The sequence below is a fragment of the Cibotium barometz genome, chromosome 17, assembly GCF_041138505.1.
Source record: "Cibotium barometz isolate CiBa-2024 chromosome 17, ASM4113850v1, whole genome shotgun sequence".
Taxonomy (NCBI): Eukaryota; Viridiplantae; Streptophyta; class Polypodiopsida; order Cyatheales; family Cibotiaceae; genus Cibotium; species Cibotium barometz.
In genome coordinates, this window is record NC_141062.1 from 59125765 (window position 1) to 59252853 (window position 127089).

General features: G+C 44.4%; 1 protein-coding gene across 4 annotated transcripts; it reads left to right on the forward strand.

Moving 5' to 3' along the window:
* The first annotated feature begins 38307 nt into the window (after positions 1 to 38307).
* LOC147630234 (uncharacterized) lies at positions 38308 to 119006 on the forward strand. 4 transcript variants are annotated; one of them, XM_086811901.1, is made up of 5 exons: positions 38464 to 38750; positions 39092 to 39507; positions 39694 to 39828; positions 39922 to 40814; positions 116075 to 119006. In XM_086811901.1, exons 1-5 carry the CDS (start codon positions 38623 to 38625, stop codon positions 118772 to 118774), a joined length of 4272 nt encoding a protein of 1423 aa, XP_086668027.1. In that variant the 5' UTR covers positions 38464 to 38622; the 3' UTR covers positions 118775 to 119006. The 4 variants fall into 4 exon arrangements, with proteins under 4 accessions (XP_086668023.1, XP_086668027.1, XP_086668024.1 ...); XM_086811898.1 differs by having other exon boundaries at positions 39092 to 39828; XM_086811900.1 differs by having other exon boundaries at positions 39694 to 40814.
* The last annotated feature ends 8083 nt before the right edge of the window (positions 119007 to 127089 follow it).

Below are 127089 nucleotides of genomic sequence, written 5' to 3' on the forward strand. Positions count from 1 at the left end.
TGAAGAACCCTGTGCAGAGATTTACATATGATGGTTATGTGGCACATCACTATGCATATATGGCAAAGGTTGTGCAGGTTGTTGAGCCCACATGCATTGATGAGGCTGTTGGAAATGTGTGTTGGGAGAAAGCTATGGATGAGGAGATGGATGCACTATATGGAAATGAGACTTGGGATTTAGTGCAATTGCCTGAAGGCAAGAAAGCCATTGGATGCAAGTGGGTGTACAAAGTTAAACATAACAGTGATGGAAGCATAAACAGGTACAAGGCTAGATTGGTAGCCAAAGGATATGCGCAGACATATGGGATTGATTATGAGGAAACTTTCAGCCCAGTTGCCAAGATGGCAACGGTGAGAGTTGTGATAGCAGTGGCTGCGTCAAAGCAATGGTCTTTACATCAGATGGATGTAAAGAATGCATTCTTGCATGGGGATTTGCAAGAAGAGGTGTATATGTTGCAGCCACCTGGTTATGAGGATGAGGGTCACCCCGAGCATGTTTGCAGGTTAAAGAAAGCCTTGTATGGCTTAAAGCAAGCACCAAGAGCATGGTCTGACAAGATTTCTGAATATCTTGTCACTATTGGCTTTCATGTAGCCAATGCAGATTTCTCATTGTATGTGAGACATGGTGATAGAGGAGTTGTGCTTGTTGTCATCTATGTAGATGACTTGATCATTACGGGGGACCATGATGCAGAGATCTTTGATGTAAAGATCTTGCTTAGGCAGAAGTTTGAGATGAAGGATCTGGGGGAGCTCAGATATTTCTTGGGCATTGAGGTGATTAGGTCACCACATGGTATTGGATTACTGCAGAGACAGTATGGCTTGGACATGTTGTCCAAGTATGGTATGATAGGCTGTAAGCCTATTTCTGTGCCATTGGATCAGAATGGCAAGTTGAGTGCAGATTCAGGAGAGATCTTGGAGGATCCTACTATGTACATGAGCATAGTAGGAAGTTTGATCTACATGACGATCACCAGACCAGATTTGAGCTATGCTGTTGGGTTGGTGAGTCAGTTTATGCAGGTTCCACGGAAACCGCATTTGGATGCTGTGAGATGCATACTGAGGTATGTGAGGTCTACTTTGCATTGTGGACTATTCTATGAGACTGGGACAGAGATATGTGTACATGGGTACACAGATGCTGATTGGGCTGGTAGTATCTCAGACAGAAGATCTACCAGTGGATTCATGTTTTCTTTGGGGAGTGCTGCTGTGACTTGGAGCAGCAAGAAGCAGCCTAAGGTTGCTCTATCGAGTACAGAGGCCGAGTATAGAGGAGCTGCTATGGCAGCATGTGAGGTAGCTTGGTTGAGAAAGCTACTTGCAGATTTGGGTCTATCAGTGGATAGACAAGTTGTCATTTTCTGTGACAACATTAGCAGTATACAGTTGGCCAGGAACCCAGTCTTTCATGCTCGTACGAAGCACATAGAGGTCCACTACCACTTCGTCAGAGAGAAGGTCTTGGCAGGAGACCTTGACCTTGTTTATGTCAGCACAGAGGATCAGGTAGCTGACATCTTCACCAAAGCATTGGGTACAGAGAAGCTCCGCAGATTCAGGGCTTCGCTTGGTGTACATGAGATGGAGTTGAGCTCGAGGGGGAGTGTTGAGATATCGAGCTCTAGTGAGGCGGTGGACACTGATGACCCGCCTGGGGGATAGGCCCCACACTTACACCACTGGCATGGTTGGTGAGATCTTGGGTGATATGCGGCCAGTGGGATGACAGGCTGTGTGACAGCCACTCTAGAGACTGGCATAGTTATAGCGCCAGCTCATTTAGTCGGGTTCACACTATAGAGAACCCGTGTATGTATTTGGTTGAGTACCTTTCATATTGTGTGTACTCTTATTCTTGTATATGGTGTGTTGAGTGTTGAGTAGAGAAGAAGAAGTTTTTCAGCCTCTCACCTTGTGTGTTCTCTATTAGGGTTTTGTGAGTGTGTGTGTGTGCTTGCAAGAGCTCAAGCTCTCTTCCCCCCTGCATCTTTTCACCCTCCACTGCCTACCCCATCATGTTCGAACTTATGGGCGAGCAACTGGCCTAGTGTCGGCCCTTTCTTCTCAAGCCTTTTATCTGGGAGAAGTATTGCAAGGCACCACGATAACTCCAAATTGATCCTGCCTATTTGCCCATCTGCCATGCTGCCTATTTGCCCATCCGCCAAATTGATCCTGCCTATTTGCCCATCCGCCATGCTGGGCATGGGACCTCTTCCATAAAGAGCAAGTAGAGAACCCTAAACTTTGCTACAACTTCCTTTGGTTTGCTCCACCAACGTCCCAAAACCCCTGCACCAAGGCCACCATGCTCAAGGGGATCCATGCCTTCATCACCCTCTTGGAAGCTTCCCAAACTGGAACCACTACCACGAGGACAACCAAGGCCTCACCTTTGACCTCATCAAAGGCCCCACTCTGAAAGCATCTCTTTGTTGGCCACTACGAGTGCATCCAATGGATGCCCGTCTGGTGCCTATAGACATTCAAAGACATGAAGGAGACCACTTTTTCAAAGTCTGCCATCAAACCTACCCCAAATCCCAAGTCACGGTTTGACTTCATCCGCATCTACTCCATCTACTACCCTAAGTACCCTTGCCAGCTCCGAGGACGGATTTGAGTTAGGGAGGGGGTATATTAACCACATTGGTTAACATCATTTTTCAAGCATGGTTACGCTTCTTGTAATCCATTGTTATGTAACCATGCTAAGCAGTTAATGAGAAGATATATGGGATGACAAAGCTTATGACTTGTGTGATGCCAGCCTCATAGGAATGAGTCTAGATGTACATAGAGCTATAAAGCCAATTTTGGGCTCCAATTGTAAATGGGCGGTCGGCCATTGGAAAAAAGTGAGCTCATGTATATAAGTGATTTATGAAATATGAAAAGACACAATCCCATTATCACAATTGAGTCTTGCCTTCTCTCTCTCTCTCTCTCTCTCTCTCTCTCTCTCTCTCTCTCTCTCTCTCACACACACACACACACTCTATTGGTGAATGCTTGCTTACTTGATTGTGGTGTGTGCATGGAGTGGATGATTCTTGTCTTGTCTTATCTTCTCCCTCTTCTTGTCTCCTTCTCAAAATCCCTCTTGCATACACATTAGCATTGAGTGGAGTTAGAGCTCTTCATAGCTCCCTTCATCCTTGCTCACTACTTAGCTCGTGAATCTCCATTTGAGTGACACAAGTGGAGGTGGAGTGAGCCCCTAGTAGCCTCACATATCGGGGAGTTAACTCTCATTAGGGTTGGCTAAGTGCTAGTCTCTGAACTTACCCTTGCATGGCATCTTTCTCTTCTTCTCTCCCTCTCTTGTTCAAGGTAGTTTGCGGCTTGGTTAACAAACCCTCAAATAGACCTTGTAAGAATTCCTGAAGTTTGAGGTGTGGAACACGGATGCCAGTATGGCCAACGTCCTTCCACGACTTTGGACTGGACAAGGTGCCCACCATTGCCAGTGACCTAGGGGCCTTCCTGATCCCTCGAGTATGTCAGGTAGCTTTAGTCTTTGACTCCGCCCAGCTCATCATCATCATTATCGGGAGGAGCAGGCTAGAGTGGGTTGTTCAGGTTGGGGGCGAGGTTGGGGAGTCGCTGAGGGTTTAGGGCATGCTGTTGCAAAAAGTTGTCCATCCTCCTTTAGGTTCGGGGTTCGGGTAGGTTGGCTGCGACTATGTCAACGGTAGGCAAGGATCTGCATCATGTAGTGATAGGCTTGGTGGATGATTTGGGTCATGTTACCTTGTAGTTGGATCATCTTGCACTGGAGGTCCGTGATTTGTGTGCGAGCAGAGGCGAGATCGGCACGGAGGGTCACATTATTTGCCTCTTTGATGATGCTGATGGCTAGCTGGATATTTGCATGTGTGTCTTGGTTCTTTTGCTGCCTAGTCATTAGCTTCTTCTAGGTGATCTTACCCTTGAGTTTCTTGATGTGAGCGAGCATCTCGTCCTTGTCTTTCTTGTGTCACTATTGCTGCTCTTTGTAGGACATCTTCATGGCAACCATCTGATCATGCAGCTCATCATAGTTCTTCTAGAGAGCCGCAGCATGATTCTTCAGCAAAGCCATGGCCAATTCTTCCTTAGAGGAGGAACCCCCCAAAGTAAGGCACCACGGCTAGTCGTGCAAGTTCCCCATGTCGACGATCGGTGCCTCCGAGCAAAGCTCAGTTAGATTCTAGATAGGTCTCTTTCCCAAGAGGAGCGAGTGCGTCCCATCTTGGTATTGAGGCTTACTGTGTATTTTGAGCTAGCCACCTCGATGGCGATAGGCGCCGGTTGCTCATCTAGCTAGACTTGCTCTTCTAGCTAAACTATCATCAAAAAGATGTATAGAATGCAGTCTTTTCATTGATTTCTTGAGATATGTGTACGATTGGTGCAAGGGAAATCAATAAGGGACTCCACAAGCAAGAAGTCGTGTATAAGTAGGGAATTGCACATGCATTGAAAGGAATTTTGCTACATTCAAAAGGTAGTAAACGACAAATGCAAGGCAGTAAACAATATCATTTAAGAATGTTACCGTGGTCATGTTCTTGCATTTTGATGCAAGAAAGGACAACATTACTATTTAGATTGCAGAATTTTAGTGTTGGTCTATGTGTGCAAGGGGCAATCCAAGGGATTATTGGTACAAGAAGGTAACATCACAACTCCTACTATCATACTTAGTCCATATTATAGTTCACCTTAATCTGTATTTTCTATGCTTCATTCACATCATTCTAACACCTTACTATGTCTATAATTCACCAAAATCTTATGTGCATCGCTTATGTTGCTTAATCTAACTCTTGAGTGCATCATTTTTCATTCTCACCGGGATCCTCCAAGAGATAGTTGGCGGCCAAAAGCTCAATCCTATCACAAACAAGGAAGGCTTTAGGCTTTTATGACACGTACATCTATCCAACCTAGTAGAGCTTCAAAACCATAGAATTTAGCAAGCCTTAAAATCACTTGGTCTTGTTAATCGGGTGCCCCTCTTTGGCTTGGGCTTTGAAGCGATCTTGGTTCTGCAAAGGACGTCATAGCCACAATATAAGCGTCAGTTCAAGCGTATGCCTTTTCTACAGGCCAACGAGGAAAGCAAGAACAATCTAGCTCGAGGCTCTGGGGCACTGAGACAAACGTCTCGTGTAGACCGAGTATTTCTCTCTCACCTTTCGCAATTCAGAGCATCGTTCTCTCGTCTCATCATCAATAACACAATGAAATGAGATTGAACAACTGCAGCACAATCACCACCTCGTTCATCTCCAATGATCTCTCAGTTCTTGGGCGAGAACGGAGCCTGAGACAGCTCATGATCGCATAGCAAGAAGCAACGAGTGGGAAGATCTACTACTGAATAGCTGATGCTACTTTACAGAGTACGGAGGCTAAAGGAGAAGCATAAGCTATGGCTGCCGACCGAGCACACGGGCTAAAGGAGAAGCGCAAGCTATGGCTGTTGTGTACGCGGGCTGAAGGAGAAGCACAAGCTACGATCGACTGATGTGACCTACAGCGTCTCATCAGAAAATAGCGTAGCATGATATAAACGTGTTTCAGATCACAGGCATACCTCTCTCTCTTTCGCTCTCTCTCGTGATTCAAATCACAGGCGTAACTCTTTCAGATCACTGGCATATCTCGTATCCTATGAGCAGACAGACTACCGGATGTACACAGAATACAGTACAGTACGGATTTCCCGGTGCCTTCGTGCTTCTCAGCCCATGCTCAACGTCAATTCAAACATCTCAGCAAACGTTGCTCCTTATCAGAATTTCCTATCTACACCAACTAGCAGCCCAACTCAACTCAGCGCAAGGGGTTTCCGACACCATGACTGCGTGCATACTATCGTTGCCATAGAGAGCAAAACAAAAGGCACAGTAGAGCCTCAACAACTTCATCGGCGGGGGCTGGCATGGCAAAACGAAAAGCGCAGCAGAGACTGAGGAACTTCATCGGCTAGTTGGCAAAACGAAAAGCGCAGCATAGGATTTGTTTTTTTTAACAAACAAACAACAAGCCATCATTGAGCGTGGGGATCTCTGGAGTGTTGCTTGGTTTTTTTTTTAAGAAACAGCAAGCTATCATCGAGCTCACACAGCTCTCTAGCTGCCGCCAGCGTGAGGAAAAAAAAGAGAAGGGAGAAGAAGCTTTTTAACCTTTAGTTCTAGGGTTACACACTTTCCCTTACACATTCTGACATTTTATTTCTTTTTTGTCCATTTGTCCATCATCCGCACCTTGACTAGGCCATTACATTTTTACCCATACACATGGAGACTTCTCTTCCATAGCCCATTATTTTTTTTGGGCTTGTTCACACAGTGTGAGTCTTGTGCATTTCTAGATTACACACCTAGTGTATTGTGGGCAAATTTGGGGATTTGGTGAGATTGTCACATGGCTTCATATTCTGAGCATTTTGGGTATTTTGTGACTTTGTTTACACACCTTAGACCTTAAGGGTGGTTGTTCACATGCACCTCACACTTGAGTATTTTGATGTTCATATGGCGTCGAGGTGCAACTTTGTGTATGTATGCTATGTAGGTGATGGGTGTCTCTGTGACACTCGTATGCGCAATATCACTAACCTCAAGTGTGTGATGGATACACTAATCCCAAGTGTGCTAATGGATGCATCAATAATCAAATGCACACTATCTGCTAGAATGCCACCACGATCAAGTAGAGTGTCCACATGATCCGTAGGAAAGGTGATAGGCATAGAAGTGTCGATACTCACTATGCTCGCTTCTTGAGATTATGCCCACATGATCTAACTCACACACATCACTATCACATACATCATCATCATATGCATATGTGTTAGTGGCATCATATGAACGTATATCACTATGATCATGTGCATGTGTGAGATACATCAATATATCACTATGATCATGTGCATGTGTGAGATACATCAATATATCATCATGTGTGTGTCAGTGGCATCATATGCACGTATATCACTATGATCATGTGCATGTGTGTGATACATCAATATATCATCTCATGTGTGTGTGTGTGTGTGTGTGTGTGTGTGTGTGTGTGTGTGTGTGTAATACAACATCATCATCCTCATCATCCCCATCATAATACACTGAATGAATCAGTCTAGGTAAATGAGAATAAATGAGATGATGGCTAGTCGATATCGTGGGTGATCGTAGAAGCTATCGAGACCCATCCGAACATTACTGTGATAAGCGGTGAAAGTGTAAGCAAAATAGAAACATGGTATGTTAAGCCTCTATGAATGCTTCCCATTAATGATCATCATGATCATCGCCACAAATATAATCATCCATAGTCACATCACGAACATCATCGAGGCCCATCCGAACACTACTGTGAGAAGCGGTGAAAGTGTAAGCAAAATAGAAACATGGTATGTTAAGCCTCTATGAATGCTTCCCATGAATGATCATCATGATCATCGCCACAAATATAATCATCCATAGTCACATCACGAACATCATCTCTCAGCAGAATGATATGGATCAACACCATACTTGCACGTGCATCACTCCTCCTAGAAGTGCTTGTATGTGCAAGTAGGCACCATATCTCCTCGTCTAATCCCAAATAAAAGGATGTAACGATGAATACGTGTACATAGCCTTATGCTCATCAAAATAGCGTGATAATGCTACCTACTCATCCGAACTAGACATATGATAATCGTGATATACATGTAGCTAAGCATAGACATGAGTTCCTAGTGTTAGATGCATCAAGATATTCTTCTAGGATTTCTAGTTATGGAGATATCAATGATATGACCACTACTCCTAGTATTCATGATAGCATTCCTGGCAACGCTCGTATGGATAGAGTTCGTGTATTTGAGTAGTGCATAAGAGTAGTGATGATTTCATTGAGGTGAGACATCATAGGAGAAGCAGGATTGTGCATAATATGGATCTAGAGAGCTTTGTATTTGATTTAGATATTTTCTTAGATCCAGTGATTAGAGAAGTTGACCTATCTTGGGATATAGGTTCTATATGGATATCGTTGATGATGGACACAGACCTTGATCATGAAGATGACTTGTGAGGATGACATGGTCAATGATTTGGTGGATGATGCCACTTTTATCTCATGTGTGGATACACTATTAGTATTCAATGATGATGATGCTTATCGTGATCATATTGATCATGATTTTACTTTTTCAAGGGAACCACATATAAACAGAGGGATTCACACGTGTGGCATATTGCATATTTTGGATCGTGTCTATATACACATTGATACGGTGGATCATGCCTTAGATGATTTGAGCTATGCTATAGTGGATGATAGCATTGGTTCACATGAGTTCCTACACACGATACCAATTTTGAGATGTGTTTCTTCGGGCTTGGGCGGGTACGGAGAGCCCATAAAGAGGAGCGGGAGGGTGGACATCGTGAAGTATCTCATGGCTTCCATGATTGTCTACATGACCATAGTTTCTTTGGAGTCGGTACATTCATCTTCGGGTGCATCATATGCCACTTGGGATGTATAGTAGATGATTACATGACATACTATTCAGATGCATTTAAGATGTCTTTTGGTCTTGATCTACATGGACCATTCGACATTCGAGCTCTAGGAGTTTTGCTTCCATTTGGATACCGTGGATGTCAGTTCTATGTTTTAGTCACAAGGATGGGCTTATAAGCTATCCCTCGGACTTGAGTTTCCCTTTTAACCTGGGAGCTATTGCTACATTGGATTCGAGGGTCCATGGTACATACTACATTTATCCATTCAATCCAGGGGGACTCATACCTAACTTCATCATTGGATTTCTACACTTTCCATTCAATCCAGGCGGTTCAAGAGCCATTGCTTTGGAGTTGACTTGGCTTGGATTTACATTTCATCCATGTGGTTGCGATTGCATAGATTACATTTCATCCATGTGCATACTACATTTATCCATTAAATCCAGGACTCGTACCTACCTTCGTCTCATTGACATTGGCTGTCTACATTTTCCATTCAATCCAGGTGGTTTGAGAGCCATTTCTTCGGATTCTACAAGGCTTGGATTTACATTTCATCCATGTAGTTGCGGTTGTATAGATTAACTCATCTTCAAGGGTGACATTCATATCTTTTCCATTTGATCCTAGAGGATACCTGATTAGCCTCATCATTCTCGAGAGTCCTATATCTTTTCCATTTGACCCCAGGGGGTCATGAGATTCATGTATTGGTATTGATTCTTTGCAATGTTGCACTTGGTAATGTATTTAGTTTTTTTTTGCATATAACCTTTGTATTTGTTTTGTGAACCACCACCCTTCTATTTCAAGGATAAAATCATTGTAGGAAGGGATGGTTTAATGAAGGGATTTTAGTGAGTACATACATATGGGGGATGGGCCTAAGCACATGGGGCTTAAGGACATTTGCACATATGTTGTGTGGGTATATGGGGGACCTTGGGACTATAAAAGGCACCCACCCTAGGCAACATTTCATGGGCTGATTCATGGCAATCCTTCCATGTTTAGGTGCTACTCCCTATGATGAGTGGAACATGTGTGTAATCCATGCTAATAAGTACAACCCCTAAGTCCCCTTCATTACAAAAGCAAGTGGTTAAACATATCTTCAGATACTTGTAAGGCACTCAAGATCTTAGATTATTTTAGGCCAAGGGAATTGATTTATAGCTACAAGCCTTCAGTGATGCTGCTGATTGAGCAATTATGATACATGATAGTCCATGTCTGAGAATTGTTTCTTTCTTAGAAATTCATGCATATCTTGGCTAAGAAAGAAACATCCAACTTTGGCAACGTCGTCCTATGAAGCTGATTATACAAAGCACTATTCACTATTAATTAAATGTATATGGTTGAGAAGATTGATGATCTTTGTGTCCCTTTAGACACCTCTACTCCTATTCTCACTATGACTGTCAGAGTGCAATGGCAATGGCAATTGCAAAGAATCCTATCTTTCATGCTAGGAGCAAGCACATTAAAGTGTATTACCACTATGTTAGAGAGAGACTCCATGAAGGCAAGATCAATCTGATCTATTGCAGTACACATGATAATGTGAAAGATCTTTTCACTAAAGCCTAGAAATGTTGAAGCCTTCCGCAAAGCTTTGGGCATCTTCCCTTTCAGAGACTAATCTATAATATCTATAAATCTCATATTTATACTAAGGAAGGTTTGTTGGATATTTGGTAGTACTACACTAAGAGGTCATGTACTTATGCTATGGGCACTTTTGTCCCGTTGGTTCCCCATGGCCATCCAAGTGTGAATGGATATCTTAGAATTAGCTAGTTATAAGCAACTTCATCCTCGCTTTAGGATTGCTGTTCTTTTTTGTATTTCATTGTACCTCGAGCTATTTCTCCAAGTGAACTAGCATTCCACAATCTCTCTCCCTTGTGTTCTCTTTAAGTTGTGAGCGAGTAAGTGTTTGCAGCTTTACTTCCATCAAAGCTAACAAGGATACCCGATGACAAGCATAGCCATCCTACAAAGGCATGGCCATGATCCCCACCTAGTAGAAAACCACTTTACCTCTTCTTTAATTTAAAAAACTTTGATTAAGAAATTCAAAAAAGGATTTTGGTTGCCTATTGTGGTTGCCAAAAATTTGATACAAGGACGTTTGGAGTCGTGAGAGTGACCAAACATGAAAAGTCTCTCCAAGCTCATGCACATTTGGGAAAGAAGAAACCTAGCATGTCATGGGTTAGTTGTATTAGTTAAAGTAGACAACTTTTGCACTCAACCTTCTTGGAGCTTGACCTATTTTAAAGACAATTTATTAATTGTTACAACTTTTCTTTCGTGGAATAACTATCTAGTGGAATGGTTTCCTCAATATAAGAAAGCCTCACCATGGATTTAGAAGATTAATAACATTGCAAATACATGTTGTGATTTAGTTTCTTGATAATTCTTGTGCATCAATGCTAGATAACTTCATACAAATTGTCCTATATATTTGCATTGGGAAGATACATTTTATTCATCATCTTGGGGAGACTGTAATGTGCTAAAACAAAATGGAAGTTTTCAGCCATTTAAGGCCATATTATATACAACCATGCTTGTAAAGTATAATGATGTTTTTCCCATTGGATTAGACATGCTATTAAATCATTTACTTTAAGATGAGGTATCAAGAGACTTATAGTTTTGCAGATTCTAACTATGTGGATTACCTTGTTGATGAAAAAGACCAATATTGGGTGGGGACGGTAAACCTCATCATCTATAATGATGAGACAACGGCCATGCACTTAGGAATCCAAGATAGGAGGCCCAATTGACAAGGAAACAAACATTTTGCTAGTCATATCAAGCTCTTAAACTTTCTTGCCTACGGTATTCACTCCTGCTGGAGGTGTAAACTCCTCATGGGTCTCTACCGGTACACTCCGATTAATGAGTTAGTTTTTTAAAAAACTCTTATAATACCTTATATAGTTTAGCTTCTGCCTCTTAAAGCTCCTCATGAGTCTCTAGCGGTACACTCCGATTAATGAGTTAAGCAAAATGTAAACTCTTCATCAAGAACCTCTACCCTTACACTCCGATGAATGAGTTAATGCTTTTCTTATATGGAATACCTTCGTTACACTCCGATGAATGAGTTAATATTTCTCAGCATGTAACAAAGATTTTACTACGTCAATAACTAGCAAATCCACTTCTCACCCGAGATATCTCACTCATTCTCAAAGCCCGTTAATTGATTGATCGGCAATGGCATGATCCATTCACTAAGTGGAATAACCAGTACGCTATGGTAGCGTAACAGCATTTTCGAGATGCAGGAAGCTTCTACACCCAAGAAGATGATAGTTTTCCGATTATAACATTGATCATCGACAACAAACTCCAAACCAAACTTAGGTACCATTACGCAAGGATCAGCAGATGCGAAGGCATAGCGTTTGATGGGCAGGTTTCGCTCATCTATACGTCAAGCTTGCATGGGCTAATTACCAGCAATGAAAACGGGCAATCGTTGTGGTGTAAGCCGTCATCCTAACGATTATAGAAAGAAAATATATATTAATTACCACATTGACTCCTTGAGAAGAAGATATAGAGACAGATCTCAGCAGTTGAAATGGAAGCACATAACTTGCTCAAGGGCTGGCCAGCTCTATACGTTCTGCGAAGATTTGACTAAGCTGAATGGACTGTGCACAAATCCTACAAGGTGTAGCTGAAAATTTAAACGACAAGAATAAAGACAATATTATAACACGTTTTTCTCAATTTTCGGTCGTAAAAATTACACTCAAAGACCCGTTTTTTACCGCAAGGAATCTAAATAAGCCTTCTCATTATCTGAGTCCAGCTACTAGTCAGTCTTAAAGAGTGTGGTGACAAAAGTGAGGAGTCCCAGCCTCCGGGCCTCAAAATGGGAGCCCTTCTCAAACTAATTTATCCTTCACATAAGGTTCCCATTAATTCACCTTGCAAAAGAAACTAACTTTGGAATAAGACCTTCTCCATGGAAGGGTATAATTATTTATACTTTTCAATAGACTAGTGGCATGACCGGTGCCCCTAACGTGCAATAGTATTCTTACATGTATAAAAACACAAACTCGTTCCTCAAGGGAGAGTAGAGAGAACCCCTATATTTGTAACCCATTTTTGGGCCTCATGGACCTCAACTTGGCAACCTCAATTAAACACACCAAACTTGGCATAAATATACATGTAGCATTCCAACCCAATATAGTGGTGACAATCTTAACACACCTGAGCAAGCATCAAAACAATCTTCGGGCGACTAGATTATCTCTCCTTGGAAGCCTGTACTCCTCGCCTCCATCTGTCCAAAAAAATATATTTAAGATATTGTAAGATTTAATTTATGCTATGAGGAGACATTTGAACATATTTTGGGCCTTTTGCTAATGAAAGTAATTAGCAAACAAACCAATAGGAATAGAGGACTGTGCACATTTAGTCTCTTTTGAATATAACGAGGGAGACTAGGCTATAGGGAGGGAGACTAGGCTTTGAGTACTAATAATTACACTTGTCCCTCTAAAAAAAAGTAGGGCGTTTAGGGTAGGTATGGTCCTACCATTTTTCATGGCTCAAAAAATCCTCAAAATTTTAAAATTTTCGAGATTCCCCCAAAACTCACTTTTTCCCCCAAAAACCCATCTCAAATTTCATTGTAGTCAAAAATTTCATTTTCAAGTCCACTTTCCCTCTTGAACGTCCAAATTAAACTCTTCCTCCCTTCCTCTTCCATCTCTATCTCATTTGTCCAAATTAAACTCTTCCTCCCTTCCTCTTCCATCTCTATCTCATTTGCCTAACCCTAATGAAACCAACAAGCCCGAAACCCTAATTTGCATAGCATCTTTGCGTTTTCTTTCTCTATCTCATTTGCCCAACCCTAATCTTACTACTATAGCTTCACAATTGATATGGCTGCACCACGAAGAAGACCAAAAGATGAGATTGAGGAGATCTCACTGTACAATAAGAGGGACGATGATGGTGCTTGGGTGAGAGAGGCATTTCGCAAGGGTGCTTGGGTTTTTCTACAGCCTATTGCTATTGGTCCCGCACCGAGTTCGACGACGAGATGTGATGGAGCTTTATTGGAAGGGTTATTTAGAGGGATTTAAAAAATCGAGCAATGGAGACCTGGTGGCCATTGTACAACATATGTACACGACACGAGGCATATATCTTCGTAAACAAACTCGATTCCCATGCAATTGTAAGTATCATAGGGAAGGAAGGAGACTTGTGATATTATGATAGCTACATCTTTCATGTTTAATGATCTTATTTTTGGGTTGTGGATATTTTTCCTTCCAACTTGATAGAGGAGCAACCATTACGAAGCCTTACCGGAACATTTCAAGCACTCCATGCAGACATTGGTGAGGCATTGTTTTCTTGTAAAACCAGTGCAGACCTTCTTAAGGAGAATATCTTCTTTTATCAGCACTCCTATGTGGTGCCAATGCAGGTGGGTTTGGTAAGCTAGAGATCATCACATCTCCTCTCCTCCCTTCTATTGAATGGCCAACTCCTTATGCTTGGACAGTTATGGTTATGAAATCAAAGATGCTTTGTGACATACAAGGATCTTTAAAGTTTACAAAGCCAGCTCGATCTGTGGGTCTCAGTTGGGTATGTCCAATTTATCTTTTTGTTAAGATATTCAATCAATTTACTTTCTCACAAACACTTACCATGTTTGTGTGCAAGAAAGTACTAGGTGATGACATGGTTACCTTGAGAGCAGTGGGACATTGTAGAGAGGCAGTATAAGGATGATACATTCAAGTGCAAAATAGTAGAGTCCAGTGTTACATTTCGGTATCTTAAAGCTCGTGCTACCTTATACATTCGCTTTTATTACGAATGGTGGATGAAGAAAAATAGTAGTTGGGTCCCATTGCAAATAGATGAACAAGTTGTTTTGCCTCTTAACATATGTGTTAGGTTGCCCAATGGTGTGGTGAAAATTGTAAGTGAAAAACAGGCATTGGAGCCTACTAAATATTAGGGAGCACCTCAATATCATGGGAAGTGAAGATATAAGTGGGGCACAATTCAAGGTGAAGAATAGAAAGATTCAAATACGAATGGAGTCGAAGACCTTGGTAGATGTTGATTGGGAATATGATTGTATAAGCATGACTTAATAAGAAAGCTTTGGAGTTGAAGTCTATTTACTCTTTGGATTTTGTAAATTTACGTATGTAATTCATCAATGAAAAGTTTTGTCTTGTAATTGTTGTGTCTTTGTAATTTTTTAGGTTGTTCTTTTAGAATTACAATATTCATACCTCTTTTTATGAATCCCTTTAAGAGTATAATATTTTCCTTTTAGAGATGTACTCGAGTCACGAGATGACAATTATGGCACAATATCTCAAAACCATTACAGATTCAAGTACAAATGTGTTTTGAGTAAAAAACATCACAACATGAGAAGAGAATTTACATGCAAGATTATAAAATTAGAAGAAAATTTACAACTATTTACAATGATAAATAGGGAGGAGAATGAAGCTTTCTATTTTGTCTCCATCTCCTTTGGTTTTGTCTCCATGTCCCCCTTTGTCTTCTCTAGTTTTGTGGCCTCCTTTATCTCCATGTCCCCCTTTGTAAGGTCCCTCCCAAGCCATGTATGTATCTCTTTTAATATAGATTTCAATAAGGAAAGAGAGTGTACTTAGAGAAGAGTGAGACAATAAGGCTAGAAACATTAGAAAAGTGTTAGAATAAAAATATTAGCTCCAAAAATCCTAAAAGAAATAAGAAGACAAGAATAGTTCTATAAGAGATAAGTATCTCCAAAAATAGAAATTCGAATTTAGGTAATAAGAGGTCATATTTAGAGTACTTTTACATATTTAGAGTCCATGCATTATTACTAAAAATGTAGAAAAGCAATGCGTTTCTAAAGATGGCACGTTTGCAGCTATATGCAGACGTTTTTGCCTATTCTACCCGCGATGACTTGTAGACTAGATAGCTTTTGGTTCTTTTGACTAGTTATACGACCATATTCTAAGTTTTTATCGGAGAGTTATGGCCGAAACAATTTGCTGATTCTGTCAGGGTCTCTACACAGGGAAAACTGTAAGAAGGAAGCAAGTAGCATCAAGGTAATCCTAGAGCTTGAGATGTATATATCCCTTCATTCTTATCTAATCTCTTAGAAGAGAAGGTTAGATTGCTATGGTCTCTTGGAGGAAGAGACCAAAAACTCCATAGCTTTTCTTTTAAAGAAAGAATAATATGCCGTAACCCTGCACAAGAGAAGGCTATTTTGCCATAGACCTTCGAAAGAGAGAAAAGTCAGAGTATGAGTAAGAGGAGATAAATCTCGGGGATGATCGGATGATTTTAATTTGTAAGAGAAGGTATTAGAAGACTCTCTATTCTCATATATCAAGTTCTAAAACTCTTATTAACAACGAGCAAAGACAACGATAAATGACAAACTATAAGGTATATGTATTTTTTGTTTTTCAATTATATATCATTCTTAGGGGTTGAGGTAAGGCCCCAGCTTCTCTATTAATTGTTAATAGTGATCTATTTGATTGATTTACTAGTTAAAGTTTGTATTCTTTTAAACACAACAGCATATGCCTTAATAAAGAATATCTTATCACAATCTCAAGTTGAAATGCTAAAATCTTTGTGAAAAGGATTGTTTTCTTAAGAAGGTAATATAGATTCTAGTCCTATAGTTTTGTTGAGTAAATGGATTGTTATCTTGGTTAAATTAAGGTACAGGTACAACTCTCCCTGCCTTGATGCTGCCCCATTCTTGTGCTTGTATAGCCGGATGTCGGAGACGTTAGTAAGGCCCGGGAGTTGGCCCATGGTATCCCTCATACCATTGGGAGAATGAGGTTCGCCGATTGAGGCGAGTGATTGTGATGCTGCCTAGTTCTAAGGGCCCAAGCTAGTGCGGTGAATTAGCCCACCCTAGTGCGTAGACATCCCTCTGAGGGACAGGAGGATCAAGCGACGGAGCCTGGGAGGGTGACAGGACAGCTTGAGTCCTCGTCCCAGCGAAAAACGATGAGGTGTATGGTCCCATAGGGTTTTGCCCAGCATGTAGAGGCTGGAAGGCCGAATTTTAGATCATCGGCAGTATAAAGGAAAAGAATAAGAGAGCCGGTTTGGCTTCTTGTATGGAATTGATTCATGTATAAAGTTTTTTTATAAATCTTGTCTTTGCATTATTGTACTGTGAAAAAAGACTATTTTAATAACAAACCTTGTGAAAAGAGCCTTAATTAAGGAGCATGTTTATTTATGTCAAACACTGTGGTAGGATTAATTAGAAAACAAATTGACACATGAGTAGGGTGGAAAGTGGGAGGAGGGAATGCCCTGACGGCACCATCCTACGGACGGGTGGACCCGATTAGTCTGGTAGCTTTCCAACATATTAAGTGAAAGCCCTATGCTAGATAAATAGGTTCTCGGGCAATTCTATTCTAGAAGACTAGGCCAGCGGCTGTGCCTTGCATGGATGAGGAAAAAAGCGTTGTCTCTAGGAATCAAGACTAGTAGTTGCCCAAATTATGATCAATTACCCTATGGGTGATTTGATTTTTAGACCACGCTGCCCCTGCGGGATAGAACTAGGTCTTACCTATGAATCGTATCCTTGAATCTTTGCATGGTCAAGGTGTCGATGAGTAGGAAATTTTCTCCAAGATAAGACTTAGTGCACTATCTTAAGTGTTTTCCCTATTTTGGAAGGGGGGAACCTTACACCCTTTGTCTTCTCTGGTTTTGTGGCCTCCTTTTGTAAACTTGAACTTGAGTTTCTTCGCTTTCTTGCCAACACCCTTCTTAGCACCTACTTGAGGACCACTTTTCTTTGAGGTATTTCCTGTTTTAGTACCTTTGGTTTCTTTATGTGTGCCTTGTTGAGGAGCACCCTTGGTTTCTTTTTGTACAGTTCCTTGCTTAAACATAAAATGCTTTAAAGGTTAATATAAAGGCATTTTCTTTTTCTTCTTAGATGGAGAGGCTTACCTTGGGGGTGGTGGAGAATCTGGATCATTTGGAGTAATTGAATTATTCAAAATTATATTGATAGCTCTTGCACAAACAGTCCACATCCAAAACTTGTGAGATCCAAGAGTCTATCAAATTAATTTAAGGTTGTTGCAAGATCAGAGTGTCCAGCTTTGTCCATGATGCTGGACTAGGACAATGGTTGGAGAGCAAATTTAGGGGACCAAGGTACTTCAAATGAGATCCAGAAACCAATAGAAAATACACATACACTCAAATTAACCGAATATAACTTAAATTAATATAAATTAGCCTAATTAATCAAAATTAATAAAAAAATATAATGAAATCATAAAAAATGATATTTCCATACTTAGCGTGATCCAATTTTTTTTCCATAGATGCACCATTACAAGTACACTAGTCTTTATAGATTTTAGATGATTTACATCAAAATGTAATTTTAATAATTAGATTATTAATCTTTGTAGGCCTTCTGATAGCCTGGAAGAATTTTGGAAAAGAGATCATTAAAAATCCAAACATTGGATTTGTAATTTTGACTAACCACCACATTCTATTAATGTCTCACTATCTACCACTCTTTTGATCTACAAGATTGAGCATTTTAAGTGGTAGTTATTGTGGGTACAAAAAGTGGCATATATTATAACACTTTAAAGACCTTGAAATATTTAAAGAAAATAGACAAATAGCTTAAACTTTTCTCAAAAAATCAAGTTAAGCTCTATATTATGTGAAGATCTAAGGTCCAAAGTGGGAATCTCGTATGAGTTTATATGAAAAAGATATTAGCATTTTATGGAATCAGTCCAAATTTGGAACAGGCTATATACATTGACTTTGTACCTAAGGAAATAAGGACTTTCGATTATCCAATGTTTAATCAAATTATGCAATTATATTCCCAGCTTTACATCTGATGTTCCAACAACAGAACTTGAAAGGAAATTCCTTCATTAGCTAGGAGAGATTAGCCAATAAAGGTAAACAAATGCCTATTCTTTTACTGTTTCCCAGCTTTACATCTGATGTTCCAACAACAGAACTTGAAAGGAAATTCCTTCGTTAGCTAGGAGAGATTAGCCAATAAAGGTAAACAAATGCCTATTCTTTTACTGTTTACAAGGTTCCTGAGTGGACAAAATTGGGTACCCTGATCTTGCAACCACATTTTTAAAAACTTCTCAGATTTAAGAACTAAGAACTATAGAAAATAAATTTAAAAATTTATCGTAAAAATAGTGGGTTTTTAATTTAACCTACATTGCTTATCAATCTCGGTATATTTAGATAAAAGATATTTCCACACATTGGCAATAACATGCCATCCACATGAGGTAGAATCTTTTTATAAAGCCACTGGTTGATTCAAAAACTTATACTCTGCCTCCTTTTTATAATTTGGATATTCATTCTCAATAGCTGCAATAGCTCTCTTACATGCCCTATTAAAAACCAAATTTGGATATGCATCCTCAATAGCTGCAATAGCTCTCTTACATGCCCTATTAAAAACCAAATTTGAATATAAGGAAAAATAAAGAATAAAGCTCAATATTCAAGTTATCAAGGAGAACTACTTACAATTTAAATATAAGAAAAAATAGAGAATAAAGCTCAATATTCAAGTTATTAAGGAGAACTTACAATTTAATCTGCCCATGCATGCAGTTAGACTGTTCATGAAAATAAGAGTCCTTCTCAAAAGATTAATGACACAAGCACTCCAATGCCCACCACTGGAAAAAAGAAAAAGATATAAGAAAGCAAATATCGTATGTCAAATATTTGCAAACAAAGGAATCATTAATTAGAGACGAACCTCTCTACATATGGCAAAACAACAAAACAAATGTTCTTATTTCTCATTGGCCTGAAATAGGATGCCAGCTCGGAAGTCTTCTTCTTCATATCAATCAATGCAAGGGACACTAAGGGATCACAAATAAATATTTCGTTGACTTGATTTGGAAGCAATTCCTTTAGAAGTGCCCTACAAGAGTTTATAAAGGAATGAATAAAATATAAGAAAATATTAACATACAAGAAAATAAACATATAAGAAAGTATACATATGTGAAATGTAATACCTTATACACATAAAAACAACACTGTCATTGATCTCCCTATCCTTCTCTACAAGCATGTAGAGGTCCCCAGGTGCAATATAGAGATAGTCTTCCTCCACTGTCCCAACATTGCAGATTAGCTGCCCTAGTACTTGGGCACGCCTGTGAGTATTTGCCTTCTCCAACTGCACAAGGGTCTCTAAGCTATCACACACATGTGAGACCTTTTCAATCACCTCCTCCTCCTTTTCCTTCACCTCCTCTTCCTCCTCCTCCTCCTCAGAACTCTTATCATCTGGCTTAGATTTCTTAACCAACTTTCTTTTCTTTTTCTTCTTGGGAGGGGAAGTAACTTGTTCAACTTTAATATCTTTTTCTTCTTGGGAAGGGAAGTAACTTCTTCAACTTTAATATCATTTGCCTTTGATTTCCTTTTCAATGCTAGGGGAATTGCAAGGATCTCAAAGGCTCTCCTATCCCTCATTTGGTAAGGGATGAAGAAATTTATCAAACATGTACCTCACCCTGCTAACAAGTGTCATGTCTCTATCCATCAAAGTGACTCTTCTTGCATGGGCAGCACATATGAAGCTATCATTCATGAAGTCTATAAGAAAGTCTTCACAAGCTTCTTGAAGACATGCCAGTGCACTGCTCTGCCATCTATAATGTCTTTGCCCTTTGATATTGTCACTAATTGTTCTTACAATTCTAAGGAATGGTGCCCTAGGGATGAGTAGATGTGTAGCCTCCTGTGCTTGCCTAATCTCAACAAACAATTTCTTTTGTCTCTGGAGGAAAGTTCTTGCCTTGGATAAATTGGTTCTGCCCTTTACTTGTTTCTTCTCTAATGGTTGCTTTAAAGTGGTTGCCTCTAGCTCCTGCTCTGGCTCTTGCTCTAGCACTGAATCTTTAGGAAGAAAGGGATTTGGGTAAACCATCCTCACAGTCTGCTTTGTACAAGCCATACTGCGAGGAAGCCGTGGTGCGATAGGAGAGATCAAATCGTGCCGGATGTGTCTACTCGCACTATGGGAGGAGGGGAAGAAGGCATTGAGGACGAGAGGCTAGCTATCCTCGATGCGATAGAAGGTTCTGGAGCTTGTCGGATGTGTTTGCTCGCGTCGTGGGAGGAGGGCGAGAAGGAGTTCAGAGCGAGACTAGTTGCTTTTGAGGGAGGACACTGTCCACGGTGTGAAAAGCATGATTGGAACCTACCGGATGAAGCTATTCGTGTCATCAAGGGAGGAAGTTGTCCACGATGCGAAAAGCGTGCTGAGTGCCTGATGGATGGTAGTATTCGCGCTGTGGATGGAGATTACAGAATGGTACCCCAACAAAACTTTTACGCTTGACAAAAAAAAAATGAATATTTTACCCATTTTATAGAATGCAATGTCATCATTACAAGTGTGACGTAATCACTACAACGTGTCACTCTGGTGATGATGTCAGCCCTATAGGTGTCACTCTGGTGATGATGTGAGCCTTACACATGGCACTCCTATGATGATGTCAACCCTACACATGGCACTCCTATGATGATGTCAACCCTACACGTGGCACAACGACACAATTTATTGACATCAACCCTTCACTTCCGTCGTACATGTATGACGTCAGCCCTAATAAGATCTATATATATTCGTGCCTTGTTTAAATTTAAAATTTTTTAATTCCTGTCCTTTGCCCCTTCCACACGCGCTTTATAGTTCTATTCACCGTGCGATAAGAGGGTTTGTTTTATAGTTGTTTCTTTGTCCTCGCATGGTGGATTGGCTTCCCTCGCGTCTGCAGTTCCTTGGCGTGCGATAAGTTCTGTCCTTTGCCCCTTCCACACGCGCTTTATAGTTCTCTTCACCATGTGATAAGAGGGTTTGTTTTATAGTTGTTTCTTTGTCCTCGCATGGTGGATTGGCTTCCCTCGCATCTGCAATTCACCGTGCAATAGACAATTTTTCTTCTTACTAGTTATTTGTCATCGCGTCGTGGCCAGCATGGAGCAGGTGGTTCAAGTGGTTCACTCCTATGATCCTTTGGAAAATGTAGAGGCACTTGAAGAGGTAAAAGATGATCCTAGTGCCAATGAGAACCTGTTTGATTTATTAAGGAGAGCTGGGCACGATGAGCGTCTTCCAGATGTTGAGCCTATATTTAATGTGCCCTTTAATTTAGAACAAATTGTTAAGGACATGGCAAGCTCCATGTTAGAGAAAGAGTGGGAGGCATATAGTAAATTTGTTAGTACAAAAATTATAAATGAGTGATCATCACAATATGTTCACATGTCTAGCTTTACCCTATCCTCATCTGAAAAGAAGAGCATGCCAGGAAGGTGGGATGCCTATTCAAAAGATAAGAGGATAAAGTTGAGTTTGAATGGAATTACAGGATTCCAATGCCAACCCAATTGCCAGCATTATCATCCACTGTGTCATTCTCATCATCTTGATTCTCTAGCTTCCTCTTCCTTCCTACCTTCTGTTTCTTTTCTCTCACCATTCTCATGCACCATGGACAAGGATTTGGGGTGTTAGCACCTTGTGGACACCCAAGAAGGCACTTTATTGTCTTCAAGTCACCTCCTAAATGCTAGTCTATTGTATAATTGCCCTTACCCTCCACTTCTAAATTTTTCCCTTAAATCTGTGCTTTAATGACATTGGTAATCCATAGTATCCTATCAAACATCCCAGCCAATACTTCATGTGTCTTCTTCAGTAATTCAAACACCCCAAGCCACCATATCTCTCTCTTAGATTGGACACTAAAAGAGGGAAAATTGAACTTGCAAACCCTCTCCCTATTTGTCACTTGCTCTGGACTTTTTTTCATCCTTCTTTATTTCTACCTGGCCTCAATGTAAATCCATCCCAAATAATACTTCTTCCACCCTTTTACATATTTGTTGGGCATCAGAAATTGGCTGCATTTTATAAGCAAAACACACATATTCATAAACCGATTTGTCTACTATGATCCTCACTAGTCCATGCAAAGTGCAAAAGTGTACTCTTGTCAAGGGCAAGTCAAGAATAGGATCTACTCGTACCATTTGGCCCTCGTGGAAAACAAATTGATCACGTGTAGGACACCCTTCTCTGCCTGTTTCTTCCCATTGTTTCTTCACATTCTTACCTTTCTTTCTAGACCGCATACAATATATGCAAGGAAGCTCTGCATTTGCTGCATTTGACACACCAAACATGCATTTCAAAGTTTTGAGATCTCCAGCAAGGTGCCATTCCACTTGATACTCACCACCATAACCTTCCACATGCAAACTTTCACCACCATGATTTTGACATTGCACTGTATTAGGTATCTCTGTCAAGTTAAAGAAAATCTTCAAAATCTCATGATCTTCCTTTGGTACTTCAAATGCAACAAGCCGCCAAATTTCATTCTCAGAGTGTACACACTAAAAAGTAATCAAGATGACCAGGCAAGATGTTAGGATCCAGTGTCCTATTAATGAGAGTTAGACTAACACGTTCTAACTTCTGACCTTTGATAACCTCACTTTCATCAAGCTTCAAAATAAAATTTAGCTTGCCTTCACATTCTGTAACAATAGATATACTGTAAAATTTTACCCTTAGAAATTGTAACTTGCATACATCTAATACAAAATTGTTATTTGTGTGCAAGACAAACAGCACTTCCTTTGACCCATACTTGCATACATGTCTATGACATAAGTGCATTGGCTCACCAATTAATTGTTCCACCTTATTGTTTAATGATTTTTGTGCTTGCACCACATGAAATGGTTTAGGAAGAGGCAATACCCCTGCAACACTTTTTTAAACCTTGTATCTAACTATTTGTATATCATGCCATAAGACTGAGAACTTATTCCTACCTTATCACATATTTCCTGCATATCATTTGATGTGAAGGAATCACTTACCTCTTGTAAGCATTGTATGATAACTTCATCACCAACTAACTTAAACTTTGGGCATCGAAGCGCAGACTTCACCATATCTATAGTGAGTACCTTTTCAATTCCTTGATTCACTTCATTTTCTAGATTGCTAAATATCTTTTGCATGTTATCACGTTGTGCATAGATCCTTCGCCTGTATTGTCCACCTGTCTTTGCCAACATGTGCATAGGTTTATATGACCTTTGGCATTCACATACCTCCCATGTCACTGTGGGCCCCATAAGTGACAGTCTTCTCTAGCATTGTCTTCATCTTCTGATTGCTAGCCTATAAATCATTAACTTGGTTAATCAAACAACTGGCATTTTACATTACCATGTCATACATAGCATCTTGCAAAACATTATTCTCTTCTTGTTTTGCCAACAATGATCTATTAAGTTTCATGATCTGTTGTGCAGAAATATATGCTTGGGTTGCAAGTCTCCAAGTATAACCCTGTAACCCTGCATTACCCTCACAAACATACTTAACAAATGATGTTAGTCCTAAGAATTGGGGAGATTCTTGTGTAATAGGATCAGGTGGATATATAGACCCATCAACCCAAAGATATATATGTTTTTTTACTGCAATTCTATGTAATTGCATCACCGATGGATTCATCATTAAAACCTCAATTCTCTTGTACAATGGCGCATACTCTTCATCTGGCTAGAAGTGTATACTTCTCTTCTAAGATATTCTTGCTTCCTAAAACATCAAAAAACTAGAAACACTTAGATGCATCACTATCTCATGATTATTAACACATATGTGTAACTTAACACTAACTTTAACACATATTATTATTATTAACCAACAGTAATGCATATATTATTATTATTATTAACCAACAGTAAAACATATCTTACTATTAACTTTATTATTTACGAATAGTAACGCACATAACCAACAAGAAAACATAACTTATAGAGCTCAATTGAACATAACCAACATCAAAACATTGCTAACCTCCAATTTTGTTCTTTCTTGCTTCTCTGTGTTGGCTCTGTGTTGTCTTTTTGTTGCTTCTTTCTTTGTTGATAGCAAGATTAATGAAGAGGGAAATGGTTTGTTGGCTCGAAGAAACTTACACCAAAAAATCAAATCACTCTTCATTCTCTAGCTTTGTAGTGAACAAGTGCAATAGAACAGGAGGGAAATACAAACTGTTTGGAGATGCAAATTTAAAAGTAGAAGAAGAAATGAGCTATGGAAAGAAGAAATGACCTAAAGAGAAGAAGAAGCTCTATCACAAAAAAAGAAAAATTTGTAATGCACTATTCTCTAAAATAATAAATCTAAACACATTCTTAAAATCTTAAAAAATGTCTATTCTCTTCAAATCTCTATAAAAAAACATAAAAACGCACTAGAATGCATGGATCTACATACTTGTTGTAAAAAAAAAAAATTTGAAATACAAAGTACAAATCAAGTATTCCATTTTTAGGATAAAATCATTCTAGAATCACGAAATGATTGTTTCTTCAGTCATAAATGAATCTGGGCATTTAAGAATGTCATATCTTTTGAAATATTTGAAACCAGCTCAAATAAAAAAAGAGTTTTTGAGATATTCGAGTTCTGAGGAGTTCTGGTATAGTTTTTGGACAGTCAATAAAATAATAAGTGAATCTATTATAAAACTAATATTTTGAGATGTACAAGATTCAAAAAGAGAAGAGAGAGGAGCAATATTATAACATTATTTTTGCACTTTTCCTTGTTCATGGAAGAGAGAGAAAGCCCTTAGAGGATCAGTTTGTGAGTCTAAATTTTTCCTATTGATAGGCTCACAAAAAACCAGTATAACGACAAATAGTTGATGCAGTTAGAATCTTGTTTTCTGAAATGCAGCTTCTTGAAGATGCATACACCTCCTCATCACTCCCTCCAGCATTCCTCTGGCTTCACATATAGCCTTAAAGCAGGGATACAATTGTCCATTCACAGTTCGTACATTCTCAAAAGATTTACAACCTTTACACACTATGAGTAACATGCATAGGTAGTATTGCACCTGCACTCCGGCTAAAATTATACATATGTCCGATCATATTTTCCCTTTTTCTTTTAGCCCATAATCAAAGAGCTGAATTCCAAACCCACTTACAAGAAAAATCAACATATAGCAAGCTATTTCTATCTACATGCAACTTCATTGGCTCTGAACCATTCGGTGAGAGTAGTTCTTTAGTTTCTGTCACAACTAATTACATTACGCAAATCATCATGGTCATTAAATATCACTTTATTTTGCATCGGAAGATGAACATGCAATCTTTGTATATCAATCTTTTTATCATGGAAATCATATTGGTATAAGCACCAAACACGTATCGTGCATCATTAGGAAAAAAGGGAGCTCATTTTGGGGCCTTTTACGGTTTGGAAAAAATAAGCTCTCAACCAATGAACAGAGGGCCAATGTAACGTTGGAAATTCACAAAAATAAGAGAAAATAGATAAAAGAAACAATATTTTATGTAGGTACAAGCGTGCTACATTAATGTGGAGATTGGTTTTTTATTCTCACAAGATCTTTGGACATGAAGATAGAATCTAGTCTGACATTTTCTCTGACAAGGGCCTTCCCGCTTCCACCTTCCTTTGAACTTTGAAATGTTGTGCTACCTTTCCTTCAAAAGGTCTACCATTCTACACCATTGCCTCATTGTGCACCAGCCTCTTCTTTTCCAAAACAGCTCCCTTGATCCTGTTTGGCTTAGAGTAAGATGTTTCTTATCAACTGTCTGTCTGCCCACTTTCTCTTTCTTGAAACTTCACTTTGTTATCTTGTTTACATTACTTTGCTATGGTTACAGATTCACAAGGTCTCCATGGTGAATAAAAACTATGGCCGTTCTTGTGGAAGACACTCTGTGGATGATAATGCTATGAAGGCAGAATTATACCACACATCCTTACCCCGTTGACCTGCTTCTTCTATTTCTTCGGTAGAGAATTCAAGTACAGTCAAAACGGAAGGAACTTGGGAAAGGTTTAGTGTTTCGAAAGGAGCATGGGTGCTCATGCAACCTAGCAAAAGAAAGAGACCCCAGATAAAAAACATTTTCTTGGCATCATGGAAGAGAAGAGTATGAGATTTTAAAATCACCAGAGGGAAGATATCGGTGAAAGAAGTTTTGATTCAGCATGTGTACATGCATAAAGAACTTGTCTTGCGAGACTATCCAAATGATCTTCCGCAACACAGGCCTAATTGTATATTTTTCTATTGTGGTTTTGTTCTTTATGAGGTGTATGGATTTTTAAGATAAAGCTTTCTTTCTTTGCTTATTGACATTCTTGTGTTATTTTATTTCAGATTTATACCCTTCATCGTATGAGACATGGCAAAACATCGATTGTATTCTGGGATTTATAGATGTTTTGCATGGATCGATAGGAGAACAACAATACCAAGGTCGATGTGCAACAGAGCTAGCTCAATCCGGTATATTTTTTACTGATCATTTTTATCAGTTTTGCTGGACAATGCAAACACACATGGTGTGTTAAGAAAACAAGACCTTCCGGCATGGAATTCAGTGGATTGGCCTCTCCCACATTTTAGTGTTACAGAGGCATATAGGGCCAAGCTTTTCAAAGAAGTACAGAAAGCTCTGAGGCCCAATATTGCCACAAGGATAATAAAAATTTCTTTATGCATGCCTCTCACAGTTTTTGTAGACTTGTTTAATACCTTTCCAGTGAAGGTTTCAAAAACAATGTTCACAGTTAAAGCAACAAGTCTGGCATGCATGCCATAATTTTTGGATAAAGGTTGGGATAAGAAGACATGTAGTTCAGTGTTTTGTGAGGTTGTCCAACCTTCTATGCAATTGAAGTACATGGTTGCATCACAAAATTTTATTTTTTCTTTTTATTATAAGCGCAGTCGAATGCTAGGTACAAAACTAGTCCCAATGGATCAAGATGAAGATTCTTTTGGTGTAGAAAATAAACTTCTTGACATTGATGTTGTTGAGAATGGTGATGTGCTAGTCAATATCTCATTAAGACAATGTTGCTCCCTAGCTCAATTGCGCAATGACATTCTATTTGAGACAGAAGGTTCTATTTCAAAGGACTTTTTATTTATCTACAACAATAAGAAGGTATACCATGTGACTTATCCTAGTCTCATTAAGCACTGCTATTAGTTTACTTTACCCTATTGTTTCATATTGCTTTTTGCAGGTGCTCAAAAGAAGAGAGAGTTCAATAAAATGCAAAGACATGGAAAATTTGAAAATTGAGATAACACAGACTCCATAAACAAAGGTATTATATTCAATAAAGTAAAATTCTGTACAGAAGTGTTTAATTATATATGTAGAACATATTCTTGACAACAATTTTCTATTTATCTACAGGCTGATCTAGAGGCTGCTCTACATGGTCCAAGCTCACCGTATCATCTTTATTTGGAGAATCTATTTTCTGCTGCTCCATCCTGTCGTGTACAGTCTCTTGGTGCTGCTCCATTGTCTCCTCTATTGTCCCTGGAGCATTTGTTTGCTGTTGCTCCATCATCTCCTCAATAACATCTAAGTTCCATCCCCAGTTAATCTACATCAATGGAGACCAATCACATTGATGGAGGTTATGTATAAGATATTTCCAAAGGTCTTGGCCAACAGGTTGCAACGATTTCTTCCTACTTTGCTTCATCCAAGGCAATATGGATGAATCTTCAAAGGTCTTCAAGCATCTTCGATATCATAATAAGATCCTACAAATGTACAGCTTTTTTATTTTTTCTAATAACATAATGCCTACTAATAGTGACTTGTAGGATAAATTGGTCATTCCATGGCATTAAGAGCACTGAGAAGTTAATTAATCCTTTTTTTTACTTTTCAAGATTCTAGGGAATTACATGAATTCCCTTTTATCTATTTTAACTTTGAAATGTTTTTACATCCTAAGTGGAACCACATCGTGACCATGAACTTGGATTTTGTTTAAAATAAAGAACTCCATCATCTTTATCTATCGAGAGGACTTAACTAGGTCTACCACCCCTCCCTACCTTGGGATGAACATGAAGCTATAAAAGTTGTTCTAACTCTCCTTCATGGCCTTATTAATGATGGGTTATTTCTTTGTGAGAGATAACCATCTTAATATTGCTAGTGATTTTACAATTTTCCTATACAAAGAATTTAGTAAAAAGCTTTTTCCAAGAGCTCAATATAAATCTCATCGTTTTGGAGAATACTTCTAATTCCTTCAAAGGAATTTTCTTATCACTCATGTTGACAAGGCATCAAATAACATTGCCTTTACATGTAAGAAGTTAATAACTCCTTCAAAGGAATTATTAACTTCTTATACTAGTGTTGATAAGGTATCAAATAATGCTACCTTTATATGTAAGACGTTAATAAAAAGACTTAAGCAATAAGTTAATAAAAAGACTTTCTCAAGAAAGAGACTTTGACTATGGTGTGGGTTTTTTTGACTCTCTAGTTAGATGTGTTTGGACTTTCTGGGTATGCCTTAGACATTCCTATAAGAAAACCCAACTATGTTACTTGCTCCTATCCACCCTGTGGTGGGGAGCTGCTCTACCCACCACTCAGTGGACCAAATAATCATTAAAAGCAGGGTTGATAAAACACCTCATAAACTTATGTGGGAAAGAGGGTGTGCCTGCCTAAAGGGGATTCAGTGCAGGAGGTTGGCTTTATCGCTTGTTGGTTTGGTAATTGGTTGTTCTTGCAATTGTTGATGTCGTCTTCACTCTTTGTTGCTAGTGCTCTCATCTCATCAGGTACTCTTGCTTCCTATTATCCTTCTTGCTTGAATTCTTACTTTTTCATTGCCCATTTTTAATTTGTTTTCTTGACTTTTCATTGCTCATTTCCACCTTGCTTTCTTGCTTTTCCTTGCTTGCTTTTGCCACCCTTACTCCCCTTCCTCATGTATTGATTACTTGATAAAATGACTTGCTTGCTTGCTTTTGCCACCCTTACTCCCCTTCCTCATGTACTTGATAAAATGACTTGCTTCCTCAATGTGCATCTTGGCCTCATACCCTTCCATATCTTATGGGCATTTTTAAAGAACACAAAGAGGATTTTAGATTGATAACTAATGCTCTTGAATGCATATATCTCAATCCTTGTCTCACGAGTATTAAGGGGCTGGATCCATAAAGTGATAATTACCCACATTTTGTATAATTGCAACACTCCTCATTGTGCTATGAAGGCTATCAAAGATTTGTTTAACCAAGATTCCCTTTGAGACAAAAAACTTCATAGGTGCCTTGGTTAATCCCCACCTTCTTCTTCACGAGTTTTCTAGTGTGCATTAGGACCCTTTCTTAAGGGATTGTTTTCCTAGGAAAAAGATTAGTGCTAATGGTTATAACTCTTTCATCTTGGTGGTGGAATAATACAAAATCAAGACAAATGAATAGGCTCTTAAAAATATGAAATCACCTAAGGGTTTACCTTGAATTGTATAAATGACCTTCTTAACGTCGAATAATACAAATACAATACATAATGAATATATTATCTTACACCTTGTATGATATTAATGACCCTCACCGCTTTCTCATATTAAATTAGATAAAGAATGATAAATCCTTAAACATATACTACCAATGCTTGGCTATTTTTAACCATTCTCCTACTGGCAATGGACACATAAGGTGTAGGACCTGCATGAATGTGTTGTGAATGTTGAGTTACTTTAGCAACCTTATACAATTGTAAGATACTACTATTAGTAGAACTTGGAGTTTAATATCAACTCTACAAGTCCTATTTACATGTGTGCATTGAATTCTCGGTTATTCTAGAAGCAACCTTATCAACCATAACATAATGCTATATTAGTAGGCCTTATTAGATCTACAGCAGTCGCCACCTAATTCAATTTATACGCATTTATAAGGCGACCATTGTAAGGCTTTCTCTAATAACAACTTCATAGAAAGCCGGTTGACTACTGCTTTCAATTTTTCATCCTATATTAATAATTGGATTCTTGACTCAAACCTCACATCAAACTGGTTTATTGTCATAGAGTGTTCTTATGTCTATTCCCCTTACTTTTTGAGTCTTGTATAAGCAAGCGCAAGGATGATGGTTGTCATTGCTTTAACTAACTCTCTAGTCAAGGTCCATTCATCCTGTTTGTTTATTATTCTTTGGCAAAAAGGATAACAACTATCTCATACTATTGACAACTGCTATTCTTTGGCAAAAAGGATAACAACTATCTCATACTATTGACAACTACAGCCCCAGTTGTATTTATGCTTGCTAACTTAACTCTTAGGATTGACGCACGTAAGGAGGTGTGGGATTTTTTATTTTTTGTTAATCGTTTCGAGCTGTACCATATTTCATTCTTATCAATTAATAGGTGTATGTGTTGCTATTTTCGAGTCTGAACACACACACACACACACACACACACACACACATGTATGCATGTTTGTGTGCTCCATATGTGAGCGTTTGTGTGTTTATGTGCTAACCTCGATGGCGACTACAGAGCACAATTCATCTTGCAATGTACACAAATCTGGAGAGCAAGAGGAAAGCGTGTGTGTGTGTGTGTGTGTGTGTGTGTGTGCGCCTGTGCATGGCATGTGTGTGCGTCATTGTAGCATTATATGTTAGTGATGTATGTGAACACACCTAGGACCGTCAGGGCACGTTTTCCCTCACTACGCGGTTTTTTTTCCCATACGTATGTACACCCTCTTATCTACTCATTTTGGGGTGTGTACTTATCTTTTGTACCTGGCACACATTTGTTCATTCTAATATAGTGAGTTTGTGTGCTCTCAAGCTTCTCAATCTTGTATGTGTGCATTGTTGTAACCCTAACCCTAATTTCAACAATTGGTATCAGAGCTAGCTTCCTTTGACACTTGATCTAGTAATCTGTCTCCCTCCCTGTTTTTATGTCTCTGATTAAGATACCCTCTTAGGAGAAGAAGGTATATACTGTAGTGTGTTGTATATGAAGTATACAGAGTTTTCGGGGTCCACGGCGCGTTTTTGGGCATCGCAAGGTTTCTGCGGACGTTCTGGAGAGGCGTCATTTTGGATTGGTTCTGCTCGATTTTTGGGTGTTTGGGTTGTGCAGCCGACAAAGGTTTGGTGTGCAGCAGCATCTATAGTATCTTCAACAACATCGACCATCATACTTTCGCTAGTAACACTCTATTCTCTACTCTGTGTTATTTTTCATACACTTTGTAGGTGATTCAGTCAGTTGATAGCCATCTAGGGTTGCATTCAATGAATACTGAGTACTTGCAGTGTGTTGAAAGATTTTGCATTTGGTAGACAATCATTTCTGGCAATAGTGATGTATTCAACATGTTGTCTGCTGAGGACAAACTTGATGGGACTAACTTGATGAGGCATGTACTAGTTGCTAAAGGCCTTTGGAATGTGGTCAGTGGTAGTGAAACTCGTCCTGTTTCACAACTCCTAGTGCAACAAAATGTTGCAGGTACATCTGAAGTCGAATCTGATACAGATGTGGCTCCTCCACATGCACCACCAATACCTCCCACTGCTACTCAAACGAGATGAGATGGAAGAGATGTATAGGCACATGCATTGCTTGCACTTTCACTGAAGCGAAGCATTATTCCTCATATTCGGTCATATAAGACTTCAAAATAGGCATTACGCAAATAGTTAGAATCTGAGCACATGAATGAGGGAGACTCAATGGACAACTTCTTGACCAAGATCAAAGATTTTAAGGAGCAGCTCGCTAGTGTGGATGAGATATATCCTGATAGTACATTGGTGCCCACAATTCTCAATGTATTGCCGGATTCTTATCAGAGTTTTTCCTCTACCCTTAGACTCATGTGATGAAGGGAAATCCAAATGCCCTTACATTTGATGATGAGCTAGTTTCACTACTTTTGCAAGAAGAGCAGTCTAGGCAAAACAAATATGTTATGCGAGTTGGTGACCAAGCTTTTGTTGCCAGTTAGAAAGGCAAAGGTAAAGCTTCTTCGTATGGTGGTTATAAGCCAAAATCAAAGTCCTCATGTAAGGATGCAGAGAAAGAAGGTGATAAGCCTAAAAAGAAGGGCAAGTGTCACTATTGCAGGAAACCAAGGCACTACCTAAATGAGTGCAAGAAAAGGCTAGAGAAGGAGAAAAAGAAAGAAAGAATCAGGCATGGTTGTTGACCGGCGATGCATTTGCACGAAGTGCAGAGAAGAAGGAATCTACAAGTTTTGCTCAAGATGATTGGGCATGGATTGTACATTGCAGTTATGATCCTTCTGTTTATGATGTATGCATATCAGTGGGGCAGAATTGGTACTTTAACAATGGTGCTAGTAAGCACATTACTTCACAAAAAAATTTATTCTCATCTTTGAAGTCTATCCCAAGTGCAAGAACCATCACATGTGCAAATGGTTCCTCATATCCTGTCAAAGGAGTTGGTAGAGTTGTGCTCACTGCTGCAAATGGGGACACATTTACTCTTTCTAAAGTTTTATATGTGCCAGGCATTAAGAAGAACTTGTTGTTAGTTTCAGCCTTAGCTTTGTCAGGCTTGATGGTGAAATTTGTGAATGACAGATGTACACTTCAGGATAGAAATGATGGTTATTCTATCATTACCTCAGGTACCTTATTTCATGGCCTATACAAGATGGATGTAATTGAGAAGTTGCAGCATGATGCTTTCTCAATCTCTACGACTCGTGCTATAAGTGATGCAGAATTATGGCATGCATGATTTGGCCATTTGAATTATGGCAGTTTGTTATGCCTTCAAAGGCATGATATGGTGTCTGAGTTGCCAACTCTTGAGACCCCTACTATACATATATGTGAGGGGTGTATTCTTGGTAAAATGCATTGGGCATCATTTCCAAAGGATGGATCTGTGAGAGCTGTTAAGAAATTATAGCTTATACATAGTGATGTATGTGATCCTATGAGGACACCATCTATTGGGGGATATCTCTACTTCGTCACTTTTATTAATGATTACTCCAGATATAGCTGGGTGTATCCATTAAAGAAGAAGTCATAGGTTTTTATGTGCTTTAGACACTTTGTATCCATGGCTGAAAATGCATGTGAATGTAAAGTTGGCACCCTTCATTCAGATCGAGGGGGGGAGTATATGTCCAAGGAATTTCATGCATATATGGCTAAAAAAGGCATAAGGCATCAATGTACAGTGCCATACACACCTCAGCAAAATGGTGTGGTTGAGAGGAAGAATAGGTTTCTCATGGAGATGGCACGATGTATGGTGAAAGCCCAAGTTTACCTCATGGTTTTTGGTTAGAGGCAAAAACTATGTTTTAAATAAATGCCCTACCAAGGCCTTGCAATCTAAAACTCCTTATGAAGCTTGGCATGGCAGGAAGCCTTCTGTGGCTCATTTGCGTGTTTTTGGTTGTCATGCTTATGCTCTTGTTCCTGAGCAACAACGCAGTAAGCTTGATGATAAGTTAATTAAATGCATATTTGTGGGATACATTTCAAAAAGCAAGGGATATAGACTATACCATCCGGCCTCAAATTGGATTTTGGTAAGTAGAGATGTTGTTTTTGTCGACAGTTCAGCCCATGCTTTCATGCAAAAAACAGTAAAATGTATACTCACATGACATGTTTGATAATGAATGCAGCTCACTATATGGTAGGGGATTAAATGAGGCTAACAATAATGAATGCAGCTCTCTCTCTCTATGTGTGTGTGTGTGTCTCTCTCTCTCTCTCTCTCTCTCTCTCTCTCTCTCATGCACACACACATACACATATGGTGCATACGTACACAGATATGGCATGCACACACATGTATGTACACACACATATGGCAAGCACACAAACATGTACACACACACACATGCTGTGCACATGCGCACATACACATATGACTATTGAAATTAGGGTTAGGGTGCAATAATGCACACACACACACAAGATTGAGAAGCTTGAGAGCACACAAACTCACTAGATTAGAATGAACAAATGTGTGCCAAATACAAAAGATAAGTACACACCCCAAAATGAGTAGATAAGAGGGTGTACATACGCAAGGGGGAAAAAACCTCCTAGTGAGGGAAAAAGTGTCCCGGCGGTCCTAAGTGTGTTCACACACACCACTACTATATAATGCTACAAGTCCCCCCCTAGAGTAATAATGTGAACATGTACAGGGTATGGCCGATCAATCTTGAAAAGGCAGTAAGCCCAAAGCTTTACGAAAAGCTTTGAACTTTTCATGAGGAAGAGCCTTCATGAATAAATCTGCCATGTTGTCATGTGTAGGCACATAGACCAAGATGATCTCTATTGTAGAGAGTCTTTCCCTGACATAGTGGTAATGCACCTCAATGTGCTTAGTTCTTAGTGCGAGCATGAAACACTAGGTTCCTCTGCAACTGCTAATGCGCTCAGGCTATCATCGAAAATTGTAGTGCTAGACGACTATGACTATGTAATACCCAAATTAGCCATAAGACGTCTGATCCACACACACACTCAACTGTAGCTGTAAAATCTACCCTATACTCAGCTTCACAGCTAGAAGTGGCCACTGTAGGCTGCTTCTTGCTGAGCTAGGATATACATGAATCACCAAGGCGAAAGTAAAACCCACTAGTGGACACTCATGTGTCATAACATCTAGCCCAATCTGAATTACTGAAAGCATGCAGCTGTGACTCACCCCCCTTTGGATAAAATAATCCAAAATACTGAGTGCCCTGTAAATAGCAAAAAACCCGCCTAACAGCTTGCCAATGCTTCGTACCTGGGCTATGCATAAATCTACTCAACTGTGAGACCACATATTGTATATTTGGCCTCGTGTTGCACACATAAAGGAGGGATCCAACAGCCTGCTAATACAAACTAGCATCAAAAGAGTCTCATGCATCTTAAAGACTAAGTCGAGTATCTATCTCCATAGGTGTAGCCACCCATAGGTTTACAGTCTTCAAGATTAAACCTCTTCAATAGCTTCTGTATATATATGACAATACCATCATTGTGCTGCATAAACTGAATCCCCAAATAGTAATGCAAGGACCCCAAATCTGACATCTCAAACAATGAGTAGCATGTCATCAACATATAGAACGATGACCGAAAATGTGTCCTTACTAGCCTGCTTAAGGCCATAAAGAGCCTTTTTCAACTTGCATACTTTAGACTCTTCTCCTTTCACACAGCAAAACCAAGATGTTGCGATACATACAACTCCTCATGTAAATCACCATTCAAGAATGTAGTCTTAATGTCCAACTGATGTACATTCCACCCATGATGTGCTACCAAAGCAATGAGACACCTAAGGGTAGTCATATGAGATGTGGGTGCAAAGGTCTCATCATAATCAATGCCCTTTTGCAACAAGTCTGGCCTTGTAGGGATCAATGCTACCATCTGCTTTGCATTTTAACTTGTAAACCCAGTACCAATGGCCTTCTTGCCATGAGGTAGATGTGTCAAATACTAGGTGTCATTTTTGAGTATAGAGTTATACTCATCCTACATAGCATGCATCCAATGATCATCATCCTGTGCTTCCTCAAAGGAAATAGGTTCCTCCTCATTACATAAAGTAGAAATAAGAACATGATCCACATGAGAATAATCTCCATGATGAGATTCTGCACGAGTTTTGCTAGGTAAAGGAGCTGCCAACTTACTATCCCTCAATGTCCGCACAAGCCATTTTGGCATATGCCTAGATACTTCTATGGTTGCTCTCTCCTCATCCACTACATCCTCAATAATTGCCTCATCAAAAGGCTGATTTTACACATGCAAAGGCTGAATTTCAGCACTTGGTTGAGCATTCAATTGCTCTACATATGGCTGCCCTCCATTAAACAAAGGTAGGAGTGTTACCAAAAAAATATTTTTGTATTAACAGTAGGAATTTTTACAATGATAAAAATGACAATTTATACAACGATCACCCCATGAAAATACATATTCGAAAGATGGTCATACATATCCCTTGAAATTTCTTACATAAAGATAGTATCTTCCGCTTGCTTCCTTGGGAGCAGCAATACAAAATCATGAGCATTTTGTATTGCTTCCCTTATATTTAGTGGGTCGTAAATAGAGCGATATACATGCTTGTTGCAAACATCTTCATCACTATCCACCGAGATGGGATTGCTTCTTGATCCCGGATTACCATCGTCAGTCTTTGGCTTCTTAATCTCAGATTACCATCGTGATTCTTTGGTTGTTCATCTTCAACTCTAGTAGATCTACGTCTGCAAAGTACCTGAAACTTGGACATTCCATGAAAAAAATTTCATCAACATTAGTAGGCTAAGTGATATAAGGGATTTTCATCACTTTCCAAACATCAGGCAATCCTTTTTCTATCCATTCCATTCCCCACTTTTGGAATGATCCAGTGTGCAGATTTTCCACAGTGCAGAGAATTCACAGCAAAGTACACTCCATGATGGCCCCTAGCTTATTTGGGATGTAATTATGCATGTAGACATATGCACGGTCAAGGGCATTGATGGGAGTTAAAACACACTTTGATCCCCTTGCCCATATAGCACATATTGCTCACGACCCCTAGTTATTTCTTCAGCAATGACATTGTGACTAAAAAGTCTAAAGTGTGGCTCTAGTGCAAGTCTTTCATACTATAAGACAGACCTGTTTAGAAGCTCTACAGATGACAATGCCTCCTTTGTAGGTTTAGAGACATAACACAGATGACTAAAAAGTCTAAAGTGTGGCTCTAGTGCAAGTCTTTCATACTATAAGACGGACCTGTTTAGAAGCTCTACAGATGACAATGCCTCCTTTGTAGGTTTAGAGACATAACACACAGACACGAAGCATCATAGAAAATCAAAGACATTTATTTTTATAGCACATACCTAGTGCAAGACAACACACCAAGAGATAAGGCTAAAACCCTATTTAACCACAATAGAATAGAAAAGAAAAGAAGGGGAAAAAATTATTTCTTTGATGCATGCAAGCCGTTTTTTAAAAACCTAACCAGAGCATAAGCATGAAAGTTGATTTTTTCCCCACATTAAACCCTAATTAAACCACAACAGAGGTGCCCCATTAAACCAGAGCATAGGCACCAAAGCCGACCACTGAATGCCAACATATCAACTGGAATTGAAAGAGGAGGAGCATGAGGTCGAGCAAACGATTCAACCATAATCACAACATAAAACAAAAAGAACTGAGCCTAAGGATAGGGATGAGAGAAATCCCAACGTATCACCTAGAATCGGAAACTGGGGAGCATGAGGTTGAGCACGAGCCGTAGTAGCAAATGAGAAGAGGATGAGCACCATGTCATACACGCGCCTTGCCATCATATCGACACCAGGGAGGCCATCATATCAACGTTAGGGAGGAAGCATCATAGCCTCATGTCCCAATGTTGTTCCCCATAAAGAAAGATCTTTTAATTAACACATTTCAACTTATAATGTTAACATCTTTTAACATCTACTTTTTGGGTAGCTTTAATTAATTAATACCAAAGTAGATGTTGGTGGTGGCTTTATAGTATGGAGATCAACTCTTTATCCTGTTAACGTGATGTAAAGGGTATGAGTGATTTGATGGGCATTTAGACTATTTAGGTTTTGATCTTTCACTATGCCCAAATAAAAGGTCTTTAAAGCAACAGCCACAACTTATTCCTCTTAGAATCCTCCCAATTTCTCAAATCAGTACTTGTGAGCGCACATGAGCGTTTACACCACTGCGCTTGGGCGGGGTTGCTCCTGCCTCGTGCTGTGACGCATTCAAAGTTCAAACCTCGAGACTGTTCCTGAATACAACACCCCCCCCCCTTCTTCTCTCTCCTCTCTCTCTCTTTTTCTCTTTTTGACGGCCACCACTTAGAAGCGCAACCTCGAGCTCCGCTCTCCCTTGCCATAGCTGGGTTTGTTACTCCCTCCCTGTCTCTCTACACCCTTTCTTCTCTCTTTCGTTTTTGCTACCCCCTTGGGCCCTTACCTCCTGTGCAGCTCCAGCCGATGGCGACGGTAGTGATCACTGTGTGGTTGACGACGACGATGATGGTGGCGGCAAACGAAGGCTGCCCTTCTTCCAGCGGACAAGCAGCGCGGCTTTCCAAACGCAAGCATACACGGGCATGCCCATGGTATCTACTCTCTCTTTTCTTGCTTTATTTCGAGGTTTTCTTCCCCTGAAGTACCGAAAGCAAAAATTCCACCTTTTTCTTAGCTGAGCTCCTGAGCTCAAACGAATCTTGCGAGGACTGCATTTTCTTGAAACGCCACGGTCTTCTTATATATACATGGGACGGAAATTGCTCCAGCTGGTCAGCTACCAGCCTTGTGTAACCGTGATCCTTTTAACCTTCACTGATACTACGGCAGGGATACTTTTGTTTGCTTTGTGTTTTGCATAGAGAACAAGAGGTTTAAAGTAGCAGCGATAGGTTTGATTTCAGTTAACACACATGTTGTGATGTGTATGTAGGACATCGTGGTGCTGCAAGCAGGCTCCTACAGGATGGCAGCTGTTCCAGTTGGTTTTTCCCTGGCTTATATTGCTAGGCCTATGTATGCCTTGCATTGGCGCCGCAGGGCATAACATGTTCAGAACAGATGTGGAATGTCTCCGGTCTAGCCTTGATTCCTCAAAGGTTGGGATTATGGATACTGACAAGGCATCGAGGACAGTGGCTGATGGCCTTGGAAGAACAACCCAGCAAAAAGATCCACCACCAGGTGGAACTGGATCTTTTATCAAGGCAACATCAAGTGTGACTGCTCCGGATCTTGGCAATGTTAATTTAATGGGTAGCTTTAGAGCAGCAAAGTTGTTGGACCCAGGAGCTTCTCTGGCAGAGGAGGAGCTTGAATCTAGATCATCAGCTTCCTGCATGCCAACAGGTTGGACTTATGTGCAACAAGTCTTACTTAGCACATTTCCCCCAGTTGAATCAGAAGCCCAATTTGTTGTTCAAGCTTCTCCATCACAAGAGTGGAGTGTGTCTGCCATTTTAAACTGGGGTTCTCGTGCTCTTAATTCTGCCTCTTTGAAATTTCTGACTATAGTTAATGCACACAAAAATACAGGACTATTTGTTTTTAAGCCCTTCAGTACCAACACACAGTTTTGTACGGTTGGCTTTCAAGAAGCATTTGTTCCTCCAGGTGGTATACTCTCGATACCTGTTGTATACATACCTACGTCTATCGGTAAGGCAAAAGGTATGGTACTTGTGCAGACGAGTGCAGGTGGATACTTGGTGGAAACTCTAGGAGAGGGGATTCCGTCTCCTTACAAGTTGCATCCTCTTTCAGGTTTGATGGTTGTTTCAAAGGCAGAAGTGCAGCAGACAATCTACCTCTACAATCCATTTGGTGAACCGCTTTTTGTCAAGGAAGCCTATGCGTGGGTAGAAGCCAGCAATAGATTTTCTACTTGTTTTCAGCCAGAGGATGAAGGGGTACTCTGCAAGAGGTATGTCTCCATGCCCAGAAGCTCTAGTCTTAGCAGGCTCAACGTAAGACCAATAGGAGAGTGGGTTGTTGCTCCGCATTCTCTAAGTCCAATTGTGGTCTTGGGCGTTCCAGTTGATGATGGGGAGCATTTAGTAGGGACCTTGTGCTTAAAAATATATCGCCATTCTATGCGGCTTTATGAGATTCTGGTTGTGCCTTTAAAAACAGAGTGGGTTTCTCCTGGCAATGATAGTGCCGAAATCCTTGCAAGAACAAACTTGTTAGACTTTGGGGTGTTGATCAAAACAGAACTGGAAAGTGAATGGGCTGTGTATTTGGTGAATTCTGGGTTGGTTCCAGTCCAGGTTAGCAAGGCTTTTGCTCCAGTTCAAGACAACATATCAAGTAACAGGTTTACAGGAGAGTTGATACTGGATCCTGGAATTAAAAAGCAGGTTGCAACCATCACGTTCAGTGGTTTTGAGTGCATAACCATTTTGGCCTGCAAAGCATGTCAGTTGCCAGGACTTTGTGTTCAAAATCAGCTGATCATACACACCAATAGTACAATTGACCCATTTGTTGAGGTTTTGTACGGTGCTTTGATACTTCATGGGGCGAATAAATGTGCTGCTGCGGATATATCAACAGGCTTATTGGAACCAAGGATGTGCTTGGCAACTTCTACTGAACATACATATGATTCTTCTCATTGTCAGAATCATTTCAACATTCCATCCGCACCATCCAAAGTGAGTACTCATTATTCTCTGTAGTGAAACTTCAAGACTCAGATTTTGCTGGTTTTTCAAATCCCTCTTCTCTTTCCTTATCTGCTCATTTTTTCTAATGAAGTGGTGTGGGGTGATATTGACCAGTTTGATTGAAATAGCATTTATTTATGTGACTACATGTGGGGGGAGGGGTACATCCTGTAATGTCGAATGATGTTGTGGCAGCCTCTAGCTAGGAGGAAGTGGGGGCTCTAGATGTGCAGAAAAGCTGCCCATCTCCCTCACATAGCCTTGGAACGGCCCCTAGTGGCCACAAAGAGTGTCAATCAGGTTGGTCCATATAGACTTGTAGTAGCGGTAGCTGTATCCCAATGTGGAAAACTCGGAACCAAAATACTATTACTGTGATTAAGACAAATGTAAAATGACCACAATGAAAGAGTGCACAGAGCGGAAGCAGAGTGGCACTAGAATGTGCTGAACAGAGAGTGCAAGAGAGAGAGATATGGAGCAAACTATGCTGAATGTACTGAACCAAAACAGTCCCAAGCAAGAGACAGTGTTAGTCTCATAAGTGAGGGAGCAAATATGTACAAGACTGAATGAGAAATGAGAGTCCAGCACCCACTATTTATAGTGGGGAAGTGCTGGCCGACTGGAGCTCATAAACAGGCCGACTGGAGCTGTTGGACATGGCCGACTGGAAAAATGCCAGAATGGCTGGGAAAAATCCCAGAAAAATAGTAAAAAAGGGGTGGCCAGCCCACAAGCAAGGGCCATACAAAAGGGGACCAAATGGCCACCAGAAATGGGTAGAAACTGGGGATGAATGTGTTAACACACAACACCTTTCACAACACCATGAAAAATTGTAAGGAAAATGTTGTACAGCACTAGGGCCAGAATGGTCGACAAATATTGTATCAACGAGTTCTTGATTACAAGCAATTCTTCTAGATTTTCAAGTACACCAATGAGATGAAACAAAATCAAACAATTACTTTTGTTGATGTAGAGGATTTCCACTCTTCCCAATCTAGGGGAGAAAAATTCTGGTAGCCTCTTGTGCTTGATCCCTTGTGAGCCATAGGTCGCCGACTTTACTCCGGTGGCCTCTTGTGGTCCCCTCACGAATCCCTGGAGAGCCACTAGAGTTTACTCTGGTGGCCTCGTGTGGTCCCTTCACAAATCCCTTGAGAGCCATAGGTCCCAAGCCTAGCTTTGTATGGTCCCCTCATGAATCCCTTGCGAGCCATAGGCTTCCCAATACTACCTTGTGAAATTTCCCTCAAGCGCTGGTCCGGAAAAACTTACCAAGAACATGGACCACGTTCTATTAGTTCTTTGTAGATGGATACTCCAACTTTGAAGCAATGGTGTCGTTTCTAGAACTCTCTCTCCAGTTTCTTCTTTGAGAACTCCGGAAAAACTTACCAAGAACATGGACCACGTTCTATTAGTTCTTTGTAGATGGATACTCCAACTTTGAAGCAATGGTGTCGTTTCTAGAACTCTCTCTCCAGTTTCTTCTTTGAGAACTCCCTTTCCTTGATTGCTTTTTTACCCTGGTACTTGTGAAGATAGACTCCCTTGTCTTGCCTACGGTCTTATGAGGGAAAAGAGTCATCTATCTCTCTCTTTTGCAGGAACTCAACACCGGGCAGTCACCTTTTTGTTCATACTAGCCTCCATAGAATTAGGATAGGTGGCAGCCAAGACAGTTGGCGCAGTTTGTAGGGAAACAAATTAACAATTATGAGCATCATAGTGATAATATGGGAGAAAATCCAATTACGAATGCTCGTGGACCTTAGCACAATGCATAACGGGTAGGAACAATGATGATCATAGTATTCAGCTGAGAGCTATGTTGAGCATCAGAATTGTACGGCGAGGACCTATGTGTAGGAACCAAGTCAATAAGCTATAGTAGGTAGTAATACTGTAAAGTCCAGAATGTATTGTGGGTAGCAGAATATGAGAATAGAGAGCCGGCGTATAAGAGAGGCAGAGAGAGATCACGAGCAACTTCGTGTAGCCATAGGAGCAAGCCAGCTGTATGAGCGCACGCAGGAGAGAGGTAGCGAACCCACGAAGGCTCATCATCATGAAGATGAAAGTTGGCGAAGGTGGGACTATGGAGATCCACGTGGGAGTTGCCCATAACCATAGCAAATTAGGGAGCCCATCTCTTGGATGATAATGTTAAAAAAAAGGGCGCCTAAGTGAGGGTGCCCAAGCTGGGTTAAAACTTGTGATAAAAATAGATGCCCAATTTTACCAAGTGTCCATCCACCCACAAGCTTAGGTCAAAATACAATTTCATCCGCATGGTTTTATGGGACATGGTTCCGGACTTCCCTAGCCCCTTAAAACTAACACACAAATCAAGCACTTAAAACTAACACAAACAAACCAAGCAGACAAACAAAATAGGGCCTTCAAAAACCACGGTCCATACAATCATGAATGCCAGATTCATGGTCCATACAATCATGAATGCCAGATTCATGGTGCACTAGACAATCCCCCATTGTCAAGAGCTTCAGCATTATGCACTGGCTCTAGCTACGGACACAGTCTCTAGACCAATCATATGGGGCCAAGAATCACAGAGAGGTTTGCCGTGTCACCAAGTGGTGATGTCCCCTCCGGCTTCTAAACAATCGACCACAATTGAAATGCTTCCAAATAAGTTTTGGAGGAGCTGCAGATAATCTTTGAAGTAAGCTTTGTTCATCCACTTAGCTTCAATGGTTGGATAGTGACAAACTTCACTAAGTAGCACCTATGAATCTTGCCATTTGCAAGCTTGTTGGCAAGCCAATTAAAATGCAAAGTATTGAATAAACCGTCGCTAGTAAGAATTGTCTTGTTATATCCCTTAGGCTAACTTGAGGGTTAGATTGGCTAATCTGTGGTTTAGGGGGCCTAAAAGATCAATAAAGTAGGATAATTATAGTGGAGCTAACCTAAAGGTTCGACTATGACATTGAGGTGGGAGTCTAGTTGCATCAAGATAGGGATTGAGGTGGAAATGATTGAGGGTTTGACCATGACACTGAGGTGGAAGTCTAGTTGTATCAAGGCAGGGATCGAGGGGAAAATGATCACTCCAACTTAGCCTTAATATTTTTATCTTGGGGTGTCCTATTCCATGGGGCTAGTTAACCTAAGGTAAGCGGACTTGGTTTTCAATGAACAATTATCTGAGTGATTTTGCTAAATCGTTAAGCACATTGATCGGTTGGGCATCAGGTCTAGATGCTCGCATGTACATATATGAACTAGACTTAGAGAATGATAACACTGATATTGAGATCAATTGTTTGATTGGATAGATTTTATCTTCTAAGATGATGGGTGTTGTTTTGGAAAGGGTGACCATTACTTTCCTATAGTAGGGAGTCAAGACATCTAGGGGTCCACATATTTGTACTTGATGTTTTACTGACCTTTGTTTTTGTTGAGGCACATGTAATGGCCTTCGATGAAGTTTTAGCATGACTTTACTCTTTGGCAAATGATTGATAGGAACTTGAAGTACTCGACACTTCAAGTAGTTAGCGGTTGTAGGTCTCTTAGGAGCTGTGGAACATCAATGCGATGATCCTCAGGCCAAGCAAGTGGCCCAGTAAAGCCTCTACAAAACAATCCTTAAGAGAGTAGAAAATTCAGCCTATCTTGTATGAGAGAATCCAAACATCCATCATAATGTTCTACATTCTATCTTACAAAAACCAAGTACGAAGAAACAAACTTTTCACTGCTTTATTAATGTATATGTGAGATACAATTGGGATAGTATCTCCCGTTAAACTGGGCTCTAGCTTCTATTACTTGCTTACAACCTCTATGCATAAAAGTGATGATCTTGGTTTTGTAGGCTTTACGATGATCAAGGTGTGAGTGCCATGGCATGCCAAGCAATACATCGCATCCTTCCAGTGGAGCTACCATCTAGGTATCCTTGAATATGATTGTGGAGCTTTCCAAGGATGGGAATATCTTTCACATTCTTTTCTTTAAAAGCTGACTTTGTCTCATTTCCGAGTGCTTTATTCCCAAAGCGATGGCCATCTCTACAGAAATGAAGTTGTGAGTAGAGCAATCATCAATTAAAAAGAGAGTGGGCTGATCTCAATCTGTCCCCATGCTTTGCAAATCAGGATATCTTGTCTCGATGCCGTGTGTCTCCTTGGACCTCTAGAACTACATTCACCTTATCCTTCGCTTCTTTTGGCTTTGCATTTACTGTGCATTCAACAACTATCTGGTCTTTGATCCTTCCCTTAAAATAAAGCTCCCTTTACTGTTGTGAAAGTTGGTCTTTGATCCTTTACCCCTTGGGCTTATTCTCATAGTCATTTTCAGCTCTTTTGAACCCTTTGAACTTAGTTCTTGGTGTCTTGTCACCTTTTTGTAGGTTCGGGACAGCCTTGTTGTTGTTATTCTTGCCTCTTCCCATTTATGCATCCTTCTTGAACTTTACATGCAAATTCTCTACGGCTAGGGCTGAATTTGTGACTTGTTGCAATATTTAGTTCACATAAACCCTTGTTGTATGATGGGTTGAAGACTGGAATCGTCTTTCCTTTTCTTATCGTCCTCTGAAATTGTCGTGAAAGGAATGACCTTAAGTAATACCTTCCAAAATTTGGAGTTGTATGAAGTGATTGTCTCACCCTCCTCTTGGGACAACCAATCCCATTCCTTGGGAATGTGCTTTTCAAAGCTGGAGGGAAGAACTTGGTCTTGAATTCAGTCCATGAGGAGATAACCTTGCCGGAAAGCTTCTTGGCTAACCACTAGTTGCTAACAATATCCTTTAAGTGCATCCCAACTTGGCGAAGCTTTGACTTTTCTGAAAAATTCTCATTAGAGAAATCAATTTCAAATTGTGATATGAAAGATAAAGTTTATTAATATATATATATATATATATCACCATGGTTGTTCTCAAATTTGATAGACTTGTCTCGACTTGAACTCCTTGGCGCACTTGTGATGGTGGAAGTCCTTCTCTTTCTCCTTTGTCCTCTTCATTTAGAATTCCTTGAACCTATTTATGACGAGAAGACTGGGACATGGTAAGATTTTTCCATTTGAGCATATACAATGTGAGAGGAAAAGAATAAGAGGGAAAGAAGAGTTCATGATGAGGCTTCTCCTTCCCCCTTTGATCAGAGTAAGCATGGTTCTGTTTGATTTGCTCTTGATATGTTGGATTCCCTAAAACGAGATGGCTACATTTTTTGGGTAGGATTTGGAGAGGCAATCGATACTTGACGAAGGGTCTGAGACTTGGGCTTCATTGAATTCCTCCCTTGAGAGGCATAAAGATGGGGGTTTTGAACTTCAAGTTTCCACCACCGTTGTTCTTCGCTTCATTGAATTCCTCCCTTTAAGAGAGATGAAGATGGGGGTTTTGAACTTCAAGTTTCCACCACCGTCAATGAACACGTCTCTATTAGAGATCACACATTCTTTTAGTCTTATCTTTCTTATCCACAAAAGTGTTGCCACTTACCAAGGTGATAACAACATGCCCCATCTAGAGGTACTTTTGAAGTTGTCTAGTAACTTCATTTCTTTGATTGACCCGAGAAAACAATACATTTCACATGTGCTAACCATATATGCAATATGCTGTGCATAAACACTGGACTTGGATATTCTCTGATGTTAGTTTTACATGGTAATCATGTGCTGTGTAGAAGGTGATTAATGCAGATAAGAGAGAACAATGGGAATAGTGGAGAGAGAAGGTATTGCACGATTCAATGATGATTAGATTGATGTAAAGCTTCACCAAGTACAATGCTTTTGTAGCTTTAGAGACTCATCTGAGTGACTAACTGCTTATGTCAGATACATGTAATATGTAGATATCGTGCTTGATAGAATGCACAACGGAAGAAGGGAAAGTGGAAACATAGGAGAGAGAGTGAGAGAGAGAGATGGAGAGGAAACACAGGTATAGACCTGCTCTCAATATCACCAACCAAGAATACACGTCTCGAGCAAGAGGGGAGAAGACCTCGTATGTGAGGGACTGCAGCAAACAATGCTAAGCAATGAAAAAGTATGAGGGAGGGACCGGCTATATATATGCCCAGATGTAGGCAGCCGACCAGTTCACGACTAGGGAAAAAAGTGCCCAAGACTCCATAAAATGTGCAATAAATATGGGTAAATGGTGTGAGGGGTGACCAGCCCCTCTAGCTAACATGGTTAGCCCTAGAGGCTAAAATGGGACACCAAATAGGAAGCCAACAAAAGGAGATGATGTTTAACAGTCCTAACCACTTTAAGAAAGAAAGAAAGAAAGAAAGAAAGATATATTAAGCGTCTACTAAAGACCCAATGGGCCTATGAGATCAAAGTGATACAATAATGTCCATGGCATATCTCATCATGGAATGGAAAATAAAACAGAATGAAAACATAAATATAGCTATCTCACTGGGGTGATACAAAACTATCCATGGAATACTGAGAACATAAAAACATGGAGCAACCTCAGCTCCGAGTAGATGGTATACCACTCTCCAAGAGTGGGTTCACACATACTTACTCACCAACACACACGAGTGAGTGTTTACACACTTGCAACTCCGAATATCCTACATACCCCCCTTTGGAGTGAAGGTGGAGATGCCTAAGATAACCTTCATTAACCATGGCGATTTGGGCTCTAAATTGCAACACGCGATACAAAATATCACAGTGTGCAAACACCTGAAACTCTCCTGTAAGGCCTGCTATAAGAGCTTGACTAGTCACGACTCTGCCTACATTAGTTCCTCAAAGCAATCCCCTTGAGTAGGGATATGTCGAAAACAAGGAGCCTTTTATAGAAAATAAGGCTTACAAAAATAAAAAACACACAAGATTATTTATTAGATTTTGGGGGATATCCCATGCAGAGAACCCTTGACTCACGAACATAGAGAAGCTCAGAAAGCCTAATCACAATCTTTCTCATTGAGAGAAAGAATATCCATTGTTGTGAATGCTGCGTCTTCTGGTGGTGTGGATGCTTTTGCTGCGTCTTCATCTTCTTCTTTTTGGATAAGGTTGGTTGTGGCATGTGTCTTTTGCCCATCCTTTTGAAGCATTAGTCCTTTGTGTGTTTGAGCTTCTTGTAGAAGTTGTGCACCTTGATGTTTTCCCTTTCCCTTTCCCTTTTGTGAAGATGGCATTCTCTCGACAAGGATGGCTATCATTTCATCATATGACATTTCTCGAGCTACCCTCACTACAGTTAGGGTTTCGGAGTATTTTGAAGCCCCTTCTATGCTAGATAGAAGCACTGCTTTGATATCATCTTCATCAAGGTTTGCCTTTAGATTGGCAAGTTGTTGAAGGATTGAGCCTAAATTGCTCAAGTGTTCTCCCAAGGTAGTACTTTCATTCATTTTCAAATTAAAACACTTTTGCCTTAGAAATAGTTATTTATTTTGTTACCAAATAAATTCTCAGGTTTGTCTGATACCTTCTTGGTTGATTTGTCAAAATCCACGTGGTGGATGAGACTATCTGTGTAACACACGGAAGCTCTGGGAGTCTTCTTTCAGACCTAAACACCACTTAGAACATGCTGATGCAAAAATGCAGACAGAAGGGAGAGTAGAGAGAGAGATAGCTGGAAATTCAGTATATTCATATGGTACAAAAAGGTACCCTAAGTCTACAGCCATAGGCTGTCTTCTTGAAAAGGTGGAATACACCAAAACAGTCCTACACTAAGGACCCACTCCATAAGGGAGTGAATGAGTCTATCCTTGAGCACACATGCCTATTTATAGGCCCTTTGGACCCTTGGAGTGCTGGCCGACTGGTCATAAATCCACAAATAATGAAGCGCCTGCAGCAGCCGCCTTCCTCTGGTACAGCCGACTCTCCTCTGGTTCAGCCGACAGACCCTTCATGCAGCCGACAACATCCTCTTCATGTCCTTCTCCTAGTCCCATACTGCCACATCTGCACTTTGTGCTCAAAATCCTAGTTCTAGTCATCTTTTCCTGGCTGCCCTTTTAGGACTAGCTTCTGGACATGTCCATGGGCAAACTTGCACAGGACATCCCCCTCTGCTAAACTTGATGACGGGATTCCAACCTGTTCTTGGATGACTGTCATCATCCCTTTCTATTCCCGAAGTCCCTCTGTCATCCATCCATCTCTGGCAACCCTTTTCACTGAAAACCCAGCCCGGTCTCCAAAACCACTCTGACTTTGAATAAAATCTATGCATCTGCTCCATCCAGTCCCCAATCTGTTCCTACCCTGACTGTGAACACTGTCTTGGTCTTCATTCCTGAGAAATGAGTCTTGGCACTCACTCCACCCCTTGGAGGATAATCCTCCCTTGGGACCGTTGCCCGAAAACCTATCTGGCTCACATGACTGCCATCCCTTCTGGCTTTGTGGAACACCACCAACAAAGCTCCTCGGAGCTCTTCCCGATCTTGTGTTCCTTGCTTTGGGCGTCGTATCCGTTGAACATGCTGATACAAAAATGCAGACAGAAGGGAGAGTAGAGAGAGAGAGAGAGAGAGCTGGATATTCAGTATATTCATATGGTACAAAAAGGTGTTGGGTTAAAGCCCTAAATGACCCCTCAATGTGTATATTGTACATGTATTTTAAAGGCTTAGAACATTTAAAGCCTTGGCCATGTTCACATTGGACATGGCCACATTATTTTTAAAGTCACTTGAATAAAAGGAAAGGCCAACAATACAAATCGTATGGCCATTTCCCCCAACCTACGAATTGCTCTCCTCTCTCAATTTTCGATAGCTCACGTCCCTCCTTTTCTCTGTACGCTGAAAAATGACATTCCAGAGGAGGTTTGGTCTGGCAAACCTGCCTCTTATGATCATTTGAGAGTGTTCGGCTGCGCAGCTTTTGTTCATGTACGTAATGACTTGAGAACAAAGCTTGATATGAAGTCCATTAAGGGACTCTTCCTCGGTTATGGGGAAGAAGGTGAAATGGGCTATAGAGTGTGGTTACCACAGTTTAGAAAGGTAATTCGCAGCGGTGATGTAGTATTCAACGAGGCAAAGTTGCTCAAAAATGCTACATCTGCTGAATTTGACAAGAAAAGAGTCAAATTTCAGCCTCTTGTGCCACCCATTGGTGTTGAAACAGAGCCTCATGATGCATTACCACAGGCTGAAATTGATAATCAGCCGGTTAACCTTGAGCCAGAAGAGGTAGGACATGATATTGATGCTCCTAATGAGGATGGACAGCCACCTGCATTGGCTGAAAATGATTTTCAGCAACATGAACAAGCTGAAAATGAGTTGCCTCTCGATGTGGAACCATTGCCTGAGAATGTAGATCATTGGGTACGCAGGTCCACTTGTTTGAGAAGGCAACCGCAACGTTTTGATCCCTCTTTGCATCATATAATGTTGTCAGATGAGGGTGAGCCTCTTACTTACAAGGAGGCAAAGTCATGTGAGTTGAGTAGCAAGTGGGAACTTGCAATGCAAGAAGAAATGAAATCTTTGCATGCAAATGATACTCGGGATCTTGTACCATTGCCCAAAGGGAGAAAGGCTCTTCCTAACAAATGGGTGTACAAAGTCAAGTGTGTTGATGGAAAACCCAAGTACAAGGCAAGATTGGTTGCCAAAGGATATGCACAGAAGGAAGGGATTGATTTTCAAGAAATCTTTTCCCCTGTTGTGAAGCTTACCACATTGCGTGTCCTTTTTGCTCTCGCTGCAATACTTGATTTGGAATTGAATCAAATGGATGTGAAGACAGCTTTTCTTCATGGTGACATTGAAGAGGACATCTACATGAAGCAACCTGAGGGTTTTGTTGTTCCTGGAAGAGAGGAATTGGTATGCAAGCTGAAAAGAGCACTGTATGGTTTGAGACAGTCATCACGGCAGTGGTATAAGAAGTTTGACACTTTTATGCTGTCTCAAGGCTTTAAACGCAGCCATGCATATCATTGTTTGTATACGAAAAAGGATGAGGATGGGAGTCCTATTATCCTTGTTCTTTATGTGGATGATATGTTGATTGCTGGGAAACATAAGACCAGTCTTGATGCTCTCAAACGCAAGCTGAATTCAGCTTTTGCTATGAAGGATTTAGGTGATGCAGGGCATATTTTGGGCATGCGTGTTAAAAGAGATAGAAAGCTGAAATTGCTGTTTTTATCTCAAGAGAAGTACATTGCTAAAGTACTTGACAGGTTTAATATGGCTGATGCTAAGCCTCTTGGAGTACCTTTACCTCCATACACTAAGCTTAGCAAAGCAGATTGCCCGAAGGATGATATGGCAGTGAAAGCTATGAAGGGAATCCCTTATGCATCAGCTTGTGGTTCCCTCGTGTATGCTATGGTTGCTACTCGTCCTGACATTGCTCATGCAGTGGGAGTTGTCAGTAGATACATGTCGAATCCTGGCAAAGCACATTGGGAAGCTGTCAAATGCATTTTGAGATACTTGTTAGGTACACAATCAAAGTGTATCTCTTATGGCAAAAGTGACCTAAAGTTGCAGGGATATTGTGATGCAGACATGGCAGGTGACTTGGACACCAGGAAATCTACCAGTGGCTATGTCTTTACTATTGCTGGTGGTGCAGTCTCTTGGTGTTCTAGGTTGCAGAAAATTGTGGCATTGAGTACTACTGAAGCTGAATATATTTCAGCTACTGAAGCTTCAAAAGAAGCCATATGGCTGGGCAGACTTGCAAAGGAGCTTGGCATGCCTGTGAGTACTCCAGTCTTGGGATGTGATAGCCAGAGTGCTGTCTATTTGGCCAAGAATGCCATGTTTCATGCTCGTACCAAGCACATTGATGTGCGGTACCACTTCATACGACAGGTATTGGAGGATGGTCTAGTCACCTTGACTAAGATCAACACACAGGATAACCCTGCAGATGTTCTCACCAAGAGTCTTGCTAAGGCTCAACATGAGCATTGCATACAGATGGTGGGAGTTGGATAGCTTAAAGACGTCATTTATGCCTTTAAGTGGGAGGTTGTTGGGTTAAAGCCCTAAATGACCCCTCAATGTGTATATTGTACATGTATTTTAAAGGCTTAGAACATTTAAAGCCTTGGTCATGTTCACATTGGACATGGCCACATTATTTTTAAAGTCACTTGAATAAAAGGAAAGGCCAACAATACAAATCGTATGGCCATTTCCCCCAACCTACGAATTGCTCTCCTCTCTCAATTTTCGATAGCTCACGCCCCTCCTTTTCTCTGCTCACGCTTGTGTTCTATTGCCCCAACCTTGCACGCCTAGTCTTGGTCTACCACTTGGTGCCTTCTTCTCTCCACAACAAAAGGTACCCTAAGTCCACAGCCATAGTCTCCCTTCTTGAAAAGGTGGAATACACCAAAACAGTCCTACACTAATGACCCACTCCATGAGGGAGTGAATGAGTCTATCCTTGAGCACACATGCCTATTTATAGGCCCTTTGGACCCTTGGAGTGCTGGCCGATTGCTGGTCGGCCAGCCGATTGGTCATAAATCCACGAATAATGAAGTGCCTCGAGCCGCCTTCCTCTGGTACAGCTGACTCTCCTCTGGTTCAGCCGACAGACCCTTCATGCAGCCGACAGCATCCTCTTCATGTCCTTCTCCTAGTCCCATACTGCCACATCTGCACTTTGTGCTCAAAATCCTAGTTCTAGTCATCTTTTCTTGGCTACCCCATCTGGACTAGCTTCTGGACATGTCCATGGGCAAACTTGCACATGACATCCCCCTCTGCTAAACTTGATGACGGGATTCTAACCTGTTCTTGGATGACTGTCAGCATCCCTTTCTATTCCCAAAGTCCCTCTGTCATCCATCCATCTCTGGCAACCCTTTTCACTGAAAACCCAGCCCGGTCTCCAAAACTACTTTGACTCTGAATAAAATCTATGCATCTGTTCCATCCAGTCCCCAATCTGTTCCTGCCCTGACTCTGAACAGTGTCTTGGTCTTCATTCCTGAGAAATGAGTCTGGCACTCTCACTCCACCCCTTGGAGGATAATCCTCCCTTGGGACCGTTGCCCGAAAACCTATCTGGCTCACAGGACTGCCATCCCCTCTGGCTTTGTGGAACACCACCAACAAACCTCCTGGGAGCTCTTCTCGATCTTGTGTTCCTTGCTTTGGGCGTCGTATCCGTGGAACATGCTGATGCAAAAATGCAGACAGAAGGGAGAGTAGAGAGAAAGAAAGAAAGAAAGATTTTATTAACGTCTTCCAAAAGACCGAACTCGGTCTATGAGACAAATCATTGTACCTGTGTGGGGTATCCTCTGTCATCCCAACAAAATGAAAAAGTAATGAACTAAAAAAGCTGAATCTGGGTGTGCAATAAGTACAATGAGTGGGGGAGGTGATGGAGCTCTACTACTAGGAGAATGCAAAGCTATATGCATGGAGTATACAATCATGATATGCAACCTAGCTAGCTCCATCTTGTACCATACTGGGGGTATAGAATGGTATACATCAATGAGGGGGGTGTCCACAGCTCCCTGAAGAACATGCCTGGGTCTACTCTGAAGTGAGCCAGTCGCTCCGCACCCTCTCTGTGAAACTGAGCCCTGATCTCTGTCATCTCTCTTTGGTATAGGCGTGGGGTCCGAAAGCCAGGTGTCCTCTGTCTCGTACAGGCTCTGAGTGTCTCTGCTCTCTGGAGAGTAATTCCCTACTGTGTAGGGGCCGGGCAGTGGGGTGGATCTCTGAAAAAATGTAGTAATCTGTGTCTGTCGTCCCCCCTCTGGAGCTGTTTGAGCCTGTAATGATGTCTCTCTGTGACGTTGTATGTCTAGAATGAATCTCCCCAGTATGCGCTGGTCTGCTGCCTCAAAGATCTGGCGTAGGGAATGTGGCTCTCTGAATAAAATGGGATATCTCTCTCTGATGGTTGTATATGCTCTGCATCTGCATACATAATGCTTCTCACTCTCCACCTCCTCTCTGCACAATCTGCATACCCTCTCCTCTCGGGGGCTCCGTGCTGCTCTGCCAGTCTCGATCTCCAATCGATGTGATGAGACTCTAAGCTGACCAATAGCTACTCGGGAGCCGTGTGGTAAAAAGCCCTCCATGTATCTAGGCCTCTCTTTAAATTCATCATCAGTGATACTCATGAAGTGATCCGTGTAGTATAGCATCTTCGGTGGAAGAGGCTGTGTAGGTGATATCCATGTCTCTCGTGTATAGAGCTGCCATAGGTCTTGTCTCAATACTCTGTTCCTCTCACTATGAGAGAGATGGATATGTGGTGCATCCCTGTCATACTAGAATGGTGGTAGATGATCCATGTCTAGGCCATGCTGTGAGAACCAATGTGTGATCTGAGCATACCATGATCCTCTGTCTCCTGCCTCAGCCAGCTGTCTAGATGCCTCAAAAGCTTTGTATGACAATCTGTCATGTGGCATCTCTCTGAATCTGTCTAGCAGGCATATAGTCTGGAATATGGCCTCTACCATCATAGGAGGTGCAGCAAACTCTACTCGGATGATGTCATGAGGTACTGACGGTTTGCTGCGTATCATGCGGGCCATCATGAGGGCCATCATGAGGGCCTGTGGTCTCTCTATCTGTGTCCACCAATGGGTAGCAAGTCCTGGTGCCCATACCGCTGCTCCATACATCAGTGCTGGTGTGACTTCGTCCGGGGCTCCTGAAAATGCGCCTGGTGGCACTGTCTCTCTAGCATAGCCAATGCTGCATATCCCCGTGTCAATCTGGCTCTAGCTGCTGAACCCATGCTGAAGCGCGTGGCTGCTGCTGCAGAGAAGGTAACCCCTAGGTACACGTATGATGTCACCACCTCCATCTGGCGTCCTGCGAGAGTGAATGTCAGCTGACACCTGCCCTGTCTCGATGTATGAAAGACCATAACCTTGGTTTTCCCAAGGTTCACAGTAAGACCCCTCTGTGTGCAGAAATCATCGAGTGCATGTAGATGCTGCTGTAGACCTCCTGGAGACTCAGACACTAATACAATATCATCAGCATAAAGCATAATATGTACTGAGGTACCTGCTAGATCAACTCCATCTCCGCCTCCCCGTGTAATGAAGTCAGCCACCTCATCAATGTATAACCCAAATAGCGTGGGGGAAAGTGGGCATCCTTGCTTCACACCAATGGTGCTAGCAATAGTCTCGGACATACCTCCTGGGCATCTGACTTGCCCAAAAACCTGCTCATATAATGCATAGATGCCCCATGTCATATCTGCTGGTATGCCAAGAGACTGCATGCGCTGAAAGAGCCTCTCTCGTGGTACTGTGTCAAATGCCTTGCGGAAATCCACAAAGCAGCAATAGAGCTTTCTCTTCCTTACTCTAGCCTGATCGATCATACATCTCAAAGTGAATACATGGTCAGTGGTAGAGAAAGCTCTCCTGAAGCCTGCCTGCCCTGATGAGTGTAAACCTGCTCGCTCAGCATATAAGCTAAGCTCTTGCACCAACACTGCACCATAGAGTTTGGCCAACACGTGGCCAACTATAACCGTCCTGTAGTTGCTCGGATCGAGCATATCCCTTGTTTTGTGGATCGGCACAATGGTGTGCATCGTCCACTCCGCAGGCAAACCCCTGCTAGTGCCCTGTTAAACAGGTGTGCAAGAAAAGGAGCCAAAGAATCTACTACATATATGAGATGCTCACCCTATAGGCCCATATGGTCGGCGGCCCGTCCATGCTGTAGGCGGCGGATAGCTTCCTTTACCATCGAGTGGGTAAAGAAGCTAGCTGTGGTAGGTTGAGGCTCCTGTGGCTGAGGTATAGGTGGCTGCTGTGGGGCGTGGTATAGGCCCTCTGCATGTGTGCCATGTTTGTGGGTCTGCAATGGGTGTCAGTGCCCGGGGCTCTCTGAAATGCCGCCATGAGATAGGGGTATCTCTACTCATGAAGAAATGAAAGATCTCTAGCTCCTGTATCTGTGCGAAGGCTCGCCTTTTGCGGCGAGTAAGTCTCCTCATCTCTCTCCTCGACTCTTGCTCTGTGATGGCTCCCAAGGCTCTCTGTATGCGGAGCCGTGAGTATAGGGCTCTGCACTCGTCATCATACCATCTGTTTTGGGGCATAGTCCCAGATCTCGCAGGCTCTCCTGAGTGGACACGATGTGGGAAGCTCTGTAATGCAGCCGTGTGTAGGAGTGATGCCAGCTGGGCTGTAATGGTATCCATAGGTGCCAGGGGATCCACGAGTAGGAGCCCATCCTCTACTATGCCAGTGTATATGTCTGCCATGTCATGTGTGAAGTAGATGGTAGTGTGTGGTGTCGGTATGTGGGGGGCTGGTGATACTGGTGATCCGGCTAGTGAAAATGCCAAGTATGTATGATCTGCCCCAATAGGATGAGGTGGGATGGAGAATGAGGTGACAAGCTGTGATGCCTCCAAAAAGATCCCATAATGTAGTCCACCACCGTGCCTCGGGTCCGTGTATGACCCCCATGTGGGAAGCATGTCAGCCCTCCTGATCCCGGCCACTGTAGCATCCCGTTATAAATAACGAGACGATGCCTGGCTCCCAACTCTAGTAAGTGGTCCCCATAATGTCCTCTGTGTGGTCCAGTGTCCTCTGATGCCCGACTAGCCCCTATCTCCTCTGGATCCACAGGGTGGAGGATCTCCATGTCATCATAGTCATACACCTCACACTGTCTGCTCTGTGTGTGGGCATTGAAGTCACCCATAAGAAATACTTCCCCTAGTGTAGAATAATGCATAATCTCCTCTGACAGACAAGTGTATGGCGAGGCTCCTGTCTCCTCCTCTTGTGGCATGTCCTCTGTAATGACATAGGAGGATCCTGATGGAGGAAAGTAACATAGGGCTATGTATATAACCCTGTCCTGTGAGAGCTGTAAGCTGATCCACATGTATCTGGCCTCTGGATCATGTGCTACCACTCTCAGTCTCCCCTGTAGCTCTCGTCTGAATAGAACTGCTACTCCCCCCGACCCTCTCGAGGTACCCTGGCGTGTGGTCCTCTTGTATGCTGACTCCCACTGGAATCCCTCTACTCGAGGTAGCCCTCTCTCTGGGCTCTGATGTGTCTCTGTCAGAAGTATGATGTCTCTCCCCACCATAACTGTCATGTGCATCATAGATGCCATGGACATTCTCAGGGCTAGATCCAGAAAAGGCAACCAGATAAAGAGTATAAACCAGGTAGAAAAACCAGGACGATGGAGCACAGAGCACCTTTTGCAGTGTAGATTGAAGCAAGGATTGGAGAAGAACCAAAAGGATGCTGTCGGCTGCTCACAGAACCAGGCGGCTGAAACGCATCAGAAGATGGTAAAGCATCAGTCGGCTGTAGGCGCTAGGGTGTGCGTGGACTGGAGTCCAGTCGGGCAGCAGCATGCGCAGGAGTAGATCCAGTCGGCTGTGCTTAAAAGGGCATTAATGAATTAATGAACTGGCCGACCAGCAGTCGGCCAGTTCCCCATGGATTTCAAGGGGCTATAAATAGCCCAAGTGCCCATCATTGTATTCATTCTCTCCCACTAGGGGATTGGATCATTAGAGGTCCCATAGGGGACAGATTTAGGTGTCATCACCTTTTATGTAAGGCAGCCCATGGCTGCAGATTCAGATACCTTTTTGTATCATAGATAAATATACTGAATTTCCAGCACTTCTCTCTCTCTCTCTACCCTCTCTCTATATCTGCGTTTTTGCATCAGATGGTTTCAGGTGGTGTTTAGGGCTGAAAGAAGACTCCCAGAGCTTCCACGTGTTACAATAACATGCTCCAGTTGTCCAGGCTGCACCCATAGTGAACCATTACAGTTCCATATTGCCATATGTATCTCTGTCAGTGGCCTGGTCTGTGTCCCATAGGCCCCAAACCGCTAATCCATGGGCCGGCCACCATCAGTGATGACCCGACCATCTCGATAGAAGGCCTTCTTGCCTTCTCTCCTCGCGTGTAAGACTCGTGGCATGCAAGCTCTCCTATGCTCTAGCTGCATCCTCGTGAGATCATCATCCAAGAAAATAGGAGCTCCCTCTAAGCCTCGTAGTATGACTCTCTTCCTCATGAAGGTGACCCTCTCCATCTCTCCTGCAAACTGTAGGATGAGGGCTCGCTTGCGTGTTGAGTCTTTCCCGGCTCTCCATGCTTTGGTGAAGGGGAGAGGGTCCTCTTCCCTGTAGCCTAGCTTCATGCATAGAAGCTGTCCATCTTTCTCGGGAGTGGAGTTGGGTGTCTCGGCTATACTTGTGACTCGAATGTTGAGGCGGCGGGCATGCCTCATCTTCTCCTCCTCAATGGTGGTGTGAATGATTTGATGTTCTTCCCTTTGAGTCTCCTCCCTCACTTCTTTGCGGGTGTTCTTCTTCACCACCTCAACCCATCCTGATTGCTTGGCTTCGAGTTTTCCCTCCATGTCCTTTGTGATCTCCTTGGAGATCTCTTCTTTGATGGCCGTGAGAGTGTTCTCATTGATCTCCCCTTCTTCCTTCTCGATGTTCTTGACGGCTACCAGTTCCACTTTCAATGCACTCACCTCCTCATTGAAGTTGGAATTGGATGTCTTCTTATTCTCCTTGATTAGTGCCTTCATTGCCGTCTCGAGGGCCTCGAGTTTCTCTTGGAGACTCAGGGCCATTCCTCGAGATTGAGGAGAGAGAGAGAGTTATGTTGCTGCCTTGGGGGCCTGAGCAAGGGTGGCAGAGAAAAGGGAGCGCACACCCTAGCGGAGAGGGGGGCGGACTAGCATATTGCCGGCAGTACTGGCCGCCAGTGGCGAACAGAGAGGGCGGCTACGCACAGAGGCGCGAAGTGAAGCAAGCGGCGAACAGTGCAGCAATTTAATATGCGGAAGCTTCGGAGAAGGATCGGTACTTCAAAACTCAGAAAACAGCACTCTTTTCGCGACGGAATTAACGCACAAACTGAAAGACGATGTGCAGAAAAATAGAGAGAGAAGGGGGAGATGGAGAGGACACAGTATTGGGTCCCAATTACCCTCTGTAGGGCCCCCACCACGGATGGTGTATTTGCTTTATTAGAATGATGTAAATCTGAAAACAAATACAAAGTACTTGACCTTTTCTTGGCTGGAAAACCTGCCCTTGACCTTCAGTCCTTCACCCCTTTGCTTTAGCAAACTCTTGGCTGTCCTGGCCCTTGAATGCTTGATGCTCTTGGTGAATTATTAGATGACTACAATAAATTCTTGGCTGGGCTTTTATACTTCTCATATCATCCAGTCGGCTGGCTTCAGGGAGCTCCACGACTGAGTTTTATTAAATAAGTGTTTTCACACTATGAATACCTTCTGTCCAGCCTGCGCATGTGTTCACACTGCTGTCCAGCCTGCGCAGCCTTCTGGGGCAGCATCCTGGTTGCTGGGCACCATGCACATGAACCAAGAAGAGTCCCCTGACTGCTGGACAGCCCTGCGCAAGGGTACTGTACTGCTGGGCAGTCTGTGGGCTGTCCCACACTTGGCTGACAGCCATTCTAGACCTTGTTGCCCAGCCGGCTGGCTGTCCCAAGGTCCTAAGGCTGGCCGACAACCCTTCCAGCCCAAGCCATGGCTGGTGGGCACAATGTGGGCCCTCCTGGCCCCTTGGGGGTGGTTCTACACCTCCCCCATGCCCACACTACAAGTGCAAGTGCAAGATCTTCTAACTTGGGGTAGCCCTATGGGCTGGCCCCATCTCTACATGCAAACCTACATGCCTACAGAGGCCTGGCATCCAGTTGCAAACCAGATACACAGAACATCTGACATCATTCCAGAGCGAGACTCACAGCGCGGACTGGCACTGCTTCATGTGCAGGACAGTGCACACCTGACCTTGGACTCATGTGCAGGACAATGCACACCTGACCTCGGACGACTGAGATGGATCCCTGGCTGACTCGTCCCGGACTGGGCTCACATGGGACCAGTTCACCATCCCAGGTCCTGCACCTTCTGTACAGAAACGTCTACGTGGCATCCAAGTGCGGGATGCACGTGACATCCCCTTCTGCTTAACTTGACGGAAGCTGCATAGCCTCCAAATAATCCGTCAATAATGCCGGATAGTCTTCGAAAAATTCTTTGTCGAGCCATACCGCTTCATGAGTTCCTCGGTCCTGAAACTTCGTGAGAAACTGTCGTAGTCTTCGGCCTGAGCCATGCTTGCAACGGTGCAGCAGGATCTGTTCTGGAACCATTACTTCTGCTTCATCAATGATGTCTGGTTCCGCTTCGTCTTTGACCTCTGAAGGGGGTGGACCTGCATATGGCTTTAACCAACTGACATGAAATACATCGTGCATAGTCCAACTCGGAGGTAGCTTTAACTGCATAGACACCTCATTAATCTTTTTCCGGATGGGGAATGGTCCGAAGCTCCTGAAAGACAACTTTGGGCATCGCTTGCCCACCTGCTTCAATCTTTGCTTCATAATCCGAAGATATACCCAATCTCCTTCTGAAAACTTCATGTCCCTTCGGTCTTTATTGGCCTGTCGAGTGTAGGCCTCTTGCGCTTTAGCCAATCTGTCTTTCACGGACTCTAGGATCTCCTGGTAAGACTCCGTCACTCTGTTCGCCTCCGGTACGGAAGACGAAGTCATGGTTAACAACGACTGGAAAGGCCTTCCAAACGCTGCCTCATATGGAGTCCTGCCAATAGCTGAAGAAAAAGAGTCATTCAAAACAGCTTGAACTAAAGGCAAAAACGATTCCCACTTACCTTGCTGATCGTGGACATAACACTTCAGCACATCAAAGGCCAACTGGTTGTATATCTCTGTCTGGCCATCTGTCTGTGGGTGGAATGCACTGGAAAAATTCAACTTAGTACCAAAATTATCAAACAATGCCCTCCAAAAATGACTGGTAAACTTGGCATCTCGGTCTGACACTATGGTCCTAGGAATCCCACCAATCGGGTACCAATGCCGAATGAATAGCTGGGCGACATCCTCGGTGGTCACATTGGCCCTGCAAGGAATAAGCATCACAAATTTGCTGAACCTGTCAACAATAGTCAAACACTGTGTATTACGCTTACTCGGACTGGGAAGCAGATTTGTGACAAAGTCCATCGAAATGTCTTGGAAAGGACCCTCAGGAATTAGCAAAGGCTGTAACAACCCTATCTTCTTTCCACGAGGAGCTTTCACCTTTTGACAAATGTCACAGCGTTGTACATATGTAAACACATCACGCCTCATCTTTGGCCAATAGTATTGCCTTTCTAATTTCTCCAGAGTCGAATTCATGCCCCTATGACCACCTGTAATGGCGTCATGGGCATCATGGAGAAGAGCTGCCCGGAATGATTTCATGACACACAGTCGGCCTTTGTAGTAAAGCCAACCATCGCGTATCAGAAAATGGCATGGTCCTGTGGCATCCAATGCCTATTCCCACTGTGTACCGAATTCCTCGGAATCCGCGTACGTGTGCTTCATGTCTTCTAGTCCTGTACCAACAAGGTCAAGTCTAGTGGTCTGAATCGCAGATACTTGTCCCTTCCTGCTCAAAGCATCGGCCACTGGGTTGGCCTTTCCTGGAAGGTACTCAATCATGCCACCAAACTGCTGGAATATCTGACTCCAACGGTGTTGTCGATCACTCCACTGTGCACTTGGCATCGTCTGAATCCAGCGCAATGCCTGATGGTCAGTGCGGACCTCGAAGTCACGGCCATACAGGAAATGTTTCCAATGTTTCAAGGCCTGTATAACTGCTAGGAGTTCATGATCATAGACTGAGTAGTTCTTTTCGGCGGGCAGTAACTTACGAGACATGTAAGCTACCGGATGACCATTCTGTTGCAATACACCTCCAATTGCGATGTTACTCGCATCGGTGATCACCTGAAATGGTTCGTCCCACGAGGCAAGGGCTAAACAAGGCGCTTCTGACAAAGCCACCTTGAGGTTCTGGAATGCCTCCAACGCTCGTGGAGTCATTCGAATCTTTTGCCTCCTTGTTTTCACTCCCTTTAGCAGATCGGTGAGGTCTGCCGAGAGATCAGAAAACTTGTCAATGTGGGTGGAATATGCCTAGCATATACCCACAAATGATCTAATGTCATAAGCAGTCTGAGGTACTTCCCAGTTAACAATCTCGGCCACTTTAGCCGGATCAAGTCGAATGCCTTCGGCACTGATTATATATCCCAAGTAATGTACCTGGAACAGATAAAATTCTGACTTTTTTTCATTGACATAGAGCTCGTTGCTTTCCAGCAACTTAAGGACTTTCTCCACATCAATGTCATGCTACTCAACTGTAGCTGAAAATATGAGTATGTCGTCCAGAAATATGAACACACACACTCCAATCAACTCCCGGAAAATACGCATCATCATGCGGTTAAATGTAGCTGGGGCGTTCGTCAAACCAAATGGCATGACCACAAATTCATAGTGGACCCGTTCTGTACGGAAAGCTGTCTTGGGGATGTCCCCCTCAACAATCCGAACCTGGTGGTACCCACTCTTTAAATCCAATTTAGAGAACACCTTAGCTCCATTCAGCCTCTCGAGAATATAGTCAATTCGAGGCATCGGGAATCTGCTCTTGATAGTCAGCTTGTTGAGTGCACGATAATCGACACACAACCGAGAAGACCCATCTTTCTTCTTGACAAATAAGATTGGTGCTGCAAATGGCGACACGTTGGGGCGGATGAAGCCAGCTTGCAACAATTCTTGGAGTTGGCGGTCCAACTCCGATTCCATTGCCTTAGAAAGGCGATACGGAAACTTGCTCGGGGGTTCCGAGCTTGGGAGGAGGTCAATCTTGTGATCCTCCGGTCTGGACGGGGGAAGCTGGGGAGGGAGACTGTCCCGAAGAAAAATCTTCTGGAACTTTTCATGGAGAACCGAGTACTTCTCGGAAGCACTGGCCACCGTCTGGGCTGTCTAGATGTAAATCATCGCACACTGTGCGCCCTTCTTGACTGCTCGCTTAGCCTGCAAGTGGCTTATGAGCGGAAAGTTTGGAATACCTGGCTCACACTTAATGGTCACCGGGGTGTTTGACACATTCCGATCAATCTGGAACGTGTGCTTGTCCCACTTGACATCAGGAAGAAACTTGTGAAACCACTGGATACCCAAAATTATGTCAGCTCCTACAAGAGGGGCAACCATAAAGTCACGCACAAACTCTATGCCCTGAATGACTAACTTAGCACCTAGAGCTTCATACTTGACGCTCGTTGTCATACCTGTGCTAAAACCCTCAACCTGTTTGTCCACCGGAGTCAGCTCGAAACGGGCACGCCTAGCGGCCTCTTCCGTGATCACATCCTCCGTGCTGCCGCTGTCAAACAAGACAACGACTCTTTGGCCACCTATGTAGCCAAAGGACTTGAGCAATTCGTTGCGCTCATACTCTTGGTCATGGGCGCCCTTCTGCTTATCTTCGAGCTCCCGGCTAATAATTGCTCCAACTGAAGCACCGGGGGTTGAAGAATTAGGGGTTGCCGCTGGGGTCTGTGTGGGAGCTGTGCTCACCACGGAAGCTACCCTCTTTCCTGTAACTGAGCAAGCTCCTCAGCACTCAACTTGCCACCTGTCTTGCCTGCCTCCGCTTTCTGGTCTGGAGTAAGCTTAGACGCATTGTTCTAGTTCTTGGAGCCAGAGGCTCCCGGGCTCTGTCCTGGGGAAGACCCCGTCTGGTTCTGGCTTTTGCCCCCCGAGGCGTTAGCCTTGGGAGAAGCCGGCTGGGAAGTCTTGGGCTTGCCACCATTGTGTTTCATTTCTGCACTCTGCGCAAGCGAGAGTGCGTCCTCAAAGGTGGCTGGCCTAAACATACGCACCTCCCATTGGATTTGCGTGTCCAGGCCATACAAAAACTGCCCTTTCTTGTCCGCATCAGATAAGCCTAATTGTAGACACAAGGTCGAAATTTTATTGGCAAACTGAAGGACTGGTTGCGCATTCTGACGCGCACCCCTGAACTCGTCTTCGAGTCGCTCAAGGTAGTGGGGCGGTAAAAACCGCTGCTTAAGGTCACGGACGAACTCGTCCCACCCATAAGCTGCCATACCTGATCTGGTGTGGGCATGAGCCCACTGAGTCCACCAAGGAATGGCCTCACCTTCCAAGTACCAACTGGCTAAGATCACTTTGTCAATATCTGATTTCCTAACTGCGGCAAAGTAAGCTTCAAATTGATGTAACCATGAATACAGAGTAGTGGGATCGAGTTTACCATTATACTTACTGAAATTCATTTTCTCGGGAAAATGATTCGAGGGCGCCGCCGGTGTCAATTTGGCATCCAAAGCTCTGAGGTAACGCTCGTGTTCCACTCGTCGCATGGCGTCGTCTTCGCGTTGTCGAATCTCCAATGCGCGCATCTGCATCTCAAGCAAGGAGCTTGGCTGCGCGGCTGTGACCCTGCGAGAGGGTCCCTGTGACGAGGATCTGGTATCTGGGATACGGAAGGAGAGGGAGGAGGAGATAGAAAACGCGACGCTGGAGAGCGAGAACGCTCCTCCAGAGCCAAAATCCGCGCCTTCTGCTCATCCAACTTGGTTGTCTGGTCTACGATTGCTCGCATCATCTGCTGGAACATGTCTTGTACACTCAAGCCGGGTGCCCTAGCAGGGCTGCCTGGTGCACTCTGGTCCCATGGTTCTGGTTCTCTCTCGTCGCCGAAGTTCGCCATAGCGGGAAAATGCAGTTCCTTTCCGGAACGCAATCTGACCATCCACTATCTGTGTGGGAGACTTCCGGAGGCTTCCGGAGGCTAAAAACCAACCGTCCTTCGAGGGACAGGAGTCACTCCGAAAGGGGTAGTCCACCGGCGTCTAAAAACCAACCACACGAACGAAAAAAATTTTCTGGTTTTCTTTGCTGAATCTTTGTCCTTGAAGTGAGCTCTGATACCACTTTAATATGCGGAAGCTTCGGAGAAGGATTGGTACTTCAAAACTCAGAAAACAGCACTCTTTTCGCGACGGAATTAACGCACAAACTGAAAGACGATGTGCAGAAAAATATAGAGAGAAGGGGGAGATGGAGAGGACACAGTATTGGGTCCCAATTACCCTCTGTAGGGCCCCCACCACGGATGGTGTATTTGCTTTATTAGAATGATGTAAATCTGAAAACAAATACAAAGTACTTGACCTTTTCTTGGCTGGAAAACCTGCCCTTGACCTTCAGTCCTTCACCCCTTTGCTTTAGCAAACTCTTGGCTGTCCTGGCCCTTGAATGCTTGATGCTCTTGGTGAATTATGAGATGACTACAATGAATTCTTGGCTGGGCTTTTATACTTCTCATATCATCCAGTCGGCTGGCTTCAGGGAGCTCCAGGACTGAGTTTTATTAAATAAGTGTTTTCACACTATGAATACCTTCTGTCCAGCCTGCGCATGTGTTCACACTGCTGTCCAGCCTGCACAGCCTTCTGGGGCAGCATCCTGGCTGCTGGGCACCATGCACATGAACCAAGAAGAGTCCCCTGACTGCTGGACAGCCCTGCGCAAGGGTACTGTACTGCTGGGCAGTCTGTGTGGGCTGTCCCACACTTGGCTGACAGCCATTCTAGACCTTGTTGCCCAGCCGGCTGGCTGTCCCAAGGTCCTAAGGCTGGCCGACAACCCTTCCAGCCCAAGCCATGGCTGGTGGGCACAATGTGGGCCCTCCTGGCCCCTTGGGGGTGGTTCTACACCTCCCCCATGCCCACACTACAAGTGCAAGTGCAAGATCTTCTAACTTGGGGTAGCCCTATGGGCTGGCCCCATCTCTACATGCAAACCTACATGCCTACAGAGGCCTGGCATCCAGTTGCAAACCAGATACACAGAACATCTGACATCATTCCAGAGGGAGACTCACAGCGCGGACTGGCACTGCTTCATGTGCAGGACAGTGCACATCTGACCTTGGACTCATGTGCAGGACAATGCACACCTGACCTCGGACGACTGAGATGGATCCCTGGCTGACTCGTCCCGGACTGGGCTCACATGGGACTAGTTCACCATCCTAGGTCCTGCACCTTCTGTACAGAAATGTCTACGTGGCATCCAAGTGCGGGATGCACGTGACAAGCAAAAAGCGGGCAGCGAACAGTTGCGGGCGGCGACAGTAGAGAGATTAACAGCGAACTGGGGCGGCGAGGGCAGAGGCGAGGGCGAGGAGGGTAGGCAAGGGATGTCAAGAGAGAGGAGCAGCGAACAGTAGCGAACAGAGAGCGGCGGGGAGAAGGTGGCGGTGAGCAGGGGCGGCCCAGGGAGAAGTGCCAACTCCCTTGGCTTCTTGCCCACTTCACGAGCCATGGACTCAAAGGTCATATCCACCATAGCATCAGCTTTACTTGCTTCAATGACACTTTGTACATGGGGATCTTCATGCAGAAATTTCAGCTCTTGCTCCTTTGCCTGCAAAAGCTTCTTCATGTGCTCCAATTCATCCCTCAATGCATTGGACTCATCCTTTTCCATAGGATGGTTGTCCCATGAATGCACTATCATAACCTCTCTCAAGAGGTTTGTGCCTTCCAAGCAATGCATTGGAACCACGAGAAGCACTTGATTGACCTCTTGAATTTGGCACCTCCAAAGGATTGCCTTGGCTATCCATTGAGTCAAGTGTCTGTGTATGCTTCCAATCTCAAAACACCATGTCTCTTCTTGAGAAAGAGAGATGACTGCGCTCTGATACCAATGTAACCGCTCCCTACAAAGGCCTACAAATCGGAAGACAAAATACACATTTTTAGATCACTTAACTAATATCAACAATGGACATTATAAGCAACATTAAAACTGAAAAATGACCAAAAACACTTGACACCAACACTGGGGCCGGAAAGGGCCGCTCCCCGCCCTCTCCTCAATACAGTTTGTATTTCTTGGAGTATTTATATGTACAAGTGTTCACGAGCCTCATGGTCAGATTTCTCCATAACATGGAGTGAGAACAATTGAAACACAAAAAGATTTGTCGATGAAGAATCAGCTGTCGTAGTAGACCAAATCACAAGCAGTCCCCCACCTTCATTAGGTATACACCTGTCCTCACTGGTCTTCCAGGACTGTGCACCAACAAGCACGCCCGTACTAACGCCTGGCAAGATGAAGCACCGCGGCGGGAGAAATACGAGGTGCTCCCAAGTCATCTTTGCTCCTCGTTTTTTTTTCCTCACACCCACATGACCTTCACTGGCTCCTCTAAAGGTGAGGGCACAATCAAGGCAATCATGGGAAAAAAATCACTATCCCAATGGCCTTCTAAGGTGTAGGCAGCTGAAGGTGACGCTTGCCTTCACAAAGCTTGTAAAAACAACATTTAACTTCAATTTTTATTTGAATTTGAAATAAAATATAGAAACAAATACCTGGCAAAGGTTTTAATTCAAATCTCAGCAGAGAAGATCATTCCCTTTTTGTTGTACTCCTAATGGGTGCAAACAACAGGTACCAACAAGGCAGCCAATCGGTACAAAGAGAACAATCAATAGGTACAGTCGTGGTAATTGCAGATTAGTGATAATTATGTGTTGTAGGGCTGTACACAGGTACTCAGCAAGCGGGTACAGATGTGGCAGCCAGGTACAATTGCTGCAACCGGGGAAAGTGTTGACAAGCGGGTACAACTGTTGCAACCACGTACAGGTGTGGCAGCCAAGTACAGTGCTGGCAGGCGGGTACAATTGCTGCAGCCAGGTACAGGTGTAGACAGCCGGGTACAGTTACTGCAGGCGGGTACGACTACTGCAACCAGGTGCAGGTGTAGACAACCAAGTACAGTTGCTGTTGTCGGGTATAATTGCAACAGCCAGGTACAAAACTGCAGGTGAGTAGAAGGACAACAGGCGGGTGCAAAAACAGCGGCCCAAAAATCAAAATTTTTCCCAATTCTGTAATCGGCGCCCTTTCATCAACCACCTCCCTCAATACCTTCCACGTGTGGGGAAAGAAAAGTTGCCCATGCAATAGATCGTTTAAATATTATTAAATCTTATTCAAAGATTAGCTCATGGGCACCCACACTAGAAAGTGTCCGAACAATATTTTAAACGTGTGAAGATCCAACCCTCTAAACATTAAAGTTTTCATTACTTCATGGATTTTACGTTTAAAAAGGCCCAAAAGGGCAATACTTACCACCTGTTCACACGCCACAACTACTCGTCAATAAACAGCACACCCACGGTACACCGGGGACATCCCCATCTAGTGTATTGGCACGTCATAGCAGGCAAACACGCGAAAACAAGTCATGCAAAAACAAGTTTATGCATACAAACACAAATGCATGTGCACATGTAATGGACGAAATCTCCCTTTCATGAAACTTGTACAAGGATTTCTTGTCAGGCACAAAACTCGCGCAACAGAAATGTGAAGTCGTGGTTTTCCTATGGAGTGACAGTCCCATAGACAAAACACACATCCTGGCACGAGCCTTCCAATGGAGTGACAATCCCATAGACAAGGTCGGCACAAATATCAATCCTACCATGGAGTGACAGTCCCATGGATAAGACGCAATCCTGGTCAAACAGGAGTGGCAGCAAACAGGCTCCCGTCCATATGGCACAATACTAGTCACACACGAGTGACACACCCGTCCATGTGACACAAGATAACGGACCCTTTCACATGGGGCACTGGCTTGGCCACATGTGAACATGGTACAAATCTGGCCGCTCTGACAATCCCATAGAAGTGGCTCCAGAAATGGAGATGGACCAAATGGTGACATTGGCTGTGGGAGGTGTTCTTTTCTGTTGTGAACTGTAGTAGTCCTGGCTGGCCAGGTGTGCCCCATTTTTGTGCTGGCCGACTGGACCTTTTTCCAATGGTGGGCAGTCTTGTTGATGTCAGCTTGTTTTAGGTTGGCTGACCAGCAACCCAGGGTGGCATAAATACCACCCTTGCCCCCCACACCAATTTGTATCGGATTCTCTCTCTCCTACACTTCAGCGTTTTCTCTTTCACAACGGTTTGTCTCATTTCCGCTGTGCATTCCGACATGGTATCAGAGCCCCAAGTGGCTTGAAGCTTGGAGACAGTGAGAGCTTGAGGTTTGCTGTTTTTTTGTGCTGATTGGAGAATTTCTAGGCTGTTCGGGACATGGAGAAGCAAGTAGAAGGCGGCCATCATTGTTGGACAACCACCTTGCATAGACGTTGCAGCCTCCTCTTCATTTTTTTTCCCACCCACCCTCCCTTCACAAGACCTTGTGAACCCCCGAGATGACTGAGAAACATGTGAAGATCCTAAGCACCATCACATGGGAGGAGCTTGTGCCGATGGTTTTGGACCAGGAAGAGCGGTTTATGAACCCTCCACAGGGCGGAGGTTCTGAGGCCTTGACTAGCCAGCGGTCGAAAGGCCGCAACAACAACAACAACAAGGGCAAAGGGAAGTCTTCACCAATGAAGTCTTCCGAGAAGAAGCCCGACTCAAAGTGTGATGCTTTGAAGGCTGAGCGGACCCGTAACCATTGTGGCTAGAAGGGTCACTAGTGGAGTAAGTGTCCTCAGCGGAGTACCGAGAAAAGTGTTGATTCCTCAGCTGCAGCTGCAAAGACTCCAGCTTTTGTGCACTTGGAGATTATGGACACATGTGCTTCATCTTCTTCGAGCAGAGAGGCAGTTGGTCTCACGGTGCTTCCAGGCACATGACTTCTTTTCGAGAGTTATTACTACATGATCTTCGACGGTAGACAGGTCACATCTTCATTGGTGACGAATTCACTATCTCGATTCATAGTGAGGGTAGGTTGGAGATTATTCCCAATGGCAAAGGAGGGAAGCATTCCTCCCAAGTTCTTTATGTCCCATCTCTTGGTTTTCATCTTTTGTCAGTGCATGAGGTTTGCAAGTGTGGCATACGGGTGGAGTTTGATGAGCATTTTGTTGCTCTCCGAGACAAAGCAACATGCTAGGTTGTTTGGGAAGGCGGAGTGGAGAATGGGATTTATAGACTCTCAACACTCTCTTACAAGTCCTCAGCTAGGTGATTTGTGGCAGTTTCTTCATGGCCACTTGAATGTGGATACGTTGCGGCGGGCTTTCCAGGACCAGATGGTGGATGGCTTGCTAGATGTTGGCAGCAAGCAAGGACATTCCAGTTCTTGCGTTCGTCGGTCAAAGGAGGCTTTACAGGTAAAATATGCATTGATGTCTCGTATCATTCGGGACAAAGAGCCTACTTCCGTTAAGCTCGCTCTTTCCCAGGAGACTTGGAGGAAAGCCATGCAAGTGAAACTTGAAGCCATAGAGAAGAATAACACTTGAGAGTTGGTTCCGAGGCCGTCACAATGGTCAGTCATTGGTGTCAAGTGGGTCTACAAGACCAAGTATACGTCTGATGGGTCAGTGGACAAGCACAAGGCAAGACTTGTGGCTAAGGGCAATGCTCAGTGGCCTCGCATCAAATATCAAGACACTTTTGCACTGACAGTGAGGATGACCACGATTCGGACAGTTCTTGTCCTTGCCTCTTCTCAACGGTGGCCGGTATATCAAACGGATGTAAAATCCACATTCCTGAATGGTAACTTGCAAGAGGAGGTGTATGTTGAGCAACCTCCAGGCTTTGAGGTTTCGGGATCAAAGGGAATGATTTACAGGTTACAGAAGGCCTTGTATGGTCTTAAACAAGCTCCCAATGCTTGGAATCAGAAGATTGATTCTTTCTTTCTTAGAAAGGGTTTCGGGAGCTCAGTTTGAGATCCAAACTTGTCTCTCTTTTGAGAACGTGATATGGTCACTTTGATTATCCTTTATGTGGATGATCTTAATTTCATTGGCGGTCATGTGGAGCACATAGCTGTGATGAAGGTTGCCTTGTCAAAGGAGTTCAAGATGACGGATTTAGAATTACTCCATTTCTTTTTGGGATTGGTGATTTGGCAAACCTAGAGAAGGTTCTTTGTTTCTCAGCATCGGTATGTTCATGAGTTGCTGGAGGCCTTTGGGATGGAGAACTGCAAGCCTATTTCATCTCCGATGGACCGGAATACCAATCTTACAGTTAATGATCCTTGTGAGCATGTCGATGCCTCCTTGTATCGGAAGCTTGTTGGTTCATTGATTTGGTTACTGAACACCAGATTAGACTTGAGTTTTCCAATGGGGCTGTTGAGCTGATTCATGCAGACACCTTTGAAGATTCATTGGGACACAAGATTGCGGATCTCGCGGTATCTGCGGGTACGAAGGATCTTGGACTCTTCTATGACATTGGAGGGGGAACGAAGGACCGAGTCAGACTCCGAGGTTGGAGTGACTCTGATTGGGGAGGAGATCTACATCAGGCTACGGATTTACCTTGGCTCAGGAGCTATTTCATGGAGTAGCCAACTATTGCCTTGTCTTCTACTGAGATAGAGTATCGGGCTGCTTGTGGTGCTACTTGCGAGGTTGTATGGCTGAGAGGTTACGTGACGAGATTGGGTTTCCACAGAAGGAACCCACGGTCATCCAGTGCGATAAACCAGAGCTGTATAGCTATTGCTCGGAACCCCTTCTTTCATGCCTAGACCAAGTACATAGAGATACAATATCACTTTATTCGTGAAAAGATTTTGGCTAGTGACATCATGCTTATCTATTGTTCGATGGAGGACAATGTGGCGGACCTCTTCACTAAGCCTCTACCTCGACAGATGCTCCGTCAGCACTCCCGCTCACTAGGGTTGGTTCCACATCCAAGAGCTGAGAGGGAGTCTTAGCAGTCCTAGCAGTCATCTCCTGTCTGTACCATATTACTCAGTAGGGAGTGAGGGCCTCTGTTGTGGGTGTGCCCACCCGGATAGGTGTTTTCTCTATTTTTCCTCATTGTCCATTTTTCTTGTTTTTTTCTGGCTGTGGGGGGTGTTCTTTTCTGTTGTCGATTGTAGCAGTGCTGGCTGACCAGGTGTGCCCCATTTTTGTGCTGGCCGACTTTTGTCTTTGCTGGCTGACTGGACCTTTTTCCAATCGTGGGCAGTCTTGCTATTGTCAACCTGTTTTAGGCTGGCCAACCAGCTCTCTCTCCTACACTTCTACGTTTTCTCTCTCACAACGGTTTGTCTCATTTCCGTTGTGCATTCCAACATCATCTACAACAAAAAAAACCTAGCCCTAAAACGACTGCCAGCCGAACAGTGTGCCATACAAAGGCATGTTTTGCTGATTAGAGGCCGCCATTTTCCTATGCTCGCTACTGGTGGGAGCCGTGCCATATACCTGCTGTTGGTGATTGTCTTCTAGCCGATTTCTACACCCAAAGCATCTGTATGGTATTGCTATGCATCAAAGAGTGCGGTACAATTGGTTACCTTCTTCCCTCACTGCTGTTTGGAAGACCTCTTGACTGGACGAGTCTTCTACATCATCAGGAGGCCATATCTACACCATACTTACTTCTTGAGAGCCTCGGTGATTCTTGGATTGCACGAAAGACTCTTGAAGGTTGCCATCTTTCTTGGCATTCACCCGAAGACTTGTGGACCCACTGGAGTGTCGTGTGTTAGGAACGTGGAGCCCGTTGGAGATGTGGAGTGTGTTGGATTTTTTGGAGAGCGACACCTATTGCTTAGCTCAAGCCAGCAACACTCCTTTGGATTGCCGCCATTTGTGGACTTGACTCGCTGGGATGTCGTATCGACTCCAAGATTGGGTATCCATTCTTTCAACTCGACATCAAACACTTGTCAACTATAGATAACTATTGTGAGTATTGCTACAAGGCTGGAGATCTTTGGACTTGGACTTGGATCTGTACTTGGATTTGGATATTGGATCTAGTACTAGCCCGGTGAGAGATTCTTGTGGGTCATCCCCGTGGTGTGCTCAGCATCACAGATCTCGTGCCTCGACATTGACATCGACTTGGACATTCTACATCGGCATATTTGTTTGCTTTTGTATTCGTTGTTGTATTGATCCTAGCCAGATTCTTCCTGAATGAATTCCTGAGAGGGGATAGGCCATGTTCCCTGCTCGGTATGGCATACTGTGCAAGATCTCTATTTCCTTCTCTCTCCCCCCTCTCTCTCTATATCTTTATCTCTTGAACACGTGGTTGAATCTATAACGGCACGCCCCGTTGGGCTTACACGATGCAAACACATCTAACTTTGCTTTTAGACCAACTACCCAAGCATGGCGAGTAAAAGTCATCAATGAAAGCAACAAAATAGAGATGTCCCACAAAGGATGGTGCCCGCATGGGTACACACATACATCATTGTGAACTAACGGCAATGGCCGTGTGGCTCTGACAGTGCCATCCTTTGGAAAGGAAGCTCGATGCATCTTTTCAAGCAAACAACGTTCGCATACATGTTTTATAGGTGCCTCAAGCTCTGGGAGCTCATGCACCATGCTATATCGCTTAAGACACATAAGAGAAGGGAAATTCAGGTGACCAAACTGAGCATGCCAAAGCTCAATGCATGCACAGTAGTAGATACAGCCGATGCATTATGTGACAATGCAACTCTGTCATACACATCCCACTTATACAAGCTGTCATGTAAAGTACCACATATGACAACTACATCTCCATCTCGACAGTCATGGACTGAGCATCTGTTGTCCAGAAATTGAACACTCAACCCAGTTTTTGCAAATGCAGACACAAAAATGAGTTTTTTCTTAATCCCAAGCACATATAAAGTGTCATGCAGAGTGATTGCATCACCGTTACATGTTGTTAGCTCTACATTACCAATGCCCTTGAAGGCATAAGAAGCATTATCTACGCAAGAAACTTTACCACCTTTTGGTGCATCAAACAAAGAGGTAAACAGTTTTTCTACATGATGTGATGTGCTTGGTAGCACCACTATCAAAGTACCACACAGCATCAGCATCTGCTACCGAGGTCCAACATACATGCCTCCTGCAAAGGTGAATGATGACACATAACTGTCAAAGCATAATCATCATAGGCAACATTTGCCTCATCCTTTGCATCCTCTGTAGCAGACAAGCCTTGCTGCTTTTTCTCCGTCTCACTTTCCATTCTCTTCTTGCATTCCTCAATGACATGCCCAGGTTTCCTACAGTACTTACATGTTTTCTTCTACCTCTTCTCGTCATCCTTGGAAGAGCTAGAATCTGACGGAGTAGGTGCTTTGCCCTTAGGCTTAGCAGTAGAAAAACTCCCAGATTTTCCCTTTCCATGGTGAGAAGCTGCAAAGGCCTCATTAGCGGCCATCATGCTATGCTAGTTAGTTTGGGACTACTCTTCCTGCAAGAGAAGTTAGCGGCCATCAGGCTATGCTAGTTAGTCCGGGACTTCTCTTCCTGCAAGAGAAGTGCCACCAACTCATCAAAAGAGTACAAGTTGGTGTTCTTCTTTGACATAAGGCGCAGAGTAGTAGCAAAGCCCTGATACGACTCAAGCAACCCATTTAATACATTTGAGACCAATGAAGTGTCAAGAATAATCTCATCAATGTTGATGAGCTGCTCTCTCAGATCCTTGATACGCGTAAGATGTCCAGCTGCTTACTCCACAGGTAAGCGACACGAGCCTGGTTACAAATCTGATACAAAGAGGGTAATACATCCCAAGCCTACTTGGCCAACGTACATGACCGGATATGAGGTATTACATGCCTCTTGCACATAGTGCTATCAACCCATGAGATTGAGCATCTTTTGCATCCCATTTTAATTGCTCCTGTGTAGGAGGGACAGAAACTGCAGCACCTGCACCTGTAGTGGCTGTGCTGGTTGTGCTTGCTGCACCAGAACCAGTTGAACCAGCAGTGTGACCTGTTGTCGTAGTGTTAGATGTGCTTGCAGCACTAGAACTAGCACTAGCAGGATGCACTTCTGTACCGCATACATAACCCCATAGATTCTTTGCAACAAGTACATGACGCATCATATACGCCCACATAGGATAGTTGGTGCCATCCAACTTGTCCTCAACGGACAACATCCCAAACAAATCATTGTTTCTACCACCAGCCATGTCTCACAAATAAAACAAATGTATAGCTTTGCCACAAAGTACTTTAACTATGAATTTGTAAGATGTAGAAGACTTGAGTATTGTTGTTACAGAAGAATTTGTTGCAGGTACAAAATTCATTGTAGGTCGAGGGGGAGCCTGGGCTTCCACGAGGGCACAGCAGCTGTGACTCTGGATACTGGGCTCGATGAGATTAGTGTCATTCTATAGGAGGCAGCCCATATTAGGTTAGTGGAGTTTAGAGAGCAGGAGAGGAGTCTCCACCAACGCCTAGCCTCCCTACAACACCTGGATGGCCACAGCCCACACTGAGATCAGCTCCATTGAGGAGAGGAGAGTGGAGTACACATTCCATGCCCAAGCACCCTTCCGGACTCAAGCGGGAGACAAAGGAACAGAGGAGTTTTTTAAGCAGACGGGGCCTCACCACAAGAGGGATGGCATCCGGAGGTTTAGAGGATCGAACGGCACGATTGTTTCTGAGCCTCCCCAAGTTCGAGCCATAGCCACAAGCTTCTTCAATTCCCTCCTCACTACAGAGCCACACTCTTTGCAGGTATAAGATGCGCGAGAGAGGGCCTGGCAGCACACGCATGCAGTGGTCCCTCCTGCTCTCCGAAGTTTCTTGTTGGCGCCTTGCTCTTCTGAGGAGATCGTCGAGGCTTTGCAGGCACTCGCTAGGGGCAAATGTCCAAGCGAGGATGGGCTTCCGGTCCCCATGTTTCTTCAACACTAGGAGCTCATGGAGGACAGCTTCCGCACGGCCTTCCATGAGATTATTAACTCCGGATCTATACTCGAGAGACTCGTGAAGGGAGGTGACAGGTTGGAGATTCGCCAGTGGAGACCTATCACCCTGTGGGGACAGCCTACAAAATCCTTGGCAAAACTATCAGCCGGCAACTGCGACCCCACTTCCAGATTAGATCCATGGCACACAAACAGGGTTCATCTAGGATAGGAGCATCCTGGATAACATCTTCACTTTTTGGGAGGTATCTGCTGCCACTGCTCGTCTTCAACACCAGGCCTTGGCCATCCTTTTGCTGATTTCGAGAAAGCCTACGACAGGGTAGATTGGGGCTTTCTCAAGGGAAGCTGTGGGCAGGATGGGTTTCCCCACCGCCTGGATTCACGGTGTCTCCGCTCTCTACTTGGTCTCTCACAACTTGACATTTTCCATGGATTCACAACTCACTGACTTGCTTCTCAGTATGAAGGCATCCATGGACGTGCAAGAGCGGCAAAAATGGAGGCTATATCTACCCGTCTCGACAGCATGGAGTCAACACCTCAAGCAACTAGTATTCTGGATTTGGAATCTACAAGGGCCTGTACTTTAGAGCACGTGTTGGACGAATCCGAGGTGGCAAAACTTTCTGGAGGAGAATTTTCACTCCTTTGGATGCACGCAATGATGTACTGGATGAGCTTCGTTCCCAGTCCGACAGTCATCATTCTACACCTATAGATAGTCGACATGAGAGACGCCGTTCATGTCACCAACGGTCTCCTTCGCGGAGTCCTCTCCACCGGATTCTCTGGACAGTTCCCACTCACCTTCATTGGCTTGACGTCGAGGAACTACCAGTTTGTCAGGTTCTTCCTCCATGCCTTGTGAGAAACAAGCTCAATTATTGAAGCTTCCGAAGCCTTCCAAGTTCAACAGGAAGATAGACAGAGAAGTCATCACCAATTGGACCCACGAGATGACTGCCAAGTCGGCAACAAGTGGTTCAGATATTTCTCAGGTCCATTTGGTGCAAACAACTTTGACGGGTGCCGCTCTCTTATGGTGGGAAGAGCACCTTACGCACCATTCCGTGACTTGTTGGGCTGCCGCAAAGTAATCTTAAAGCAATTTATTTCTCATAGATTACCAACATGAATTGAAGAAACAGTGGGAGCATTTTATGCGGAAACGTGGCGAATCAATAACCAACTATATCGCTCGTTTTTGGAGGCTTTTGCTCATGCTCCCAAGGACCGTCCGACGATCGGAGTATGTGGATGGTTTGAAACCGTCTTTGTCAAAATGTGTAGAGGAAATGAAACAGAAATCAGAGCAAAAAACTGCAGAAGAGCACGAGAGGAGATGTTGTGTCGAACTCTACTGTATACACAAGTATATTCGGTACAAACTGTGTGGGGGGATAGTGTGGTATATATATGTACTAGGGCTGCCAGTCGGCCCTGTGAAAAGAGGCCGACAGCCCCTCTGTGGGCCCCACGACTAGCAAGATCTGGTCGGCCAACATGCATGGGCCTCTCCCGACCAGCAACCTCCTATAGCCGACCAAAAAAAGAAATACATCACCCCCATAACCTACAAAACTGGGAAAAATGGAGAAAAAACTGGAGAAAATTGACGCGAGCGGGCACACCCACATCACTGGCCCTCACTCCCTATGGTACAGACAAGATTTGACTACTAACACCCCCTCTCAGCTCTTGGATGTGGAACCAACCCAGTGAGCTAGAGTGCTGACGGAGCATTTGTTGAGGTAGAGGCTTCGTGAAGAGGTCCGTCGCATTGTCCTCCATCGAAAAAAAAAACTAGCAAGATGTCACCAGCCAAAATCTTGTCTCGAACAAAGTGATATTGTAACTCTATATGCTTGGTCTAGACATGGAAGACCAGGTTCCAAGCAATAGCTATACAGCTCTGGTTGTCGCATTGGATGACCGTGGGTTTCTTCTGTGGAAACCCAATCTCGCCAAGTAACCTCCACAGCCACACCACCTCGCAAGCAGCACAAGCAGCTCGATACTCTGCCTCAGTGGAAGACAAGGCAATAGTTGGCTGCTTCTTGCTGCTCCAAGAAATCGCTCCTAAGGCCATAGTCGATGCCTGGCCACTGAGCATAGCCCTTAGCCACAAGTATGGCCTTGTGCTTGTCCACAGACCCTTCGGACTTGTACTTGGTTTTGTAGACCCACTTGACACCAACGACTAACCGTTTCGACAGCCTCGGAACCAACTTCCAAGTCCCATTCTTCTCTATACTATGGCCTCTAGTTCCACTTGCATGGTTTTCCTCCAAGTCTCCTAGGAAAGAGCTTCCTTAACTAAAGTAGGCTCCTTGTCCCGAATGATACGAGACATCAGGGCATAATTTACCTCTAAATGCTCCTCTGACTAACATTTGTCACGAACTCTATGCAATCTTCGAGGTCCATCCTCCATGGTCCACTCGGAGGGATACTCCGTCACACCAAACTCTCGAATGGTATCCAACGGCCACTTTGGTACTCGAACAGAACGCGGAGCCTCTTGCTCCAACTGTGGCAAATCTCCAATCTCAGGATCAACCTCTCCTACTGACTGAGGCTGGCTAGCTGGAACAATAGGCCGGGACTCATCCTCATACTCATCTGGCTCTCCAAGAAGCGGTGGCTTCAACATTGAAAGCTGGAACATGCTCATCAAAGACATCTCTGCTAACAACAACCTCATTCCGCTGCAAGTCATATAACCTGTAGCCTTGGGAAAGAGAGTTATATCCCACAAAAACAAGCTTCTGGGACTTGGAGTCAAGCTTCCCCCTCTGCTTCTTTGGAATGTAGGCATAGGCATCACTCCCAAAAACACGAAAATGGAAGACATCCGGTTTCTTGCCAAAACAAGAGCCTCAAACGAAGTCATCTTAGGCACTGCAATCGTCTGAGAGATCGGTTGAGGGAAATGGAAGGAGAGGGAGGAGGAGACGGAAAAAGAGGTGCTGGAGAACGGGTGCGCTCTTCCAAGGCCAAGATATGCGCCTTCTGCTCTTCCAATTTGGTACCATGTTCTGTGATTGCTCGCATCATCTGCTGGAACATCTACTGTACTTTTTTTTCCGAGAAAAGATCCTTTCATTAGTTATAAAAAAACGCCCACTGGGCTACAAAACCCCTCTCCTGCTCATAAGAAGGCAGAGGAGAGATCCAATCAAGGCAGCTAGGGAGACTCTCCCTAGGTGCAAAAAAGTACAAATACAAGTACAAATAACTGAGAGGCTATATCATACAATAGGAGGGGGGAAAATCCAAATAGGTGGCTTGTAGTGCCAGCGGGGGGTACCTGCGCGTAGAGTATAGAAGGGGCCGCTGTGCCAAGTGGTGTGGAAGGCCTGGCGCCGCAAGATCGCTCGATCCGAGTCGCCCCGGATGCGGTCATACTGTCCTCGCAGGGTGTGAATCAACTCCTGCCAGATACTCCGAACAGTCTCTGCTGGTGGCTCCAGTCTCCCCTCAAAGGCCCTGAAACAACGGGCTCTCCAGGTGAACCATATGGTGAGGCTGCTGAGGAGCTCCCATCGTGAATCCCTCTCCTGTGTGCAGCCGACGGATGAGAAATCCAGTGAAGGAACAAGGCGAGGCTGGCCCCTACTGAATCTGATGGCCTGGCTGTCCTGCTCCGTCTCGTATCCCAGAGCAGGCCCTGATGAAGCTGCGCCAATGCTCCGATGCAGCTGGAGAGACCATCCGCCTCGCAGTCAAAATATGCCTCCCCAACCGAACAGTGTACTAGAAAAAGGTGATCTATGGGGCCTCGGGGGACCCATAAGGATCATGCCACTCGTATTCGCCAGGGTTCCACTGGAGCCGGGCCAAGGGGCGCGCAGCATATGCCCATATGCGTCAATCAGAGTCCACATCTGCAGGGTCTGGATCAATATGCCACTTCCGAGAAGCAGCGGCCACTACCCGTATCCTCTGAAAGATGCACTCTCCAACCAAAGGCGACTCCGCCTCCACTCTCTGAAGTCTGCCCTCATCCTGTATCTCATAGTAGAGGCATCTACCATCCTCAATGCAAGCTCTGACAGCAATCAGGATCTCCAACTGTGTAAAGGCTCCCATCCACCGTGGGGCCGCTGGCTCGAAAGGCGTGAACCAGTCCTCAGTGAGTGCCTCCTGAATGTCATCCCTCATAATCAGCCCCCCTCTGAAGTGACTCACGGCCTGGATCTCCTCCGGGAGACTGCAAAAGGCCTGCCAATCTCCAAAACTGCGTGCTGGGCCTGCCGCTAGTGGTCCCCGGGCTAGACGAGGCCGAGAACCCAGCATATGACCATGCTCTGTGCGTACTGCGGGGCTCCAGATGAGCGGCTGTCTGGCTCGCTCTTCATCACAAGTGGTAGGTCTCTAAGAAAGCCCCGGTCTGAGCAGCTCCCAAGCTCGCAGGATGCTCAAGGCAAATCTGTCCTCCCATCCTCTACTGAGGCCTGTCCTCCTCATCTCTATGAAGATCCACCGTATCTCTGGTGCCCAAGTGCCCCTTGTTGGGGGAGCTCTAGCCTGCAGCCGCTGAAAAAGAAACTCCTTCCAAGGCTCAGCGCTTGGAAGCAGCCCCCGAACAATAAGCTTCCCCAACAAGGCTCTACTATGATCAGCTGGATCTATAATGCCCAAGCCCCCCTGGGCTAGCGGACGAGTAATAACTGCCCAAGCAACCTTAGCCCGGGCCGGCTGACCATCCCGCCCAGACCAAAGAAAGTTCTTGATCAACCTCTATACCTGGCTGATGCAAGAATTCGAGAAGATCCAGCAAGACGTGATGTACCACATAGTCGCTAAAAGCACCTAATTTGTCACCACCACCCTCCCAGCCAAGGATAGCCGAGCTGTACTCCAATATAAAAGCTTCTTCCGAATGCTCAAAAGAAGCGAGGCGATCTGCTGCTCAGGTGACAAATCAAGTCTAATCTGGCATCCCAGATACCGCACTGCTGTGCCAGGAGGAATCCATCTAAAACCCGGGTCTGGGCTCCATGCCGGAGCGGGAGCGCTACTGATCCAAAAAGCCATTGTCTTGCGCCAATTGATCAAAATGCTCCCGAAGCCACACCAAAAACCTGTAGCGACTGCCCTGCCCTCTGTAGATTGGCCTCCAGGCTCCTGGCCACGCAGAAACTGTTAGAAGTCATCTCCTGTCTAGTTTTACACACCAGGGCCTTTGTTGTGGGTGTGCCCGCCCTTATGAGGTGTTTTATCATTTTTCCCCACTCTCCGCATTTTTCCCCTATTTTTTCCATTTTTTTTGTGGCTTGGGAGGCAGCCCTGAGGCGGCTGGAGGATCCATTTGCTGGCCGACTACATCAGATGTGTGTACTGGAGCTGGCCGACTGTACTTGATGCAGTCGTGGACCCTCAGTGCTGGCCGACTGGCTGCATGGTGCTGGCCGACTGATGATGCAGTCGTGGAGTTTTTTTCAGCAGGCCGACTGCTCATTTGGGGGCATATAAATAGGCCCCCAGCCCCCATACCACTTGTGTATCATACCGGGATCTTCTTGTGTATAGCAGAGCAGAGTTACACGCCTACATCTCTCTCTCTCTTGTGCTGTATTTTTTCTGCATGCGTTTTTGCTCTTGTGTTCCCAGATCTGGTCATCATCTCTGCTGCGTATTCTGACATGGTATCAGAGCCTAGACTCTAGATAGGTCTTGGGATTTGTGTGAGCAAGGTCTCCTCATAATCAATGCCCTTCTTCTGTGCATAGCCCTTTGCAACTAGACGGGCTTTGTACCTGTCAATGGATCCATCTGCATGTCTTTTCAACTTATAGACCCACTTAGTACTGATTGCTTTCTTGCCTTTGGGCAGATCAACTAAATCCCATGTTTGATTCCTTTTAATAGAATCAAGCTCATCCTGCATGGCTTTATTCCAATGCACATTGTCTCGCGCATCCACAAATGAATCAGGCTCATCATCATCCTGTAAACTGGCTGCCATAACCATATTCAAATCCATGATGTGTGCATGCTCATTGGTCCGTGTCTCCCTACGAGTACGACCAGCAAGAGGACCCTCTAGATGGCTGTCTTGTAATGTCCTCAAATACCATCTAGGTATGTGTCTGACTTGTGGTGCTGCTACCCCATATTTGGCTCAGCTTCTAGCTCAATTTGCTGCTGAATTTCTGCACCACCTTCATGATTGGCTGGCTGTCCTGTACCCTCATGGGTTGGATCACCAACTGTGGAATGAAACTCCATAGGTAGTAGACCTTCAAAGACATCATTTTCAGCCTGATTTGCATCATAACCAGCCATGGATATTTCTGATTTTTCATCAAAAATCACATCCCGACTAGTGAATATCTTCCTGGATAGTGGGTCATATAACTGGTAGCCCTTGCTCTCACGGCTATACCCAACAAAAATGCATTTTGTGGCTTTATCATCCAACTTCCTCCTCAACTCTTTGGGTATGTGTGCATATGCAAGACACCCAAAAGTACGAAAATGTGATACCGAAGGCTTGCGGCCATGCCAAGCCTCAAAAGGAGTAATGGAAACCAATGCCTTTGTGGGACATCGATTCAAAATATGACGAGCACACATGACAGCTTCCACCCAAAAGATATGTGGTAGCTTCTTTGCCTTTAGCATACATCTGGCCATCTCCATGAGCGACCGATTCTTCCTTTCTGCAACCCCATTCTGCTGTGGAGTATAAGGAGTAGTATACTGATGTTTGATACTTCTACTCTCAAGAAAGGAATTCAACATGTGTGACATATATTCCTCCCCTCTGATGGGGAGAAACCTGAATTAGGGTTTAGAGTTCATTCATGGGAGACATACACAGAGAAGCAAGGGAGAGAAATGAAATGAAATGAAATGTTATATTAACGTCTTCAAAAGGCCATAATGACCTATGAGACCAAAAGTTACATCATGGTGGATCTGATACAATGTCTGGATAAAAAAACCCAAAAAATGGAAAAATAAAGATGATACTACTGGCACCTAAAAAATGAAACTGGAACTGGAAGGTACACTATGGAGGTACCTCCATCTCATAATATGTGCCGCATCGGACACTGGCGGATCTCCTCAATATCCTGTGTGGTCAGCACCTTGACTGGGTGTCTCGCATGCCTCGCAAGAATAATCCGAATCTGCCGCTGCAACATCCGTCTATGCTGGGATGCCCTCCTCCGTGGTCGTGGGCGTTTGGACCACCCAAGCTCAATCGCACGATCAATCAGTGTACCTCTGGTGTGGGCGGTATCCATGTCCTGCTGCTGCTGTGGTCCATCTGGCGCAGTGATGGCCGGACTAAAGAAGTCTGTAATGTGCCTCTGAGTCTGGCTCTCTGTGCGCCTAAGCAGGCTATCTCTATGTCTCCGCAGCTCAAGCAAGAACAATCCCAAACACCTCTGGTCCTGGTACCCCATGACTCTGGAAAGTGGTCCAAAACCCTCTCTGAATAAACAGTGGAAACGACCACGTATCTCATAGTATGCAGTACAATGGCATATATAATGCAGCTCTGTCTCTGGCTCCCCATGGCATACTCGGCATATCCTGGCCTCAGCTGGTATACCTCTATATCGGCCAATCTCAATCTCAAGCTGGTGTGAGGATGTGCGAATCTGACCAATAGCACATCGTACTGCATGAGACAAGTGTACATCCATGTAACTGGGTCTGATCACAAAACCATCTGCTGTGAGCTGAAGAAAATGTTCTCTGTAGAAAGCCATCTTCGTGCCCAGCTCCTGAGTCGGCTGTATCCATGTCCTCCTAATGTCCAGCTGAACTAAATCCTGACGGATGAGTCTGGTAATCTCTGTCCGTGTAAGAGAGAGAGAGGGTGCCTCCAGAGAATACTGGAAGGGAGGCAATCTGTCCATGCTAAAACCATGTGCCTGGAACCAAGATGTCATCTGTCCATACCAACAAGCCGTGTCTCCCTGTAAAGCTAACTGTCGGGAGGACTCCAGGGCGAGGCGTGCATATCTGTCTCGGGGGAGATCCCACAAGCCATGTATGTAGGAGACTGATCTCGTAAGAGCCTCAATCACCAGAGAGAGAGTTGTGGGGATAAGTCAACTCATCAATCAATGAGTGTGTGACTCCCCTATCACACATGTATATTGCACTAGTACACATAGTGCACTTAGTACATTAAAAGTACTAAGTGTACTATGTACTATAACTTATGGGCTTGTACACACTATAAGGGTGGGCATAACGCCTTTACCCCAACAACCTCCCACTTAAAGGCAAAGTGCCCTTAAGGAAAGGAAAAGAAAAAATCAGCATGTACATGATAATATACAAGGCCATATCAAGGCTGAAAATGGCCTCATCCAATGCCCATCAAGTGTCTGCAATGAGCAAACCGCTCCAGAGGCAAACTCTTCGTCAACAGATCAGCCGGGTTGTCATCCGTGTGAATCTTAACAAGCTGAATTTGCTTGTTCTCTATCACCTCTCTGATGAAGTGATACTTCACATCCACGTGCTTCGTCTTTGCATGAAAGACAGGGTTCTTTGCCAACTGGATGGCACTCTGACTATCACAATGCAACAATGGAATATCCCCTGTATAGCCCAAATCAACCACTAACCGAGATAGCCATAATGCCTCCTTGCAAGCCTCTGTGGCTGCAATATACTCGGCCTCTGTAGTAGATAAGGCTGTGCACTTCTGCATCCTGGATATCCATGACACAGCACCTCCTGTGAATGTAAACACATAACCGGTAGTAGACTTCCGGTTATCTGGATGACCGGCATAATCCGAATCCGTGTAACCATGCACTAATGCATCCTGTTTGCCAAAGCAAATGCACAAATCCTGTGTGCCCTTCAGGTATCTCATGACACCTTTCACTGCTTCCCAATGCTTCTTGCCAGGGTTGGCCATGTATCTAGAAACCACTCCCACTGCAAATGCAATGTCCGGCCTAGTAGCAACCATGGCATACATGAGACTGCCACAAGCTGAAGCATACGGAATCTTGGCCATATCAGCCCTGTCTCTATCTGACTGCGGGCTGTCCATAGCACTGAGTTTCACATATGGAGGCAAAGGAGTACTAGCTTTCTTCCCCCCGTCCATATTGAACCTCTGCAAGACTTTGCCAATGTATTCCTTCTGAGACAAATACAACACATGCTGATTTCTGTCCCGAAGTATCCGCATACCCAAGATGTGATTTGCATCACCCAAATCCTTCATATCAAAGGTTTGATGCAGCCTCTGCTTCAAGGCATCCATCTCTTTACGAGATTTCCCGGCAATCAACATATCATCAACATACAAAATGAGAATCAATAGACTGCCATCCAAAGTTTTCTTGGTGTACAAGCAGTGATCTATGTCACTTCTCCTGAATTTCTGAGATTTCATGAATGTATCAAATTTATGATACCATTCTCTTGGTGCCTGTTTGAGCCCATAAAGACTCTTTTTCAGCTTGCATACAAGCTTCTCCTTTCCACTCACTGCATAACCCTCTGGCTGCTGCATATATATCTCCTCATGGAGATCACCGTGAAGAAAAGCAGTCTTCACATCCATCTGAATCAAGTCCAGATCATCATGTGCAACCAAAGCCAACACAGCTCTAAGTGTGGTCATTTTGACCACTGGAGAGAAGATCTCCTCAAAGTCCACACCATATTCCTGCTTGAAGCCCTTAGCCACTAACCTGGCTTTGTATCTTGGCTTTGCATCTGGTGCAACTTTGAGCCTGTATACCCACTTGCAAGGCAAAACCTTCTTGCCTGCAGGCAAAGGCACCAACTTCCAAGTTCCATTTTTATGCAGAGAATCCATCTCTGACTTCATGGCACGCTCCCAAAGAGCCTTGTCTGCCCTCTGTAAAGCCTCCTTGTAACATGAGGGCTCCCCACAGTCAGTGAGCATCAAGTAGTCAACCCCTGGAACAAACCTGTCAGGGGCTCTGGAGGGTCTTGTGGACCTCCGTACCCAATGACCATCATTTGCAGGTTGCTGTCCAGCCTGCATATCACCAATTGGCGGCTCCTGTTCCATGCCATAAGGCTGAAATATCATGCCCGGTATCTCCTCCAACTGTGGTATATCCATAGGGATATCTTCTGCCATCTCTGGCTGTCCATTTGGACCATTTTCAGCACCATTTAAGGGCTGGTTTTCCTGCTGTAATGGCTGATTTACAGCCCTTTGTTGTTGTCCATGATGTCCATCATCATCAAAGATGACTCTGCCAGGCTCCTGTTGCCTTGCAGGCTCCTTATACATGCATGTTTCATCAAAAATGACATCATTGCTGCGTATGATCTTTCTATTCATGGGATCCCAAAGTCTATACCCCATTTCACCTCTGTCACCATATCCTAGGAATATGCATTTGTGAGACTTAGGATCAAGTTTGGTGCGCATTTCCCTGCGTATGTGCACGTACGCAACGCAACCAAACACTCTCAAGTGCTTGTATGACGGAGGCTTCCCTGTCCATACTTCTTCTGGCACTTTCCCACCAAGCCTCGTGTTAGGTGACCTGTTTATAAGGTGAACGGCTGTCATAACAGCTTCAGCCCAAAAACCATGAGGTAATGCAGCATGTGACAACATAGAACGGACCTTCTCCTGAATGGTCCTGTTCATCCTCTCTGCTGTCCCGTTTTGTGGAGGATCATAAGGAGTAGAGAGCTCCCTCTTGATGCCTTTAGCATCACAAAAGTCCTGAAACTGTTTGGACATATACTCTCCACCATTGTCGGAACGCAAAGCCTTCAGTGTTTTGCCAGTTTGATTCTCAACATGAGCAACAAACTTCTGGAACACTGAGAATGTATCACTCTTCAAACGAAGAGGATAGACCCACACCTTGCGTGTGGCATCATCTATAAAAGACACAAAATATTTTACCCCTCCCAAAGAAAGCTGAGGCATCTCACATACATCTGTATGCACAAGCTCTAACTGAGCATCTTTCTGTCCAAGAGCTTTCTTGTGGGGGCACTGTAGTTGCCTACCATATATACAATGCTCACAAAACTGAAAACTTGAAAACTTTAGAGAAGGCAAGTAACCCAAACGAGACAATTGCTCCATTCCCTTGACACTCATGTGTCCCAACCGGCTATGCCACATAGAAATTTCCGGCAGCTCGGTTGCATTTACATTAGCATGGTGACAAACACCTGCATGCATAAAGTAAAGAGTGTCCACCTTAGAGCCTCTGGCAACAACCAGTGAGCCCTTACTAATTTTCCACTTTCCACTACCAAATGTGGTAACATAATCAGCATCATCAAGCTGTCCAGTAGAAAGCAGATTCTTCTTGATCTCAGGCACATGCCTGACATCATGGAGCATAAGCTGTGAGCCATCTGAAAATACAAGCCTCACATCACCTCTGCCAAGTATCTTGCATGCATGGTTATTACCCAAATAAACCACTCCTTCATTGCCAGCAGTGTACCTGACAAACAAGTCTCTGCAACCTGTGACATGAAAGGAGGCACCTGAATCAATGATCCATGAGTGCATACCATGACCACCTGTAAGAAGTGAATGAGCATCAAGTGAAGAAGTAAAGAGGACCTCATCCTCACTGCCACCTGCATGTGACACATTGATTTCTTCGATCTTGACTCCACTTTTGCCCTTTGGCTTTACATCTTTGGCTTCATCCTTGTCTTTGTCTTTGCCTTTTCCCTTTTCTTTTTGATCATTTTTCCATTTGCAGCATTGCTTTTTGATGTGTCCCTTCTTGCCACAATAATGGCATTCCAAATCCTTTTTGGAGCGAGACTTGCTCCTTCCCCTTTCTTGGCTTTTTCCCCTTTGCTGGGATCTCCCACGTGCATTCATTGCATTGGACTTTCCGACAGAGTTGTTCTTCCTGTTCATCTCTTCTTGAAGAAGAGCACCCTCAACATCTGCATATGACAGCATAGCATTCGAATTGCTAGTGGCTGTCCTGAATGTGTCCCAACTCTCTGGCAAAGTGCATAACAAAAAAGTGGCTTTGAACTCATCGTCCATTGCCAACTTTTGATTAATGACTTGGCTGACAATACCATTAAACTCATTGAGATGGGCTGTCATAGAAGCCCCTTCCTTCATCTGAAGACCTATGAGTTTCTTCAACCAATACACTTTGCTTGAGGCACTTTGTTGGGCATATAAGTCCTGCAATCTCTGCCACATTCCCCAAGCTGTCTTCTCTTCACGAATGCTGAAAAGTAATGAGTCTGACACAGACAACATAATAGTAGATCTTGCCAGCTCATCCATATCTTCCCACTCTTCAGCAGTAAGAGAAGCGGGCATTACACCCCTTTCTTTGATAGGCTTGTGCTGCTTTTTCTGGAGCAACACATTGTAGCACTGGGTTTGCCAAATATCATAGTTATGCGAGCCTTCAAGCTTCTTGATATGAAGCAATGAAGAGCTCTCACCTGTGGTTGCCATAGCAAAATGCAACCTTTAATGCCTGACTCCCTGCAAATGTGCAAACACTGCACCCAAGATGTGCAAACACTGCACCCAAAGCACACAAAGTGCTCACAAATGTTCTCCCAAGCTTTATCTCCCACTGCGGAAGCAAGAATGCAACTTTTCTCCCACTTTTTGTGATGAAAACACCAAAATCTGGTTGCTGCAGATTTTGGACAGCACCTTAAATGTGCTCTTTTGCCCTTCCAAAGTACTGTACAACAGTACTAAGCGCTCACCAATGATGTACCAAACCTGTACCGGCAATTTCAGCAGCTGAAATTGAATCTTTTGGTCACTCAAAACAGTGTACAGCCATGCCAAAACATGCACAAAGCTGTGCCAAATCTGTACCAGCAGGTACAGTAGCAATACATGCTCTCCTGGCTGTCCAAATGAGTGAAAATCAGATTTTTACAGTCACGAACACTGCATAAAACAGTCCCGAACAGAAATTGGGCAAAAGCCCCTTGACTGCAAGCTGATTTTTGAGGATTCAAGGCATAAAAGTCTCGCCTGCTGCTTTGCCAAGCTCAACAAGCATACAAACTTGAAAAGCCCCTTGATTTGAGATCAATTTCTGATCATGCATGGTACATTGGCGCACATGAAGGCATCCAGAGTGTTCACGATGCTTCCCCCTGGCCACATATACATCAAATACATGAAAGCCCCTTGATTTACAGGCACATTGAGTGCTTGTAAGGCATCAGCACATTAACCACAGCATCAAATGCGATTGCCTGCATGCAAATCAACTCAATCGGCACAAAAGCCCCTTGATTTGCACTGCAATTTGCTGCAATTTTGCCCAAATGTGCGATTTTTCACATCATACAGCATGTATGAGTGCTTAATTGCACAATTACATCAAAAGCCCCAAATTTCGACATCCAATTTCCTGCAAATTAATCCTGATTTGACCAATTTCCTGCAAATTGATCCTGATTGTGACCAATGTCACCCAATTTTGCCAATTTTGCTCAAAAATTGAGCAATTGGGCACCTGTACCTTCTCAATTGTTGATTGTACTTGCTCAATTGCAAATCCCAAAAAAAAAATTGAGGCAAATACCTTGTAATTTCTGATTTCTGTTGCAAGAAAAGAGGATTCTGCTGCTGCTGCTGCTGTGCTGTACGGCGGCGCCTTCGGTGCTGGGCGGCCACGTGGGCTGGCTGCGTGGGCTGCTGGTTTACCCTCTGCTGAAGAGCTTCAAGAGATTCCAAAAAAAAAAAGAGGTCTTCCTTCTCTGCTTTGTAGCTTCAGCGCACCATGTCAAAGAAGGCGAGCAGCTTCATGGACAGAAGCAATGGAGTCTTCCTCCTTCACACGGACACACGGCGCTTAATTTTAAAACTGACGTGTTTTGCTTGTTGACGCCGGGTTCGGGTTTGCTATGATGCGCCTTCGCCTGCGTTTCGAATAGCGCCAGCCGACGCCAGCCGACGCCTTCACAGTCGACTTTGGCGCCTATTCGCCTAGCGCCTTTTCGCTTAGTAGCCTTCGACGCCCAGCCTACGGCTGCTGCCTCCACGATCAACGGTTGCTACTAGCCTTCGCCTGCGTGCCTTCGCTCGCTACCTTCGTCACCTAGCGCCTTCGCTCTCACGCTGAAGGAAGGGCCAGCGCTACACGTATTCGCCTAGCGCCAGCTGACTCGCTTGACGCTCGCTATGCTGCCTTCGCCTGCAGAGCTACCCGCTTTACCAGCTCCTTGGTACTCGTAGGCCACGCCCTTCTCCTTGACTGCGATCAGCACACGCATGCCAAACCCAGTCGCCCACACGCTCAGCACAGTTTTTGCACGCCTTGTCTGCCTGCGATTGCTGCGAGCAAGCTTCACTGTTCTATGCTTGCTATCAAGGAGAAGAGGGAAGAGGGAGGGATCAGAGAGCTCTGATACCAGTTGATGGGGAGAAACCTGAATTAGGGTTTAGAGTTCATTCATGGGAGACATACACAGAGAAGCAAGGGAGAGAGAGAGTTGTGGGGATAAGTCAACTCATCAATCAATGAGTGTGTGACTCCCCTATCACACATGTATATTGCACTAGTACACATAGTGCACTTAGTACATTAAAAGTACTAAGTGTACTATGTACTATAACTTATGGGCTTGTACACACTATAAGGGTGGGCATAACGCCTTTACCCCAACACCCTCGGTCAGAACGGAGAGTTTGAACCTTGCATCCTGACTCTGTTTCAGCAAGTGCTACAAAGGCCAAAAATGCATCATATACCTGTGATTTCTGTGTCAACGGATAGACCCAGCATATACGAGAGAAGTCATCAATAAATGTAGCAAAATAGAAGCAACCTCCTAAAGACTTCGTCTGCATGGGACCACAAAGATCACTGTGTATAAGCTGCAACTTTGCAGTTGCTCGTAGAGCCTGATCACGTGGGAAGGAAAACCGATGCATTTTTCCCAAAATACATCCTTCGCATATGTGATCTGGAGGCTTCTCCAAAAGAGGTAAGTCTGTGAACATGTTATGTCGCTGCATAAGCATAAGACTACCAAAATTTACATGCCCCATGCGAGCATGCCATAACTCCGCATCAACCATAGCTGGAGTAAGAGTGAATGCATTATAAGCAGACTGATCCACTGGCTGAAATGCATCCAACTGATAAAGTCCATGACATAATGTACTAGTAAGCATCAAGGTCAAAGCATTAGCTTTGTCTCTGACCATGCACTTGTCATCATCAAAGTGGACTTGCATACCACAGTGTGCTAAAGAAGAAATGGACAACAAATTCTTCTTTATCCCTGGTACATATAAGGCATCTGTAAGGCAAAGAATAGAGCCATCAATGGCTGTGAGCTGAATCTCCCCAATGCCACGAACTGGATATGAAGCATTATTGGCACACTGAACAGTTTTGCCAACAGGGGCAGGGCCTACATGACAAAACAAATCCCTGCGAGATGTGATATGCTTTGAAGCACCACTATCAAAATACCAAGTACATGCATGCTCTGTCATACTCAGTGCCTGTGAAGACCAAGAGGCATCATAGCTGCATGTATAGAAACAGTAATCCCTGTCCTCAACAAAAGAAGCAGTCTCTGGAGGAGCTTTAGAGGCATCATTTACAGACATCCCAGATTCCTTTGCCTTCTCTTTGGCAATCCTCTTTCTACATTCTGTGATGTAGTGACCTGGCTTCTTACAGTAATGGCATTTGCCCTTCTTCTTGGGCTGTCCATCACCTTTCTTTGTTTCCTGAGATGAACCACCATCACCTGAATTCTGATTTGAACTCTTTGGCTGAGATTTGCCTTTCCCCTTTTGACCTGTAGCAAATGCTTGCTCAGCACTTGTGTTCATATTCATATTCTTCCTGATTTGCTCTTGTTGTAGCAAGAGAGCAACAAGTTCCTGATACTTAAGGGGTTCAACAGCATTCCTCATGCTGAGGTTCAAAGAGGTATGAAAAGCCAAGTAAGATCTTGGCAAAGAGTTCAAGATGGTGGACACAAGCTGTGTCTCAGGAATAATCTTATCCACATTGATGAGTTGCTCTCTCAAATCCTGCAGCTTGTTTAAGTGGCTAGACATATCATCTCCTTCATGCATTTTCTGATTTTCCAGCTCTCTTTTCAAAAACGAGATCCGAGCCTCATTACGAGCAGCATACATCTGCTCCAAAGTCACCCATGCATTCCGTGAAGAGCCAGCGGAACGAATATGAGGTATAATAGACCTCTGTACTGACAATGCAATGAGTGACAAGGCTTGTGCATCTCTGGCATCCCATGTCTTCTGAGCATTTGTTCTTTGAACAGGCAATGGCTGACCTGGTGCTTGTACCTGTTGTCCTCGTCCACGAGCACCCCCTTGGGGAGGAGTCTCTGGAGCCAATGGACCTGGACGTGGTTCATCACCACTAACAAAATCCCAAAGACCTTTTGCCACGAGCACATTTCTCAGCATAAAACTCCACAAGGAGTAGTTCATGCCGTCCAACTTGTCTTCCTTAGAGAAATACGTGAATACATCACTCTGCTGTTGATTTGCCATTATGCCAATGCACAATGTTGTACCTGTGTATCAAAAAACCCAATAGCAAGAACCCTAAAAGCAACTGTACTCCACTGAATACAGCTAACCCAAATATGCCTGCACTCTCAATCCTCTGAATGTGCAACACAATGCACCACTGACTGAGCAGAGCAGCAAAAATGGCTTACACAGTGCCAAAATGCCCAAAAAATGCCCAAAATTACTGCACCCAAAACCTTGCAAAAAACTTGTAGAGATTTCTTTGCAAGAAAATCTGCCTGTATCTGCCAGAAAATTTTCACAGAGAAAAATGCCCAAATTTCAAAACTCGTAAAGCTTACCACAACTGTGATTTTTGCAGGTACAAGTTGACTGTAGGTGAACAGCAGTTCGAAGCAGGCGTAGCAGGCTGGTCTGCTGTACGGAGCAGGTACAGTCGACTGTATGGCGACTGTATGGAACCGGTACACGCAGCAGATGCAGTACGGAAACTGCAGTCGACTGGTTGACTTCAGATATGCGCAGCAGGTACAGTCGACTGGTACTGAACTGTGCAGGGCGAGCAGATACACAGCAGGTGTAGGTCACCTGTACGGACAGATGCACGGCTATGTGCGCAGGACTGTACTAGTGTCTGCGCTGGAGAAGTTACAGTTGATGGCGAGGACCAGTACGTATAGGGCAGGCACAGTGTACGAAACAGGGCAGTAGCCTGTACGGAGCTGTGTAGCTGTCGTCGAACTGTACGGACAGCTGCAGGGTACGGGCAGTTGCAGGCGAAGCTGTACGGGTAGTTGCAGGCGAACCAGCTCTGATAGTACGGACAGTTGATGGCGATGGCTTGTACGGATGGCTCTGATACCAAATGAAGGTTCTGAGTAGTTAGGGTTAGGGTTTGGAGGTACTGCTGACAGAAAACGTGGGAGGCAGAGAGAGAGAGAACACGACTCTTGTATTCAGTTATTATAAAGTGAAGTACAATAGCCACATAATGAAGTGACCTAATAGATGTGTTCACATGGTCCAGCCATAAAGTGTGCCAGGTGGACCAAATCACTTATAAACTATTATAAGTGAAACTAAGCTAAAACTGGGAAAAAACCTCCACTAACTGAAGTAAAAAGTGCCCTAGTAATCTACTGATGATCACTAGCACTCCTCTGGGTGCATACACAACATAAAACCCAACACTATTCAGAGTACATCCCCGCAATGGGAGATCTGTTTGAGATGGCCGAGAGGCATGTGAAGATCCCGAGACTCCCCACGTTCCCGGTGGACCGTCAGTTGGACGGGAGCAACTACGGCATATGGAAGGTTATGATGGAATCTGTTCTGGAGTCTTACGACCTCGTTGATTTCGTCGTTGTTGGTGTTCCACAGCCGGAAGTAGAGGAAGGGGAGTTACCGTCAACGCGAAAGGACCGGGAGGCTCAGACACAGACGTGGGATCGTGTCAACGCCAGGGTCCGTTTGTTTATTTTCCTCAACTGCATACCACAGGTAATCAATCATGTAAAGCATATGACGCTGGCCAGAGGTATATGGCAGCATTTGGCTTCTCTTTACAACAGGGTATTGCCCATGAAGACGATTTCCTTGGAAGTACAGATGCGGGTTATGAACCCTGCAAAGTCGTCGATTATGCGGAAGCATATTAACAAGCTGCAGGCTCTTCAGCAGGAAGTTCTTCAGGCTGGGAAGGAGATATCGTCAGAGGACATGGCCATCACGTTGCTGTCACATTTGCCCTCTTCGTACTCAGCATTTTACTCATCTTTGATTACCAGTGGCAGGCTCAGCACCATCACGTGGGAGGAGCTTGTGCCCATGGTCCTGGACCAAGAGGAACGATTCACAAACCCTCCTCAGGGTGGAGGTTCGGAGGCCTTAACTGGCCAACGGTCGAAAGGCCGTAACTCGGGCAAAGGGAAGGCTTCATCGGAGAAGTCTTCTAAGAAGAAGTCCGACGCTGACCGCGAGAAACTGAAGGCAGAGAGGACCTGTAATGATTGTGGCGAGAAAGGCCACTATTGGAGGCAGTGTCCCAAGCGGAAGACCGAGAAGGGTGAAGATTCCTCAGTAGCAATCATGAAGACTCCGGCTTTTGTGCACCTGGAGGTGATGGACACCGATGTTTCATTTTCTTCAGGCAGGGAGGAGATTGGAGGACTCTCCGCAACGGATACTCGGGAGTGGATTCTCGATAGTGGTGCTTCCAGGCACATGACTCCTTCTCGTTCCGGTTTACAGGATCTCTGCAGGCTTTCTGGTCATATTCTTACTGGGGATACATCCACTATCCCAGTTCACAGTGAGGGCAGGATGGAGATAGTTCCCGATGGCAGAGGGGGGAAGCATTCCTCCCAAGTGTTGTATGTTCCGGCACTTGGTTTTCATCTGTTGTCAGTGCATTAGGTTTGCAAGACTGGCGTACGGGTGGAGTTTGATGAGCATTTTGTTGCTCTCCGGGACAAAGCAACAGGCCAGGTGGTTTGGGAAGGTGGAGTGGAGAATGGAGTTTACAAGCTTTCAGTACTCTCTCTCCCAGGTCCTCAGGTTTGTGATGAGTGGCAGTCTGGTAATGGCCACTTAAGTGTGGATACGTTGTAGGTACAGGCTTTCCGGGACCAAATGGTGGAAAGCTTACCAGTAGATGGTAGCAGTCGGCAGGAACTTTCCAGTACTGATGTTGGTGGTTCTTGTGTTCGTGAGTCCGAGGAAACTGAACAGGTCACTTATGCTCTGATGTCTCGTCGTGTTCGGGACAAAGAACCTCCAGTAGATGAGGATGTTCTTTCCACGGGGACCTTTCGGAAAGCCAAGCAGGTGGCAGGTGATTACTTGCAGAAGGAGGTGGTTTCTCCAGGCTTTGTGGTTCCGGATTCAGAGGGGGTGGTTGACAGGTTTCAGAAGGCCTTGCGTGGTCTTAAGAAGGTTTCCAGGACTTGTTTGTGTACCGTAACAGGTGTTGATCCTTGTGAGCAGTGTGATGCCACTTTGACTCAGAAGCAGGATGGTTCATTGATCTGGTTGATGGACACTAGATTGGACGAGAGCTTCCTGATGAGGCAGTTGAGCTCATGGTTGCAGATGTCTCTTTGGGAGGCAGGGTTGCGTAGTGACTCGATTTGGGGAGGAGATCCGGACACGAGGAGATCTACTTCAGGCCTAGGAGCAGTTTTTCGGAGTAGTAAGAAGCAGTCATCTTTTGCCTTGTCGCGGACAGAGGCAGAGTACCGGGCTGCTTGTGATGTTGCTTGTGAGGTGGTGAGGATGCAGAGGTTGCATTGCAGGTATGGGCTTCCACTGGAGGAACCCCTGGTCATCCACAGGCACTTTGTTCGTGAACAGATCGTTGCTGATGACATCTTGCTAGAGTTCTGTTCGACGGAGGACAATACGGTGGACCTCTTCACAAAGTCGCTATCTCAGGATTTGCTCAGGCGGCACCCCAGCTCCTTGTGGTTGGTTTCACAGCCAGGAGCTGAGAGGGGGTGTTAGAAGTCATCTCCTGTCTAGTTTTACACACCAGGGCCTTTGTTGTGGGTGTGCCCGCCCTTATGAGGTGTTTTATCATTTTTCCCCCCTCTCCGCATTTTTCCCCTATTTTTTCCATTTTTTCTGTGGCTTGGGAGGGAGCCTTGAGGCAGCTGGAGGATCCATTTGCTGGCCGACTACATCAGATGCGTGTACTGGAGCTGGCCGACTGTACTTGATGCAGTCGTGGACCCTCAGTGCTGGCCGACTGGCTGCATGGTGCTGGCCGACTGATGATGCAGTCATGGAGTTTTTTTCAGCAGGCTGACTTCTCATCTGGGGGCATATAAATAGGCCCCCAGCCCCCATGCCACTTGTGTATCATACCGGGATCTTCTTGTGTATATCAGAGCAGTTACACGCCTACTTCTCTCTCTCTCTCTCTCTCTTGTGCTGTATTTTTTGTGCATGCGTTTTTGCTCGTGTTCCCAGATCTGGTCATCATCTCCGCTGCGTATTCTGACAGAAACAATCCCGTGTCATTAGCAAACTCAGAATCAAGCAGGTCCTCACCCCGGACTGGAAGCTGGAGTCCTCTCAAACCAACCTCCTCTGCTGTCAAATACATGCACATAGCCTCTGCAAAGAAGAGAAAAAGGAACGGGGCGAGAGGGAATCACTGACGGACTAGCACAATGTGCGATGATTTACATCCAGACTACCCAGACGGTGGTCAGTGCTTCGAAGAAGTACCAGCCTCTACATGACAAATTCTAGAAGTTTTTTCTTCGGGACAATCTCCCTCCCCAACTCCCCCCGTCTAGACCGGAGGACCACAGAATAAACCTCCTCCCAGGCTCAGATCTCCCAAGCAAGTTTGCATACTGCCTTGCCAAGGCAATGGAATCGGAGTTAAACCGCCAACTCCAAGAACTGCTGCAATCTGGCTTCATACAGCCCAGTGTGTTGCCATTTGCAACTCCGATCCTGTTTGTCAAGAAGAAGGATGGGTCTTCTCGATTGTGTGTCGATTATCGTGCACTCAATAAACTGACTATCAAGAGTAAGTTCCCGATGCCTCGAATAGATTATATTCTCGAGAGGTGTAACTCCAGTCCAGTCGCCAGCCCCTCTTGAAGAGAAAAGCGCACCTCTTTGCTATAGCCGCCTGTGTGCCAACTTTCTCCCCACGATCAGCCTGAAGCGCAGCCCTGAAGCACACCTGGAAGCATAGCTCGCCAGCCCTGTTTTTCTCCCAAAAAGCACATGCGATTCATGCTGCAGCTCGACTCCCTCTAAGATAAGCATAAAGGCCACGATTATCCCCTAAAAAGGGTTCTTTTATTTTTAAAGACTTTTTAAACCTTTGTCCCCTCCAAAACCCTTTGTCCCCATGGGTTATGAGAGAAGACTTTAATCACTTGGTCCCCTTCACACTTGGGGTTGTCCACACATGGGCTCCCTTTTTGACTCCAACCTGATGCCATTCACACTGTCCACCATGTCCCCGTGCACACCTGCATACTGTCCAGAGAAAAACACAGGGTCATGACACAATGACACATGGCATGGGCTATGACATCATTGCTTACATACACACATAGAATCTAGCCTTAAGAGGTTGTTCACACACATAAGCACACTTACACACTAGTAGACTTAAAGAGTGGGTACCACCAAGTGAGGATTGTTGATGGGAACATCCCCAAGATAGCCTTCCGTACGGAACGAGCCCCCTATGAATTTGTGGTCATGCCTTTTGGCTTGACGAACGCCCCAGCCACATTTAACCGCATGATGATGCGTGTGTTCGAGGACTTACTAGGAAAGTGTGTGCTCATATTTCTGGACGACATACTAGTATTTTCAGCTACCATTGAGCAGCATGACATTGATGTGGAGAAAGTCCTAAAGTTGCTGAAGTTGCTGGAAAGCAACGAGCTCTACGTCAATGAGAAGTAGTCGGGATTTTATTTATTCGAGGTTCACTACCTTGGATGCATTATCAATGCCGAGGACATCCGACTTGATTCGGCCAAAGAGGCAAGATTGTCAATTGGAAAGTACCACAGACTGCTTATGACATCAAATCCTTTGTAGGTATATGCTAGGCATACTTCACCCACATAGACATGTTCTTTGACCTCTTGGCAGATCTCACCGATCTGCTAAAGGATGTCAAGATTAGAAGGCAACAGATTCAAATGACTGCACTAGCATTGGAGGCATTCAAGAACCTCAAGGTGGCTTTGTCAAAGGCGCCTTGTCTAGTGCTTGCCTCGTGGGACGAGCCGTTCCAAGTGATCACCAATGCGAGTAACATCGCAATCGGAGGTGTATTACAACAAAATGGCCATCTAGTAGCTTACATGTCTTGTAAGTTACTGCCCCCGCAGAAAAGAATTACTTGGTCTACAATCGAGAACTTCTAGCAATCATTCAAGCCTTGAAACATTGGAAACATTTCCTTTATGGCTGAGAATTCGAGGTTCACACTGACCATTAGGCATTACGTTGGATTCAGACAATGCCAAGTGCACAGTGGAGTGACCGACAACATTGTTGGAGCCAGATCTTCTATAACACACGGAAGCTCTAGGGGTCTTCTTTCAGCCCTAAACACCACTGGAAACAATCTGATGCAAAACGCAGACATGAAGAGAGAGTAGAGAGAGAGATATATGCTAGAAATTCAGTATATTCTAATGGTACAAAAAGGTACCTAAATCTGCAGCCCTAGGCTGCCTTCATACAAAAGGTGAACATCACCAAAATCTGGTCCTAAAGCTGGACCCTAAGAATCCACTCCATAAAGGGGTGAATGAATCTACACAATGAGCACCTTGGCCTTTTATACCCTCTTGGACTTCTTGGAGTGCTGGCCGACCAGCAGTCCGCCAGCCTACTGGACAAAATAATCATAAAATCTATCAACATAGATATGCCTACAGCCGACAGAGCATCCTTCTCCTTCTCCCAATCCATACTAGCTAATCTGCACTCTGTGCCCCATAAATCTTGGTTCTATCTGGTTCTCATACTCTTTATCTGGTTGTCTCTTTTGGACCAACATCTAAGAATGTCCATGGCATCTTTCATGCACATGACATCTTCCAGCAATTTGGTGGGATGATCGAGTACCTTCCAGGAAAGGCCAAAACCCAGTGGCCGATGCTTTGAGCAGGAAGGGACAAAGGACTTTGATTCAGACCACTAGACTCGACCTTGTTGGTACATGACTAGATGATATGAAGCACAGGTACGCGGATTTCGAGGAATTCGTTACACAGTGGAAACATGCATTGGATGCCACAGGATCATGCCACTTTTTGATACGCGATGGTTGGCTTTTCTACAAAGGCCTTGAGGGTGGTTTGACACAAATCTATGGTTTGAGTGCTGAGCTTACCTCTACCTTTCTTTGTTTGTATTAATCTTGTTTATGCATGTGTATTAGGTGATCCTTTGGGAGGAGTCCTTTACAAGGACTCAACAACATGGACATCAAAAAGGCAAAGACAAGGGTAGCCAGTCCAAGGCCAAGGATGGTAATGACACGAGAAGTGGGGGAGCCTTGGTGACAATGCTTTTAATGTGACTCCACCAAGAACATCACAAAGAATTGTCCAAGGACCTTGGAGGAACAAACCAAGGAGAAGGCTTCTTCGGAACCGGAGGATGAGTGTGGAGGAGATACGCGTGTGTGTCTCAGCTTTTTTCATTTCTCGAGTTGAGCACACACGCAAGGTGCTCCATTGCATCAGACCACAGGTACAAACAAAGGAAGTTTTCAGCTAGGCCTATGAGGAAGAGTCCTCATAGTTGCCGTTTGCACTTAGTGGAGAATCTTTGGCTTCAGTGGCAGTCCCCTCAGTTTCTCTACGGTCGTTCAGGAGGACTCCTCTCACCTACCGTTTGCATTGGGTGGAGTATCTTCAATGTTTGATGCCATGGAGGAACCAGAGGAGGACATGTCATCATATTTATCTTTGTTCTAGGAGGATAGGTTAGTTGGTATATCTTCATAGTACAAAGATTTCTTGGACTTTACCGACAACTGGGATTTTGACTTCGGTGTATCAACGGATCTATTACTTGGAGTGAGTTCCACAGGTTAGACATACAACTGCCAGGCAATACTGGTGGATACAGATTTGGTGCAAAGTTTCTAAGGAGTATTGTTCTTGGTTTTGCTTTTTCTTTCTTCAAGGTGCGTTGGAGCTGGTGCAAGCAACTCTTTTGCTCCATCTGAGCCGATGCATTAGTGACTAGAGTTTGGATACTGGAGTTTTGCTCGGCCATTCTCTAGAGTGTTCCTCTTGTGGGCTACCGAAGGATACTCAGAGGTTTGCAGTGTTTTTTCATGGACGGTTGGACTTGGAAGTTGGTCATCCATAGGTTTCTCTATAGGTCTTCATGCTGGCGGCAAGGATGGGATGTGAGCCTTCGCAGTGGACGCAAAGTGGTCTCACAATGTTTGAGATCTTGGGTATCTTGGATGAGCTTTGCTTGGATCTTTTCTTTTTATATGGAAGGGCACTTTATATGGACACCGTGCAGCTGAGGACAACTGCAACGCAAGTAGGGGAGAATGTGACACACCTACAAGTATGCAAGGCAAAGCCAAACATCAGATAGCAGTCCACATGCAGAGTCAGACATTGCAAGTGACACGTGGCACTACCACGTGGAAATGATGATGTGGCAGTGGTGATGTGGCATTGATAATGTGGCAATCGAGTACAACTGGCCGACATCAATACTACTAGCTGACTAAGAGCATTGGTGCATATATATATGTGGGTAACCAAATGATCATATTCATTTGCTTTTCTCAATGTTGGACTTCACAGAGCGTTTCCCTCTAGTTGAAGTGCTAGCCAAGAGTGCACAGTAGGTCACAAGGCTGTGATTTGAAGTCTTCATTCTCAACCACATCTTGTACTTGGATTTCAGTTGTATTACTTCTTTCTTGTACATAATACAGAGCAGTAGTTTAGGACTCTTGTGTGTGCTGTATGTGTGATTCCGCCACACTCTTCTTTCTATTTTTGGAAAACCCTAGCACATAGGTGCAAGCTTTCTACATTGTGTCATCATTGCTCAACGTTAATCTTCCTTAAGTACACTTCCGCATAGTATGCATGTTACAACTACCCATCCTTAAAACAAATGATGAAATGTTTAAAGTTGATGAAGTTGTCAGGGATCTTGATTCCATCTTCATTCAAGTGCAGACGGCCATAGAGAGATCCTAGGATAAGAACAAGAAAGTGGCATATATGAGACACCAATTGGATTCCAAAGAGGGTTTTTCTCAAGTTTGAGAAAATCAAGCTTAGGAAAAGGCCAAGTGAAGAGAAAGCTTGCAATTAGGTACTATGGGTCTTTTACGATCAAGCTACCAAATCATTGGCATATTCACATAAACCTTCATAAGAAGTACACAAGCCTAGAAAAGATGGATCCAGATTTGGAAGATCCACCATAGGTTGATGAACTTGAAGAAGTTTTACACCCGGAAAACATTGTTTTTCACAAGGAGGAAAGGCTAGTAGGCGGCCGATTGCAAAGGCGATACCGTGTAAAGTTCCAAAATTATCCTGCCATAGATGCCAAATGGTTGGTGAGGAGTACTTTAAAGAACACCCTGAAATCCGTAAAGCATACATGGAAGCTTTTCACTTGATGACAATTATATAGAATCCACAGGGAATTTCACCAGTTTGGTTGAATCCTCGTAAGTTCTTGGAAACTCGAGGGTATTTGGTTCTTTTATTATCTTGTAGCCAGGTCCAAAGTGTGAAAGCACAAGCTTATGTGAATGGGATGTTGGATATTCAGAGTTGTATGTGTGTAAACACTCACTCATGTGTGTTGGTGAGTAAGTGTGTGTGAACCTAGTGGTTAGGATAATATCTAGATATTATATCTATTTGACATAAGGTCTTGGCCTTGCAGATTGTCATGTGCAAGTTTGCCCATGGACATGTCCAGAAGCTAGTCTAGAAGGGGCAGCCAGGAAAAGATGACTAGAACTAGGATTTTGAGCACAAAGTGCAGATGTGGCAGTATGGGACTAGGAGAAGGACATGAAGAGGATGCTGTCGGCTGCATGAAGGGTCTGTCGGCTGAACCAGAGGAGAGTCAGCTGTACCAGAGGAAGGCGGCTGGAGGCACTTCATTATTTGTGGATTTATGACCAGGCTGGCCGACCAGCAATCGGCCAGCACTCCAAGGGTCCAAAGGGCCTTTAAATAGGCATGTGTGCTAAAGGATAGACTCATTCACTCCCTTATGGAGTGGGTCCTTAGTGTAGGACTGTTTTGGTGTATTCCACCTTTTCAAGAAGGCAGCCTATGGCTGTAGCCTTAGGGTACCTTTTTGTACCATATGAATATACTGAATTTCCTTTAGTGGGCCATCACAGCGCAGGCGGGTGGAGAGGTATGGAGAGGCCTTTGGTATCTATGATTGCTAGGCTTATTAGAGCCAAGGCTGTGGTACCTCATGAGATTATTCGAGCAGAGCTGGCGGCTGCCCCTCTGGTGATTGAGGCTCTTACGAGATCAGTCTCCTACATACATGGCTTGTGGGATCTCCCCCGAGACAGATATGCACGCCTCGCCCTGGAGTCCTCCCGACAGTTAGCTTTACAGGGAGACATGGCTTGTTGGTATGGACAGATGACATCTTGGTTCCAGGCACATGGTTTTAGCATGGACAGATTGCCTCCCTTCCAGTATTCTCTGGAGGCACCCTCTCTCACTCTTACACGGACAGAGATTACCAGACTCATCCGTCAGGATTTAGTTCAGCTGGACATTAGGAGGACATGGATACAGCCGACTGAGGAGCTGGGCACGAAGATGGCTTTCTACAGAGAACATTTTCTTCAGCTCACAGCAGATGGTTTTGTGATCAGACCCAGTTACATGGATGTACACTTGTCTCATGCAGTACGATGTGCTATTGGTCAGATTCGCACATCCTCACACCAGCTTGAGATTGAGATTGGCCGATATAGAGGTATACCAGCTGAGGCCAGGATATGCCGAGTATGCCATGGGGAGCCAGAGACAGAGCTGCATTATATATGCCATTGTACTGCATACTATGAGATACGTGGTCGTTTCCACTGTTTATTCAGAGAGGGTTTTGGACCACTTTCCAGAGTCATGGGGTACCAGGACCAGAGGTGTTTGGGATTGTTCTTGCTTGAGCTGCGGAGACATAGAGATAGCCTGCTTAGGCGCACAGAGAGCCAGACTCAGAGGCACATTACAGACTTCTTTAGTCCGGCCATCACTGCGCCAGATGGACCACAGCAGCAGCAGGACATGGATACCGCCCACACCAGGGGTACACTGATTGATCGTGCGATTGAGCTTGGGTGGTCCAGACGCCCACGACCACGGAGGAGGGCATCCCAGCACAGACGGAGGTTGCAGCGGCAGATTCGGATTATTCTTGCGAGGCATGCGAGACACCCAGTCAGGGTGCTGACCACAGAGGATATTGAGGAGATCCGCCAGTGTCCGATGCGGCACATATTATGAGATGGAGGTACCTCCATAGTGTACCTTCCAGTTCCAGTTTCATTTTCTAGGTGCCAGTAGTATCATCTTTATTTTTCATTTTCTGGGTTTCTTTATCCAGACATTGTATCAGATCCACCATGATGTAACTTTTGGTCTCATAGGTCATTATGGCCTTTTGAAGACGTTAATATAACATTTCATTTCATTTCATTTCTCTCTCTCTCTCTCTCTCTCTCTCTCTCTCTCTCTCTCTCTCTCTCTCTCTCTCTCTTCGCCGCCCGCTGTTCGCTATTCGCTGTTCGCCGTCCTCTCCTCTGTTTGCTACTGTCGCTGCCGCCTTCTCCCTGGGCCGCCCCTGCTCACCGCCGCCTTCTCCCCACTGCTCTCTGTTCGCTATTGTCGCTGTTCGTTGCTCCTCTCTCTTGACATCCCTCGCCCTCGCCTCTGCCCTCGCTGCCCCTGTTCGGTGTTAATCTCTCTACTGTCGCCGCCTGCACTGTTCGCTGCACTGTTCGCCGCTTGCTTCACTTCGCGCCTCTGTGCGTAGCCGCCCTCTCTGTTCGACGGCCAATACTGCTGGCAATATGTTGGCCTGCTCATCCGCAAGGGTGATCTCAAGGAAGGAGAGGATGGAGAGTTAGTATTCAAGAATCCACCTCGTTTGAAGCAGGGAGACCCAGCATCTCAACGGTTGAGGTCTTTTATACACAAGGAAGAGGTATCAGTCACTTCTCGCCATGCATCTACTCCTCATGGGACAAGAGGCAATAAGTATGTGCATGTTGGAGCTAGTGGGCGACATGATGGCCTTGTGGATTCAAAGAATGTATATCATGGAGAGAGTGGTCGGCATGCAAGCTGAAAGACTTTGCCCATTGAGTTGTCTTGTGGTGAGACATTGCATCATTTGGGGAGGTTACATGCATCGGGGCCACATATTCATAATGTACATGTCACCGTGCTTCTTGAAACATCTTTGGTTGCCCATGAAGCCCATGCAGAGAGGGCTGCCCCATTGGATAAGGGGAAGAGAAAGAGAGAAGAACATGTATCCAATCCCAAAAAGCTCAAGGAGTTCAAGGCAGGGGACAAATCCGTGAAATTGATGCCTTTCATGGAGAGTATGATGCCTCTAAGGTGCTAGCTTTTGTGGCATAGTTTGACATTGCTTTTATTGCTCCCTTTGCTCGGGGGTCAAGCCAAACTTGTTTTTCTTTGGTGCAATGTCTTTGGATGGGGTTCTTTCAGCTTTACCACCCTTTTGGGCTTCTCGAAAGCTCTTTTTATGTAGCTGTCCACCTTTTTGCAGGTTTGGGACAGCTCTCTCTTTGCCCTTAGAACCTCCCTAATCTTGCTTAATTTTAAGCACCAATTGCTCCGTAGCAAGAGCAGATGCTATGAGCTGCTGAAGAGTGTGTTTCAGGTGCAATTCGATGCCCGAACGATAAGCTAGTTGCAATCGGGAGCGAAACTTCCTCTTCCTTTCATCTTCGGAGAGTTGCATAAAGGGAGTTACCTCAGGCAATACTTTCCAAAACTTATTAACATAGTGTTGCACACTTTCATTGTCTTTTTGCTCAAGTCTATCCCACTTTTGGGTGAGAGTTTGCTCCGCATTAGGAGGCAAAAATTGGGCATAAAATCTATCCTTGAACTCTTTCCAAGTGCAAATGGGATCTTTGGTGGCCTTTTGAGTGATCCACCAATGGGCAGCTTACCCCTTTAAAAACATGCTGCCATGATGAATTTTGGACTTCTCAGTGAAGTCCTCATCACTCAAATAATGCTCTCCAAAAGAGGCTCATAGTCCTGGGATCTCTATCCAATAATGGGCTTAGGGATACCATGATGCTTTAAGATGTGAGTAAGAAAAAGCTTCACCATATGATCAACTTTAATGGTTTTCTTGACGGGAAAAAAGTGAGCTTGGTTGCTAAACCTGTCAACTATGGTCCAAATAGCATCATTCCCATATTGAGATCTAGGCAAATCCATAATGAAGTCCATAGTAATGCTTTCCTATGGCTGCGAGGGGATAGGCAATGGCTGAAGCAAACCTGGAGGCTTTTGCCTATCAAATTTCACCTTTTGGCAAGTAATACATGCGCGTACATATGTATCAATGTCTTTACACATGCTTGGCCAAAAGAAATATCTTTCTATTATGCGTGTCGTAGGTAAAATACCTCTATGGCCAGCATAAGGTGGAGCATGACATTCTTCCATAACCTTTGGACGCATATCCTTCACCACACATAAGCAGTTGTCCTTAATAAGATAACCCTCTTTGATCACATAAGAGGCATGTGAGTGACCAGCCATCAAATCAGTCCATATATGGGAAAAATCAGCATCCAAACGATACAAATCATGCATGGCATTCAAGTCCCCATGAGAGGCCACTGAAACTGCAGCTATATAAGGCTTCCTAGACAAGTCACAAAACATCTGCCACCAAATTCTTCTTTCCCGGAGTGTGTACAATCTGAAAATGAAACATGGAAAGAAAGTTTGCCATTCTCATTTGCTTCTTCGAAAGCTTTGTTTGAGATAGAAAATATCTCAAGCTTTGATGATCTGTCTTGACTACAAATTCAGACCTGAGAAGATAATGCTTCCATATTTTTAAGCATGAATTACAGCCAAGAGCTCTTTTTCATAAATGTCCATATGGATCTCGGCATCATGCAATCGACGGCTTTCATAAGCAACTGCATGACCCTCTTGATTTAGGACAATCCCTATACAATTTCCACATGCATCACATTCCACCGTGAATGGCTTTTGCAAGTCGGGAACAATCAACACGGGCCCATAAATGATAGCATTTTTGAGTTGCAAGAAGGCATCTTGCTTATTCGAAGTCCATTTGAAGGTGGCTTTCTTCTTTGTAAGATCATGCAATGGCGAGACAATCTTGGCAAAATGCTTGATGAATCGCCTATAGTATGAACATAACCCAAGAAAGCTACGCACTTGATGTACATTTTGCAACTCTGGCCAATTTCGAATGGTTTCAATTTTAGCAGGATCCATTCTTACACTCTCTTTGGATACGATGTGTCCCAAATAGTGTATCTCTGAGAGAAAGAACTCACTTTTCTTAGCATTTATGAAGAGTTTATGCTTTCACAACTCTTCAGACACTGTAGCCAAATGAGTCTTATGCTCCTCCTCATTCTTGGAGAAAACCAAGATATCATCAAAGAATACACCTGGGAACTTACGATGGGGTCGAAATATCCTGTCCATCATACGGTTGAATGTTGCCGGGGCATTGGTAAGGCCAAAAGGCATTACCAACAATTCATACAATCCAAAAGCTGTCCTGAATGCAGCCTTATGGACATCCTGGGGTACCACACGAATCTGGTGGTAACCACTCTTCAAATCTATATGGCTAAAACAAGCCGAACCATCAAGCTTATCCAAGATGTCATCTATGCGTGGGATTGGAAACCTGTTCTTGATGGTGAGGTTGTTGAGAGCTCGATAATCCACGCACATGTGGAAAGATCCATCCTTCTTGCACAAGAAGTACGGGAGAACAGAAGGGTGAAGAGCTTGGCTGAACCAAACCCTTTTCTAAGAGCTCATTAACCTGCTTCATAAAGATCCATCCTTCTTTTGCACAAGAAGTACGGGAGAACAAAAGGGTGAAGAGCTTGGCTGAACCAAATCCTTTTCTAAGAGCTCATTAACCTGCTTCATAATCTCCTCTTGTTGTGCGGCACTCACACGATATGCGGGTTTGTTAGGTGGGGAACTACTTGGCACAAGATCTATGCGATGATCCTCGGGCCTCTCAGGTGGTAGTTCTCCTGGCAATGCATCGGCAAAACAATCTTTATATGCATTAAGAAAATAAAGCCTATCTTGAGTCAATACATCCACATTGACATTACTTTGTTCAATTTTGTCAACCAAGTACACAGAAAGACTCTTTTTCATTGCCTTATTAATTTGGATGTAAGAGACAATTGGGATAGAATCCCCTTGCTTGTCGCATCAATAACATGCATGCGGCCTCTATGCATAAAGGTGATCTTGTTGGTTTTATATTCTTTGCAGGGCTCAAGCCTATGATGCCAAGGCTTGCCAAGTAATACATTACATCCATTTAGTGGGGCAATCAAGAAATGCTTGTGATCCAAATAACCCTGTATATGAATGCGCAACTTTCCAATAAGAGGCGTGACCTGCACCTCTTTGCCAACAAAAGCTGCCTCTGCTTCAATTTGGGGTCCCATGTCCCCAATCTCTATGCCCAAGGCGGCTGCCATCTGTGTAGAGATGAAATTATCTGTTGCACAATCATCAAACATGAATAAGGTGGGCTGATCCTTGATTTGTCCCCAAGCTTTGCATACCACTCTCTTTTTGCCATCATGCTCGGTGGTACCCTGCACATCGGGTATGGCATGCACATTTGCCTTTGGTGGCTTGTCTTCATGCTTTTGCTTGCAGGTAGGGCATTGCCTAAACATGTGCTCTTTACTACCACAAGAAAAACATGTGCTCTTTACTACCACAAGAAAAACATTTCCGCTCTTTGGCATAATAACATGGGCACTAAGCTTGAGTTCTCATCTGCTTATGACCCCCAAACAGATGGTCAAAGTGAGGTTGCAAACTTTGCTGTATTGGATTTGTTGAAGTGTTATGTGGCAGATCAAAAAAGTGCTTGGGAGAAGTATCTTCCACTTGTAGAGTTTGCCTACAGTAACACAGTACATGCCTCCACGGGAAAGGCCCCGTTTGAGATTATTTATGGTAGAGTGGTCTTGCCACCCATCTTCGTACAAAGGATGAGATTTTTGCAGCCGATGAGTGTGTGCGTGACTTGGATGTAGTCTTTGCTCAGGTGCGGACAGCCATTGCAAGGTCACAAGACAAGCGTAAGAGGGCTACCGACAAGCATAGAAGGGACATGCGAGTCAAGGAAGGTGATTGGGTGTTGCTGAAATTTGAGAAAGCTAGGCTTCGGAAGAGGCCAGGACGAGAGGGATCATATCCAAAGCTTTCTACTCGATATTATGGATCCTTCAAAGTGGTTGACAAGATCAATGAAGTGTCCTACAGGCTTGCTTTACCCATGCATTGGAAGATTCACAATGCTTTTCATGTGAGTCTTTTGCGGAAGTATGTGGGGCCAGATCCAGAAGAGCCTGTTACAAAAGATCCGCCCGAGATTGATGAGCTTGAGGAGATCCTCCAGCTAGAGCACATTGTATTTCACAAGGAGAGAAAGCTACCACATGGGAAGCTTTCTAGGAGATACCTTATGAAATTCAAAAACTATTTACCCATTGATGCAAAGTGGGTAGATGAGGACTATTTCGTTGACTACCCACAGCTTTTGCAAGCATATCTTGAGGCTTTTTAGTTGAGGTCAACTGTTTAGAAGCTGGGGGGAATGTCACCATTTGGTCCATCTCCATTTCTGGAGCCACTTCTATGGGATTGTCACTCCATAGAGCGGTCGTATTTGTACCATGTTCACATGTGGCCATGCCAGTGTCCCATGTGAAAGGGCCAGTTATCTTGTGTCACATGGATGGGAATCAGTTTTGTGTCACCTGTGTGTGACCAATATTGTGCCATATGGACGGGAGCCTGTTTGCTACCACCTGTGTATGACCAGGATTGCGTCTTATCCATGGGACTGTAACTCCATGGTAGGACTGATATTTGTGTCGACCTTGTCTATGGGATTGTCACTCCATAGGAAGGCCCGTGCCAGGATGTGTGTTTTGCCTATGGGACTGTCACTCCGTATGAAAACCAGGACTTCACATTTCTGTTGCGCTAGGTTTGTGCCCGACAAGAAATCCTTGTACAAGTTTCATGAAAGGGAGATTTCGTCCATTACATGTGCACATGCATTTGTGTTTGTATGCATAAACTTGTTTTTGCATGACTTGTTTTCGTGTGTTTGCTTGCTATGACGTGCCAATACATTGGATGGGGACGTCCCCACTGTACCGTGGGTGTGTTGTCTTACTGACGAGTTGTTGTGGCGTATGAACAGGTGGTAAGTATTGCCCTTTTTGGCCTTTTCAAACGTAATATCCATGAAGTAATGTAAACTTTAATGTTTATAGGGTTGGATGTTCGCATACATTTAAAATATTGTTCGGACACTTTCTAGTGTGGGTGTCCATGAGCTAACCTTTGAATAAGATTTAATAATATTTAAAGCATCTATTGCATGGGCAACTTTTCTTTCCCCACACGTGGAAGGTATTGAGGGAGGTGGTTGATGAAACGGCGGCGACTACAGAATTTGGGGAAAAAAATGATTTTAGGGTTGCTGTTTTTGCACCTGCCTACTGTGAGTGCCTGCAGTTTTGTACCCGGCTGTTGCAATTGTACCGGCCTGCAGCAACAGTACCCGGTTGTCTACACCTGTACCTGGTTGCAATAGTTGTACCCGCCTGCAGCAACTGTACCCGACTGTCTACACCTGTACCTGGCTGCAGCAGTTGTATCCGCTTGTCAGCACTGTACCTGGTTGCCAGCATTGTACCTGGCTGCCAGCACCTGTACCGGGCTGCAACAGTTGTACCTGCCTGTCAGCACTGTGCTCGGCTGCAGCAATTGTACCTGGCTACCACACCTGTATCCGCCTGCTGATTACTTGTTTATAGCCCTACAACACATGATTATCACTAATCTGCAGTTACTACGACTGTACCTGTTGATTGTTCCCGTTGTACCGGTTAGCTGCCTTGTTGGTACCTGTTGTTTGCACTCCATTAGGAGTATAACAAAAAGGGAATGATCTTCTCTGCTGAGATTTGAATTAAAACCTTTGCCAGGTATTTGTTTCTATATTTTATTTCAAATTTAGATCAAAATTGAAGTTAAATGTTGTTTTACAAGCTTTGTGTAGGCAAGCCAGTGAAGGTCATGTGGGTATGAGGAAAAAAAAACAGGGAGCAAAGCTGACTTGGGAGCACCTGGTATTTCTCCCACCGCAGTGCTTCACCTTGCCGGGTGTTAGTATGAGCATGCCTATTGGTGCACGGTCTCGGAAGACCAATGAGGGCAAGTGTTTACCTAGTGAAGGTGGGGGATTGCCTGTGATTTGGTCTACTACGACAACTGATTCTTCATTGACAAAATCTTATTGTATTTCAGTTGTTCTCACTCCATGTTATGGAGGAATCTGGCCATGAGACCCGTGAACACTTGAACATATAAATACTCCAAGAAATACAAACTGTATTGAGGGGGAGCCGGGCCTTTCTGGCCCCAGTGTTGGTGTCGAGTGTTCTTGGTCATAGATCCCGTATACAAACTATATTGAAGGGAGGGGGGGGGTAGGAGTCCTCTGACAATCAACTTGCCCAGCAGGGCCCGACTTTGTATAGCGGGATCTATGAGACCAAGCCCCCCTTTGCTACCTTGGCCTTGGCTAGCCTCCCATCACTTCCGGTCCAAAAGAAGTTCTGGATTAAATGTTGTACCTGGCCAAGGCATGCCTGAGAAAAAGCCCAGCTCGAAGTGATGTACCAGATGGTGGCAAGCAGTACCTGGTTCACCACCACCACTCTGCTTGCTAGGGATAGCCTTGCCGAGCTCCAGTATAAAAGCTTCTTCTGAATACTCAGAAGAAGCGGAGCGAGCTGCTTCTCGGTAGAGATATCAATGCCAACCTGGCAACCGAGGTAGCGGACTGGAGTGCCTATCGGGATTAACTGGAAAGTCGCCAAGTTGGGGTGGGTGTAGAGCCTACCCAAAAACCACACGACTTGTGCCAGTTGATTTGTGCTCCTGATGCACGATAGAAAATCTCGATAGCCTCCGCGAATCTCTTGAGATTCCCAACATTTCTAGCAAGGTAGGTTGTTGTATCATCTGCAAACTCTGAGTCCGATCTTGGACAAAACCGCTTTGAGTGTTGTGGATCAAGTCTGGGATAGAAGGCTGAAGTCACCTGCTAATGACCTTAGCCAAAATTTTATAGGCTGTCCCTAGAAGGGTGATGGGTCTCCTTGGGAATCAAATGTATCAAGCCCTTTGGGAGCCTCTTTGGCATGGGACCTGTGAGCATAATCTCATTGAAGGCAGCACAAGGGCCACCTTCCATGAGGTCCCAATGGCGAAGAAAGAAAGAGACAGGAAGCCCATTCACACCCGGGCATTGGTTCCGCCTCCGCTAGCTCCTCTGAAGTGAAGGGGTCAATAAGAAAGACCGAATGGAGGGGGGAACCACCTCTCTCGTTTGCCTAAAGACTCTCTCGCGCGCATCCATCACCTGGGGGGATAATGGGGCACTAGTGAGAAGAGATCAAAAGAAATTTGTTGCAATGGCTCTCACCTCTGGGGGATCAAAAACAATAGCGCCATCCTGGCCACGCAGCCTGCGAATACTGTCTCTCCTCCTGTGAGGGCTAGCTATCTCAAAGAAATTTCCTGTAACACTGTCACCGGCTTGAGTCCAGAATGAAGCCGTGGCATGGTATCAATACTCCACCCTCCTCTCCTCAATGGACCGAATCTCCGTGCGGGCAGCGGCAAACCGACTCTCAATCCACGGACTGTCTGGGGAACTCTCCTGAAGACATTGTAAAGAGGCTAGGCCCCTCCTCAAACTCCTGTCCTGCTCCCGAAAACTGGCCAATCTACTCTGGGCTGCATCCTGTAAGAAAACACTGATCTCCCCCAAGCCATTATCCAAAGTGCCTGCTGTAGAGCGTGAGGAAAAGTCCAGTCCCGCCCATATCTACCCGATCTAGCTGCAGATCTCGGTGTCCTAAATGAGGCTGTCTGCAATCGTGGAGCTCGCATGCCTGTCATGCTTCCATGGGTTTTCTAGTGACAGAATAACTGGGGCATGATCTGAAAATGTAGTGCCTTTCAAAATACCAACCATACCTCCACGGCTACAAGCCCACTCATTGACGTAAAACCTGTCTAGCCGAGAGAGGTTGGGGCCAGTGCTCTGCCTATCCGATCGAGAGAAGCTAAGACTCCCACGGCTACGCCCAAACTCTGGGAGATGCGAAGGGTCCTGTCCCCTAAGAATCACTATCATCTCCTCCCAGGTAGAGTACTCCGCTCTTGAGGCCGTGCCACCTCCAAGTCTTTCCCCTGTTGCCTCTATCATATTGAAGTCATCGCCCATGCACCAAAAATCAGCCTGGGGCAGGGCCTCTCGGATAGTGCTCCAAAAGATAGCTCTACCTGTAGCAGCATTCAGGGCATAAATGTTGAGGAAGCCAACGCTATCCTCACCAATCAGAATGGTAACCCATTAGGCACGTCCTAGAACTATGACTCCTGATCTTATCATAGACGATAGAAGCTGCTCATTGACAAAGAGACACACTCCTCCTTGCGTCCCTGAAGGGTCGAAGGCTAGGGACCAAAAAGTACGACTCTTGCCTGGTAGAATCTTCTCGTAGCGGCGGGTGCGCCTCTTAGTAAGGTGATGCTCCTGGAGGAAAAGAATGTCTATAGGTCCCCCCACCATAGCTCAATGAAGCTCTGAGGACTCCTTGTCCCTAAAAGCACTGAGGCCCCCCTAAACCTTGAATGTTCCATGAGACAATCCTCATATCAATCTTTGTGTGAGGTGGAACTATTGGAACTGCCCCCCCTAAACCCTGAATGTTCCATGAGTCTTAGGCGCGGGTTTAGACGGGGAATAATCACAATCTGTCTTGGTGCAAAGTCGTGCAAAGTGAGTGTGAATCCCGCCCATAGTAACATAAAAATCCGTTTTGCCCTCTTGAAACGGCACGAAACGTTTCAAAACAAAACAAAACCTGCCCCATCGAAACGATGTTTCGCCCAAATGTAAAGTGAGGTCAAAAAAACGGGCGGGAGGTTTTTTTTGCAAATGCGATTTTTGCTGTCGTTTCCATCCTTATTTGCTGCCCATTTGCCACTTCACGCATCCGACGCTTCTTCTCGGCTGCAACCTGTTGTCCTGCCACTTCTCCTCGTCCACTCCTCCTTTTCGCTCCTTCACTTCTTCTCTTGCACGCCTCCTCTTCCTCTTCCCTTTTCCTCTTTCTCTCTTCTCCTCCACTTCCCTCCTCCTCTTTCTCCTTTGTCTTCCAACTTTCTCTCCGTTTCTTCTCACCTCCTTCCCTTTTCTTCTCACCTCCCTCTTCCCTCCAACTTGTTTCTTTCATCCTCTCTTTCTCTCCTTTTCTTGCCCAAATTTTGAAAATACCAAAAAACCTGCTCCCAAAATCGTGAATTTCATACCCACTAGTCCCAAAAAATGCATCTTCATATTTCTGATGGCTATGTTATAAATTTGGTATGTGTATAAGAAGTGTCATTTCGAAACCTTTGCGTTTCGTCCGAAACGAAACCTTCGAAACGATGAAACGGACAAAACGTTTCATGTTACTATGATCCCGCCCTCCATGTACTGCCACTCTACCCGAGCGCGAGAATATGCATACTCAGTGCTCATAATGAAGATATTTTTAAGAAGAAAGGAGGGGGGGGGGTATGCATGAACACAAAAAGTAGCACCTCCCTGGGCTGGAGGTCACCATCTCCTCCCTAGTCTTTGTGGGCTGATCCGCCAAGCTCCATCCTGGCCAGAGGCTATAGATGAGTAAGAACGACGGTGATGTGGAGATCTTGAAGATGGTGCGATAGCTCAACTTCTTGGCCTTGAATGGTAGGAGCCACCGACTTTGAATCCCAGTGTCTCCGTGGTTGCACTCAAGGGGAAAGAGAAGATCATCGCGCTATTCTTTGGCGTAGAGGGTTTGGAGTGGTGGAAGACCACACATACCCGAATAGGGGCTACGGTCTCCTCAAACCTGTCCGTCCTTCCGTCGGAAGACACCAGAAGAAACCATAATCCACAGGCTGCCCCAAGATCTTGGGGGCCCGCCTGGAGACTCAAGTGGGAGAGCCCTCACTGGTGACGCTGCAATGGTCATCTCCACCGGCTCTGAGAAGCGATGAAACCATAATCCACAGGCTGCCCCAAGATCTTGGGGGCCCGCGTGGAGACTCAAGTGGGAGAGCCCTCACTGGTGACGCCGCAATGGTCATCTCCACTGGCTCTGAGAAGCGATGAATCAGGTGATGAACGAAGCTCTTCGGCTGTCTCCTCTCCGCATTAGGGGTTGCAGGGGGGCCGACGGGAATGCTCTGGAGAGGCGGAAGAGGGGGGGGGGGGGGGGGGGGGGAGAGGAAGGGGCAGGTGGAGAGACTGCGGGTAAAGTTGGAGGCGAGGGTGGGGGAGGGGGGGTGGGAAGGCGGAGAGGTTGGAGAGGGACGCTGCTCAGAGCCGTCCATCGGAGAGGGAGGCTGTTGGGGAAGGCTCGATGGGGAGAGGGTGGGGTCATCCAGCCCCACTGGGCACTGAGGGTTAGAAGAGGAATCACGACGAGGAATTGGCAGCCGTCGTGGCTGGAGGGGCTGTCTGCAGGTGGGTGTTGTGATAAGTGCTCGTAACGGTTCTCTGACAGAACCGAATCCTCTTGTATGCTGCCAGCCTGGCGTGCGTGGCGGTGACGCTCAGCTCTGGTGCTCGACCGGCGGCGCGGGCGGGGGCCAACAGTTCGCCACTCTCCGGCTGATGGGTCAGCCATGGTCAGTACTTGGTGCTCTGTTGCCTGGGAACCCGCTCCTCCCTCGGCCCACTGGTGCGGATCCAAGTGGGAAGTAGAATGGGGAACCACCGGGGGCGGCGGTCTCCTAGACCGACGCCGAGGGCAGGCTCTAGTTAGATGACCCATCTGCCTGCAAACGAAACATTGGCTTGGAAGGCCGGAATACTCCACTCTCTGCATAATGGGGTCGCCCCGAAGGTTGGGAATAGATATCATGTGAGGCACAGAATCCGGCGAGGCAACACAGATGCGGAGGGATGGAATCCCAGCTGCTCGTGCGAGGGCCGAGGCAGCGGGTTTTTGGGGGGGGGGGGATCCATCACTCTCCCGATGGCACCACCAATCACCAGGAGAAGAGGAAGGTATTCCTTCGTGAGGGCTGGAAAGCAGACTGTCACAGGAAAGCCTGAAACTCCAGCTAGAGGGTCAGATGCCGGGTCGAAGCCGTGCTGCCACTGTGCAAAGAATGCTTGGGTTGTACGCAATGCAACGGGACTTAGCTGCATGACAAGATCAGGCGCCGTTGGTGAATCGAACTCAACCTGGTAGTAACCATGCCCTAATGTATGAATATCTGCTATCTTTGCAGGCACACCTAGGAGGCTAGCCTGAAGGAGATCTTTGAGTTGGCCACGTGCGGGGCGGCTTTTGACAATCTTGCAAACCAGAGTGGAGGCCTCTAGGGATGCGATAGTCGTAGCGAGAAGCTGCAGGTGTGCTTCAGAAAACGAAAGGTAGGTAATGGTGGCCTCAGTCGGGGGAGACGGAGCGGCTGCCATGGAGTCCTCGTGGGGGCGAAGACCAGAAGAGGCCGAAACTTGCCGAAGTTAAGAGGGAAAGCCCCCAAGCTGAGGGTGCTGTCGACAACAAAGGAAAGAAGGGACGACAAAACAAGAGGCACGAATGGGGAGAGAGGAAGGAGGCGGAGCTGGTGGGCAGGAGCCAGGGGGCGCAGGTGGGAAAGGGGTGGGGGGGGGCTAAGGGGGTGCGAAGGCGGTGGCAAGGGTAGAAAGGAGCACTGAAGTGCTGGCAGGCAGGGGTTCAAGCGGGGGCAAGAGGGGCAAAGGCGGGAGCAGGGGGGCGAATGTGGGAGCAGGGGGGCGCAGGCGACAAAGGTGCGAGCAGGCGGGCAGGGCGACTGGAGGCACAGGCAGCGAAGGGAGCAGGGGGGGCACTGGGAGGCACAGGCGGTGAGGGCGGGCAGTCGGGGGCAGATGCGAGGTAAGGGAGCGGGCGAAGGATTTGGGGGGGGGGGGGTTGGAGTGCAGCTTCACGCGTCACAATTGCTTCTTGGTTGCTTTGAAAATTGTGTAAACATTGCTTGGATGTTTGTGATTGCATCGTAGGAGTCACTTTGAAGGGTTTTTGATCATTTATCCCAATATAATTCTAAGACACAAATTTGGTCTTTTGAAACTTTAATGGGTCTGGATTGTCATCTTTGTAAAGACTTAAGTGGATTGTTTTTTTGTCATGGTGTAATGCAGGAAAGGACAATGGTAAATGGTTCTATGGGGATAGAAGATGTTCATGAGTCGAAATCGACTCATGCTGATGATACAGATTGCACTCATTTGCCCTGGGAGCATCATATTTATGTGTTATCTGTAGCTGCACAGAACAGGCAGTGGTTAAAAGTGACCGATTTGAGTGGCAAGTCTGAGAGGCTGCAAATGGAAGAAAACACCTGCCAGGGTTTTACAGGGCTTATCTCAGTCGATTTGATCAAGGCTGCTAAGTTTAGCAGGGGTCAAAGGGATGACTTGACTCTATATAAGGGAGGGACAACTGGTGCTATTTTTAGTCTTGAAGAAGCTGTTATCCTTAGCCTCACTTTTCATTGCCCAAAACCTGTGTGTGTTTGGCCTAGCCTTGTGGTTGAAAAAAGCAATTTTACTGGGATAGAATGCACGTTAAGGTTTTGGGATGGAAGTAATCCTGAACTTTCACAGATGTATACTCTTGTAGCATTTCCGCGATCACTCAAGATGTGTGCTGTCAAGCAACATAATCATGAGCTCTTCAAGGACACAGGTGCCAAATTTGTTCTCATGATGCAAAATACTAAGTTTTTGGAGGTCCAAATACCAAGTCCTGTGCAAATGAAATTGGCTAATATTGCAAACTGTGGTTCGGAGTGTTGCAAAGTGCATGCTTGTCATGAACAAGCTACAGAATTTATCATTTCACATCAACCTGACCATTGTGAAGGAACAACTGAAACATCTTTTGAGGTGCACCGTGTGCCTTTAAAAGGAATTGTGCCAGACCTCTGTCACGAGTCAACACCTTTCTGCAGATTTGAGAAACTGCTTTTGAAGGTTTTTCTGATTATACTCTTCTCTGTGCTTGTAATGTTGACGAAAATACTGAGACAAGAAAGGCATCTTACAATGGATGCTAGGTTATGGCACTCATGCAGTTATACCTTTTTCCTCCAATCTGTATATTCAAAAACGGGTTGCATCAAGGCTTCACATAGGTCAAGCAACTTTGAGCATGCTTTAGATAAGCTAAACAGCACAAGGGGCTTGGCAAGGCAAAATGATCAGCCTCATAAGAGAAAGTTCTCAGATGTGAAGGCAATGGTTGCTGGAAACTTTGGTTCCATCTTCAGATGGTTCTTTGATTCGCAGGCCACATTTCTTAATGTCAGGGTCCAGATTGCAGAAAGTCCTTGTGATCCGAATGCAGCATCAATAGAACAAGGTAACAAAATTGTGAGCAATGACTTCACAGTAGAGGATAAAAACTGTGGCGTTGTGATGAACAGTATTGTGAAGCGACACTCTCATCCGACTTTTACAAATGAGGAAGGGATTGAAGGAACTAGCTGCACAGGGGTTATTGATACATCTAATGCAATTGGCTCGATAAGCCAGAAGCATTTGGAGGCCAGCACATTGCCATCAGTAACTCTTGTATCCACATGCCCTATGATTGAAGGCATCATAGAGGGGTCACCTTCAATTAGTTCTGATGTTTGTCTATCTTTTGCACCTCAAAAAGGATGTCCACAGAAAGAGAAGAAAGAAAGGGGAAAACGAAGGAAGAGAAGAAGCAACATCATTGACTTGAAGCAGGAATCAGAAAGGGAGGATCGAAGTGGCAGTTCTTCTCCTCCTTCCTCACCAGCTTCTCCTGCCACTCCACTCTCTTACAGTCTTACCAGTCCCTTTCTGCTATCTGATTCACCATCAAAATCAGTTAAAGGTTCAACATGTTTCAGTGGATCTCGAAGCTACACCAATCGAATTTCTGTTTCTAGGAACTCTTGCATTCAGTTGTCTAACGAGACTCTGTCGAAGCTCCATGTGCATGACGACCATGTTTACATGCCCTCAAATGAACTGAGAATTCTTGACCTGCATGGTCTTGGTCCAAAGGCAAATATAGAAACTTTGTCGTCAAAATCGACAGCAGCAGTAAGTATGAAAATGTCTGGCAATGGGGTGGTTATGAAAGGCAGTGGTAAAGAGAGAACAGGCATTTTTGTTGGTGAAAATTGGGCTGCTGTTGCCCGGAGAGCAATAGCCACCTCTGAGGCAGATCAGTTACAAGGGTTGTCTAATTCACCAAGACCGTTGAGAAAAGATCCATCAGCCACATTTACACGGGGTGGGCAAAGCATGCAACAGAACCCGCAATTATTGGAAGAGAAAATTATGCCATTGAATGATCCAGTGTCAAGCCCCTCTTTAGTTTCCACCTCACTCGTTGCTCCAAATGCCCGAGCTCCAGGAAGTAGACCAGCAAAGCAATGCAACGAGACACTGCTTCCAGAAGCAGCTGTAGGGCAATCACAAGTGGACGACAGTGATTTGTCTGCTGATTCAAGGAAGCACACAGGTCCTAAGAGTTATGATTTTCTCTATGACATTTGGGGTGATCATTTTGCAGAGATTAGTTGGAGTACCCAAACAGAAGGGCATTCCAGCTACCCTACCCCTGAGGGTGACTTGGCACTGAAGAACTCTTCACCATCCTGGAACCCTCGAAGCTTCTTTGCTGCATCTGACTTCATGATTCCTATTCCAGCCCTACTAAGTGCAGATGCTACAGTGCCTCATTCATCCTCTTCAACTGGTGCAGGTTTTTCTATTTTTTCATGTGACACAATTTTCTCCCCTTATCAGCCGGAAGATGCAACTTGCTCTTTTACACCAAAATTGGTAATAGAGCATTGAATTACTACATCCTTCTGCAAGGGGAGCTGATATAAAGTAAAACCTTTTTTTAATTGAAATATGTGGGGAATTTGTGTTGTATGCCAACCCTGATGATTCCTTAAAGCATTTTGTGATTCAAAGAGCCAATGCATGTCAAAATTCAAGAGCATCATCAGCAAGAACTTTATATCAGCTAGAGACTTGCGTCTTTGTATTGTGGTTGGTTAATAAAAGTGCAGGAATTTATGTGTGGTGGCCTGAGAAAAGTAACCTAAAGTAGCTTCTTTGTTTCTTGCATTATTTTATGCTTGCTAGAGCACCTACCTTGAAAAATTACGGAGGTGAGAAGTAGATAGATAAGACTGATCATTGATGGTTCTATCAGAGAAAGATTGCTTGTGGGTGGCTCCCTTGCCCAAATGCAAGCGTGGGTGGATGCAACGGAGGACTTGACCTAAGAGTGGTGGACCATCTGGCTAACAAGCCTGTTGGAACCACCTCTCACGACAGTAATCTCTAATAAAGCATGAAGAAGAACCATGACCTGAAGGTGTCGTCATACAGTAGGTGGTTTCCCTTCGTCATCAAAGCATGCAATGATCAGAGGATTATGCATTTAATAACGCTAAGCTAAGCAAATGGATTCATATTTGCTGTGGCTGAACTCAGCAATGAAGACTGGTAGGTAGAGTGCAGGAGTCGACAGGTAGGCGAAGGGGAACCGCATTCAACTAGACCTAAAGAAGGGAAAATGTATGCGCTTATGTCTTTGAATGAAACTAAAACAACGTGTACGATTCTAGCAAATGTACACACTACTTACAAAGGGGGTTCCACCTCAATTTCAGTTTGATCAACTTGAAGAGGCTGCACCTCCAGTCCCTAGCCTTTCCCTTCTTGTTCTCAACCCTGCTGACCCCCGAAGCCCTTTTATAAAAATGATGATCCTTTCGTTTGATTTATATGTCCCTACAACTTCTTCTTCTTCTTCTTCCATTTTTTTTTTTGGGTTTTTTGGGTCAACTTTTTCCCGAGCCGGGGTCAACTAAGCACAGATGGCACACCAAGTCTTTTCATTCAATAAACCGAAAGTCCTCTCTCTCCCTATTCACTTCAAAGGGTAGTGGAATTAACTAGGGAATGCACATACCTGGGAGTGATCATTAGGTTTGTGCATTCTCTCATGGACATGGATGCCACGATGTGGTTGTCGGGAGTACCCTATGATGCCAAATGTTGGATAGCTTTAGACGGCCTATTAAGTTTTCAGCAAATTTGAGCATCGGATTGTCGTGGGCAAGGCCTAAAACCTTTTCAGATGTTTGATAGGATGCATGAAGAAAGGGAATGTCGTGGGCAAGGAAGGGCCTCCAACCTTTTCAGATGTATGCAGAAGGCATAAACCATGACGTACTTCTGAAATTGAAGATAATACACGTTTTTGCATATATATAAAAGGAAAGTGTTGTGCCTGCGAGAAATCCACATACTTCTGGAAAAATAGACACGTTGTCGAGTAACCAACCTTGATGAGAAAAATATATATATATATATATATATAACAGGAAAGTTTGCCGTTGTGAGTGATACACTGGGCCACGTATTTCATTCTTGCAATCCCAAGTTCACAATGTAGATGATGAGAAAATTAGAAACCCCTTGAACACCATAGAAACATTACAGAATGAAAGATTTTGGGAAGCTTTTGAGTTCTATAGATTTCTTTATCTCAATGCAAAAATTTCGTCTCCGTGTAAGAGTTGCATATCAGATTTCTTTGTTAAAGGTAAGAATTTCATATTTGTGGGGTGAACGGGAGTGTCTGTACAAACAAGATTGGCATGACCCACCCACCGCGTCACGCAACGGCCTTTGTACAATGATTGGTGAAGTGGGCATGTCCCAAAAAAAGGCCGACGTTTTCTGGTCTTAAGAGAGAGAGAGAGAGAGGGGGATGGCCTTCTTCTTCAAGCCTTCGAGGTCTTGTGCAGAGAGATTCAAGTGTCTTAGAAGACGAAAAGGAACGTTAAATTTGGTCTTGTTTGCTGAAAAGTCGAGCTCTAGCAGGATGGGCTCTCAGCAAGAAAGCGTGGTTAGAGAGATAAAAAGACACCGTGCAAGCTAGGTGTAGGCCGGAAGCTTGTGTCCTTAATTACCGAAGATGGCTCGTATTATGTATCGTTGGCATCTAAGGCAAGTCTAGATGAGAGCATGTGGTTTTTTTGTCTACATATTGAATACCAGACAAGCTCTCTATGCACGTGTGATTTTTTTGTCTACATATTGAATACCAGACAAGCTCTCTCTATGCACGTGTGGTTCTATCCACATATTGCATACTAGACTAGCTCTCTCCTTGGGTAAAGGTGTGCATTGTTTGGAGGTTCCCTTACCTCCTTGGGTAAAGGTGTGCATTTTTTAGAGGTTCTCTTACCTTCTTGGGTAAAGGTGTGCATTATTTTAAGGTTCCCTTATGTCCATTGACTTGACCTTCTCGTTGAGGATGCCAAGGATCATTTTTTTACATGCCTTTCCCTAAGTATCTGAGTCATGCACCTTATTTTCTTTCAGCTAGGGGTAATTACCTTCAAATTTAATATATATCTTGCTACACGCAAATCCAATGTAGAGAAGATAGTTATGCATTCTCAGATCTTGTACTCCCTTTTCAAAAGCATGACAATACTATTCATTGGTCAACCTCTCTTGAAGCTTGTGTTAAAAGTTCATTATCTATCATTGGCCTTCGTGGTAGAATCATTCAGGTAGATCTGAGAGACGGTGGCTTAACCATAATTTGAGAGACCTAATCCCTCATAGACATGAGCTCTTGTTTCTTGATGTTGTAGAGATATGCCAAGGGCACGACTTATCACTGCTTCTTGAAAAGCTTAGCACAAATACATTCTTAAGCAGAGTAAAACTGACCTTATCCTCTAACTTTAGGGTTCTATACCATTGGTGTATCTTCCCACCTAACATCAGAGAAAACTAATAAATCCTTATGAGCTCATCACTAGGTCCACATGTTACACAAATGGAATCAAATATTTTCACATGTTGGATGGGGTCACCATCTCCATTGAATCTTTACTTTAAGTTTTGCAATGCGGTATGGCTTCATGGTGTTTTACCTTAGGACATGAACTTGAGTAATCCCCAACTCCCTTGCCTCCACCCTACCTACCATTCTTAACAAATTAGCTAGGGGTGTCGTGTTAAGATGTGCTAGCTCATAAGCTAGTCTTGTGAGTCTTGTGAAGCATGTTATCTCTCTCCCTCTTTTTGTCCCCCTTCCTAGGTTTGTTTCTTGATGATACTCTTCTATGGTTGAGGTCATGGAAAAGGTGGGACTTCCCTAATCATTGCATCCCCCCTAGCTTATAATAGCAATGATTTCATGTATGTGATGACAAGATCAATCATCTGATGTCCTCCTTGGTATATAGAGTTGTTCTTCCCTCCTTGGCGTAGATCTTTTCTTTAGATTTTCCCTCCTTGGTATAGAGCTATTCTTTATATTTTTCCTCCTTTTCTGGGTCTTGTTGGCCCATGAAGGGTAGTTGTTTCCCATTCTCCCTTTGGCCCGATGGAGGGAAGCTATTTCCCATTCTCTCTTTGGATCTTCCTAGATTAGCTCTAAGGGTAGCATCCCCTTTGCCAAAGCTTCTAGAAGGGGGCTTGGCCTTGTGCACAACATCCAATCTCTCCCTTTCCTAGGTGTCTACCTCTAGATTTTGCATTCTCTTGAGGTTTCTCTCTCTCTCTCTCTCTCTCTCTCTCTCTCTCTCTCTCTCTCTTTTAAAGTCCTTCTCACGTCTAGTTCTTATTTAATTTGATTTATGATTTGCATTTCCCTCTAAGTTTCTCTGAATTTTATTTCTACCTCCATTTCCTCACTTGTCCATAAAAAGATCTCTCTAGTTTGTGTGATGCCTTATGCGTCCCTTTAATCCTAGGAGTGAAAATGATTTACTCATTATATTAGGATGACTATAGGTTTTTCTTTGTACAAATGTCTGTAAAGGGAGTTACTGCTTGTGCCACTCCTCTTCTTGTTTTGGGAAACTTTGAGTATTTTTCATTGTATGACACTCATTGGTGGTCTCTTGATCCATTTTTGGACACACCTCACTCTCTCTCACAAAGCATAGAAAGGCACATGTACTAGTGTTAACACCTTGGCTTAACACCTAGGCCAACATTGAGCTTCATTGACCACTCTAGATGTACATGCACATTCATCACTCTAGGTGTACATGCACATTGCACACATTGTTTTATTTATTTGGTGCACATAGCCTAAGGTATTTGCCTTAGATAATGGGGATGATGGGCTTGTCCACTCGTGTACATGCACATTTCACACATTGTATTATTTATTTGGTGCACATAGCCTAAGGTATTTGCCTTAGATAATGGGGATGATGGGCTTGTCCACACCTCATTGGTTGTATCTTGTGTGACTCTCCTATGCTTGCCATGTGGCATATGAATAGCCTTGTTTTTGCTATATAATAATAGCATGGGTGAGAGAGAGCTCATTCCCCTCTACCTTAGAGTTGAAATCCACTCTTGTGTCTTGTTCTTTAGTGAGAGTGTGAAAAAATGTTAGGTAGTGTAAGTTTTCTCTAGCCCTCTCTTTTTATTTCTCTCCTCAAACTTGTGTGAGAGGCAAGCATTTCCAGCCTAGCCTCCTTAACATCTTCCATTGGCGTGCAAACACTCGGAGCACAAAAAGGCTACACATTGGTTCCATTGTTGCCGAGACGAGTTCGCCAAAGAGGCAAAACAATAAACAGACTCTTCATCAACCCTACATACTTACAAGCATCAAAAAGAAGGTTCTTACGACAAAGTTAATAAATTTTCTTGGCACATTTACTACAACCTTGATATTTCAGCTCTTTATGGCCGACTAATCCTTTAAGTCTAGATTTTTGAGTGGTTCCATTACAGCTCTTTTTCTTTTTAACTCTTTTTTTTCTTTAACTAGTGTCTATATTTTATACTAACCTTTTTTTCTTTTTTCTTCTCTTCTTTTTTTTTTTAAAAAAAAAAGAGAGAGATGGTTGTTCCTTAACCTACTACTGACAAAAGATCCCATCTTATTGAATCTCTTCCAAAAAACGGGAAAAATATGAAAAAAAAAACCTATACTAATGCAGTAGCTTTCAGTAGCTTTGAGCTAGCCCCTACATCAATTGGCAAAAATCATCCGGCCCTACCAGTCGAGAAGAAAAAGGGGCACGGCTGCACTGTTGGCAGTCTGGTCCAAAAAAAAAGAAGAATGCCAACACTAATGCAGCAGCCTTGAGCCTGGCCCCACATCAAAGGACAAATGACTCTGCGTGTAACAGCTATGATGCGACCTCAGACTGGCAAAGCAGAGCCATGGCTGGCCATGCCTAGACGTAGCGCCCGACATCGACTAGATCAACGTAGTCATTGTGTTGAGGCCAACACACATCAAAGTAGAGTCCGGCGCAAGCGCTAGTTGGTTGTAGCAAGAAGAGGCTGACACCAGCAGAGTTAAAGGCCGGCAAAGTAGAGCCCACGGCTGGCCATGGCCAGACGCAGCGCCCGACATCGACTAGATCAGCACAGTCGTTGTGTTGAGACCAACACACATCACAGTAGAGGCTGGCACAAGCACTGGTTGGCGAGGATGCTAGCAAAGTTGAAGGCTGGCAAAACAGAGCCACGACTGGCCATGCCCACACGCAGCGCCCAACATCGACTAGATCAACATAGTCATTGTATTGAGGCCAACACACAGCACATTAGAGGCCGGCACAAACGCTAGTTGGCTGTAGCAAAAAGATGCCGACGCCCAGCAAGGTTGACGCAAAGCAGACGGGGGACGCATAATGGTAGCAACCCGGCAATCAGCAAAGGAAGCAACCGTAGCAAAGTTAAGGAGACATGCCGGCTACATTGGCAGCGGCGACAGAAAGAAAGCTCCTAGGCAACAAGGTCGTGGGGGAGGCACGCTGGCTCTAGGTTCTAACAGGAGACCGAGAGTTTTCAACCAAAAAAAAAAAAAAAAACTACCGCTCATACTATCTTATCCACACTTAATCCCCTCCCTTGAGCCCTCGACAAAAAACCTAACCTCATTGGTGGCCTTTTGATCCATTTTTGGACACACCTCACTCTCTCTCTCTCTCTCTCACAAAGCATAGAAAGGTACATGTACTAGTATTAACCCTTTGGGTTAACATCTACGCCCACATTGAGCTTCATTACTCTAGGTGTACATGCACATTGCACACATTGTATTATTTATTTGGTGCACATAGCCTAAGGTATTTGCCTTAGGTAATGGGGTTGATGGGCTTGTCCATATCTTATTGGTTGTATTTTGTGTCTCTCCTATGTTTGCCATGTGGCATATGGATTGCCTTGTTTTTGGTATAATAAGAGCATGGGTGAGGGAGAGCTTATTCCCTCGAGGGGTTCACTATATGTAAACTGTCTATATCGAGTGCATTCAAGGCCTACTTTAAAAACTCTTGTAAATTTTCATGAATAAAACACACTCTTTTTCTATTCAATCTGTAAATACCATTTTTAAATAGTACCCTTCTATATGTAAAAAAAAAGATTTAAAAAATCCTTTTTGTTGAACCTATGTGCTACACTTACATATTTATGAGTGACCCCTCCGAGCTTATTCCCCTTTACCCTAGAGTTGGAATCCACTCTTGTGTCTTGTCCTTGAGAGAGAGTGTAAGCTTTCTCTTGTGCAAAGTCTCCTATTGTTCCCCTTACCCTTTTGGTGGTGCTTGTGTGAGAGTGGTAGTGTGTGTGAGAGAGATATCTCTTGTCTTCTAACTCTTGCCATGTCTTGCTAGTGAGAAGTGAGAGGTTATGTTGCAAGAGATAGTTTTGTATGCTTGAGGGTTTGTATCTTGCTTGGAGGAAGATGGGGAGAGTGTCACCTTTCTTGGGTTCCTTGCATGTGGAATGGTGAGAGCACTCTATGTGTAAGAGCCCTTAATCTTATCAGAGCACTCTATGTGTAAGAGCCCTTAATCTTATCTTTGGGATTGTTTATGGTGCTTGAGAGAGAGATATCAAGGGATGTGTATAAACGTGTGTTCTATGGTTGCTTATTCCTCTATTCATTTCATTCATTAGGGTGTTAAGTAGTGTAGGTTTTCTCTAACCCTTTCTCTCTCTTTTCATTTCTCTCCCAAAGGGCTCGTGTGAGAGGCAAGCATTTGGGGCCTAGCCTCCTTACCGTCTTCCATCGACATGTGTGAACATCCAAAGCACAAAAAGGCTACACATTGGTTCTGTTTTGCCGAGACACTTTGCAAGGAGGCAAAACAATAAATGAGCTCTTCATCATCCCTACATCCTTGCAAGCATAAAAAGAAGGTTTTTACAACAAAGTTAATAAAATTTTTGTCATGTTCATTATCTTTCAACCTCAATACTTCAGCTTTCTTTATAACTCACTAACCCTTTAAGTCTAGATTTTTGAGTGGTTCCATTACTAACTCTTTTTCTTTTTTAACCCTTTTTTTTTCTTTAACTAGTTTTCTATATTTTATACTAATCTTTTTTCTTTCTTCCTTACTTTTTTTTTGGTTTAAAAAAGAGAAAGATGCCTAACCATTGTTGTTCCCTAGCCTACTACTAACAAAAGATCCCATCTGATTACATAGCTTTCAAAAAAACAAAAGAAAAATCGAAAAAAATGCTTATTCTAATGAGCCTGCCCCCGACATCATTGTCAAAAGGCCCCTAGCCCTAGCAATCGAGAAGAAAAAGGGGGGCACAGCCCGTATGAGTTGCACCATGGCAATCTGCTCACTAACTTTTATTTCAAAAAAAATCAACATCAAAGGTTAAATGGCTCAGACAAGTCTAGTCTATCAAACATGGCCTTACAATAACAAAAAGAATTGCACACACATGGGTGGAGAACAGCTTATATACACAGTAGGTGAACCACACGTCCCTACACGATAAAACAGCCGGCACAGGTGGCCGACGGAGCAAAGCCATGCACAGGTGGAACACAGCCGGCAGAGGTGGCTGGCAGAGCAAAGCCACACACAGGCGAAACAACAAAATAAATGACAAAGGTGGCCGGTGGAGCAAAGCCATGCGCAAGAAAAAGCAAGGTAGAAGCACAGCTGTAGTTGTTCACTAAGTGGGAATGCACAATAGTTGTGCATGAGTGGCAGCGCACAGTAGTGTGTTGCACGACAACCAACATGAAGGCCGATGCCCCCAGTAGGATTGAGGCACAGCAAAGGGAGGTGCATAATGGTGGCAACCCCCGAAATTCAGCGAAGGAAGCAACCGTAGCAAAGCTG

What these genes read in the sequence shown, in the direction of transcription:
- LOC147630234 (XM_086811897.1), top strand. Translation starts at nt 38,623, where the DNA reads ATGGCGACGGTAGTGATCACTGTGTGGTTGACGACGACGATGATGGTG. An exon ending in CATACACGGGCATGCCCATG is followed by an intron (nt 38,751 to 39,091) that starts GTATCTACTCTC and finishes ATGTGTATGTAG; the next exon opens with GACATCGTGGTGCTGCAAGC. An exon ending in TTCCATCCGCACCATCCAAA is followed by an intron (nt 40,815 to 116,074) that starts GTGAGTACTCAT and finishes GGTGTAATGCAG; the next exon opens with GAAAGGACAATGGTAAATGG.